Here is a 144179-nt window from a genome sequence, read left to right as displayed (position 1 = left end):
TCTGGCTCTCACTGCACTCTGAGCATTGGACTCAGAAGAGTTTGAACCTAGGATCTGGGCACCTGTGTTTGTGCCCTACCCGAGATGGAGAGGAAATGAGGAGACTCATAAGATAAGGGGATGAAGTGTTGGGGTGCATGGGGACAGAGGGGGAGGTGGAGGGTGAGGAAACTGAAATGGAGCCTATGGGAAGTGGGGAGCCAGTGGCTGTTTGTGAGGGTAGCTACTTAGAGAAGGGTGACAAATTCCTGGCCACTCAAGCAGAAAACATGAAGACCAAGTGCAGGATCCCACGAGATGGGTGGACTTAGGTGGGCAACTGTTTGATTTTGTTTTGGTTTGGTTTTGCAGTGCTGAGCTGGAACCCACACATCACATGCTAAGCAAGGGTTCTACCACTGAGCTACAACCCCTGTAAAAACCCCTCCTGGTCTTCTTGCTCCATGTGTCATTCCCCCAAATTCTGCAGCTTCCTTCCACCTGGCCTACCAAACAAAGAAATTTTGGGTGTCCATTATTGCTTCCTTTCCACAACCAACTGTTCACCCTTTCACTCTTTTCTGACTTGGCACAGGTGGTCAATTCCAAATCAAGTCTAAGCAGGGTGCTTGTGCTAATCCTAAATCTGCACGATGGGCTTGGCCCAAGGCACCCAAATTTAAACCAGTCCGGATTCCAGAGTCATGGGACCTGAACGAGCAAGGGTAGGTGTAGTGCGCCTAAGTGACCGGTGCTGGAGAGATGCCAGGCCTCCCAGGCTGCCCAGAGGATATCCCTGAACCTTCTCTGCAAAGCTCTTCACAGCTGTCAGCCAACTGGGGCTCTCTGAACTGTGCACTGTCACAGCCTCCTCCCGTCTGACAACGCCCCAGACCTCCGTGGCCTCCACCTTCCCCAAGGTCCTGGCCACCTGAGTTCCTGAGTTCTGCTGTCTCCTGGAGGCAGCCACCGGGAATCCACCTCTGTTATTTGCAAGTTTCCAGCAGGGGGCGCAGTGCACTGCTGCGGAGAGGCTCGCGCTGTTCACAGGTGAGTTCTCACTGGCGCGGAGGGTGTGGCTGATTGGCTTGGTCTGGCATTTTCCCAGCCAGGTGTGAGTCACCTCACCTGGGCCCAAATTCGTCATGCTACCTTTGGCCAGCAAACCCTCTGCAATTTAGAGAGTGAAAGGGAGGTGTGTAGGCGTGAACTTCGCTGTTTGAATGCAGACCAAGCAAAGGAATGAGAACTGGGGGTGTAACCCGACAGCTGTGGCGCTCTCCTGTAATCCTAGCGACTGAGGCAGGGCAATTGCTAATTTTCTGCAATTTAGCTAGATTCAGTCTTAAAATGAAAAATAAAAAGGAACAGAGGGGCTGGAGCTGTGTCTTAGTGATAGAGCGCTTGCCTAGCATATGTGAGGTACTGGGTTCGATTCTCAGCACCGCATATAAATAAACAAAGGTCCATTGACATCTAAACACTATATTTAAAAAAGGGGGGTGTGTGTTGCGGAGATGTAGCTTAGTGGTGAAGTGTCCCTGGGTTCAGTCGCTGGTAATGCGCGCGCATCTGGGGACACACACACACACACACACACACACACACACTGCATATCTATCCCTATATATGGATATATATAGATATGTAGTGTGGGTATATACATGCATACATACATATATTTGTATATGCACACATACATATGTACATATGGGTATCCATTTGTTGCACTCTCCTTTCCTCCATTAGATTTGCCTTGGTAATTTGTAAAACTCAAATGACCAGATACACTTGGGCTACTTCTGAACTGTTTTGTTCTGTGGATCTGTGGATGTATCTGTTCATTTCTATGTCGACACCATATTGTCTTAATTTTGTTTTTGTTTTTGGGTACTGAGGATTGAACTCAGGGCCACTCAACCACTGAGCCACATCCCCAGCCCTTTTTTGTGTTTTATCTAGAGACAGGGTCTCAATGAGCTGCTTAGTGCCTTGCTTTTTGCTGAGGCTGGCTTTGAATTTATGATCCTCCTGTGTCTGGAGCTGGTGGGATTACAGGTGTGTGCCACCAACAAGCCTGGTTTAATTTCTAATTGCTGTTATAACTCAAGAATGGATCATGAAATGAGGTAATGTAAATCCTCTTTGTTCTTCTTTTTCAAAATTGTTTTTGCTATCCTAGGTCCTTTCCATTGCTATATACCCATTTTAGAATCAGTTTATCAATTTCCATTTTTAAAGTTTTGTTGAGATTTTGATAGGGATTCAGTTGAATTTATAAAACAATTTGGAAAGAAGAGAAATCTCTTTTTTTTTTTGAAGGGGGGGTTGGCAATACCCAGGATTGAACTCAGGATCACTGGATCACTGAGCCATATCTCCAGCCCTATTTTGTATTTTGTTTAGAGACAGGGTCTCATTAAGTTGCTTAGTGCCTTGCTTTTGCTGAGGCTGGCTTTGAACTCTGGATCCTTCTGCTTCAGCCTCCTGAGCTGCTGGGATTACAGGTGGGCACCACCACACCTGGCAAGAAGAGATGTCTTAATGTTGAGTCTTCTGATCCTTTAAGGTGGTATTTCTCTCCACTTATTTAGGTCTTTGTTCATTTTCCTCTCCCATGTTTGGGAGTTTATCCTTAATAATTTTATGTTTTTAAATGCTTTTGTAAATGGCACTTTAAAGATTTGAATTTAAAACTCTGTGTTGCTAGTATATAGAAAAACACTTGATTTTTTTAAAAGACATTACTTCTGAATTTTATGAATGTGCTAGTCACCAACCATACCAGTTTGTCTGAGACTTTTACAATTTTAGCAATAAAATTTGGTAAACTCTTAGATTCTGGTTTTTAGTGATGTATGCAGAAGGTGAAGGGAAAGGTTCAAAACCCATATGGAAATTCCCAATACAGAGTCTGAAAACAACATTGATTATAGTGCCAGCACCTTCTTTCGTCTGAATTACTGATAACAGCAACCCTGATTTGCAATTCAGAACAGTGGATCATCCATTATTACATCACTCCCAGTGATGCAACTTGCATGTACTGTACTCGTAAGCATGAACATCCACTTTGCCTGTGGATTAACTGTTGTGCTTTGATTTGAAGAGTGCTTGTTTAATTTTAAGATGGCAAATATTGAAAGCATGCTTTTAAAGAGTTCAGATAATGAAAACGAGAATGATGATGCCAGCATGACCCAGACATAGTGGTCATTTACAAGGCTAAGTGATATGTTATTTGAATGACAACTGAAATAACACAAATCAGATAGGGAGGTAAAGAATCAAAACAGAGCATAGTGCATAATGTGCAAAAGAGAATTGGGGATTGGACATGATACAGAAAGGAATATGAAAGTACCTGTAGAAACTACATATGTATCTCTATCTATGGATATGTAGTGTGTGTATATACAAGTCCCCAGTGAGATAGGCGAGCACCTTAAAATAATCCAAAGGGTTTGGGTCTTTCCTAAAGAGCCCAAGTCTTAGGTGAAATTAGCAGCCATTGAATTAGCTTAGACGCAGCACATCAATGAACTCAAATGATTGTATTGCTCCTTTGGTGGTTCTGTGAAACTGAGTTAAATCACATTTGCTCATTGAAATCAAAGCCCCACTGCCTTTAGCAGTGTTGTGTACAGGTGGGCAGGACATTCTGTGGTTAACATCTTTGCATTTTCATTAATAAGGAGTTCACAGACTGCATGGAATTTGCAAAAGTTTACATTCACACTATGTCAAATATGCAGATGTATGAGCAAACTTTCATTTGTATTTGGATGAGATGTCATTTTTTTTTCAGTTTTGTTAAAACCTTTATAGAAACCAAAAGGACAATTGGAAACTCCATTTTTTGAATTCAAGTACTTAAGAGATAGGGGAACACTTTTTTTTTTTTTTTAAAGAGAGAGTGAGAGAGGAGAGAGAGTGAGAGAATTTTTTAATATTTATTTCTTAGTTCTCGGCAGACACAACATCTTTGTTTGTATGTGGTGCTGAGGATCGAACCCGGGCCGCACGCATGCCAGGCGAGCGCGCTACCGCTTGAGCCACATCCCCAGCCCCGAGGGGAACACTTTTTAATGCCAAGATTTGATCCAGCACTTGGTATATGATAGAAAACCTGATTATTTGTAGGATCTGATAGAATCAGCTCTTTGTACCCTGTAAAGGGCCAACACAGCTGTCATAAAAAAATTTTTTTTTTGGTACCAGGGATTGAACCAGGCTGCTTAACCATTGAGCCACATCCCCAGATCAAAGTTGCTAAGGCTGTGATTAGCCTCTGGAGCTGCTAATATTTTAGGCCATGCCCAGCAGTTATCAAAATTTCTCTTTTTGTTGGCCATAGGATATTTCATGAATTAATGAATTATTTGGGAGAGTGGCTTTATAATAAAAGCAAGGTGTCTGTATCATTCTTGCTCTTTCTCCCCATGTGGTGCCCTCCAACATAGTATGATGCAGCAAGAAGGCCCTGAACCTGATGCCAGTACCATGCTCCTGGACCCCTCAGCCTCCATCACGGTGGCTTCAATAAGCTTCTATTCTTAATAAATTACTCGTCTCAGGTATTTTGTTATGGCAACAGAAAACAGACTCAGGAGCAGTCAAACTGAAATATATAAGCTGTTCCTCCAAAACTGCTTAATGACTTTTGAAGAGCCCATAAAGACTCTGGGAAAGGACAAACTGACTGTACCTGAGTTGCTCAATGTTATGTGGAGGGTAGTGGCAAAGCCCATAAAATAAAAATGACTCATTTTGGGGGGGAAATAAAATGAAACAAAATGACATCAGAATACAATGACCAATTTAAATAGGACATTCTCATTTCTTTACTAAAACTAACTTATTTGTAATCCAACTTCGGCTTCACAAATTCAAATTATTTCCGTGCTTTAAGACCATTTTCCCTGAGTGAAAGAGAAAGTGTGGTTTACTCTATAATGGTACCTGGTGTACTTAATGTTTAAGAAGGTTGGACATGGGCTGGGGTTGTGGCTCAGCGGAAAAGCACTCGCCCAGCATGTGAGAGGCCCTGAGTTTGATCCTCAGCACAAATAAAATAAAGATATTGTGTCCAACTACAACTAATATATATATATATATATATATATATATATATATATATATATATATATATAAACCCCTTAGACTTGGATATCTTACATGATGAGTTTATAGATTCAAAGGATGGCCAAAGCTGGTTTACCAAACTGGCCTGTGGATATAAAGTGAATGGATAGTTTGGAGTGCTGGAAACAAATTCCCATAAATCTAAAAACCTGCTGCTGCTGGTAAGTAAATACTAGGTATTCATGCTTCACTGCTTTTGTGAGGAGGACAGTTAACTTGATGTCATCACAGTGGAATGACACCAGGAATCTGCAATGTGGGATTCCTAGGAGGAGATATGTAACAAGAAAACTTTGTCTGATACTACCTTAAAGAAGGATTTACTAAAGACCACAGGCAAGTTAATAGAATGAATTTTTAAAAAATCCTACTGTATGATAGAACCATAAGACAGTTTTTAATTAATTTTTAAAAATTAATTTATTGGGCTGGGGATGTGGCTCAAGCGGTAGCGCGCTCGCCTGGCATGCGTGCGACCCGGGTTCGATCCTTAGCACCACATACCAACAAAGATGTTGTGTCCGCCGAGAACTAAAAAATAAATATTAAAAAAAAAAATTCTCTCTCTCTCTCTCTCTCCTCTCTCACTCTCTCTTTAAAAAAAAAATTAATTTATTTATTTGTTCTGATTTGTTGTACATGACAGCAGAATGCATTTCAATTCATAGTACACATATGGAGCACAATTTTTCATTTCTCTGGTGGTACACAGCATTTGTGTCTTAATTCATGTATCTCATCCCATCATCTTTCCTACTCCCATATCCTCTCCCATCTCTTCCCTCCCCTTTGCACCATCCAAAGAAGCTCCATTCCTCCCATGCACTCCTCCCTACTCCCATTAAGGATCAGCATCCACTTATCAGAGAGAACACTTGGCCTTTGTTTTTTTTTTTTTGTTATTGGCTTACTTCACTTAGTATGATATTCTCCAACTCCATCCATTATCCTGCAAATGCCATAATTTTATTCTCTTTTAATGAGAGTAATATTCCATTGTGTATATATACCACAGTTTCTTTATCCATTCATCTACTGAAGGGCATGTAGGTTGGTTCCCCAGTTTAGCTATTGTGTTGCTATAGACATTGATGTGGCTGTGTCACTGTAGAATGCTGTTTTTAGGTCCTTTGGGTATATAGCAAGGGGTGGGATCACTGGATCAAAAGTGGGTCAAATGGTGGATCCATTCCCAGTTTTTTGAGAAATCTCCATACTGCTTTCCAGATTGACTGCACCAATTTGCAGTCCCACCAGCAATATAAGAGTGTGCCTTTTCCCCCATATCCTCGCCAACACTTAATGTTGTTTATATTCTTAGTAACTGCCATTCTGACTGTAGTGAGATAAACTCTTAGAATAGTTTTGATTTGCATTTCTCTAATTGCTAGAGATGTTGAACATTTTCTCATATATTTGTTGATTGATTGTATATCATCTTCTGAGAAGTGTCTGTTCAGTTTCTTAGCCCATTTACTGATTGGGTTATTTGCTTTTTTGGTATTAAGCTTTTTGAGTTCTTTATATATCCTGGAGATTAGTGTTCTATCTGATGTATTTTCATTAAATATTGATAGTTTAGTTCTATTGTATTGTCATTCTCTTCTCCCCCAACTCTCCACTACCAGTACTGGGGATTGAGCCGAGGATATTCGACTATTGAGCTACATCTCCAGCCTTATTTTATTTTTTTTTTAATTTTTGTTGTTTGTGGGGATTGAACCCAGGGCCTTATGCATGGTAGGCAAAAACTCTACCACAGAGTTGCACCCCAGCCCCCCTTTTATATTTTGAGACAGGGTCTTGCTAAGTCACAAATTCAATCTCCAGTACAAAAATAAATAGTAATAATAATAAAAATAAAATAAACTTCTGTATCAGAGGACACAAATATAAATGCTTTCTCATATATTAGTTTTATTAGTCCTATTAGTTGTATATTTTTTTGTAGAGCTGAGGATGGAACCCAGGGCCCAGTGCATGTTTTGCAAACATTCTATCACTGAGTTACATCCCCAGCCCCCTATTATTGCCACTGTGAACTAATCCTTTTTTAAAAAATGATAGCATTTATGTAATGAAAAAAATAAAATGCACACTATAATCTCAAATAAACACCTTTTTCATATTTTAACACTTGTAACTATACATGATCTCAAATAAGTGATTTTCATATTTCTATGTTGAAGTAATAACATAATTACTTTTATGAATAATTAATTTTTAACTCGTTATGTTGAGGTTTTTCGGTCTGGTACGTCTATGTCCGGGTTGGATCTCTTCAGAGACATTGGCCAAAGGAATACATGATCTCCTCCGACAACGCCTTGTCTAACCCTGGGTACCACAGGGCCAACTTAGACCTACTCGCTACTCTTAAGGCTCAATTTGGTGATGACGCCAAACCCAAATCAAGTAGAGCTGGGGCAGTTCCCACACCGCCCAGGGCGCTCCCTCTAGCAGGGGCGCTCTAGAAGGCGAGGAGGAGGAGGAGAGGAGGAGGAGGAGGAGGAGGAGGAGGAGGAGGAGGAGGAGGAGGAGGAGGAGGAGGAGGAGGAGGAGGAGGAGGAGGAGGAGGAGGAGGAGGAGGAGGAGGAGGAGGAGGAGGAGGAGGAGGAGGAGGAGGAGGAGGAGGAGGAGGAGGAGGAGGAGGAGGAGGAGGAGGAGGAGGAGGAGGAGGAGGAGGAGGAGGAGGAGGAGGAGGAGGAGGAGGAGGAGGAGGAGGAGGAGGAGGAGGAGGAGGAGGAGGAGAGGAGGAGGAGGAGGAGGAGGAGGAGGAGGAGGAGGAGGAGGAGGAGGAGGAGGAGGAGGAGGAGGAGGAGGGGAGGAGGAGGAGGAGGGAGGGAGGAGGAGGAGGAGGAGGAGGAGGAGGGGAGGAGGAGGAGAGGAGGAGGAGGAGGAGGAGGAGAGAGGAGGAGGAGGAGGAGGAGGAGGAGGAGGAGGAGGAGGAGGAGGAGGAGGAGGAGGAGGAGGAGAGGAGGAGGAGGAGGAGGGAGGAGGAGGAGGAGGAGGAGGAGGAGGAGGAGGAGGAGGAGGAGGAGGAGGGAGGAGGAGGAGGAGGAGGAGGAGGAGGAGGAGGAGGAGGAGAGGAGGAGGAGGAGGAGGAGGAGGAGGAGGAGGGAGGAGGAGGAGGAGGAGGAGGAGGAGGAGGAGGAGGAGGAGGAGGAGGAGGGAGGAGGAGGAGGAGGAGGAGGAGAGGAGGAGGAGGAGGAGGAGGAGGAGGAGGAGGAGGAGGAGAGGAGGAGGAGGAGGAGGAGGAGGAGGAGGAGGAGGAGGAAGGAGGAGGGGAGGAGGAGGAGGAGGAGGAGGAGGGAGAGAGGAGGAGGAGGAGGAGGAGGAGAGAGGAGGAGGAAGGAGGAGGAGGAGGAGAGGAGGGAGGAGGAGGAGGAGGAGGAGGGAGGAGGAGGAGGAGGAGGAGGAGGAGGAGGAGGAGGAGGAGTCGCCGCACAGGGGATGGCGGAGTTCAGCGCGGCGAGCGTGAAGGGTCGGGGGGGGTTCGGCACCTGGGCCTCTGCGGGCTGGTGACCCGCACAAACACCAGGGCTCCGCGCGCCCCCAGCTCCCGGCGCTCTGCGCCCCTCCCTGACTCGAACCCTGGTGAGGCCACACAACGCCCAGCAGTGCCGCCGAGTTGGCTCCGCGGACGCCCAAGGGGCGCCAAGGCTGCTGCGGCGGAGGGCGGCTGCTGCCCGGCTGTGCCCTGGCGGCGTTCGCCCGCGTCCAGCCACCGCCACCGCCCGCCGCGTCTGCTGGCAGCGCCTCCCGCTGAGTCAGCCTGTGAGTCAGCGCCCCCTGATCAGCGCGTCTGGGCGGGAGGGACAGGGACCGCGGGGAGCCGGGAGGAGAGGAGGCGGTGCACTGCGCAGAGGGGAGGAGCGAGCCAGGAGGGAGGAGGGCGAGCGCGGGAGGAGGGCGAGCGCGGGAGGAGGGCGAGCGCGGGAGGAGGGCGAGCGCGGGAGGAGGGCGAGCGCGGGAGGAGGGCGAGCGCGGGAGGAGGGCGAGCAGGTTCTGGGGCTAAAGGAAGGAGAGTGACCAACCGAGGGGAGAGCAGAGCTTCCCATCCACCAGCTTTGGCGTTGCCAGGCCTGCAGTTTTATAGCCCGAGAACGTGGCGGTGTGCTCACCTGCAGCCTGGGAAAGACTGTCTTGGGGATCCAGGTTGTGGTCTTTATTTAGAGTCTACCATGTGGCTTGTGGCAATGCTTTTCAAACTTGTAAACAAACCCTCAACCCTCGGTGACATTTTACATCCCAAGTAGCCAAAGTATATTTTACATTGCAGCAAAATTTCACAAAACCGTATTTAGCTCTGTTACAGGTGGTATGCTCTGGATACCACCTGTTCAATTCAGTTTTTAAAAAATGATGATCATGAAACACTAAATTGCTTTTATGACCTACTGATAGGTTGCAATTGGAGTTGGAAAGCTGCCTCCAGCTGTCCAGACCCCGTCTTTTTCTCTTTCTAAATACAATGCACAGAGCAAAAAAGGACCTCCTCATCTGCCGCCAGAGGCTTCCTGGCTCTCAGTCTCCAAGACTTGTCTAGACTCCCTTTGACCTAAGACAGAGTTGACCTAAGACAGAGACCCCAACTTCCACTAGCCATGAACACCTGTTTGTGCATTTGTTTGACATTGAATCTTGATATCTGATTACCGAAGGTGGGGGGGAATAGTGATAGGAAAGGGACTTACTTTCCTATGTACATTATTGCTGTTTAAATTTTGGTCACACACATATATATTTCTTGAGCATTTTAATTTAAAACATTTCAAACCTACAAAAAGGGGTCAGGAATTAATGAGAAACATAGTTTAGTTATGCTGCTTTCCACTCCACATCCCAAACATCTTCAGCCAGCCTCAGCCCCCCTCCCCATGGATAAAATCTCTGCCACCAATGGATCCAGGGATCGAGTCAAAACTTTTGGGCTAAGACAGGTGTGGTGGCACATGCCTGTAATCCCAGTGACTCAGGAGGCTAAGGCAAGAGTATCATTCGAGGCCAGCCTGGGTGACTTAAGGAGACTTTGTCTCAAAATAAAATTTTAGAAAGGGCTGGGGATGTAGCTCAGTGGTAGAATGCCCTGGGTTCAATCCGCAGGCCTGCAAAAACAAAATCAATAACAAAATCTTTTGAGTTGAAAGTTATTGGCGGTCCTGCAGACAGTCCCTTCCAACACTGTTTAGCATCACCCAGATTGCTGGCGGGACTGGACATCCCAATAAGCAGCTGTGGTTGGGATCATCTGGGATCATCAGCACCTCCTTATTCCCTTTCTGCACAGCATGTAAAGTTGGGGGAGATAATATGCTAAATCCTAAAAGCAATTAGATGGGAGTTGCACTGTATCCTCAAGAAGATGCTAAGAACAATGTAAAGCAGCAGAAATGAGAGTGCTAATTTGTTGGGAGTCGGTGTTTAATCCTGTAGGCCTTGGGGCACTATTTAAAGCCTCAGAAGCTTGGGGCTTGGAGTTCCCTGAAGGAGCTGATGAAGCAGGAACCTCCTTCAGGACACAGGACCTGAAAAACGTCCAAGCTGGTGGCTGCCACTGTGAATCCCTCTCTCCTCAAGGGAGAAACCTGACATCTGGGTTCCCATATTTGATCTGGCTTGTTCTAAATCAACTCTGAAAGCCTACTGCATAAGCGAGATTTGTGTCCTTTGGCTCATTGACAGTGAGAAATACAACCATCAGGAGGAACAGAAAGCCCAGGCCTGCTGCCAGGCACATTCTCTGCTCCATAGAAAACTCTACCGGGGAAGGCAATTATTGCAAAAGAGAACATTGCTTGGAGTTGTGGATGTAGTTTCTTGCCTGCCCTGCACCCATCCTCCCTCTTTCTTTCCTAACAGCACCATGATTTTGTTCCACTCTCCACTCCCCCCACACAATTCCTGCCCAACTCCTTGTCTGCAGTGCCTGAGTGGGATGTGGAACTTGATGTACCAGAGAGGGAGTCCATGGCTCTTGCTAATGTGTACATGACATTTTCTGGTCCACAGATTACTTGAGGAAGGGGCTTGATTCAATTTAGGCTGATAGAATATGAGGATAAGTTTAGAGCCTTTGGGGAAAAGTATTATTTTTTAAATAGAGAACCACCAGAACTACTCCTCCAATTTAGTAAGCAGATGTGGAGTCTGAAATTTCTAGAGCCATTTGGCCATCAGAAGAAGCAGCTGGGAATGGTGGCTCATGCCTCTAATTCTAGCAACCCAGAGGCTGAGGCAGGAGGATCAAACATTTTGAGGCTAACCTGAGCAATTTAGAGACACCCTCAGTAACTTAGCAAGACCCTGTATCAAAAAAAAAAAAAAAAAAAAAAAAAAAAAAAAAAGAACTGGGGATATAACTCAGTGATAAAATTCCCCCAGAAGATGTTACGACTAAGGAATCAAAAAGAAAACAACCCGGTTGCTGGATCATGCTGATCCTGAAGGCTGAATCCCTCTGATCACAGAGATTCTGCTGCTTTGGGGGCAGCTGGGGAGGAAAGCAGAATCCCTAGATGGGGCTTATCCCAGGAGGGGTTTGTGCCTCTCCCTGCCATTCCCCACAGGGTTCCACTGATGTCCTATTCCAATCAGGATGCCATTCCTGGTTAGTTCCTCAAGTCTTCCCATGTCACTCTGACATTCTGGCTAATTGTTTTGAAGAACATTTCTCCCTTTGAATTTGTCTGATGGTTTCTCATTATTAATTGAGGTTATACCTTTTTGACAAGAATGTCACAGAAGAGAGGAAGTGTTCTTCTCAAGATACTGCCTCAGGGGATAGGTGATGTTACTGGTCATCACCTATCAGTAACTGATAGGTTAACTTTGGACACTTGGTTAAAGTGGTATCTTTCTGAAGTTTCTCCACTGTAAACTTACTCTTTTCCCTTCATAACTAATAAATAAGTCAGATGCTTTATGACTCTGTGTCTTATTTTTTGCCCACTAATTTTAGCATCTGTCCTAAAATCTGTCCATGATTCTTGCCTGCAACAGGTATTATGACCTTTGCCAAGTGGGGATTTTCTACTTATATTACTCTTTCTGTGTTTATTTATTCTATTAAAAAACTGTCTCTTTGCCTCATTCATTTATTTATTCCATTACTTTATATCTGTCTGGACTGTTGGATATTTCTTTTATTCTATGTGTTATAATCCCTTGCTATTGTTTAGTTTGGCTCAAATGATATCAGATTTGGCTCTTGGGCGTTCCACTAGAGTTGGTTCCTGTGCCCATCCTTTGAGCACAAGATGCCCTGGGATCATCTGGAATTTTTCCCTGCCCTAGCCAGGGGAATCAACTATTTGTCTTAGAGCCTTGGCTTGTTTTATTGAGAATGATATTGAGAAAGTAAACTCTGAGCACTAGACAGATTTAACCTGGTTAAACAAAAATGTTGAACGGAATTGGCCCGTGGAGGGTAGCTGGGGAAGGAGAGGGGCATACTGTGCAGGATCAAGTGGAGAAGCAGATTCTGATTTTGGGGGGGAGTTGGCTGCTTAGTCCTTGGCTGGGAGCACCTGTGGGAGGCCTGGCCTCCAAGCCATGAAACAAGGATCCAGTACAGCAGTGTCCCTTGCTTCACTGGACTTCGCCAGAGCTTGCCTCTGGATTGTGCACCTGGAGCTGGAACTGGGAGGTAGAGGACTCATTTTTTTTTTTTTAACCATGAGCACCTATTATTTTAAAAATTGTGCTATAATAATAAAAGAGGAAAGGTCTACTTTTCTATTTTTTCTTCAACAGTGTCTACATTTTATTGTTTCCTTGTCTCACATTGAAGAACAATGAGAGGATGTGGATGGATTATCCATACCTTCAGATCTGACTGCTACAATCATGGGTATGTAGGGTCCACCCGCCACACACACACACACACACACACACACACACACACACAGGGGTCTTTGTGCAGGGATCTAGCTGCACAGTTCTCAGTCATGAAATCCTCAGTGCTCAGAAGGTGAGAGGCTGCAGAGATCTAGGGGAAGGTTTTCCAACTCTACCCACAGTTTAAAAAAATGTGTGTATATGTTTGTGTGTGTGTGTGTGTGTGTGTGTGTGTGTGTGTGTACCCGATCTACCCAATCTCCATCCTGATCTACAATATAGACACATTCAAGGGCTGGGGGTGTAACTCAATGGTGGAGCGCTTGCCTAGCTTGTGTGAGGCCCTGAGTTCAATCCTCAATGTTGCAAATAGTAATCATAATAATAATAAAAAACCCCTAAACACACATGTTCAACTTTAACAAAATTTCACAGCAAGCATTCACACCTGCTTTATGTGACACCTTCTATTTTTTGTTCTATACACTTTCTTTCCTGCTAGTTTCATTTCACAACTGACTAATGAAAGGATCAGGACCTTCAGTTTGAGGAATTTCCTTGCTGGGCATGTGGCAATTACCTGTAATCCAAGCTACTCAGAAGGCAGGAGGACCGGAAGTTTGAGACCAGCCTAGGCAATTTAACAATACCCTGTCTGTCTCAAAACTAAAAGATCTTACAAAGGGCTGGGGATGTGGCTCAGTGGTAGAGTACCCCTGGGTCTAATCCCCAGTACTAAAACATAATAACCACACACTCCTCTGGGTCATCCTCAGTCTAAATGGGGAGACTGACACCCTAACACAGGAATGAATGCCCAAATGCTGCAACTTTTCAGGATTACATTTACTAATGACCTTTAGAACAATACATTTTTATTGCTATTGGGGAGAAATGGGTCTAATTAATGAGGCTTTCTTTCTTTCTTCTTTTCTTTTGCAGGGTTAGGGATTGAGCCGAGGGTTTCTGAATACTGACAGGGTTCTACCATTGAGCTACATCCACAGTCCAGGCTGAGTTTTTTTTAAAAATGTCAAGAGCTGGATGAAATTAGGGTATGGGCCTTAAACTGGAGACTTTCTGCTCTTACTCAGAAGCCCCAAATTCCCTATGCTGGAGGCCCTCGGTTCTTTCAAATAAAATAAATGTTTTGTCTTTCATCTGTCCATTCATACGCTTACTCAGCAAACACCCTTAGGCAGGAAGGCAAAAGCAGGCCTGCACCATGGTGCATGCCTGTAATCCCAGTGACTGAAGAGGCTGAAACAAGAGGATCACAAATTCAAAGGCCAGCCTGGGCAATTTAGCAAGCCCCTGTCTCAAACTAAGAAGTAAAAAGGGATGGAATGTAGCTCAGTGGTAGAGTGCCCCGGGCTCAATCCCAGTACCACCACTAAAAGAAGGAGGAGGAGGAGGATAAAGAAGGCAGAAGCAGGCAAGTTAAAGATGAGGATGGGAGTGCCTTGCCCTTGAGGTCAGACTCATGGGGAGATAGAAAGACAAGTAGTCACTGGGCGCAGTGGTGCACACCTGTAAGCCCAGCAACTCAGGAGGCTGAGGCAAGAGGATTGCATGTTCAAAGCCAGCCTTAGCAACTTAGTGAAGCCCTACACAACTTAACAAGACCCTGTCTCAAAATAAAATATAAAAAGGGCTTGGGGATGTGGTTCAGTGGTTAAATGCCCCTGAGTTCAATCCCTGGTACCAAAAAAAAAAAAAAAATACAAGTAGTCACCATCAGATGAGGACCTTGCGATAACAGAGGTGTGCAAAGGGTGGGTCTGGTGGGTCTGCAAGGAACTGAGGAAAGCAGAATTTGATTACTATGGTTTTGATATGGTTTGAGTGTCCCCCAAGGTTTCATGCATTGAAATTTTCTTCCCATTGTGAGGTATTAAGAGGGTGGAAACTTAATTGTTCGTGTTTATGTGTGGGGCTTTTGGAATATGATTAAGATTAGATAAGGTCATCAGAGTTCAGCCCCCATGATTGAATCTTGGTGACTTTGTTAAAAAACGGACACACACACACACACACACACACACACGCACTCAGCATGCTTCCTGTTTCTTGCCATGTGATACTCTGTGCCACCAGCTAGAATGCCAGCACCAGATAAAATCCCTAGACTTTCAACCAGAATCATAACAAAAATAAAACTCTTTTCTTTATAAAGTTCTCTGACTCAATTACTTCACTACAGTAACAAAACAGATTAACACAGTGATTTTAGGAAAATCTTCTTCCTGAGCCTCAGTTTCTTCCCCCATAAAATGGGGACTGTGTGTTCCACCTCCTGAGTAGTAGTGAGCGCTGGGAAGCCCCCCAGCCAGTTCTCTGTGACTGCTGGAGAAGAAGGCAGGCTCAAGGCAGCCTATTGTGGTCAGGACTCTTAGAAGAGCTTGGAACGGAGGTCTTCAGGATGAATGCAAGATAAGTGTTCTTCAGTGGACCAGAGGACTGAGAGGACCCAAAGATCTCTTAAGGACTTGGGGCCTGGAGAACCGGGTGGATGGCAAGGAGGGCTGGGGACGGAGGCCCCAGCGGGGAGGTCTGGTGTGCCTGCCAGAGAGAGGAGTTCAAATTCGTCCTCTAGGAACTAGGGGTATATCTCAGTGATATAGTGCTTACCTAGCATGCATGAGGCCCTGGGTTCTACCCCAGAACTGGAAAAAAAAATAAAAATTCAGCCCTCTGAGCAATGGGGAGTGCTGAAATGCTTTGAGTAGGGGGATAACCTGGCCAGATTTGGACCCATTACACTGACTCAAACAAAATTCCTGCAGCCACAAGGAAACTGGTAGTCAAATCTGGCATCATGCATTGCTCGGAAGACACTCTGTTGGGTGATTCAGGCACACAACAGGGAGACCAGGATTTCCAGTGAGCATCCCACAGCGTAAGCAGAGCAGCAGATAGAGACAGGAAGGCAGTGGCATCCTACCTGTGCTGAGACCTTCCAGTGCCTTTCTCATGTGAAGACATCAGAGAGAATTCTATAACCCTCCATTCTTCCTTGAGGGACTGTGCACTGGGGAATCCCTTGTGGTTGAATCCAGGAACCCACAGTTCCTGAACCCTTCACATGGGCATGTCATTTCAAGTACATGAGGGGAGGTTGCTATGATAAAATATAGGGCTGTGAACCACACAGACCTGGGTTCATATCCTGCTTCTTCCTAGAACTTAAGTGACTTTGAGCAAGTTAAATTTTCCCTTGGATCCCAGTTTCCTGATTGGCAAAGGGAGGGAAAGGGGGTCTATGTGAATAAGTTCATGCGTTTAAAGTATGTTGTAAGCCCTTGGTAAGGACTCACTCTAATGTTATCCCACATTCTCCTTTTACAAAATGAGGAGGCAGAAGTCAGAGACTTTAAGTGACTTGCTCAAGGCTAAATGGTTGGCAGGTAGCAGAAGTTGGAACCAAGCAGTGGTCTGCTTGCTTAATACCCAAGCTCCTTCCATAATCTCTTTGGCAGAGAGGCCAGGAGCTGAGAGTTGGCACTGTCTCAGTCGGGGATTCTGCAGCCAAGAGAGCCTTGCCACCCACACCCCGCCTAGGACACGTGAGTCTGTTAACCTAGGCCCAGAGGCCAGAGTGTGCAGTGATGAGTCACCCCAACCCAATGCAACAGGAGACCCCCTCCTCCCTGCCTGCGCCTGGGCTGAGACCTGGTTGCCGAGCAATGAGACATAACATATATAAATAAAATGCAGTTTCTTGTTGTAATTGTAAGGCCTACTGCTTTTCCTCGATCCTCTTCTCTGGCCTCCCTGCAGCTTCCCCGGATGCATTTGGTTTGATGCTCTGGTTAAGAGCTTCCAGATCTGCCTTCATTGGGACACGAGAGTGGACTTCCAGGGTGAATATTGGGTTCTTCCTGATGTTGAGTCGAACGAGGCTGCACAGGGTGGTGCAGGAAGGGAGCTGGGGCGGTCAGGTGGACTTTCACCACCCGGTGGCTGGGCAAGGGTGGTGGAGATTCAGGGCGGGATTCAGGGCAGGACTCATGATCCTGAATCAAGAGGGCAGGAGGCGGCCCAGGTTCCTGTGAGGAAGTAAGTGTGTGTGCCCGTTTCTCAGGGGTGGGAAGGATTTCTGCTACCCAGGGGACCTGAGGGCAAAGATAGTCTCTCCCCAAACTTGTTATGCTTTGCATCATCTGGTTACTCTTTTTAGGTGCAGGATGCCTGGGAGCTTGGCTCCTTGGATGGCCTTCCTACCTGCACACTTGCCTCAGGCAAGTCAAAGACTGTGTATAGCTATTAATTTAGAATGCTTCTCAGTGCAGGCACTGAACTTTGGCTATATATATATATATATATATATATATATATATATCAGTCTAGTTATTCTCACAATGACTCCAGAAGGTAAGGGGTTTTTTTGGTCAACTTTATTGAGGCTTAATTTACATACAGTAAAATTCACCAATTTTGGCTGTACAATTTGATGAGTTTTGATGAACTTATATAGACTTGAAAGCATAACCACAAACTTCATGACATAGAACATCCCCATTACTCCAGGAAGTTCCCACCTGCCTCTTCCCAGACAATCCTCCACTCTTGTCCTTGGGCTATTAGGTTTTGCTCTTACTAGAATTTCATTTAAAAGGAATTATATGTAACCTTTTGTTTGGCTTCTTTCACTTAGTGCAATGCTTTTGAAATTTATTCATGTTATCATTGATTTGTTCCTTTCCTTGCTAATCAGTAAATGCACATCTGGATAGTTTGGTGCTATTATGATTAAGGAGACTAGGAAAATACAGGTATAAGTGTTTGTGTGGACATAGGTTTTTACTTCTCTTGCAGAATACCTAGAAGCAGAATCTGGTTCATTAAAAGGGTATTAACAGGGCTGGGGTTGTGGCTCTGATAATAGAGCGCTTGCCTAGCATGTGTGAGGCACTGGGTTCATCCTCAGCACTGCATATAAATGACTAAAATTAAGGTCCATCAACAACTAAAAAAACAAATTTTAAAGAAGGTATTATCATTCCCTTTATAGATGACAGATTGAAGACCAAAGAGATTAAGCAGCTTGCCTGGGGTCATATACACAGCTTGTCAGAAATTCAAAGCCATCTCTAAACTCTACACGAGGTCACCAATAGAAAATTGGTATTTTTTTTTTATCAAAGGTACTTCGTTGGTAAATAATCACTACATATGGGTTGCATTCAGATTTGTAGCTTGCATACATAGACTGAGTGCAAGTTGCTAAGCAAAGTATGCACACAGGTCACTCTTTGAGGGCATTTTAGCAGGTAACTTCCGAAAGCTTAAACTGTAGGTCTGTAGTGTTTCGGTTACTTTTATTTTGTAAAGGTGGTATTTGCCAGGTTTCTCCACTGTAAAGTTACCATTTTTCCTTTGCAGTAACTAATCAGAGAGGAAAGACTTTTGAGTGTATGGATCCTGTTTCTCATCAAGCTTTCACTTACTGGTTGGAATATCCATTGTGAATTTCCTAATTCCACCATTTCATATACATTTGCTAGTTGCATAATTCTGTTAAGAAAAGTGTCTCTGTTTTTTGTTGCTGCAACAAAGTCCAGAGACTGGATAATTTATAAAGAATAGAAACTTATTTGGTTCTTGGTTCTGGAGGCTAGAAATCCTGAGAGTATGGTGTCAGCATCTGCTTGGCTTCTGGTGAAGGTCTTTTTGCTGCATCACAACATGACAAAGGGTGTTATGTGACAAGAAAGAGCAAGTGTGCTAGCTTAGGTTTCTCTCTCTCTCTCTCTCTCTCTCTCTCTCTCTCTCTCTCTCTCGTACTGGGTATTGAGTCCAGGGGCACTTTGCCACTGAGCTACATCCCCAGCCCTTTTTATTTTTTATTTTAAGATAGGTCTAAGTTGTCCAAGCTGGCCTTGAACTTGATCCTCCTGCCTCAGCCTCCTGTATAGCCTGTATTACAGGCATGTGCCACTGTGCCCGGCTTCACTCATGTTTATATGGGTATGTCCTCATACATTATTTTGTTCCTTGGAATATAGTCCATTACTATCATTGTTTAATGTTTGATGTGTCCCAGATGTGGTCTGAAGTCCGATTGAGCTGGTTCCTGTGTCTTTCTAATATACCCTGATTCTTTGAGCATTTTCTTTCTCTCAGGTATAAGAGATTCAAAGCTCTTGACCTTATCTTGTGTCAGCCTTGGCCCCTTTTAGTGGAAAATCACATTCAGAAACCAAGATTGGGGTGCTAACAAACTTGTTGGTACTAGGGTATTCAGCTTCCTGGCTGCAGGTTTTTTTTCTTTCTCTACTAGATATTGAATCTGGGGTGCTCTACCCCTGAGCTACATTCCCAGACCTTTTACTTGTTGAGACACAATCTTGCTAAGTTGCTGAAGCTGATCTTGAACTTGCAATCCTCTTGCTTTAGCCCCCGAGTCATGGAATTATAGGTGTGCATCACTGTGCCCAGCTGGGCTGCAGGGTTTTGTTTGTTTGTTTGCTTTATTTTGTTTTTGGTCCTGGGATTGAACCCAGGGATGCTTTACCACTAAGTCCCTAGCCCTTTTTTATTTTTTATATTGAGACAGGCTCTCTGTAAGTTGCTTAGGACCTTGCTAAGTTGCTGAGGCTGGCCTTGAACTTACAATCCTCCTGCATCGGCCTCCTGCCTCAGCCTCCAGAGTTGCTAAGATTACAAGAGGTTAACAATGTGATGTTTTCAAAGCTTATTCTTTTACTAGTGCCGGGCTAGCTGCAGGTTTTGAAGGCAGCAGGTGAGGGAAAGAGCAGGCCCATGAGATTGGATTTATAAGCTACAGACTCAACAAAACCAGGCTGATAGTGGGGAATCTGTAATGATTCAGTTCAGTCGTAATTAGTTCAGTCGCGGTGTCATGGGTTGGTGGACCTGGGATCAGTCCAACTAGGCACTGCAGTTTCTCTGCTCCATAATATCTGTGAATTTCACCAATTTACAAACTTCCTGGGAATAACATTTTTCAGCTTTTTGCCTTGACATGAGTTTCTTCCATGGCAAAATTTGAGTAGCTGGTTCTCAAGGTGAGGTGGGGGGTAATACCGCCATAAGGAGAGGTGTGGAGAGAAGAGTGGTCTTGGGGTCTCCCACAGGGATGGAAAACTGCAGACTTCTGGCACAGACCTCAAGGCTAATCAGTCAGCTAGTGAGAGAGCCAATGATTGGAACTAACTGCTCCAGGAATTAAAGGTGGTGACTCATCATGTAGAGCCACAGTCTCAGAGTCTGGTCACATCTGGTATGTTCTATTCTGAAGGGTCTGCTGGCTCTGGAGTCTCCTGGGGTGGAGGGGCAGCATGTCCTCCCCTCTACAGCAGGTGGGGGACAATGACATTTGTCACCAGGGGCTTTCACATTCCTTACCCTACTGGCCTCCACCATGATCCTGAGGACAGGAGGTCTTTTTCTGTCTTCTGGAGGCTCAGTGAGCAAGGCCAGGAAGGACAGCCACAAGTCCCTGTGATTGCAGCACGCTGCACAGTCCAGCCTGGCTGGAGCTCCCTGGGCTGGAGACAGCAGAGCAGACAGTGGATGTGCGAGGCCCAGGGAGCCCTCATCTCATGTATAAGAGGGGTCTGAGCAGCCCTGCAGTCTGGAGGAAATAGGGAGCTGGTTGCACTGCTGCCTCTCAGGACATGCTGTCCTGCTCGGCTTCAGCCAGCCAGACTCGTCAATGATGAGAAAGGAAAGCCAACCCTTGTGACTTGACTCGCAGGCTCTCTTTCTAGAAGGAGCTACCTCATGCTGGGTTGAGGGGTATGACGCACCAGAAGGAAGAGGATGACTAAATCTACCCTTTCTGCTGTGTGAACCCCCATAATGGTGGACCAAGAGGGCTTAGGGTCCTAAAAAAAAAAAAAAAAAACAAATCCAGGGAGGGGCCTGGGAGGGTTTGGGTGAAGGAGGCCAGAGGTTTCAAGAATGGTAAGGCTGACCTTGGAGACTAGCCTATGTGGTGGGAGGGACAGCTGGAGTGGTGAGCCAGGGAGGGGCACCTGGGCCTTAGGCAATCAGGGGGAGGACCTGCCAGATGGGGCTCTTAGGTCCCCAAGGTTCGTCTGGCTGCTCCAGTGGTGTCCCTGGGGCCTGGTGACAGGCATCTGACCTTTCTCTGCCACTTTTTCCTCATATGCAACATGAGAATAATAATTCTGCTGACCTACTTCTCAGGATATTTGTGAAAAACAACTAATAAAACATGGTAAATTAAAGAGGGTGGGGTAAAAATAAAGAAAAGAGGAACAGGAAAGAGCAAAAAGCTTTGCTGCCAGGACCGTCAAGCTACAAGTGAGGAGCAGACCCTTAGTCCCTTAGGACGATGGTGCAGAGGTAGAGAACACTAGGAAGCCCCAGGCAAAGAGCCAACTTCTAAAAACTGAGTTATTGAGGTTAACAATGTGATGTTTTCAAAGCTTATTCTTTTACTAAAGGCTCAGAATGCACTAACTCAGAGAACTCCTTTGATTTAAGGAACTTTGAGTCCTTTCCCTAGTGGGTCCCCCAACAGCATAATATTTTTTTGCATTGTATCGTGAAAGTGAGCAAAATTAGGTAATACTGTAAGAACCAAGGGAATGTGCAAGAAACATGTTCCCAGGCAAGCATGTAAGTTTCACTTCTCAAATTTAAGTCAGCATCTGTACTCATAGACTCTCTTATTCTGCTTCAAACAATAAGAGCAAAAGAAACCGCTCCTTATTGCATTCTCCAGTAACTGCAGTGTCATGAGCTATACATCCTTTCTTTTTCTTTTTGGTACTGGGGATTGAACTTAGGGGTACTCTACCTCTGAGCTATATCCCCAGACCTTTATATATATATATATATTTTTTATTTTGAGACAGGGTCTCCCTAAGTTGCTTAGGTCCTCACTAAGTTGTTGAGGATGGCTTTGAACTTGTGATCCTCCTGCCTCAACCTCTCAAGAAACTGGGATAATCTGCCTGTACCACCACATCTGGTGTCTATGTCCATTTTTGAACATGGTTCACTTAAAAAATTAGAATACACATAAAATTTTAAATATATATTTTTCAGCTACTCAAAATTATGTTTATAAATACTAAGAAAACTAAGTGAAAATATTTATGTAGTGTTAAGTGAAAAAATCCTTTGTTTTTAAATATATAGGATAGATCATAACTACCTAAAAACTATCTAAAAATGTACACACAGGTAAAAAATAACGTAATGACAAAGCTTATGCATCAAGATTGCAGAAATAAAAGTACAAAAGAAATGCCGGTTCTCTTTTCTTCCTGTGTTTTCCATATTTTCAGTTATGAATATGTATCACAAAATGGAAAATATGTAACAATTTTTTTGGTATCAGTGATTGAACACAGGGCACTTTACTACTGAGCCACATCCCCAGTCCCCCGTTTTTTAAAAAAAATATTTTTTAGTTGTAGATGGACACAATACCTCTATTTATTGATGTGGTGCTGAGAATCCAACCCAGTGCCCCACCCATGCTAAGGGAGTGCTCTACCACTGAGCCACAAACCCAGCCCTTTTTTATATTTTTTATTTAGAGGTGCTGAGTTGCTTAGTGCCTCCATAAGTTGCTGAGGCTGGCCTGGAACTTGTGATCCTCCTGCCTCAGCCTCCTAAGCTACTGTAATCAGTGGCTTGGGATCACACCTGTGGATCACAGGTGTGCACTACCATGCCTGGCTTTGTAACTGATAATTTTAAAGTCACAAGTTTATGTACTACCAACTGATGAAAGAAACAACTAGAGATAATCAAGATAACAGAGAGGTGTAGTGGCACATGCCTATAATCCCAGCAACTCGGGAGGCTGAGACAGGAGGATCACCAATTCAAGGGCAGCCTCAAAAACTTAGTGAGACCATGTCTCAAAATAAAAAATAAAAAGAACTAGGGATGATGCTTAGTGGTAAAGTAACCCTGGGTTCAATGCCTAGTACCTAAATCAATCAATCAATTGAAATCACAGAAAATTCCTGACAGTCCTCTGTAGAAATCTTGACATACTGCTTCTTTCTAACTGTCTTAGTGTGTCCTCTGTTTCTATAACAGAATACCTGAGACTGGGTAATTTCTTTAAAAAAAGGTTTATTTTAGCTCACAGTCCTGGAGGCTTGGAAGTCCAACAGCATGGTGCCAACAACTGCTCAGCTTCCAGAAGGGCCAAACAGAAGGACAACCAACTGGGTGTGTGTGGAGGAGAGGAGGGGACAAAGGAGGAGGGATACTTGCTAACAACATGCTGTCATGATTCTGGAGGGAAATATGCAAATTTCTTCATGAGAGTGGAGCTCTCAACACCCTAAACATCTCTAAAAGCCCTGCTATCTCTCAAGACTGTTACACTAGCAATTAAATCTCAATATGAGTTTTGGTAGGGACAAATCGTGTCCAAACCATTGCACGTATTCAGAAAACTTGGTGTGGATTCCAAACAAAAAAAATTCCAGAAATGACTTTTCCTCAATGGTGTGGAAGTACTGTGGTTTTTAAAATCAGATTTACCTTACTAATGTTTTGTGTCTTGTAATAGTAAAGCAGGTCTCCATCCACCTGCCATGAGGGTAATCATAACAGAACTGCCCCCAAATCATTTACACAGCATAGGGTGTGCCTACAAGGTCCCACTCTGGTTCCCCAAGTCCTGCTTCTCCATGGACTCTCCAAGGCAGACACTGTTGACTGCTGTGCAAGAGTCACCCACCCCTCTGCTCTCTTGGAACCAGCTCCAGCTTCTGTTCAGATCAGGCAGATAGTTTGCCCAGCCAGGGTTACCCATCATGGGCATCCTGGTTCCTGAAGAGGCACAGACAGCCACTTGACTCCCCTCTAGCCAATGTGATGCTATTAGGAATATGTTCAACTATCAGGGAAAACCATTTACTTCTCATCTCAAAGCACAAAGTGGCTGGTCCAGACTGGGAAAGAGTTCTGCTCCTAGACCCATCATTCCAGTGAGTGGCCCTTGTCATCACTTTCCAAGATGGCCAGCAGGTGCCTGGTATGAAGATGGGATAAAGATGTGGTCTCCAAGGAAGGGTCTCTCAAAGAAGATACTTGGATGGATACTTTCTTGATTATTCTTTGGCCAGTATTTAGTTAATTGGCCACATATAGCTATGAGGGGGAGTGGGAAACAGACTCTTTATTATGGAGGTCCCATGTGCTCAGGTAAGATATGATTACAATGTAAAGAAGATAACTAACTTGGGGGCACAATTAAGCATAAATTTCCACTTAGCTGGATTTACTGCAAAATTGAAAGGGCCAATCTGCTGCAGGGGCTAATATCAAAGACTGTTCTTAAAGAAAAAGAGAATTCTGAGCATAACTAGCTTCAGATCTTGGTTTCTAATACCATTCTCCAATAAAAGGCACCAGGCAGGATCCCTAGGAGAAATGGACTGGAGAAGTAAATATTCAAGATGAGCCTAGGAGCACCTGAAAGTAAGGAAGTCCTCAAAAATAAAAAAACAAACAACCCTCTCCATAATAATTGGGGTATATCCAAGGGACACAGAAGCCAACTAAAAGAGATCCCAGTGCCCAACCTGGAATAAATAGAGTAAAAAAAAATAATGTTGTATTAGATGGTAACCCAAAATACATGTCTGTGAGTCTATGCCGATATAAAAATTTCAGGTAATTTATGTGGTTACTTTGTATGCAGGAAGGTAGAGCATAATTCTTGCTCCTTGCAAAGAGTACAGTATAGATACAGAGGGTTTTTTTTTTTTGTTTTGTTTTGTTTTGTGCTGGAATTGAACTCAGGACCTTGCTCCTACTAGTTAAGTACTCTACCACTGAGCTACATCTCCAGTCCTTTTTGAGACAGGGTCTTGCTAAGTTGCTGAGGCTGGCCTTGAATTTGTGATCCTTCTGCTTCCTACTTTCGGGTTGCTGGGATTACAGGCATGTGCTGCCATACGCAGCAAAGGAGAGTAATTTTATAGTGGAGACAACTGACAAGCACTACCTCAACCAGGAGATCAAGTCAACACCAACAGTTATAAATCATGTCGACAGTATGTACTTGTTATGTTTGAATTTCTTCTCCAAATTCATGTGCTAGAACCTTGATTTCCAATGCAGAGTTGTTGGGAGGTAGACCGTTAAGAGGTGTTTAGATTAATGCTATTACTGTAGGAGTGTGTTCTTTATAAAAGGACAAGAATACAAATAAAGGACAAGCTTGGCCCCCTCTTGTGTGCTTGTGTGCTCTCTCCCAGTGACCAGCAACTCTTGCCATTCTTAGGAGGGGCACATTTTCTTATACTTCTAGGCTTATGTGCACTTGATTCCTCTGCCTGGAATGCTTACTGCTCCTGGAAAATACCATCTCCCATTCAGGTTTCAGCTCAGGATGCACAGTAGGCAGAATTCATGATATCCCCAAGGATCCCTGCCTGCATAATCCTCAGTATTGTGAATATAATGGATTTTACTCCTGTGATTAAGTGTGTGATATGACAGAGTTGGCTTTAAGATTACCCAGATAGGCCTGATCTAACCATATGAACTTTTTAAAAACAGAAAGTTTTCTCTGATTGGTAGCAAAAGAGGAAGTCAGAGATTTGATGTAGAGGCTTATATGACACCTAAGAATTCTCTGTTGCTAGTGTTGAGGACAGAGGGAGCCATGTAGCCAGAAATGTGGGTGGCTTCTATGAGCCAAAAGCAAGCCCAGGAAACAAGAACCTGAGTCCTTACAACCATAAGGACCTGAATTCTGTCAACAAGAGTGAAGTTGGAAAGCTGGGTGTGGTGGCACACATTTATGATCCCAGCTACTTCAGAGGTTGAGGCTCATGGTCCTGGGTTCAAAAGAGTGACTTTGGAAAATCATCCCCCAGGCCTCCAGATGAGAATTAGCCCAGCTGACACTTGTTTCTGGTTTATGACAAGCTTGAGTAGAGACTCAGCCATGTCCCTGTGGAACTTTCAGAAGTATAGAACTGTGAGCTAATCAATAGCTGTTGTTTGAAGTTGTAAGTATAAGGTATTGTGTTATGCTGCAACAGAAGACTCACAAACCATGCCTCCTCTCTGGAATCCCCTATGCCCCAGACACACCTGTGACATCTTCCTCTTCACTGCCGTGGCACCCAATACCCATCCCTGCTACAGTGCAAGTCATTCTGTGTGCTCTCCTTACCAGATTCTTAGTCTGTGGGAGAGAGGGACTCTGTTATTTATCATGGCAAGCCAAGGTATAGCAGGAAGGCAAAAACAAACAAACAAACAAACAAACAAAAACAAAACAAAACATTCACTGAATGAAGTTTACATTGAGAAAAAAAATTCAAGATCATTAATTTGTAATCATATATACCAAAATAACCAAGTACGTCATAGATTTACTATCTAAGCAATAGTAAAAGGTACCAGTATAAAAAGAGAGTGGAGATCCGGGCATGGTGGTGCATGCCTCTAATCCCAGCAGCTGAGGAGGCTGAGGATTGCAAGTTTAAAGCCAGGCTCAGCAATTTAGCGAGGCCCCTAAATAATTCAGCAAGAGCCTGTCTCTAAATAATATTTTTTTTAAAAAAAAAAGGGCTGGGGATATGGCTCAGTGGTTAAGTGCCCCTGGGTTCAATCCCTAGTACCAAATAAATAAATAAAAATTAAAAAGAGAGTGGGGAAAGATTAGCTACTATAAAATATCCACATGAGGTGTTTCTAAGGAATCCAGAAGTGAATGAAGTCCCTACATGTTGTGGGTGAGGGGAGGGAGTGGAAGAGTGAGCAGAGGTATGAGGAAAAATCTATCTCAAGATTACTTGGTAAACAAGTACATATTTATTGAATGCTTGCTATGTGGTCATGCCAGGAGCTCTGGCAAACAAGGGAGAAGTTTAAGATTCAAATGCTATCCTGGCTGGGGGTGTAGCCCAGCCAAAACTATCCTTAAAGATTCTAAGACCCTCCCTCCCTTCTGTGCCATACAAGTCTTAGAATGCTAGAATCAAAAGGAATCTTACAAAACTTTTTGAGATTTTATGTGTACATAAGTTTAAAAGACTTCCAGTTTAAAAGACCTGAGGTTGTGGCTCAGCGGTAGAGCGCTTGCCTTGCACGTGCAAGACCCTGGGTTCCATCCTCAGCACCACATAAAAATAAATAAGTGAAATACAGGTATCATGTCCAACTGCAACTACAAATAAATATAAAAGAAAAGACTTCCACTTTTTAAACAAGTGGGAGCAAACTGCTTTTCTTTTTAGCTCTGTATTTCTGAGTTGCACATCTTTGTTCCTGTGCTGTTGACACCTCTGCTAATGGGTCTCTAATAAAAATTCCTGGAAGGGGACTCAGACATTTCGATATTACAGTACCCTCTCCTTCAGTCTCCGCCTCATCCTAGACCAGGATCAGAGGTGGAGCAACTCTTGACCTCTGGGCTTGATGTGTGCAGCTCCCAACTCTCTCATTTCAAGTGCTGGAGAAGAAGTGAGGTTTGGAACAAGCAGGTAAGGGGTGAGATCTTGGTCCAGAAACCAAGTAGATAAAGAATAGGGAAGAATGGTACAGGACATTGCAAAGGGTGTTTAAGCAAAGGAGAACAGATGGGGTGGGAAGGATGCTTTCTGAGTGAGTAGGATAGAAAATCTCAAATGCAGGTTATTAACACCACGGATATCCTGATTATTTTGCATTTTATCCCGTCGACGACGGGGCACCAGGGAAAGATACGGTGAGAGATTCATGTTTTAGTCTCTGCCCCAGGTGTGTGTGTGTGTGTGTGTGTGTGTGTGTGTGTGTGTGTGTGTCCGGGGGCGGGGTGGCCGTGTAGGCTTCTCTCTCTGGGCTGAAGTTTGCACACCTGGTAAACCAGTGAAGTAACCCCTGCGGGGCCAAGCTATCACAGTGACAAGAACTAAACTGAAACCACATAAAACTGAGGCGGTCTCCCGGGGGTGGGTTTCAGGCTAGGTGGCAAGTCCTTCAGGGAAGAATTCTGAGACCTGATTCACAAATGTAAGAGGCAGACGGCTCTTCGCCTTGCAAATGAGCTGCCGCGGATCCACCGTCTTTCACTGCCCCTCTGTTCTGCTACCATCCGGATCCGCCCGCGAACCACGTAGGAGACGCTTCCCGGGCTCCGCTTTGACGTCGCAGATACAGTACAGGAGCACGTGCGAGAGGACCAGGGTGCTGGTGTGTGGCGCTAGTAGGCCGGCGCCAGAGGATGGAAGCCAGAACCGGGAACCCCGCGGCGCTCGGCGGGTGGGGGACCCAGACGTGTGCGCAGTCACAACTGGCCACTGCGCAGGCGCCGACAGGATACCTTCGGTCTGGCGCGCGCCCGCGGCGGGTTCTGTTCTCGGCGGGCCGAGGCTGCGCGCGCACGAGCGATCGGCCGTGACGTACGCCGCGTTACGCCCGACGTCACGGGTCTGTGTGTAGTGGCGGCCGGGCTGCCCGTAGCGGCGGAGCCTGGCAAGGGTGGTGCGGCCGCTGGGCGCGGTGTTCGGGGTCGCACGGCCAGTTGCGGCGACTGAGAGGACCACGACTCTGACGTTCCGGGGACCCGGCCGCGGAGTCGCTGCTTCTGCCTCTTCTTTGGTCTCCAGCAGCGTCGGCCCTCGGCTTCCTCCTTTTCTGCCGTCCTCCCCGCGGGCCTCGGGACTGCTGCGGCGAGAAGCACCCAGGGGCGTGAGAGGCCCCGGCCGGGGCTCCATGTGAAAGAGGAACGGGCCTGCCACCGGCCCGCGCCCGACTCCTTGCGCGCCCCTCCGGTCCCCGGGGGCCCCGCGGGCTCCCGCAACCGGGGGCCGCGGTGACAGGCCGCGCGGGGGCGGAGGGGCGGGCTCGGCGGCGGCCGCCCCTCCTCGGGCCTGCGGCTCCCTAGGTCCCTGCGGAGCGCCGGTGAGTGTGTGTGTGGGTCTGTCTTTTGGGGGCTGCGGGCCAGGCATGGGGCGGAGAGGGTGGCTGACGGTGGCCTGTGCGCTGCTCCGGGGCCGGGATTTCTTCGGGTGACGGGCCTGCTCGGGCCCCCAGCATCGCATCCTGAAATCCCGATTAGCTTCAAGTAGGCTGCTCGTCCGTGTAGCTGTCAGACAAATACTCTGCCGGGATTCTTGTCGCAAGGTTGCCGCTGATCCCAGGGGCTAAGCAGAAATGTTACACGCTGTAAGCAAAAAACTGCTTGTCTTTGCATTGTCACAGTGTGATAGTGTATCGATTATTGTTTCTCTCTTCTCTCTCTATGGAGCATTTGGCTAGAGCTTATGCCCGGTGGTTGTGTGTTATCTCATTTCATCTTCCTAACCCTGTGAAGTGGGCACGATGCCTTCCCATCATACAGATTAAAAACTGAGGCTCGGAGAAGTTTAAGGCATTTATTTGCCCAAGGTCACGCAGCTAGTAATTGAGGAAGCCGTGATTCAGATATGTAGATGGACTTTTGTAGGACTGTATTTCTTTGACTTGGAAAAGTAAGTATGTGAGGATGAGACTGGCTGGATATTTTCATCCTGAGCGTAAATTCTAAACACCTAGATAGTTTACTTTTCCCTGACGTAGGCTGTCCGATGTGTTTTGCTTCAGCCTTGCCAAATCGTTTTCATGATTAAAAAAATATATATTACTTGTAAAAGGTGGCTCCAGGCACCTTCACCTTTTATGTGGTAGAACTGGACAGGAAAAAAAAAATATATTCTCCTCTTAGAAAAAAGAAATATATTTGATAAAACCGCACTTTTCTTGAGAAGTTACAATTTTACTTTTGCAGTTCTTGATGCATATAGGGAACTTGTATTTGGGTTATTTGCTTGAGATTTCCTTATTGCAAAATTTGTTGCTGGATATGTGGCAATGTCAACACACGTAGTAATTTTGAATTGTCTTATGCAATGTTTCTGAGTTTAATGTCAAAATTTAATGTGTAGAATATTGCAGGAAGTTATCTTTTGATGATGTGATTTTTTTCATTAGTGCAGTACTACTAATCAATGTTTTAAAAGCTAACTGAAAATTCTCATTTTAGCGTTTTCTTGTGCCGTTTTTTATACTGTGGTTAATGAAAAAGTAGAGCCAGAGTTCTGGCTATGTTAATAAATTCTCTTGAGTAATTGGAGTTTCATTCAGTTGCAGATGTTTAGGAAACCTATTTATGCTGTGTTATAATATTCTATAATTTCATTAGTATATTATCAGGTTGAAGAAAATTTGTAGTTGAGTATCTTTGTAATGCTTGTAAAGAAAAGAAAAGGTAACTTTACAGAGTTAACAGGTGAATGGCAATAAGTATATTGCGATGTTGTTAGGTTAAAATATGACCATGTCGAATTTTGTTGAATTGGATTGAATTATGGTATCATCACAGAATGGTTATTTAATTGTGCTCTTGTGTTTTGAGAGAACTAGCTGTTAAGGACTTATTTTAAATAATTGTTTTTACATTATAAGCTGAATTGTTTTGGGGGGGGGGGTACTAGGGATTGAACTCGGGGGCACTCAACCGCTGAGCCACATCCCCAGCCCTATTTTGTATTTTATTTAGAGACAGGGTCTCACTGAGTTGCTTTTAGCGCCTCACTTTTGCTGAGGCTGGCTTTCAACTTGATATCTTCCTGTCTCAGCCTCTTCAGCTGCTGGGATTACAAGGCATGTGCCACCACACAGTGTTTAAACTGAATCCTTTAAGCATTGAATCTTTAAAGCTTTTGTTTTTTAAATATTTTTTAAGCTGTAGTTGGACACAATATATTTTATTTATTTTTTGTGGTGCCGAGGATTAAGCCCAGCGCCTCACATGTGCTAGGCAAGTGCTCTACTGCTGAGCCACAACCCCAGCTCCATCGTTAAAGCTTTTTAGGTGGCGCTTTTTTCCTAGTTTGTTTCTATTACAGGGGTAAACCTATATTTAATAGGTGTATTAAAAAGAAGTTATGTTTGATAATCTGTAGTTCCTACAGTTTTAGTTAAGATTGATCTTTTTGCCTTGTAGAGTTGAAGCTCTCTAGGCACCCCTCAACTTTTTATTATGAAACAATATCAAGCACATAGAAAATTGGTAATAGTGAACACTCTTATGATGATCCTCTAGATTCAACATTTGTTGATATCTTGCCATATTTGTTTTATCTGTAAATACATGTATATTATTTTTGACTGGACCATTAAAAACTAAGCGATTGGTATTATGACACTTTATCCCCACGTCTGTCAGTATGTGTCTCCTAAAGATAAGGGCATTTTCTTAAATAGCTAAAATACTGTTATTGTTAATTTCTTTTAGGTGTGATGATTCTTTAGTGTAATCCAATAGCCTTCCATATCTAAAACTTTTATACTAAAAATTTATCTTTTCTGGCTTTCTACATTGTCCCTTACCAAACCAGGAAACCAGGATCCCATCAAAGTTTACTTGTTGCATTTGGTTATTAAAATCTCTTCTAATATAGAACAGCCTCACCCAGCTACTTTTTTCTTTTGGTGGTACTGGGGGTTGAGCCCAAAGGTGCTTTACCATGGAGCTACATCTCTAGCCCTTTTTTGTTTTTTGAGTCTTGCTAAGTTGCTGAGGCTTGCTTCTAACTTGTGATCTGCCTGTCTCAGCCTCACAAGTCACTGGAATCATAGGCATGCACCATCATGTCCTCTCTTCTTTTAAAATGACATTGATATTTTTTAAAACATCAAAAAACAGTTGTCTTATAAAATGACTGGCATCTTGTGAAATTATGTCATTTGCAAGAAGATGGATGAAACTTAAGAGCATTATTTTAAGTGAAATAAGCCAAACTCAGAAAGTCAAGGATCCTGTGTTTTCTCTCATACATAGTAGCTAGAGAGAAAAAAGAAAAAAATATATGTGTGTGAGGGCTCTCATGAAAATGAAGGGAAAGAGTAGAGGAAAGGGACCAGGGGAGGGGAAAAAGGGAGGAAAAGGAAATACTGGGGAATGATATTGTCGAAATTTTATTGTTTTATCATGTGCACATATGAATATATAACAACAAATCCTACTATCTTGTGTAGTTAAAATGCCCCGATAAAACATGTGGAAAAAACAGTTCACATTCTGAATTTGTTAGAAGTTTTCCTTTCATGGTGTCATTTAGCTTGTTCCTCAATTCCCCCATACTATCTATTCCTGTAAAGCATGCTTAAAGGGTTGATTAGTTTCAAATTAAAAATTTGGGACAAGAATTCCTAAGTGATGATGTATACTTCATATTGCCTTCCATCAGAAGACATATACTGGTCTGAGGTTGTGGCTCAGTAGTAAAGCACTTGCCTCACACAGATGAGGCACAGGGTCGAATCCTTAGCACCCATAAAAATAAATAAATAAAGGTATTGTGTCTATCGACCTAAAAATATTAAACAAAAAAGATACTATTTATTCCCATTATTTGTGATGCTGTTTGTTTAATTTGTTGTGGGGATAATTAAGGTAAGGTCTATTTCTCACTGCAATTAGCATGTAAACTCTGACATAATAAATTAGCACAGTAGTGCTAGCCTGTTCTTCAATAATCTTTCACCTAACAGTTGTAGGATCTGTTGATGATCCTTGTTGGGTGAGTTTTTGAATTTCAGGTTAATAATCTTTTGTTATAGATGGAAACTGTAAAATATCTTGTGCAGCTACATTAATTAGAATCCCATTTTATGGGTTTTTAAGATTTTTAACGATGAATCTAAGGTATCTCCTATTACAAGTTTTAAAAGAAACCTGGTTTCAGAAAAATGGGAAACCAGATTTCTTTTAAAACTTGTAACAGGAGATATTTTAGATTCATCGTTAAAAATGTATACTCTTAAAAAGTATGTTTAAATTTTTCTCAGTCAACATTTGTTGCACAAGAATGGCCAGAAGTAGAAGGTAAGATTAGATCTACTAAAAAACATTTTGAGGAGATTGTGTATTTTTGGTGTATTGGTAGGCTTTTCTAACTGGACTGAGATCTGGATTCTAATCTTTTTTTATCTTTTGTGATGCTGGGGATCAAACCCAGGGCCTCATATCCATGAGGCAAGTGCTGTACCATTGAGTTATATCCCTTGCCTCTGAATTCTAGTTTTAATTGTATTACTATGTGTAGTTGAAGAATTATAAGTTTTGGGTTGGGGGTTATGTAGCTCAGTGGAGGGCAGGCATATTTGAGGCCCTGGGTTCAATCTCCCAACACCAAAAAAAACAAAGGAAGAGTTACATGTTTTTAAACTTTACTTTGTATTTCATTTCATGATGATTATGTTAGTGAACATTTATGAGTAAAAAATGAATTAATTTCTTTTTATATATGTATTTGTTTTAATTAGTAGAATGAATTAATTTCTAATGATGAGATATGTTAATTATATTTAGAGATAAACCTCATTTTTATTAAGTTGGATATAAGTAAATCAAATACATATAACATAAAATTGATTTTCCAACTGAATAACATTTAGTAGATTTTTTTTTCCTTGTTTTTATGATCTTCTTGCCTTGGCCTCCCTGCCTCAGCCTCCTAGTAACTGGGATTACAAGTGTGTGCCTCTGTGCCTGGAAGTAAATGGTTGTTTTAAAGAGGGTTTCATGATAGAATTTCCTTAAGTAACCTATTATCATTAAAAATATGATTTAATTCATGAAGCAGTTTACATGAAATTTTTTCACTATTTTTTTTTTTTTTGGTAAATCAGGATAAACTATATATATGGAAACAAAAAATTTTCCCTTTATTCCCAAAAGTACTCCTTTAAAGAATGTAATTCACTTAATCCCTATACCAACCCAGTGAGTTACTTACTATTATTATATCTCTTGCAGATGAGGAAACAAAACTCAGGGACAATAAATAACTTGTCCATGTTTCTACATCTTGTCTGTGATGGAGCTGGGGCTTGATTTAGGCAGTCTGGCTCCAGAATCTGTGCTTTTATTTATTTATTTTTCAGGGAGTAAGCCTGAGGTACTCTACTACTGAGTGATATCTCCAGCCCCCGCCCCCTTTAAAAAATTTTTTTTGTAGTTGTAGATGGGCAGAATGCCTTTATTTTGTTTATTTTTATGTGGTGGTGAGGATCGAACCCATTGCCTCACACATACTAGGCAAGTGTTCTACCACTGAGCTGCAGCCCCAGCTCATCTCTAGCCCTTTTTATTTTTATTTTGAGGTAGAGCCTCATGAAGTAATCCCAGACTGGCCCTGAACATGCCATCCTCCTGCCTCAGCCCCTGGAGTTGCTGGGGTAACAGGTTTTTGCCATCATGACTGGCCAGAGTCAGTGCATTTATCATGCTGCCTATGAGCTTTATCAGGACAATGAGAAAATTGGATCTGATTTACCAAAGTGTAATACATATTATCATTTAGAGAGTATGTATTTTGTCCCATGGTATAGTTGAACTAATTTAACAAGTCTTATATGTTAACCAACTGTGCTTATAATATTTACTGAAACATTTAAAAATACAGAAAAGAAAATAAAGGTAGTAAATAGCTAAGAATATGAACTTGGGAGTCAGGTCTGAATGTGAGTCTTAATGCTTCTATTTAATTTCTTTAAACTTCATTTTATGTATTTGTAAAATAATAATAATAGTACTTATGGGTTTGTTATGAAAAATATTTATTTATTTACTTTTAAAATATATATATATATATATATATATATATATATATATATTTTTAGTTTTAGGTGGACACAATATATTTATTTTATTTTTATGTGGTGCTGAGAATTGAACCCAGAGCCTCACGCATGCTAGGCGAGCGTGCTACCACTTGAGCCACATCCCCAGCCTTGTTATGAAATTTAAATGGGATAATGCATAACACAATATCTAGCATGTAAGTGTTCAAAAAATCAAATAAAAAATCAATTCAGTTTTTGTAAAAATATTCCACAATCCACGCAGTTCATGTCTTTATTTTGATGTACATAGATGCTCTCTTACTTAATATGATTAGGGTTGGTAGTGTTCAGTTTAATTTAAAAAGTTCTAATTTCAGGGGAATAAAATGACACATTTTTATCTTTTTTTTAATATTTATTTCTTAGGTGTAGATGGACTCAACACAATGCCTTTATTTTTATGTGGTGCTGAGGATCGAACCTGGGTCCTGCCGGTGCTAGGCGAGCACTCTACCGCTGAGCCACAATCCCAGCCCCCATTTTTATCTTAAATATTTTATTTTGTTTAAAAAACAGAAATGTAAAGCAGTCTGAGTATATGATCCATCTAGAGTTATGTGATCTTTCTATCTAGTCTTTTACAGTTGATTCACCTATAACTCATTTAATAATAATTTTTTTTTTTAGACTTTGGGTCTTTTTAGATATTTGACATAATTTTCATTTTCATAGAAACAACTTTTTACATTCACTGTTTCATTAGTTTATATATTTAATTAATTATTACAAGTCATGAACATAATTCTTGATAAGTTTATGGGAGCAAAAATGTAAGCTTAACTAGTTGTGAATGTTTATTAATTGTCAAATTAGTATTTGTCAAATTTGTCAAATTTGTTAAGGAAGTTGGATGAGAAAATACTGTTGCTTTGCCTTCTGGTATCTCTGAGTATATGTATCTATTATTAAATAAATATTTAAACCAAAGATTCAAAGCTACATAATCATCTCAATTTTGTTTCAGCTCTTTGAAGAGTATTCTTTTTTAAATGTCTGTGGTTTTTCTTTGTGTTCTAGTTCCTTTAGAATGTGAGGTTTTTAGATTAGATCTCCATTATCTTATCTGTCATCTTCTCTCAACATTTTCATCTCTTTGTTATTTTACTTTTCATTTTAGTAGATTTTCTTGGGTTTGACCTCCATGCTACTCCATTGTTTTGTTCTTTATAACCTTCTGAGACAAATGAAATAATATTTTAAATCTCATATGAGTATTTTAGTTATGCATTTGAATCTCTGTTAATCTTGGCAATCCTTAACCTCTCCCATTTCCTTTTTATCACATCCTTGTTTTGCATCTCAGCCTGGTCTCCTTTGGCTTTTTGTTCCTGTTTCAGAAGGCATGTCTTCTGGCCTTGAAGGCCATCACCCTTCTTTTTATAAATTTCAGACTGTATTTTGGGAGGTAGGAGAAGTAATATTTGAGTGTCTCCTATATGCCAGAAACTTCATTCTACTGTGTGTGTGTGTGTGTGTGTGTGTGTGTGTGTGCGCGTGCATGCGCGCGCGCTGCTAGAGATTGAATGCAGGGCCTTGCTAGGCAAGGACTCTTATCACTGCCAGCCCTCACTCCAGAATTTTTAATTTTACAGTAAGCATGGTTGATCCTATTATCCTATTTTACATGTGCAGAAACTGGCTCAGAGATGTGAAGGATCTTGCTCAGACTCAAATAGTCTGGTTGGGATTTTGTATGGCTCTTTCAGTTAGAGCAAGGGTTCCTAACCCTCTTGTGGCTTCCACATTGCTCACATGTTCTCATTATATGCAACATTCTCTGTGGGAATATGTGCACTGGAATCTTCTGCGATGGGTCAACATAGCTAAAACAACCCTCTTAGATCTAGATGTTCTTACCTCTCATCTTTTGTAATTACTAAGCCATAGAGTTCTGATCAGTACTTGAGTAAACCTTAATGATGTCTTTCTATTACATAAAATTTTCAGTAGGATGAGAATAAGCTGATTTATTTTATTTTTTGGTACTAGGAATTGAACCCAGAGATACTTTACCACTGAGCCACATCCCCAGCCCTTTTTGAAATTTGTATTTTGAGACAGGGTTTCATTCAGTTGATTGGGGCCTTGCTAAGTTGCTGAGGCTGGCCTCAAGCTTTCCATCCTCTTATCTCAGCCTCCCAGTTCACTGGAATTACAAGCATGTGCCACTGTGCTGGGCTCAACTGATCTATTTTAAATAAATGGTATGGAAATTGTGTTCACTCTAGGAGAAAATAATTTGGAAGAGCTTAATGTATATTGCTAGAGAAGTGATGATACAATTTCTTGAGTAGGATAAACATTAAAAATTTTCATTAAAATTTAGACTCATTTTGAGTAGGCTGTGAACACTAACTCCCACATCTCAGTAGTCCAGAACACAAAAGTTTATTTTTGCTTTGTGTTTGTGGAGGGAGGAGGGTACTCCCTTTAGGAGAACTCTAGGCCAGAAATTCCTCAGGCACTTCCCAGAGTAAAACTTCCAACCCTAAGGCAATATCCAGTAACCCATGACCAAGGGATAAAATTTTGTGATGCTAATTAATGAATTTTGCACCATCTTAGAATACAATAATCTTTTCTTTATTAAGTAACAAGGTAAGATTATGTATGCCAAAGACATAGAATCACTTGTGGGAAAGTTGAGTACTAAAAACCAAGCTAGTAAGCATGGAGCCCTGGAAACCACCAGAGAAGAACTGAATTATTCTGATATTAAGAGTGGAGAACCAAGACTACTGAAACACATTTTTGGAAATGTGTTTAAACACTTTAGTTAATAATAGGGGATCTTTTTGGAAAAGGAAAAAAAAAGTATTGGAAAAGTTGTTCATTCTATACAGTCTTTTATGTCCAGTAGAAACTTAAAAATAATTTAGGGAGACACTTGGATAAGCCTAAACTTAATTACATTTTAAAAAGCAGCTCTTCCCTGCTTCCAGGGGACAAAACTTTAGGATAAACTATACATCAACCAATATTTTTCTTCTCAGAATTTTTCTGTGTCATTGCTTTTCCTTTTTCTATTCTCATGTCTCTAACCAAAGCATAGGATTACCCTTCAGTGTTCTTAGCTAACCTTGTTCTGAGTAAATAGGTATTGATATTTGCTAATCTGATACCCACTTTAGCTAGCATTCTCTCCATTAAATCTTTGTTTGGTACTGGGGATTGAACTCAGGGGCATCAACTACTCAGCCCCAGCCCCAGCTCTGTTTTGTGTTTTATTTAGAGACAGGGTTTCACTGAGTTGCTTAGTGCCTCGCTTTGAGCTGGCTTTGAACTCACGATCCTTCTGCCTCAGCCCTCTGGAGTCACTGGGATCACAGGCACTGGCTCTCCATTAAGTCTTGCTTGCTTTTTTGTTAATGGGAGGATTAATTAGGAAGGTATAGAATCTTGCATTCCAAAGAAACAAAAATGGGCAGTGCAGAACTGGTAAAACAAAGCAAGGAAGGACTGAGTGGGCCTAGATTTGGATATGCAGGAGGATCTCAGAAGGCAAGTTGCAGAGATTTCTTGTTCAGTAAGTTGATTGGGGGGAAACTTGCATATGTATGTCGTCTAAGAGTTCAGTCAAGGAAGCAAAGCCACTATGTTATCTTGAAAATAGGACTTTATGAAAGGAGTTAAGACCTTATATAGTTGTGGGAGAAACTCAGAAATCAGAGAAAAATCTCTCATGTGATTTCTTGAAGCCATGGTATAGTGGCAAGTTGGAATTTGCAGGTGAATCTGAAACCTTGTATTCCCAGCTGCTGGAATGGGGCACATGGTGGAGCTGATGGAAAGTCTGTGAAGAGCTGTTACTTTTGCACAGCTGTCTCTTTTGGTCCTAAGTCAGGCTTTGATGGTGATGGACTTGGAGTTGCTGTTTGACACATTTGGCAATCAGGAAGGAGAGCTATATGCAGAGTAGGGGAGAACAGAAATATGGTAGAATCTGTTGGCAACTCTGGTATTTCTGTCCAACAGCCATCTTCAGAGAGTAATTTGCTTATTTGAAAGAAGATTCTGGAAAATGTAGTTTGAACTTAACCAGGTTGACATAGTAACACTGCCACAGCAGTTAAGGGAGAAACAAAACAAAACAATGGAGGATGTTAAAATTGTGGGGATCCACAATGGTATTTTCTAGGTCTAGGCTCTATTGTGAAGAGCAAGTTTGCTTAAGCTTTCCAAGCCTGTTTCCCCTTCTGTAATATGGGGAAATGATATCTACCTTATAGGATTGTTAGGTTAAATGAAATGTGTGTAAAGCATTTAGCAGAGTGTCAGCACAAAGCAAGCCATTGTAGACAGTAGCTTTTATTATCAGTAGTAATTGCAGTAGTAAGGAGAAAAGATTGATAAATAGGAAGGATACATTTTGGAAGGAGATGGCAAGAAGAGAGAAGATGAGTGGAGATAAGAATATAATATGTAGTTCCTTTGTTTGAGGATATTGCAGTCTGGCTGCAGAGAACACATGTAAACATGGACTAGTTAGGAAGCTATTATGTGAAGTTATAACCTTTAAGAAAAATGACCTTGAATGGAGAGATAGCAAATGCTGTCAGTCCAGTATAATTAGGGCTTAAGTGATACTGTATGTGAAATGCCTAGCACACTGACAGTTCACAGATCTTAATTCTTTTCTGCTCTAATTTATAAATGGAAAGATGATTTGTCGAAGAGGACAGGGAGGCATTGAGCTGGGTCCTTAAAAGATGGATTGGACAAGTAGAAAAAGGTAAGTATTTCAGACAGCACAGGCAAAAAGTATGCATCCACAAGGCAAGTGGAGCCCTGATTCTGACTCCTATCCTTTTCTGCTTTTTGTCATCTATATGTAATTTCTAGAGATTCTTATGTTTAACTTGGCTTGGGTTGGTTGCCCACCTCTGGACCATCAGTTATGGGAATGGTGTGGGCCCACCCTGCTGATTTGACACTATATCAAGAGAGTGGTTGAGGTGGTAAGTGGTAGAAGGCGTAGGTTTCCAGGAGAAGGGAGTGTCTGGAAAAAGTTCCCACTGTGGGTGAATAATTAAGTCATCCCCTTTTAGCTTATATGCCATAGTTAAGTATTATAATTCTATACCATTCCTACCAGTTGCCCAAATTAAACATTTTTCTTCTTCTCTACAATTAATATTTAAATTTATTACATTTATCAATTTCTTGCTAGATTGTGTTCTTCTGGAATCACTTTTTTTGAAGCACATCTTTTAGAAGAAGTTTCTTTATGCTTAGTGGTAAACTGTTTTTGCTTGTCTGAAGTTTTTAGCTCAGTTCTCAAATATATTAATTGTCGGTGACAGTCTAGATTGATAGTTATTCTCCTTTCAATGTTTTAAAAATATTACCTGTCTTTTGCTGTATAACCAGAAATAGGAGGCTATCTGGGTGTCTTACTAATTATGCTGTTTTATTGTGATATTAGAACATATATAATGGCTTTTGGATATTCATATTAGTGTTTCTTTTTACTATTAAGTGGTACTGGGGGTTGAACCCAGGGGCACTCTACCACTGAGGTATATCCTCAGCCCTTTTCATTTTATTTTTGAGACAGGGTTTCATTAAGTTGTCCAGGCTGGCCTCCCATTTGTGATCCTCCTGCCTTCCAAGTAGGGAATTCTGATCAAATTAAATCCTATAATATGTCAAAGGGTGTCAGGTGTCAGTAAAATAAGGCTTTCAGCAATTTATAGTTTTAGTTGTTCACTTGCATTATTACCAAAATTACATTATTACCTTTTCTGTGTTAACCCTGAGGATAAACAGTTAAATCAGTCATTGTTTCTGTAATTGTAGAGCTTCATTCTGGTGGGGGACATGTATTTATTAAGGTGGCCATATAACTTATTAGCCATACATGGGTACTTTCGAGTGTGTAAGAAAGCTGATTTAATAATTATCCTGGGCGTATATTGTGCTGATGGTTTCATGGGTGTATATTTTTCTCCTATCTTTTTAGGTTGTATACATGAAATATAGACAGCCTTTTGCATTGTAGTCATACCTCAGTAAAGTGTTTTTTGTTTTTAAATATCCTTAGTTAAAAAAAATAAACTGGGGGGCTGGGGTTGTGGCTCAGAAGAGCTTGCCTAGCACGTGCGAGGCTCCAGGTTGGATCCTCAGCACCACATAAGAATGAATGAATGAATAAATAAATAAATAAATAAATAACAAATAAATAAATAAAATATATTGTGTCCAACTACAACTGAAAAATAAATAAAAATAAATAAATAAACTGGGACTGTCCTTAGCAAACTGAAGTATATGGTTTTCCCTACATATGTGAAAATGTGATGCAGTGAGTATTATGGGAGTATTTAATATAATAATATGAATATAAATATTCTAAACATTCATAGTAAATATAAAATTTGTAAGTAATAGCATAATATTCATATAATAAAGCTATATTTAATTAAGTAGTGATGGCAATACTACTGTTGGTCTTATAGGAATGAAGCATACCTAGCTGTCAGTCTAGCCTAATGAAAACAAGAAGTAAATAGAAAAAGCCTCAGTTTGGCCAAAGAATAAATAAATAAATTCCAAACTGGATAGGTGGGAGACCATGCCCACAAATGAGGTGCAGCGTGCTGAGAGTGGCAGTGAACTTAATTGGAAACAATTTCTTGAATAAGTGGTTTTGAGATGCATGTTAGGAATAATGATTATTGAAGAGGAGGGAGAGATGAGTGGAAACTAAGACCATCCCCTGAAAACCCATCTCCCCTCTTTAGTCATCTTTACTCCTAACTTGTGTCTCAAATGAGTTATCAAAGAGTAGAATCTCAGCACTGCCATTTTCCAGCCATTTGACTTGGGAAAGTCACTTGATAGATAGTCCTGATCCTTAGCTCTAATTCAGAATTGAGCTAAAACAGTTAACTAACCTTTTTATCCCTCCATTTTCCATCTATAAGAATGAGAATAAAGGCCCCACTGCCCAAATCCCAACACAGTTCAGTCTTGATTTCAGTCCTTTGGGAGAAAGCAGATATTTTTATTATTGTAAGGAGTTAAACTTGAGGTTTGTTTATTTAAGGTGCTTGTTAGTGGCTACTATGTGCTAAGTGTTGTTAGGTGCTGTAGAAGATATGCATGTGTAAATAATATTTCCTACCAAAAGCAATTTACATTAGTGAAGACAGCTAGGAAAAGAACCTTTTTACAAAGCATGAATTGAAGAAGACTGTAGGAGTTGCTTTGATGAGAATTGACTGGGTTTGGGTTTTTGTTGGAGTGTGAGGTTTAGGTAGCATGTACTGACTCCAGAGGTCTGAGTGAACAGTACTGTGTTTGATATTATTTGGGAGTTTTGATGATATAATGAACAATAGAAAGTTTGCAACTCCTACCACCAAAATGTGAATATGCTCAATATAAATCTAATTTGAAGGTAGTCCTGGTTGGTTTTTTTTTTTTTTTTTTAGTTGTAGATGGACACAATACCTTTATTTTATTTATTTGTGTTTATGTGGTGCTTAGGATCAAACCTAGTGCCCCACACATGCCAGGCAAGTGCTCTACCATTGAGCTATACCTTTAGCTCCTGGTTATTGTTTTTTTGTTTTTTTTTATACCAGGGCTAAGGTATAAAGTTTTGTGTATTTTTTAAACTTTGGAAGGATTTTAGAATTTTAAAGGATTTTAGAATTTAATTTTTGAAGGAGTGAGGGGAGTGCATTGGTACATAGTTTATCATATAGTACACCATTTAACATGTGCCTGTATATTAAATAAGCAAATAAATGAGAAGCAGTACAAAATATGTAAAAGTGGATTCTGAACAAGATTTGGTCCAAATGCTGAACTAAATTTTTAGCTTTGTGTGTGTGTTTATATGTGTGTTCGTTATGCTTGGTTATTCTAAATGCTTTACAAATAATAATTCTTTTAACCTTGTAACAATCATATGAAGTAGATATAGTTTCTGAGCCCAGTACCCCCCAAAAAAGGAAGGGGTGAGTGTCAAGGATGTAGCTAGCTCAGTGTTAAGTGCTTGCCTATAGAATGCACAAGGACCTAGGTTCAGTACCCAGTGTAACACACATATACACATAAAAGGGGAACTTTCTGTAAGATAATGAGACTTGCAGTATGACTCATAAATTAGCCTAAATCAATTTTAGAGTTGTGTACCTAGTAGCATTAAAGAATGGATTTTTTTTTGTAACTTGATTGAGATAAGTGACATTTAGTAGACCTGACATTAAATTATATAATTTGGCAAACTTTGATACATGTATATGCCTGTGAAAACATCACACATCACAAGATAATAAACATCTGTCACCTTCAAGAGTTTACTCAGGCCCTTTTGTATTCCTTTACCATCTTACTTTAATTCATTGTTCCTAAGTAAGCAATAATCTACATTCTGTCACTGTAAATTAGTATGCATTTTCTAGAATTTTATGTAAATGGAGTCATACAAATACTCTTTGTGGGGGGGAGTCTGCCTTCTTTTACCTAACATAATTATTATCTTTATTATTATTTTGGTGCTGAGAATTGAACCCAGAGTTTCATGTGTGCTAAGCATGTGCTGAACTACTGAGGTAAATCTCCAGCCCTTACATAACTGGAATGTTATACATTTGGAATCACACAGTATGTATATCCTTTTTTCACTTAGCAATACGCATTTAAGTTTCTGTGTCTTTTGTGCCTTGATAGTTCATTTCTTTTTATTTCCTGAATACTATTCTATTGTATTATGTGCCACAATTTGTTTATCCTCTTGCCTACAGAAGGTTTGTTTCCATTTTTTTTTTTTTTGCAATTTTAAATAATTGTGTTCAGGGCTTTTAAGTAGATGTATGTAAGTATTCAGCTCATTTGGGTAAATACTCAGAAGCATGATTGCAGGGTTAAACATAAAACATATGTAGTTTTGTAAGAAACTGCCAAACTGTTTTCCAAAGTGGTTGTACCACTTAACATTCTCATTAGAAGTATGAACATTTTACTTGTCAGCACTTTGGATGGCCAGGCTTTGGGAATCTTGTGGTTTCGATTTATATTTCCATTTCCATTTTCACTAACAATATTGAGCATCTTTCATGTGTTTATTTGCTATCCATATATCTTCTTTGGTGATGTTTATGTCTGAATCTTTTGCCCATTTATTTATTGGATTGTCTTTTTTTCTTTGGGTTATAAGAGTATTTATGTATTCTTGAGACACAAATGCTATGCCAGATATGTTTTGTACATACATTCTATTAGTCTGTGGCTCTGTTTTCAGTTTCTTACTGGTGCCTTTTGAAGAGTAAGTTTTTAATTTTAGTGAAGTTCAGTGCATTTTTAGAAAGATTAGAGCTAAAAAAAATTAGTGCTTTTATTATCCAAAAGATACTATCAGGGGAATGAAAAGAATTATTTTCTATACTTCAAGGTCACCAAGATTGTTTCTTTAGTAGATATAGGACTTCTCAGGTTATATTTTTCTTTGGTGACCTTTGGTAATTTGTTTCTTTTAAGAAATTTGTCCATTTCATCTATTGTTTATAGGTATGCATTTCTTTAAAATATTTTGTCATTTGCCATTTTATATTTTTAGAATTTATGTCATGTAGAATAAAAAGAAACTTAAACAGTATACTACAATTATTCCCCTCCCTTTTCTGACCTTTACTATATAGTTGTGATGCTTTTCATTTTTATATGTTCAACTTCATAATATAGTTATTATTTAAAGAGGATTTTAGAATAGGAAGAAATATATCTATATAACATTTCTCATGCTCTCCATTTCTTTTTTTATTAATTTATTTTAATTAGGTATATATGACAGCAGAATGCATTTTGATTCATTGTACACAATTGCAAAACTTTTCATTTCTCTGGTTGTACATGATGTAGCACTGCACCATATGTGCATTCATACATGTACTTAGGGTAATGATGTCCATCTCATTCCACCATCTTTCTTGCCCCCACCCTCCTCTTCACCCCTGCCTCTTCTTTGCCCAAAGTTCCTCCATTTTTTTCATGCCCTCCCCCATTATGGATTAGCATTCACTTATCGGAGAAAGCATTTGGCATTTGGTTTTTTGGGGATTGGCTTACTTCGCTTAGCATGATATTCTCCAACTCCATCCATTTACCTGCAAATGCTATAATTTTATTCTTTTAATGCTGAGTAATATTCCATTTTCTATATATACCACAGTTTGTTTATCTATTCATCTATTGAAGGACATCTAGGTTGGTTCCACAGTTTAGCTATTGTGAATTCAGCTGCTATGAACATTGATGTGGCTGCATTACTTTGGTATGCTGATTTTGTTCTTTGTATACAGATCGAGGAGTGGGATAGCTGAGTCAAATGGTGGTTCCATTCCAAGTTTTCTAAGGATTCTCCATACCACTTTCCATATTGATTGCACCAATTTGCAGTTCCACCAGCAATGTATGAGTGTACCTTTTCACCTACATCCTCTCCAACTGCCATTCTGACTGGGGTGAGATGAAATCTTAGAGAAGTTTTGATTTGCTAATTTGATTTCTCTAATTGCTAGAGATGTTGAACTTTTTTTTCATATATTGTTGATCGGATGTATATCTTCTAAGAAGTGTCTGTTCAGCTTTTTAACCCATTTATTGATTGGGTTGTTCGTTTTTTTGGTGTTAAGTTTTTTGAGTTCTTTATATATCCTGGAGATTAGTGCTCTGACGTGTGTGGCAAAAATTTGCTCTCAAAATGTAGACTCTCTCTTCACCTCATTGATTGTTTCTTTTACTGAGAAAAAGCTTTTTAGTTTGAGTCCATTCCATTTATTAATTATTGATTTTTTTTTAGTTGTAGATGGACACAATACCTTTTTTATTTTATTTTTATTCAGGGATCGAACTCAGTGCCTCAAGCATGCTAGGCAAGCGCTTTACCACTGAGCCACAACCCCGGCCCTAATTCTTGATTTTATTTCTTGTTCTTTAGGAGTCTTATTAAGGAAGTCAGGACCTAATTCCACGTGATAAAGATTTGGGTCTGCCTTTTCCTCCATTAGGTAGGTGCAGGGTTTCTGGTCTAATTACTATGTCCTTGGTCCACTTGGAGTTGAGTTTTGTGCAGGGTGAGAGATAGGATTAGTTTCATTTGCTGCATATTGGATTTTCAGTTCTCCCAGCACCATTTGTTGAAGAGGTTATCTTTTCTCCAATGTATGTTTTTTGAGCCTTTGTTTAGTAAGAGATAACTACATTTATGTGGGTTTTTCACTGTGTCTTCTATTCTGTACCATATTGGTCTACATACGGAAATCAGTAAATATAATCCATCACATCACTAGACTTAGAGATAAGAATCATGATTATATCAACTGATTCAGAGAAAGCATTTGACATGTTCAAAGCACTAGAAAAACTAGGGATAGTAGGAAGATGACCTCAACATTGTAAAAGCTATCTATGCTAAACCCAAGGCCAGCATCATTCTAAATGGAGAAAAATTGGAAGCATTCCCTCTAAAACCTGAAACAAGACAGGGATGCCCTCTTTCATCACTTCTGTTCAACATAGTCCTTGAAACTCTAGCCAGAGCAATTAGATGAAAGAAATTAAAGGGATACAAATAGAAAAAGAAGAATTCAAGCTATCATTATTTGCTGATGACATGATTCTATACTTAGAGGATCCAAAAAACTCGACCAGAAAACGGTCTTCTAGAATTAATAAATGAATTCTGCAAAGTAGCAGGACTTAAAATCAATACCCATGAATCAAATACATTTCTATACATTAGTGATGAATCTTCTAAAGGAGAAATTAGGAAAACTACCCATATTCACAATAGACTAAAAAAAAAAAAATCTTGGAAATCAACAAAAAAGGTGAAAGACCTCTATAATGAAAACTTCTTCTTGAAGAAGACTTTAGAAGACGGAAAGATCTCCCATGCTCTTGATTTTTTTTTTTTTTTGTGGTGCCCGGAATTGAACTCAGGGCCTTGTGCATGCAAGGCAAGCATTTTACCAACTGAACTATGTTCCCAGCCTTCCCATATTCATGGAAAGGCAAAATTAATATTGTCAAATGGCCATACTATCCATATCTTTCTGTTGTGCCATATTTACATCTGATAATTTTTCTTCTGCCTGAATGACTTTCTTTTTTTAAAAATTTATTTTTTAGCTTTTAGGTAGACACAATATCTTTATTTTACATTTATGTGGTGCTGAGGATCCAACCCAGTGCCTTGTGCATGCTAGGCGAGCGCTCTACCACTGAGCCACAACCCCAGCGCCTGAATTACTTTAACTTTTGTGGTCCTTCAGTGCACGTCTTCTGGACATGAGTTTCTTTTTTTTTCTTTTCTTTTTTTTATTGGTTGTTCAAAACATTACAAAGCTCTTGACATATCATATTTCATACATTAGATTCAAGTGGGTTATAAACTCCCATTTTTACCCCAAATACAGATTGCAGAATCACATCGGTTACACATCCACATTTTTACATAATGCCCTATTAGTAACTGTTGTATTCTGCTACCTTTCCTATCCTCTACTATCCTCCCTCCACTCCCCTCCCATCTTCTCTCTCTACCCCATTTACTGTAATTCATTTCTCTCCTTGTTTATTTTCCCATTCCCCTCACAACCTCTTATATGTAATTTTGTATAACAGTGAGGGTCTCCCTCCATTTCCATGCAATTTCCCTTTTCTCTCCCTTTCCCTCCCACCTCATGTCTCTGTTTAATGTTAATCTTTTCTTCCTGCTCTTCCTCCCTGCTCTATTCTTAGTTGCTCTCATTATATCAAAGAAGACATTTGGTATTTGTTTTTTAGGGATTGGCTAGCTTCACTAAGTATAATCTGCTCTAGTGCCATCCATTTCCCTGCAAATTCCATGATTTTGTCATTTTTTAGTGCTGCGTAATACTCCATGGTGTATAAATGCCACATTTTTTTTTTATCCATTCATCTATTGAAGGGCATCTGGGTTGGTTCCACAGTCTAGCAATTGTGAATTGTGCTGCTATGAACATCAATGTGGCAGTATCCCTGTAGTATGCTCTTTTAAGGTCTTCAGGGAATAGTCCGAGAAGGGCAATAGCTGGGTCAAATGGTGGTTCCATTCCCAGCTTTCCCAGGAATCTCCATACTGCTTTCCAAATTGGCAGCACCAATTTGCAGTCCCACCAGCAATGTACAAGAGTACCCTTTTCCCCACATCCTCGCCAACACTTATTGTTGTTTGACTTCATAATGGCTGCCAATCTTACTGGAGTGAGATGGTATCTTAGGGTGGTTTTGATTTGCATTTCTCTGACTGCTAGAGATGGTGAGCATTTTTTCATGTACTTGTTGATTGATTGTATGTCCTCCTCTTAGAAGTGTCTGTTCAGGTCCTTGGCCCATTTGTTGATTGGGTTATTTGTTGTCTTATTGTCTAATTTTTTGAGTTCTTTGTATACTCTGGATATTAGGGCTCTATCTGAAGTGTGAGGAGTAAAAATTTGTTCCCAGGATGTAGGCTCCCTATTTACCTCTCTTATTGTTTCTCTTGCTGAGAAAAAACTTTTCAGTTTAAGTAAGTCCCATTTGTTGATTCTTGTTATTAACTCTTGTGCTATGGGTGTCCTATTAAGGAATTTGGAGCCCGACCCCACAATATGTAGATCGGAGCCAACTTTTTCTTCTATCAGGCGCAGAGTCTCTGATTTAATATCTAGCTCCTTGATCCACTTTGAGTTAACTTTTGTGCATGGCGAGAGGAGGGGATTCAGTTTCATTTTGTTGCATATGGATTTCCAGTCTTCCCAACACCATTTGTTGAAGATGCTATCCTTCCTCCATTGCATGCTTTTAGCTCCTTTATCAAATATAAGATAGTTGTAGCTTTGTGGATTAGTCTCTGTGTCCTCTATTCTGTACCATTGGTCCACCCGCCTGTTTTGGTACCAGTACCATGCTGTTTTTGTTACTATTGCTCTGTAGTACAGTTTGAAATCTGGTATCGCTATACCTCCAGATTCACACTTCCTGCTTAGAATTGCTTTTGCTATTCTGGGTCTTTTGTTTTTCCATATGAATTTCATGATTGCTTTATCTATTTCTACAAGAAATGCCGCTGGGATTTTGATTGGCATTGCATTAAACCTATAGAGAGCTTTTGGTAATATCGCCGTTTTGATGATGTTAGTTCTGCCTATCCATGAACAGGGTATATTTTTCCATCTTCTGAGATCTTCTTCTACTTCTCTTTTTAGGGTTCTGTAGTTTTCATTGTATAAATCTTTCACCTCTTTTGTTAGGTTGATTCCCAAGTATTTTATTTTTTTTGAGGATATTGTGAATGGAGTGTTTTTCCTCATTTCCGTTTCAGAAGTTTTGTCGCTGATATACAGAAATGCCTTTGATTTATGCGTGCTGATTTTATATCCTGCCACTTTGCTGAATTCATTTATTAGTTCTAGTAGTTTTTTTGTAGACCCTTTTGGGTCTTCTAGGTATAGAATCATGTCATCCGCAAATAGTGATAATTTAAGTTCTTCTTTTCCTATTTTTATGCCTTTAATTTCTTTCATCTGTCTAATTGCTCTGGCCAGTGTTTCAAGAACTATATTGAATAGAAGTGGTGATAGAGGGCATCCCTGTCTTGTTCCAGATTTTAGAGGGAATGCCTTCAATTTTTCTCCATTCAGAATGATGCTAGACCGAGGCTTAGCATAGGATAGCTTTTACAATGTCGAGGAAAGTTCCTGTTATCCCTAGTTTTTCTAATGTTTTGAACATAAAGGGATGCTGTACTTTGTCAAATGCTTTTTCCGCATCTATCGAGATGATCATATGGTTCTTATCTTTAAGTCTATTGATGTGGTGAATAACATTTATTGATTTCCGTATATTGAACCATCCTTGCATCCCAGGGATGACTCCTACTTGATCATGGTGCACAATTTTTTTGATGTGCCTTTGTATCCGATTCGCCAGAATTTTATTGAGGATTTTTGCATCTAGGTTCATCAGAGATATTGGTCTGTAGTTTTCTTTCTTTGAGGTGTCTTTGTCTGGTTTCAGAATCAGGGTGATGTTGGCCTCATAGAATGAATTTGGAAGAGCTCCCTCTTTTTCTATTTCCTGAAATAACTTGAAAAGTATTGGTATTAATTCTTCTTTAAAGGTTTTGTAAAACTCCGCTGTATACCCATCCGGTCCTGGGCTTTTCTTGGTTGGTAGTCTTTTGATTGCTTCTTCAATTTCATCCATTGATATTGGTCTGTTCAAATTGTGTGTATCCTCCTGACTCAGTCTGGGCAAATCATACGACTTAAGGAATTTATCAATGTCTTCACTATCTTCTATTTTATTGGAATATAGGTTTTCAAAATAATTTCTAATTATCTTCTGTATTTCTGTAGCATCTGTTGTGATATTGCCTTTTTCATCTTGTATGTTAGTAATTTGAGTTCTCTCTCTTCTTCTCTTCATTAGCATGGCTAAAGGAAGATCTTATTTAGTTTTTCGAAGAACCAACTTTTAGTTTTGTTAATTTTTTAACAAATTTTTTAGTTTTGTTAATTTTTTCTCTGGTTTCAATTTTGTTGATTTCTGCTCTGATTTTAATTATTTCTTGCCTTCTGCTACATTTGCTGTTGTTTTGCTCTTCCTTTTCTAGGGCTTTGAGATGAAGTGTGAGCTCATTTATTTGTTGGTTTTTCCTTTTTTTGAGGAATGACCTTCAGGTGATGAATTTCCCTCTTAAAACTGCTTTCATTATGTCCCATAGATTCCTATATGTTGTGTCTGTATTTTCATTTATCTCTAAGAATTTTTTGATTTCCTCCTTTATGTCTTCTGTAACCCATTGATCATTCAGTAACATATTGTTCATTTTCCATGTGATGTATGAGTTTTCCTTCCTTCTTTTATCATTGATTTCCAGTTTCATTCCATTATGATCAGATAAAATGCATGGTATCGTCTCCACCCCTTTATATTTACTGACGGTTGCCCTATGGCATAATATATGGTCTTTTTTTTATTTACTATAAATGTTTTATTTCGTTTTTCTGATAAGATCATTGATTTTTTTTATACAAGAATAGAAAACAGCTAGCATATGTGAAGTACACAACTCTTTCTCTCTCACATTTTTATTTCTCCAGACATACATGTATCAAGAGGCATTTAGAAGTATGATGTAAGTGTGGATAAACACAGGCTTTGGAGAAGCTTCAATGTCCAATCTGCCTTCTGTGTAACTTGGACATGTCTTGAGTCTAGCTTTGTTTCCCTCAAATCACATGTCAGAGGTGTTGTCTGGCCATAGGAGAGCACACTACAGGGAGAGTGGCCTGACCAAGCTTTCACCCCTGGAGATGACAATAAGGGGGAGTGGGGTGAGGCAGACCTTTTGAGAAGGATCCATGTGCTGCTGAGAAAAAAGTATATCCACTTGATGATGGTTGATATATTCTATATATGTCAGTTAAGTCTAGGTTATTGATTGTGACATTGAGTTCTATAGTTTCTTTATTCAACTTTTGTTTGGAGGATCTGTCCAATGGTGAGAGAGATGTGTTGAAGTCACCCATAATTATTGTGGTCTATTTGATTATTGAACTTAAGGAGAATTTGTTTTATGAACGTCGCAGCACCATTATTTGGTGCATAAATATTGATAATTGTTATGTCTTGTTGGTGAATGGTTCCTTTTAACAGTATATAATGTCCTTCCTTATCCCTTTTGATTAACTTAGTCTTGAAGTCGATTTTATTCGATATGAGGATGGCCACCCGTGCTTGCTTACGAGGACCGTGTGCGTGGTATATTTTTTCCCAACCTTTCACCTTCAGCCTATGTATGTCTTTTCCAATCAGATGTGTCTCCTGGAGGCAACATATTGTTGGATTTATTTTTTTAATCCATGTTACCAGCCTGTGTCGCTTTATTGGAGAGTTTAAGCCATTAACGTTTAGAGTTACTATTGATATATGGTTTGTACTGCCAGCCATGTTTGATTATTTATCTTTTTTTTTTTTTAATTTAGTTTGTTTCCCCATGATTTGCTTTCCCCCCCGCCCTCTGTGATTACCGAGGCACTTCCCACTGATGGTTTTGGTTGTTGTTTTTCATTTCTTCCTCGTGTAGTGTTTTGCTCAAGATGTTTTGCAATGCTGGTTTTCTGGCTGCAAATTCTTTTAGCTTTTGTTTATCATGAAAGATTTTTATTTCGTTGTCATACCTGAAGCTTAATTCTGCTGGATAAAGAATTCTTGGTTGGCATCCATTGTCTTTCAGTGTTTGAAATACGTTGTTCCAGGATCTTCTTGCTTTCAGTGTCTGTGATAAAAAATCCATTGTTAACCTTATTGGTTTACCCCTGAATGTAATCTGCCTCCTTTCTCTTGTAGATTTTAATATTTTCTCTTTGTTCTGTATATTGGCTATCTCCATAACAATGTGTCTTGGTGTTGGTCTACTGTGATTTTGTGTGCTCGGTGTCCTGTATGCATCTACAATTTGTATATCCATTTCCTTTTTTATTTCTGGGAAGTTTTGTGTAATTATTTCATTCAGCAGGTTACTCATTCCCTTGGTTTGAATCTCTGTACCTTCCTCTATCCCGATGACTTGTAAGTTTGGTTTTTTTATGTTATCCCATATCTCTTGGATGTTTTTCTCGTGATTTTTTCCAGCCTTTCTGAGTTGGCTAGACTCTTTTCAAGATGATATATTTTGTCTTCATTATCTGACGTTCTGGTTTCTCTTGCTCCACTCTGTTAGTGATACTCTCAATTGAGTTTTTAATTTGGTTTATCGTTTCCTTCATTTCTAGAATTATTGATTTTTTTTATAATCTCTATCTCCTGATAAAGATGCTTAACTTCTTCTTTTATCTGTTTATGTAATTCATTTTCAATGTGTTCTTTCACTGTTCGGATTTGCTGTCTCGTATCCTCTTTAAGGTTCCATTCCATTTGTCTAAGGTATTCCTTGAGTTCTTTATATGACCATTTTTCTGATGACTCTAGGTCCTCCTGAATATTTAGGCTTTCCTTCATTGTTTGTACTCCTTTTCTTCCTTGCTTTTTTATGCTACTTATGTTACTTCTTGTTCTGTTTGACTGCTGAGTTACAGTTTACTCTTATAAATTTATTTGATGCTTGGGAGGAAAGATATTAGAAGGGAAGGGAAGAAGTCACTAAAGAGAATGAGAGTAGGCAGGTAGAATTCAAGGAAGGGGGAATAAGAAAATTGAAAAGAAATGAAAAGACAAAAGAGCGAAAAAAATAGAAAATAAAGAAAGAAATTTTTTAAAAAAAATTATAATGATAATAAAAAATGAAAATTAAAATTAAAAAAATAATAATGAAATTAAAAATTAAAAAAAATTAAAAACATTAAAAAAGTTAAAGAACAACAACAAAAAATGAAAATGAAATGAAAAATACCCCAAATAAAAAATAATAATAATAAATGCAGTCATAGAGTTCGATTAACTTCTCTTCCAGTAGGTGGAGCTGTGCCCACTGGGCCAAGCTTCTCTCAATAGGTGGCAACCAATCACTGTGCAGCAGCTCTTCCTCCCAGACTGGGCGGGTCTCCAATCCTGAGTGTCTAGGGCCTTCTCTTGTGTTTCCTCAAGCCAGGCCCCGCTCACCTGTGACACTCACCACAATACTGGCTACCCGCCAGGTCTGCTGCTCCTGGGAGCCCTGTTTTCATGAACGCCTGGGCACACTCTCCCTGTTTGCCTCCCTCAGACCCTAAGTTTGTAGAGCTTGGGGCTGAGAACCCCCAGCGAATTTGCTTGCCCTCCGGTAGCCACGCCCTCGGTAGCTGGTGCAAGAGACCTCAGTTGTCAGCACTGGTGGGAGCGGTAGCCGGGAGTTCCGCGCCACTCCTGATTCCCTCAGTCTGGCTATCTCGCTCACGGGAGAGCTGGGAGGGGCCCTTAAGGTTTCCCCCGCTGTGTGGAGAAGGATGGCTAGGGGATTACACACCTGTCGCTGCTGGTTTCAATGAAGTTATCTCCTCCGCCCGTGACGTCAGTTCTCTGCCATGGTGGTATCCCATGCAAATGTTGACCGTTCGTTCCCTTTGCTGGGTGACCAATGCAACAGGTGGGTCTGACTGTCTCTCCCAAGCCCCGTTTCAATCCTGTGGCCACTGCCTATGAATGCTTGGTTGGCTTTTACCTCTTTAAGTTCAGAAGGGCCGACCAGTTATTTCAGCAGGATGGTTCGTGCTGAGTCACGAGAAGCAGGCGAACCGGAGCTTGAATGCAGCTGATCCGGGCTCGGTGTGTGTTCTGAGAGGCCCAAACTGTTCGTCCCAGATCCACGTCAGCTCAGCATTGCCTAGTGATCCTGAGCAAACAGCATTTAGACAGTTTACGACTCCCTATGCCTGCGCAGCTGAAGAGGTCAGAGACTTGATCTCTCCGCGCCCGCCGCCATGTTGGATCTCTGGACATGAGTTTCTTCAGGGATTTTTTTTTGTTTTTAATATCTGGAAAAGTCTTTATTTCTCCTTTTTAACAGATGTTTCCTGGATCTAGAATTGTAGGTTGGTGTTTATCTTTTTTCTTTTTTTTCTCTTTCAGTACTTTAAAGATGTTGTTACAGCTGGTAACACATTCCTGTAATCCCAGTGATTTGGGAGACTGAGGCAGGAGGATTACAAGTTTCAAGGCCAGCCTCAGCAATTTAGTGAGGCCCTAAGTAATTTAGGACTGGGGTGTAGCTGAATGGTAAAGCACTACTGGGTTCAATCCCTAGCACCGCACCCCCCCCAAAAAAAATGTTCCCCTGTCTTTTAACTTATATTGTTCCTGATGAAAACTACTGTCATCCTTTCCTTTTGTGTATAATGTACACCATGGCAAGGACTTTTGGATATATTCAAGGTGTGATTGGACTCTAGTGGTAGTTAAGAGCAGAGAAAGAGCTATTAACATTCTCTGACTACTTTATTTATTTACTTTTAGTACTGAGGATTGAACCCAGGGGCACTTTACCACTAAGCTCTATCCCCAGATGTTTTTATTTTAAGAAAGCAGCTGAGTTGCTGAGAGTCTTGCCAAGTTGTCCAAGCCGGGCTAGAACTTGCCTCTGCCTTCTTTTTTTAAAAGATGATTCTTATTACTGTATAGAAAATGAATTGTATGAGGGCTTGGAGTAAAAACAGGTTAGTTAAAAATCTCTTTCAATAATCCATGCATACCCAGGCATCGTGGCACACACTCCTAGTGGCTTGGGAGGCAGAGGCAGGAAGATTCTGAGTTCTAAGCCAGCCTCAGCAATTTAGCCAGGCCCTAATCAACTCAGAAAGACCTTACCTCTAAATAAAATACAAAAAAGGGCTGGGGATGTGGCTCAGTGTTTAAGTGTTCCTGGGTTCAATCCTTGGTACCAAAAACAAAACAAAACAAAAAAATCCATGCCTGATATGATCATAGTTTAGAGTGATAATGGTACATACACATATACGTATACATATCAGGATTTGCTGATTAATTTGAATGTTAACATGAGAGAATGAGTGGAATCAAGAATATTCCAAACTTCTTATTTTGTGTAACTAGAAAAATGTGCTTTTTGATGAAGTGGAGAAACCTGCGGGGAGGAAGAGGTATTATATTGTTTTTCAAATTGTTTTTCTTTTGAAATAATTTTTATCTCTTGAAGTTGCAAAACCAGTATAAAGAAAAAAGTTTTTTGAATCGTTTGAGAGTAACTTGCTAACATGAGGTCCCATTATCCCAAAACTCTTCAGTTTTTAATTGTTATCAATAAGGATATTTACTTTCATACTCAGAACACTTCAAAATCAGAAAATTTTAACATAGCTACGATAGTTATCTAATTCACAAAACCTGTCAATTTTTTTGGTGGACCTAATAATGCTTAATTTTTAGCAAAATAATTTAATCTAGAGCTATATTTTTCATTTAGATGTTGTTTGTGTCTTTTTTGTTGTCTTTTTTAAAAATATATTTTTATTTGTAGATGGACAAAATATTTTATTTATTTTTATGTGGTGCTGAGGATCGAACCCAGTGCCTCATGTGTGCAAAGCAAGTGCTCTACCACTAAGCCACAACCCTAGCCCCATTTTTTGGTGTCTTTTATTTTGAAATAGTTCTTTAATATATTCTTGATTTTCATGATCTTGACTTTTTTTTTTTTTTGTAAAGGTATTGAACCAAAGACCTCACACATGCTAAGCAGAAACTCTACTATTGAACTACAACCCCAATACTTTAAAAAATTTTATTTTTGAGAAGTGGTGGGGGATCTTGCTAATAAGTTGCCCAGACTGACCTTGAACTTGAGATCCTCCTGCATCAGCCTCATGAATAATTGATTGCAGCTCTTTGCCACCACATCTGATGATCCTGACAGTTTTGAGATTAAAGAGCAGTTAATTTTGGAATAGTCCTCGTTGGAGTTTGCCTGATGCTTCCCCAGGATTCAATTCATGTCTACTTTTATGTCACAGAGGTGATATGGTATCTCATTGTTCCCTATCAGATGGTATTTGATTTTAATATGCCTATTACTAGTGATCTTAACACTTTCACCCTCTAGTTATAGCATTTATTGATTTTTCTTGGCTAGATTATTACTACTAACGAATTATCTACTATTGATAATTACCAAATGGTGATCTTTCTAGTCATTGTACTATTATAATTTATTAGTTGACATTCTACTGAAGAAAAATCTTCTTTCCACTTTTATTATCAGTAAGATGTTGCAGGCTCATTTTGTAGTTACCTGCTTCATACTTAGAATCAGCAATATCTCAGCCATAATTTGATTTCTCTTAGTGGGGATAAATACTACAAACTAGCATCTGGCCAGGCGCGGTTGTACGTGCCTATAATAACCAGCTCGGGAGTTCAAAATCAGCCTCAGTAAAAGTGAGGTGCTAAGCAACTCAGTGAGACCCTATCTCTAAATAAAGTGCAAAATAGGGCTGGGGGCGCTGGGGTTGTAGCTCAGTGGTAGAGTGCTTCCCTTGCATGTGTGAGGCCCTGGGTTTGATCCTCAGCATCACATATAAGTAAATAAATAAAAATAAAAATATTGTGTCCATCTACAACTAAAAAAAATAGTAAAAAAAAACCAACAACATAGAGCAAAATAATATAACTGCTAAGAACTTAGAACTGTTGTAATGTTGAATTTATTTTTTCAAACTGTGTGATCCTCCAGTAGAGTGGCTGCAAGATGGTAGCATGAAAGAATGCATACAATATTTTTGTAAAAATATGAATAAAATTGATATTTTGAAGTGGGGAGGTCTCACATTAAAAATTGAATTTGGCTTTTTGAAAAAAATCATAATATCTGATACTATTGAACCTGGAATTTCTGTAGTAGCTATTGTGACTTGAGCTGAGGCTCTTGCTCTTCTGTATGGACAGATGATTTCCAGTTATTCATAGAACATCTCTGTTATTTCTTTCCTCTCTCCCCTTATTCTTCCCTTCCTTTTCCCCTCTAGTTCATTTTCTGCTTCTATAATTGAATGCCACAGCCTGGGTAATTTATGAAGAATTTATTCTTCACAGTTCTGGAGTCTGGAAAGTCCAGGGTTGAAGGACTGAATAATGGTTAATTGTATTTCATTGATGAATCTATCATGTTGTTTATTCATTCATTAATCGATAGACTTTTGGGTTTCCACTTTGGGGCTCTTATTGAATATTAGTGCAGGTTTTTGTGTGGTCATATTTTCAGGTCTCTTGGATGTATTTGTAGGAGCGATAATTTTTTTTAATAAACATTATTTATTTATTTATAGATGGACACAATACCTTTATTTTATTTGTTTTAATTTTATGTGGTGCCAGGGATTGAACCCAGTGCCTCACGCATACTAGGCAAGTGCTCTACCACTGAGCCACAACCCTGCCCCCGCCCAATAATGTGATTCTTATGGTACCCCTTTCTCTACATTTTCACCACCACTAGTCCTTGTTGTTTTGCTTATCCATCCTGCTGGGTGTAAAGTGTTATGTCATTGGGCTTTTGATTTACATTTTTCTAGTGACATGTTATTAAGCATCTTCTCAAGTGCTTATTTGTCTTTGGAGAAATGTCTTTTTAAATCCTTTGTTCATTTTATGATTGAATTAGTTGTCTATTGTTACAGTAGTTCCTTATTAGATATGTCAGACTTGCAAAAGTTTTCTCCCATTCTTTAGTTGGCTTTTCATTATCTTGACAATGTCCTCAGTAAGCAGATTTTTTTTTTTTTTTTTTGTGGTGCTGGGGATTGAACCCAGGGCCTTGTGCATGCAAGGCAAGCACTCTACCAACTGAGCTATACACCCAGCCCTTGATACCCAGTATCCTTTGATGCACACAATTTTTAACATTTTTCTTTGGCAGTACTAGGAATTGAACCTGATGTGGGGTGGGGGGGGGTGCTATATTCCCCAGCCTTTTTTTTTTAAATTTAATTTAATTTTTTATTTCAAGACAGGTCTCACTAAGTTGGTGAGACTGGTCTTGAACTTGTGATCCTTCCTGCTTCAGCTTCCCAAGTCACTGGGAAAATGTTTAAATTTTGATGAAGTCCCATTAATTTTTCTTTTGTTGCTTCTACTTATAATGCCATGTTAGGAAACTTGTTGCCTAATCCAAAGTAATGAAAATATCCACATCCCTTTCTTTCTGAGACTTTTATATCTTTGATCCATGATGAACTAATTTTTGTGTGTTGTGTATTATGTTAGGAAGTGGTTCAACTTCATGGTTTGCTATGTGGATATCCACTCATATAGCACCAATTGTTGAAGACTATTCTTTGTCCATTGAATTGTCTTTGCACTTTTGTGAAAAATCAGTCCATCATAGATGTTTGGGTCTATTTGTGGACTCTTAATTCTATCCCATTGATCTCTATCCTTGTGCCAGCACTAAACCATTTTGATTACTGTAGCTTAATAAGTTTTGTAGTCAATATTGTTTTCGCTATTTAGGGCCCATTGCAGTTCCATATGAATTTGAGGATCAGCATTTCCATTTCTGAAAAGAGGCCATTAGAGTTTTGACAGAGATTGCATTCAATCTATAGATTACTTTGGGGGGTAGTTTGGCTTCTTAAAAATGTCTCCCCATCCATTAACATGGTTATGGGATGACTTTTTGTATATTTAGATCTACTTTAATTTCATTAATTGTTTCATAGTTTTCAGCACACAAGTCTTGCATTTATTTAAATATTCTTAACTATTTTACAGTTTTTGATACTATCATAAATGGAATTGATTTCTCAATTTCATTCCAAAATGTTTATTGTTAATATATAGAAATACACCTCATTTTTTTAGTGTTGATATTGTATCCTGTAACCATGGTGAACTTGTTTCATAGTTCTAATTGTGTTTTTGTGAATTTAAGACTTTTCTGTGTAATATACATCACTTAAAATATGTATACCTAAACTCCTTGTCTAATCTGGGTTCTTTTTATCTTCTTGCCTCATATTCTGACTAAAACCTCCAGTACAGTATTACATAGAAGTAGTAAGACCAGACATCCTTGGATTGTTTCCGATTTTAGGGGGGATGTATCTAGGCTTTCACCATTAAGTATGATGTTAGTTGTGAATTTTTCATAGATGTTCTTTATCAACTAGAAGATATTCTCTTCTATTTGTTGTCTTTTGAGTATTACTCATGTTGAATTTTTACACGTTTTTTGTTGAAATGATTATGTGATTTTTATCCTATATTCTATTAATCTGATTTATTGCATTGGTTGGTTTTGTATTCTGAACCTACTTTTTTGTATTATGAATACATATCCCATGTGTTCATGGAGTATATTCCTTTTTTCATGTTCTAGATTATATTTGCTAGTATTGTGCTAATAAATTTTACATCTGTATTCACAAGGGATATTGATCTGCAATTTTCTTGTGTTGTCTTTTTCTGGTTTTGGTATCAGAGTTATTTATACTGGCTTCGGAATGAATTGATAATCATTATTGTTAGTTTTTTATGTTTGAAACCATATGGTAGAGGACTTTTTATTTGTGAGAGGTTTTTCATTTTTAATTCAGTCTCCTTGATTTTTATAGGTCTGTTTAGACTCTGTTATGGTTGTTTGTCTCTTTTTTCCCTTGGGTAGACTAGCTTTGTTGATCTTTTCAAAAATTAACTTTTGTTTCATTGATGTAAAAAAAATTTATGGTGTTCCTGTTTTCTAGCTCATTTCTATAATTCTACCTTGTAATTTCCTTCCACTCATCTCTATTGTTTCTTTTCTTCAGTTTGCTTTGGGCTTAAATTTTTTTCTAACTTTTTTAAGGTGTAAGTTTAGGTTATTGATTTGAGGTCTTTCTTTTAATATAAACATTAACAGTTACAAGTTTCATTTTTAATTGCGATGCATGCATAAAGTTTCTGTTGGTTGTGTTTTCATGTTTATCTCACAGTATGTTCTAACTTCCTTGTGACTTCTTTTCGAACCACCAGTTCTTTTTGAGTATGTGGTTTAATTTTCACATATTTGTGAATTCCCCAGATTTCCTTTTGTTACCAATTTCTGACTTTACTGCATTGTTGTCAGAGAACACATTTTGGGTGATTGCGTATGTTGAGATTAGTTTTATTGCCTAGCATATGGGCTGTCCTGGAAGATACTCTATTGTGCATTCTGCTGTTTTGAGGGTTTGAAGTTTTACAGATGTCTATTAAGTCTAGTAGTTGAGTAATTTTGTCCAAATCTTGTTTCCTCATTGACTTTCTACTTTTTAAATCCATTATTGAAAATGGGGCATCAAAGTTTACCACTCTTATATATGAATTGCATGTTTCTTCCTTAAATTCTGTCATTTTTGTTTCATGTACTTTGAGACTATTAGGTGCATATGTTTATAATTGCAGTATGTTGTTGTCAAATAGGCCATTTTCATTATAAAGTGCCCATTTTACTAATAACTTATTGTTATAATCTATTTAGTCTGATATTAGTATAGCCATTCCAGGCCTCTTGGCTACTCTTTGCATAGTATATCTTATTCTATACTTTCACTTACAAACTATTTTGTCTTTGAATTTAAATGTGTCTCTTGTAGGCAACATATAGTTGATCATGTTTTAAAATCTATTCTGCTAATCTCTGTGTTTTAATTGGTTTGTTCATCCCATTTATATTTAAGGCAGTTACCATAAGATAGGATTATATTGGGGGGGTTTACTTGTATCTCTTGTCTGTTGTCTTATTGTTACTCAGTTTCTCTATTACTACCTTTTATGTTAAATAACTTTTTTTTTTTTTTTTTTGGTACCAAGGATTGAGCTCAGGGGCACTTAACCACTGAGGCACATCACCAGCCCTTTTTAAAATTTTATTTAGAGATAGGGTCTCACTGAATTTCTTAGGGCCTTGCTAAATTGCTGAGGCTGGCTTGAACTCTTGATCCTCTTGCCTCAGCCTCCTAAGCTGCTGGGATTACAGGCATGCACCACTGTGCCAGTGTGCCAGATAATTATTTTTGAGTATGCCATTTGAATTCTCTTGTTTTCTTTGATATATATTTTGAAAATTCTTTTTTTTTTTTTTTAGTGATTGACCTGAGTATTAGAGTTAACATTTTAATTTATAAACAGTATAGTTTGGTTGATACAAACTTTATTGCAATAACATACGAATATACTTTTTTATACTCTATATAACTCTGTCTTTCCCCTTTGTGTTATTATTACGAGGTAAATTATATCATTATATGTTGAATTTCTTACAACAGTTACAATTATTGCTTTATGCGGTTTTCTTTAAACAAATGTTTTAATTTCCTATTGCTGCTTATGTAGAAAAGAATTAATGTGACAGACTACTTATCCTTAGAAAGACCTGCTTACAAGGTTAACCTTTGACTGGCACTTGAGGACTTGGATTTCAGGAGAGTTCCAACATCCCTAACTAATAACTGGTAATGGCTTATTGTCCCTAAGCTATTTGTACAAACACTATGGTTTATTCTGAATGCTTTTCTTTTGGGAGTCTGGAATTTTGGTGTGTTAGATAAGGGTGCCTACATGATAGCTTTCCAACATAAAGTACTTCTGTCAGAAAAAAATACATAAAATATTCATATTGTGTATTTCTCATTAGTGTTGTCTATACTACTTTTCTTCTTTTTGTGGCTGCCTCTTCTGTTTCTTACTATTAATGTGTTTGGGTTTTTTTGTTTGTTTTACTTCATAAGGCAATAAAGAATGCTGATGGGAGAGCCATTTTCCTAACTTACAAATTATCAAGCTGATTGCCATAATGGGTGAGTTCAAACTAAAAGAATTTTCAGTTATAATTAAAGGATAGGATGGGGGAATTTTTTTCTCTATTATGTGTTATAGTAAGACATTTTATATATAAATTTTATAATGTATCAGATTTATGTAATGTTTATTTTTACTTAATAGATTTTTCAGTTAAAGTACTTTTTGTGTTAGTTGTTTACAGTTTTAGAATGATAATTTTGTGCAGGAGACACAGTAGGGACATTCAGAGTAAACTGTTCAGATGAATTATGATTTGCTTCAGCGTCTGATGTCAAGAGAAAAATAAATTATAAAATTGAATTGTCGAGTAATACAGTAAACAATTGATGCTTGGGAATGATAATTTAAAGGGACTGAACCATAAAAGAAGGGATTGTGGGGTCAAGTGCAGTGGTATATTCCTGTAATCCCAACAACTCAGGAGGTTGAGGCAGGAGGATTGAAAGTTTAAGCCTAGCCTCAGCAATTTAGTGAGACCCTGTCTCAAAATTAAAAGGGCTGAGCAATCCCCAATACTACCACACATACACACACACACACACACACAAAAAAAAAAAAAAAACTGAATTGTGGGTGTTCATTTATATATTTTCTCCCCACTTGCCTTTTTCTCCTAGGTCTTGAGGGTTCCATTCTGAGAAGGGATTAGAGAAGGAGATACTTATTATTTCTCACAGTTATTTTTCAAGTGTAATGAATATGTATATGATATCTAATTCAGTGTATCTTTAATTAAAGATTTCATTTGAAGTTATCTCAGTTTTTTTGATTTTATGTTCATATGAATGTCCTTTTTTTTTTTTTTTTAAACACACATTAGAAATCCACTGCTCTTTCTATGTGCTCATTTGTCTGTCTGATATCCTCTGGGCATTCTCACTGTGTTTTGGGTCTATCCATGACCTATACGACATTTATAACTAATATGCCTAGTACCCTGTGACCACCACAGGGATTCATAATAGAGTACAACAGTCTTAAGAATTGTTTAGAATAGTGCTTATTTTATGTTCACACTAAGTTTGATCTTTTGTGGATTTGGGATTTGTTCACATTTTATCAATCTCCTCAAAGTAAGTTTCTTGATATAGGTACTTGTCTACCATGTAATTCTTGAAGCCTGCAAAAGAAGAAACTCAGATTGTCCTTTGTTTTGTATGTCATCTTCCCAAGATTTAAACTTTTTGTTCATTTGGACTTTTCCCTTTTTACACATATGGTAGAAAATGGTACATTTTCTCTTTTTTTTTAAATTGGTACATTGTGACTACACATAATAGTGGGATTCATTGTTACTTTAACAGTCTTTTTTTTTCTTTTTTTTTTTTTTTTAAGTCATCATTGGGGATAAAACCCAAGGCTTCATGCATACTAGGCAAGTGCTCTACCACTGAGCTAGTGCTCTACCACTGAGCTACATTCCTAGCCCAACTCGTATTTCTTAACAAAGAAATAAACATGTAAATATAAGAGATTTTCTGTTTGAACATTATGATACTATATATATTAAAACTCTGAATTCAAGTGCTAAAGATTTTTCTAATAAAATAATTAAAACAACATAAATACATTTAAATATTTGAGTTTTCCTCTCCCCTGTACAGAATTAAGCATTTTAACATTCCTCAAGAAGGTCACATCAGATGATTTTATTTCAGTTGGTTGATATCATTCTGAGCTTATTTAACCTGAGAGAAAATTTATTTTCTTTATCAATAATCAACATAGGCTGGCATGGACCTATTTATGCATCACTTGTTGTAATTATATTGTATCTGATTGACTCAGTTACCTATTTGGTTAAGCTAACATGACAATTTTATTTTACAAAGGATTCTTTGTAAATGATTATAAAATTTTCTTTTAACTGGAATTTATTATTAAAACGATTGTAATTATTTTAAATTTTAACATGCAAATACTTTTTCTATGGAATAGAATATCTTGAACATTATTAAAAATTATTAATTAGGGAAGTCAACTGTGTGTTTGAAAGACTATTGAAACTCTTGAATTGTCAGATTGTTTATAATAATTTCTCTTACAGGATGTACCATGTTTTAATTAGTATTAAGCAACACAGATGATGATGATGATGATGATGATGATGATGATGATGATAATGTTATTATTATAATAATATTTCTCTTTTTGGACATTGTGATGCTATGTATTAAAACTTATGTTATTATTATAACATTATTATTATTATCATTTTGGTACTGGGAATTAATTGAACCCAGAGGCACTTCACCACTGAACTACATCCTCAGTCTTTTTTATTTTACATTTTGAGACAGGGTCTCCCTAATTGCTGAGGCTGACCTCAAACTTACCATCCTCCTGCCTCAATTTCTTGAGTCATTGTAATTAGAGGCGTGGGTCACCGGACCCATCCTGGAACATAAATTATTATAGACCAAAATGTAAATATGAAGTTTTTGTTTCTTTTATTTACCAATTGTTAATAATTATTAGTAGAATTGATTTATTAATGAAATTCAGTTAACTTGTCCCTAAAGTCTTCTAGATAGTTTATAATTGCATTGCTGAGAGGCATATTCTTTATAGTTTCAAAAACAAATCAATTCTTTTATTTTCTATTTTTTATTTATTATTTTTAGATATACATGACAATAGAATATATTTTGACATGCATACATGGAATCAAAAAGAAATCTTCAAATGGACCAAATTTTACTTTTATATTGTGTGTGTATAAACAAATAATGTAATATCAAATCCCATATATAATTATAATGCACTAATAACAAACATCTAAAATTTTTATAAAAGAAATCTTTAATATGTTTGGAAGAAGCTAAAAGTTCATGGTTCATGAAACTTAGTTTTCTGGATTTGGTACTTTTTCTAAGGAAATAAATTTTCCTGTAGGGTTAACTTTTTAAATTGTTACTGGCCAAAATTCTTAGATATTCTGTTATGTTTATGGTCTAGTCAACTCTGATGGTGAAGAAATTTGAGGGATCCGTTCCAAATATCAGCAGGCCCATATCCACAGATGAAGCTTTGAAGTCTGCACTTTACTATAAATATTTGGGGCTGGGGTTGTGGCTCAATGGCTGAGCTCTTGCCTTGCACATTTGAGGCACTGGGTTCGATCCTCAGCACAACATAAAAATAAATAAGCAAAATAAAGATATTTTAAAAACTCAACATAGTAATGATAAAAATATAAATACTTAATGAATATTTTACAAGTTGCTTTATTTTTCCCACTTGTTTTTATTAAGATTTTAAGATGTCTTTTTAAAAAATTTGTTCTAATTAGTTATACATGATAGTAGAATGCATTTTGACACATCATACATAAATGGAGTGTAGACTTATACAGGTCAAATAATCATATACATACATAGGATAATAATGTCTGATTCATTCTTCTACCATTCCTGCCCCCTTACCCCCTCCCCTCCCCAGATGTCTTTGTTTGTTTAGGTGTTATGGAAAAGAATTTATAGTAATAGGGCTGTTTTGATCCTTATCCTAAAATGTTTAATCGTTAGAAGAATCAGAATGACTTTTTCTCGCCTATAAATGTCTTGTGTGGACTCCATCTTTTTTGTTTTCATTTTTAAAAATAATTAAAATTTTATTTCACCAAAAGTGTAGGTATTAAAATGCTCTAGGTGTAGTTTTACATTAAATCAATGCATTTTTATTAACTTTCATATAAATTTTGTTCAATGTCTGTGATAAGTATATATTGGAATTACAATTCTGTGTATGTTTAAAAATACCTAGATGATCAGCAAGCTTTGAACTCAATCATGCAAGATTTGGCTGTCCTTCATAAGGCCAGTCGACCAGCATTATCCTTACAGGAAACCAGAAAAACGAAATCTTCATCACCAAAAAAGCAGGTATTTGTTCAATAATATTTTTATAAGTATATTTTGTTGCTTTATGAATTATTTCCTTTAATGTTCTGATCCTATAAAAGACTAATTTAATGTGTGTATCTTTTATACTTTTGAGCCAAATGTTTTGTTATATACATTTTCCTGGGACAGTATACATTAAAAAAACATAGTTTCATTTAATGTGGTAACTGCTTTCTAAAGGTGTTATTTTATCCATTCTTAAAGCACTTAAGCAATTTTCCTTCAAATAATCTACTCTGGCTATTTACAAATGAAGGTGATTTTAATTCTTATAAATGAAATTCATTTGTGATGCCCAGTATGAAAAGTGGAAATATAGTAGTTCCTCCTTATCTGTGGTTTTGCTTTCCACGGGTTTACCCATATGTCAACTGAGGCCTAAAATATTTGATGGAAAATTCCAGAAATAAACAGTTCTTAAGTCTTCAGTAGTAATGATGTTCTGAGTAGCATGATAAAATCTTGCACTGTTGCTCTCTCCTGCCTAGAACATTAATTTACATTTGTCTATTTTATTTATGATGTATATTTTACCTATCTGTCAATTAGTATAACCTCAGTTATAAGATTGACTGCCACAGTATCATGTGTTCAAGTAACCCTTAATAACTTAATAATAGCCCCAAAGTACCAGAGCTGTGATTCTGGCAATTTGGATATGCCAAAGAGAAGCTGTTAAGTGCTTTCTTTAACTCCGATGCCCCATCATCTTATATATAGGATATGTATAAAAACTTAAATTGGGGCTGGGGATGTGGCTCAAGCGGTAGCGCGCTCGCCTGGCATGCATGCGGCCCGGGTTCGATCCTCAGCACTACATACCAACAAAGATGTTGTGTCTGCCAAGAACTAAAAAATAAATATTAAAAAAATTCTCTCTCTCTCTCTCTCTCTTAAAAAAAAAAAAAAAACTTAAATTGAGCCAGGTGCAGTGGCACATGCCTGTAATCCCAGTGGCTTGGGAGGCTGAAGCAGGAGGATCACAAGTTCAAAGCCAGCCTCAGTAACTTAACCTGGGCCTAAGCAAATTAGACCTTGTCTTAAAATAAAAAAGGGCTGGGGATGTGGCTCAGTGATTAAGTGCCTCTGGGTTCAATCCCCGGTATCCCACTTCCCCAAATTAAATTGACTTTTATAGTTTTTATAGGTAACCTATATATAGAATGATGGGACGTAATGGGTGGTTAAGAGAAGAGGTGAAAGTTGTCAATAAGATGGGGAATCTTAGAACATTTACCACATGTTTAAGGGGGACTGTGATAAAGTATTATGTATTTCCCTATAACAGGATCAGTAAATGTTTTATATCCTTGGTTCCTTCACTAATAGATCTTAGTGTTCTTTCCTATTGTGCCTAGTTTCACCAACATAATTCTCAGCTGAGCTTTTTAACAGATATTATCAAATGATTGGACTGGCTTTGAAAATGAAACCTTCTTTCCTTTCTGTTTTATATTAAATGAATGGCTAAGAAAATATGATTTTAGAAATTCTAAAAGTTTTATCTGAATAATTACAATTGGTTTGTCATTTCATTATAGAATGATGTCCGAGTGAAATTTGAACATAGAGGAGAAAAAAGGTAAGGAAGGAAACATAACATGTCACTTCATTTAGTAAAACATATATTCTGATTAAGCTATAAAGGTTTCTTCCATATGTGAATGAATTTCGTGGCCTAAAATTGAGAAATGAGTGGTCTTTGGTAGTGTGTAACATGTGACTTAGACTGGAGTTTGTTAAAATTCTGCCTAAACGTTAGAATTGATTAATGTTTTTACTTTGCAATATCAGGAACTAAGTAAGGTCACTGCATAATGCAGCCCTTATTGCATTTTCTTTTACTTTTGCTCAGTGGAAATTAAATATATTTCTTCTTAAAATTGTATCATCCCTCCAGATACTATACAGAATTTATATATGTGGACTTAATATTTATAATTTTGATTATTCTCAAGAGACCTCAATGCTATGACATGTATTTCGTTGGTAATGTTGAGGAAGGTGAGTTGGAATGGTGGCTGCAAGTTATTTTAGCAGAGATATAAATTTAACCTTCCACTTGGTATCTGTATATCAGTGCAAAAGTGGTAGTAGTGATAGTTAACAACGAAATTACTAACATGACCTGAAAGTAGTTAGAGAAAAGTGATTCTATTTCTACTTTTAGTGTCCCTGTAGTTAATTTACTCATCTGTTAATTCTAAACACTTTAAAATGGGTCACAAATCATAAAATTTGAAGATGTAAAGATGTTTTACAGATAGATGTTGAGAAAAATGAAATATACCAGACATACCATAGAATCATTGTTCACTCTACTTTCTTATTCAAGATTCTTTTAGGAATTTTTCCCCAAGTTTTCATTCAGTCCTATTTATTGAGTACTTACTATATGTTAGGCATAATGGGAGCAAAGCAGATGTGGGCTTTTGTTTGGAATTTATAACCCTATGTGGTAGTATCCAAGCTTTAATGCATGCTCTCTAGGGCAGTGCAGGCTAGTCTTTTGGAATATGGGAAGAAATGTTATATAATTTTATTTTCTTTCAATATTTCAATCCCTTTAAAATGTTTATTTTGGAGTCAGGCTTACATAATATATTTGCTCAAAAATGTTGAGTTGAAGCAGGGTGTGGTGGCACATGCTGTAATCCCAACAGCTTGAGAGGAGGAGGCAGGAGGATCTAGAGTTCAAAGCCAGCCTCATCAATTTAGTGAGACCCTAAGCAACTTAGTGAGACCCTGCCTCTAAATAATATACAAAAAAGGATTGGAATGTGGCTCAGTGGTTAAGCACCCCTGAGTTCAATCCCCAGTACCAAAAAAAATGTTGAGTTGGTAAGGGTATAGAGAGAAAAAATTTGAATCCCCAAAGAACAATTTTACTTTTTTTTTTTTTAACAGTTTCATTGTATTCTGCTGTGCATTTGTCACATAAATTTGATCACATTCCTCAGTGGATGTTTTATATTGCTCTTTAACATTTTCAGTGTGGATTAAAAACTGTAGATTAAAAACTGAAGTTTTGAGAATTGTTTTTTAAAATTAGGATAGAGCAAACAAACTTCAGAGTTTTTAAACTTCATGTTGAAAAATTTGTATACTCAATAAAAATGAGCTGTTATAGTCATAAAAAACAAAATTATGTTGTTTGCAGGAAAATGAATGGAACTTAAGATCATTATGTTAAGTGAAATAAGACAAATTCAAAGAGTCATTATATTTTCTCTCATGTGGATGCTAGAGAGAAAGAAGGAAAAGAAAAGTATAGGGTGATAAGTAGAACAGAAGAAAGGGACCAGAGGGTAGAAGGATTTGGAAGGTGGAGTGCTAGGGAGTGATGTTAGCCAAATTATATCATCATATTGTGTGCATATATGAGTATGTAACAGTGGATTCCACATTGTATACAAGTATAATGCACTAGTAAAAAATGTGGAAAAAGTAAATAAATAAATAGAAAATGAACTGTTGAAGTTTATTTTTTGCTTAATTTTGTATTTAGGAAATGTTGTATATATTTAACTGCCTAAAATAAATAAAATATTTAAAAATTTTGTCCATATAGAATCCTTCAGTTTCCCAGACCAGTTAAACTGGGAGATCTGAGATCTAAAGCCAAAATTGCCTTTGGACAGTCTATGGATCTACATTATACCAATAACGAGGTAAACAAATATAGTTTAACTTTTGGTAGTCTTTATTTTAGAATAAGTGTGTGCATTTCATATCATTTAAGGACTTTTGTGTTTTTATTTAGTTATTGATAAGAATATGGTATGTTAGACAAAATATCTCAGGTAAATTTGTAAATTCTAACTGATCAAAATGGGTTTTTTCCCATTGTGGAGATAATAGAAGGTTCAACTGTTGTGCAAATAATTGAATAAGAGTCCATGCTAGCAGGAAATATATGTACTACTTGGTTATACTTTATATGTAACTACTTATATATTTTTAATTTTTATTCTATTATTTTATTGCTAAATGATCTTTTTTCTCTCATACTGTACTTGGCTGCAGACAATGGAACTTTGGTAGTCAGACAATTTAGTTGAAACTTAAAGGATTATTTTCTGTTGGTTAGGACAGATTAGATTGTTATGTTTGGGGGTCAGAACATGTGATTTTAAGGGCTCTGGCACTGAAGAACAGCCTCTCATGGGGTAGGCATTATAGATTTGTAGTATGAAGCAATTTATAAATGAATTGTTTATATATGAAGTTCTTTGAAGGAAATGCATTGTGTTGATGAATAAAGACAAGGACAGTAGGTATTCATGGTATTAAGGAAGTAACTGAGGTGGTGACATTTTTTTTCCTTGAATAAATAATTTTTAAATTCTTTTTAGCTATACATGACAGTAGGGTGTATTTTGACATATATAAACATGCAGTGTAACTTATTCTAATTGGGAAGATGGTGACATTTAGTAAATATCTCCACTAGACACAGAAACATTAGTATGAAACCCTGCAACAAATTTTAGGGGAAGAATGTTGCTGGGAGAGAAAGCAGCTTGAGAGCAGTTCATATAGAGATCCTAAGATGGGAAAGACTTGTATGTTGTAGGAATAGGGAAGGTACCAATGGGGATAGAATAACAGTGGAAATCTTGATAAACTTACCTTAAGAGAAAACATGTGAAACTGCTTTGTAAATGTTAAAGCACTGTTCAAATAAAACATTTGAAAATAGTAGATTTTAAATGAGGTAATTATTAATTTAAAACCAAATTGAATACTAACGTAGCAAGTAATGCCTGTCTGAAGAAATCACTGTATTAATTTGATAAAGTAAAAATCCATATCCTCTGTAGTAATAGCTTGAAATTTTATTTTTCAAATACTTTTTGGGTTTTTATTTAGCCATAAACACATCTTACTGCTCAGCCCAATTTTGGCACTTTATTTCTGTACATGCTGGTCTGATTTCTAGCTGCCAGCCCTTGGGACTCTGAGGGATTTCTAGAATTATGACCCCAGGGTAGTGCAGATGAATGGACTGCACTTGCTGAAAGTGATAACTTGCTGAATAATACACCCTTCATGAACCTCATTCCTTTCCTTGTTTCCCCCATTCCCCTGCCAGTGTTTCCTAGTATCTTTTTCCCATATAATAAATTTGAATCCTTATTTCACAGTATGATTCTAGGGAACCAAGACATCACTCTATGTGTGTGTGTGTGTGGGGGGGTCTCAAATTGTATCATGGAAAACTTTCAGATGCCTAAATACATTAAGATTACAATGTTGTCTTCATCTACCAGCCTGGTAGGTTAGTCACAAAAAATGGGGTTATTTTGACATTTGTCCATATTGTACCTGTGCTGACTCCTAGAATAGCTGGGTTTTTTGTTTGTTTGTTTTGGTTTTTTTTTTTCTTAGTTCTTCCAATCCCCCTACCCGGGTCCTGGGTTTCTAGAGTATTGGCATCAAGTTGTCTGATTTTGTAATTTCAGGAACTCTTTCTTATTTCCTTTAAAAAAAATTGAATATTCTTCTCATTGTAGTTTATTTTTCTCGTGCTTTTTGAAGGGCTTTTATAAGTGATTCTGACATTATAAAATGTGAGAGGCCTCTTTGCAGGAATCTACTAGAGGTAGTATTAGGGTAAGATTGCATTTAAGATTTCTTACAGCCCCGAGGTTATGTGAGAATCTATTTTCAGTGAGCTAATCAGTCCTGATTCACATCAGAATGTTGTCCCAAACCGAACCCAGGATGTTGTATTTTGGTGGTACTAGGAAAAATCTTATAGTTTTCCTTCTCTACTATCTAAAATAAGAAAGATCTTAGAAAATCCTTCCTTTGCCTGAACACCTCCATACCCCTCCCAGCAACACATGATACATATAGCCATCACTTTATTAGGTAAAGAGGAGCCAAACCAACAAATTCAGCCAATCCGGGGCTGGGGTTGTGGCTCAGTGATAGAGCACTTGCCTCGCATGTGTGAGACACTTGGTTCAATCCTCAGCACCACATAAAAATAAATAAATAATACAAAGGTATTGTGTTCATCTACAACTAATAAATTTTAAAAAAATTCAACTAATCCCAGCTTAAATTTGTTGGTTCTTTCAATTTTGGAAAACTTGGTATTTATGAAATAATGTTCATTTTCAAAAGAGGAATTCATGTTATGCTAGAAAAAATATTTATAAAGAAGTAGAATAAAAATAAAATAAATGAGTTTTATGCTTGTCTACAGGTCCATAAAACTACCACCCCTTATATGGATTGTTTTCAGATTTAATTATGTAAAAAAAGGAAGATAGTTTTTTCTTTATTAAGTTCTATTTAATATGTACTTATAATGTGTACTTAGACTTAATTTTTAGTTTTATTTTCAGAAAGGATTTAGAAACGTACTTCTGATTTACCAAAAATAAGCCAGAGGGTAACAAATTTCATGAATGAGGCTAAAATGATTCACCAAACAAGCAAACATTCTGTGATTTATTTAGTATAATTTAGATAAGTTGGAACTTATCCTTGACTCTATCTTCATTTTACATTTTATAACAGGTGACATTAAGATGTGAGGGATCATATCAGGATTATAAAAATAGAGTATTGAAGATAGGAGCAAGATAATACAAACATGGGGTTGGGGGCATAGTTCTGTGGTAGAATGCTTGAGGTTATGGGTTCCATTCCTAGCACCACAATAAATAAATAGATAGATAGTTTTTGTTTAAAAATAAAGATACACAAATATGATTCATAATTGGTAGGAAAGTGAATGGATTTAATTAAGCAAATCAGTAGATCAGGCTTTAGATCTGACACCAAACAGTTTATTAGAAAACATTTCTTACAGAGATAAAAGAGCCCAGTACTTAGTTGATAACTTGTAGTAATATACAATTAGCTGTAAAAATACATTGGAAATAAAATTTAAGTACAGAATAAGTAAATGCAAGCAGAATGAATGGTGGAATTGATATTACTCCTGGATTATATATGTGCCTAGCATCTTCATTAAACCAAGGACCTTTTTAGAGAAATCTGCATAGAATGAGTGTACAGTATGCCAACTAGAAGGTTCATGTGCAGATTGAGCTCATTCCTGTGATGTTTGGCAGGCCACTGTGCCTGGAGTTGGGGATCCTTATCCTTAAGGGCTTTTTACTATAGAGGACCGAAACCTAAGTAGGCATCACATTTTAAATGGCCCAGATGCTATACTTAGTAGACTTTGTTAACAAGTATGGTATTTGTTTATTTGTTTTTATCCTATCCCTTTTTCAGTGAAATGGATGTACTTTGATGTTATTAATAGAGTTTTCATAAGCCTCTAAGTTGACATTCTTTTTGAAAAAGAAAGGTCATTTTGTTTTTCTTAAATTATGTGAGTCACACTTTATCTCATACACCTCAGGTGCCTCTGTCCTGTATAACATTTTATTCATGAGAATGATACCACCAGTTATGGCTTCTGCTCCCTCACATGTTGAAGTATAACATTAGAGAAGTACACCTAGGCAAGTATATAAAGCAGGGTTATTTAAAAAGAGCAAACCCTGAATGTACACTCTGCTTCCACTGGTCCTCTTGAAGCCAGAATTAGACAGGCAGTTGGTATGGATAGATAAATCAAGTCAGATCAGATCAAGGAGGCCAATTTGAGTGAGTCCAGGAATTTGGAGACTTCTGAGAGGGAGAAGGGGGCCATAGCTGGTATCCTAGTATCCCAAGAAGTGAGGTATTTCCCCTTTTTCTATGTTTTAAGCTTCTTTTGTTCTCCTGCTCTCTTCCCCTTATCTTTTTCCTTCTTGTATGTGACTAGGATGGCCAAAATGTGGGAAACTAGTGGGCTGAAGGGGGAAGGGCAGGATGAAACAGCCCAGGACACATTAATTTACAACTTTTACAACTCAGTGTAGGAAGGGGCAATTCCTGGGACAGGTTACCTTAGCAACAGGTTGGAGCTAGGGCAGGTTGTCTTGATAGGGTGGAAGAAGGGCTCTGAAGGCATTTCAGTTCCTCAGGGGGCAGTCTCCCAACTTCCTGGACTCACTCAAATTGGCCTCCTTGCTCTAACCTGACTCAATTTACCTATCTATACTGACTGCCTGTCTAATTCTGGCTTCAAGAGGACCAGTGGAAGCAGAGTATATATTCAGGATTTGCTCAGAGGTGGCTGGCTGACCCATTTAGTTTACTTGCTTTAGAATGTAGTGGTCAGGTCACTAGGGTTATGGAGATAAACCCTAGGTGGACTATAGTTCTCAGGTTTATTGCTAGGAGCACACTCTGTGACAGCTATCACAGATACTCAGTGTTTGGTATATATCACATATTTCGTTTGAGAGTGAAAATTTGTGGTTACTACTAGAAAAAGAACCAAAAGTTTTATCTATACAGATGAAAAGTAATAGCTTTATTTTATATAGTTTGTACATGAACCCCTTAAAACTGTTTTAGGATGTATAACTTAAATTTAGCAGTATTGTGAAAATACTCTAGGAAATTCATCTTTAAATATACTTATCAAAAAATGTAATAATTAATAAAGCAAAATTTAAAAATATCTGTAGAGTCAGTGTAAGATTTCAATGTTGGTAGGATAGGAAGAGCAGAATAATTAGATACATATACTCATTTAGAATTTAATTCTAGTAACAAATCAAAGAGTATTTTGAGATTTATAATTCCCTTGTAATAGATATTCATGAAAGAACTTGATCTGGTGAGATGACTACATGATTCCTTATGTTTCTTTTTGTTTAGTTGGTAATTCCATTAACTACTCAAGATGACCTGGACAAAGCTGTAGAACTGCTTGATCGTAGTATTCATATGAAGAGCCTCAAGATATTACTTGTGATAAATGGAAGTACACAGGTATGAATAAGGGATTTTTTCCTCTTCAGGAAGAATTTATGGGACTTAATTCTATAAGTTAATATATGAAACAAGTGTGTGTGTGTGTGTGTGTGTGTGTGTGTGTGTGTGTATATATATACACACACACATACACTATCGTATCTCTACCCCTCAAAACTACATACTCAAAATTACAAATAAGAATAATATATTATATAGAAACTGACAGCTTTGAAGAATTATGTTAGGATTAAATGATTTTTTTTAATAGAATTTCACTATGTTGCCCAGGCCATCTTTGAACTCTTGAACTCAAGTGATCCTGAAGCTTCACAAGTGATCCTGTAGCCTCAGCCTCCTGAACAGCTGAGATTATTGTCATGGGTCACTATGCCTGGCAGGATTACAATTTCTAAGAGTAGAAGATTTGATAAGGCCCGCTAACAATGTATAATAACTAGGTTGTATTTGGTAGGGGAGAGAATTCTGCTTAAAGCCCTGTGGGAAAAAAAATAGCACTCATGCCCTTTTTCTTTTGTAGGCTACTAATTTAGAACCATTGTCATCACTAGAAGGTTTGGATAACGCAGGATTTGAAACAGAGAGGAAAAAGCGGCTTTCCATAATAGGTAAGAAAGCTAATATCTGAGTCAGGAAATGGTTGATTTCTCAATTTCTTTCTTTTTTTTTTTAAAGAGAGAGTGAGAGAGGAGAGAGAGAGAGAGAGAGAGAGAGAGAATTTTTAATATTTATTTTTTAGTTCTCAGCGGACACAACATCTTTGTTGGTATGTGGTGCTGAGGATCGAACCCGGGCCGCACGCATGCCAGGCGAGCGCGTTACTGCTTGAGCCACATCCCCAGCCCGATTTCTCAATTTCTTTTTTTTTTTTTTTTAAAGAGAGAGTGAGAGAGGAGAGAGAGAGAGAGAGAGAGAGAGAGAGAGAGAGAGAGAGAGAATTTTTAATATTTATTTATAAGTTCTCGGCGGACACAACATCTTTGTTGGTATGTGGTGCTGAGGATCGAACCCGGGCCGCACGCATGCCAGGCGAGCGCGCTACCGCTTGAGCCACATCCCCAGCCCAGATTTCTCAATTTCTTAATGGAGGGCAACACCTAAACATATTCCTAAATAGCATCCCATTTCTATACTCTGCAAATTATCTAAGTTAACTAGTTTTTAAGTGTCTGTTAATCCTTGGAAATTAATTTTACATATTATAGTATTAGCAATCTTCAATCAAGATTCTTTGTATTATATATTCACAGTACTTTAATGTTAAATAAATTCAAATAAAGCCTTGTAGAGCTCTTAATTATATAAATATAATCAAAGTGTGAAGTATGATATATCAAGAACTATGTAATGTTTTGAACAACCAGCAATAAAAATTAAAAAAAAAAAGACAAAAATTTAGTGTGACAATACCAAGTATTAGCAAGGATGTAAAGTAACAGAGAGTTTTCATATCCTGCTAAGAGTGTAGCTTAGTTCATTTTATTGGAGAGCACTTTAATAACATCTCAAATATGCATATTCTAGGACCAACTGTTTTCATTCCTAATACACACTAGATATGTTATTGAACATGTGCACAAGGAGAAATGTAAACAGATTTTATTGTACCATTCTTTGTGTTATATGAATGCACTGTTATCATGTGTATATTATACCCTCTCTCTGTATACATACCACAGTATAATGTTTTTGCTCTGAACTATTTGGGAGTAAGTTAAAAACATCATGACCAAACAGAAAATCTGCAGAAGAATTAGTATTTATAACATATTCAAAATATGCAAAAATGTATTATCATGTTTAGAAATACACACATGTATAGCAGAAATAGAAATATAATGGCTAAGGTTGTGGCTCAGTGGTAGAGCGCTCGCCTAGCATGCACAAGGCACTTGGTTCCATCCTCAGCCCCACATAAATGTAAAATGAAGATATTTTGTCCACCTACAACTAAGAAATAAACATTAAAAAAGAAAGAAAGATTGGAATATGAATGATCAACAACAAATTTGGGCAAGTGGGCTTCCTGGGGGATAAGGAAGGAAATGTGTTCAAGGATGGGCACCCGAAAGCTTATCTGCAGTATTTTTTTAAGCTATGTCTTGGGTACATATTTGTGGGGTTTTTTTTGTTTGTTTTACCTTTTTTGTTTGACTGATAAATTTCATAATTAAAAAACCATATATTCCTATTTTAATGAAAAATTTTAAAATTAGGAATAGATACTGCATTTTATCTAATGCCTTGTCGGTATTTATTAAAATATCATTTTATTTCAAAATCTGGCTCTGTTTTCTAGTATAGTATGTAAGATATGCATAATGTTTTTTGAACAAATGAATATCTATCCCTCTCTCAATTCTTCTATATCTAAGTCCAATTAATTCCAAGTTCTTCTCTGAATACTTCACCCTTCAATAAACAATATTACCACACACAAAAAAAATTAATAATAAATAAATAAGTAGAATAGAATAGAATAGAGGGACTGGTTGCAGTAGCACACTCCCTTAGTCTCAGCAGCTTGGGAGCCTGAGGCATGTGTTCCCAAATTCAAAGCCGGTGTCAGCAAAAGCAAGGCACTAAGCAACCCAGTAAGACCTTGTCTCTAAATAAAATACAAAAAACAGGGCTGGACAATTCATAATAGCTAAACTGTGGAGCCAACCTAGATGCCCTTCAGTGGATGAATGGATAAAAAAAAATGTGGCATATATACACAATGGAATTTTACTCAACATTAAAAAAGAATAAAATCATGGCATTTGCAGGTAAATGGATGGAGTTGGGGAAGATAATGCTAAGTGAAGTTAGCCAATCCCCAAAAAACAAATGCAGAATATTTTCTCTGATATAAGGAGGATGACTCATAATGGGGTAGGGAGGGGGAATATGGGATGAATAGATGAATTCTAGATAGGGCAGAGGGGAGGGAGGGAAAGGGAGGAGGCAGGGGATTAGCAAGAATTGTGAAATGTGATGGACATCATTATCCAAAGTACATGTATGAAGACATGAATTGGGTATCAACCTACTTTATATACAAACAGATATATGAAAAATTGTGGTATATATGTGTAATAAGAATTGTAATGAAAAAAAAGTACATGTATAAAGGCACAAATTGGCATGAACATACTTTGTATACAAAGATATGAAAAATTGTGCTCTATATGTGTAATAAGAATTGTAATACATTCCATTCTGATGTCATGTATTTAAAAAAATAAATAAACAGGGCTGGGCACGTGGCTTAGTGTTCTAATGCCCCTGAGTTAAATCCCCAGTAAACCCTCCCCTCCACACACACAAGATAAAAGAAAAGAGGGGGAAAAAAGTACTTCTAGTATATTAAAATTAATAGACTAGATTCTTAAGTTTCTAAAACTTTCTGTAAGGTCTTAATTATTGAAGAATGCAGTCACAATAAAGATTGCCAAAAAATACCACATTTTGCCTTTATTATACTTTCTTATTATTCAGTTTTTACTTACCATTAATAATATATTGCTATATTTTTTTAAAAGATAGACTCAATATCTTTATTTCTTTTTATGTGGTGCTGAGGATCGAACCCATTGCCTCATATGCATGAGGCAAGTGCTTTACATATATTTATCAGGAAAATGCTTTAATTATATAAATAGAATAGAGTTATAACCCCAGCCCCTGTATTGCTACAATTAAGGTTATGATATAAAGAAATAAAGATCCTATGTGCTGTATCATAAGGTGGCCTTAGTAGGGCTTGGGAAAGGCAGATGTGTTTTTTCTTTTTTTTTCCAAAATATTTATTATCTAGCATATCTGAAAATGACCTCAAGAGTTTGATGGATTATTTACATATCTGTTCAGAAACTATCATTCACCAAATTTTCACCTTGTATGTCAATAAGCCTAATGGACAAACTATTTAGTTTAAACAGCACTCAGATGTGTTTTTTCTTTTTGGTACTGGGGTTTGAACCCAGGGGCACTTAACCACTGAGCCACACCCCCAGTGCTTTTTTTTTTTTTTTTTTTTTTAAAGATAGGGTCTTACTGAGTTGCTTAGTGCCTCACTAAGTTGCTGAGGCCAGCATTGGACTCACCATTCTCCTGCCTTAGCCTCCTGAGCTTCTGGGATTACAGGCATGTACCACCAAGCCTGGTGGCAGGTGTGCTCTTAACTCTTCAGTTCTATGTGTTGTCTTCAGTTTGTATAAAGTGTTGATAATGTGCATTTTTTTTAAAAAAAGATAAAAGCATTTCATTATTCAAAACTACTGATATGTGGTCATTAAGGATAGCATGAGATTATGTATTTGAAGGGCAAAAGTAGAAGAGGACAAAAGGACAAATAGGGAGGAAACAGAAGAGTGGGACAAAGCAAAAGATTTGATTAGGATACCCCATTTACAATAGCCTCAAAAAAAAATAAAATACTTGGGATACCTCTTTCATTAAAGATGTGAAAGATCTATACAGTGAAAACTAGAGAACCCTAAAGAAAGAAATAAAAAAAAAACCCTTAGAAGATGGAAAGATCTACCTTGCCCTTGGATAGGCAGAATTAATATTATCAAAATTACCATACTACCAAAAGCACTATGCAGATTTAATGCAATTCTGATCAAAATCCCAATGGCATATCTCATAGAAATAGAAAACGCATTCATGAAATTCATCTGGAAAAATAAGAGACCCAGAATAGCTAAAGCAATCCTTAGCAGGAAGAGTGAAGCAGGTGGTGTCACTATACCAGACATTAAACCATACTGCAGAGCAATAGTAACAAAAACAGCATGGTATTGGCACCAAAACAGACTGGTAGACCAATGGTACAGAATTGAGGACACAAGAGACTAACCCACACAATTACAATTGTCTTATATTAGACAAAGGCACCAAAAACATACATTGGAGAAAAGATAGCCTATTCAACAAATGGTGCTGGGAAAACTGGAAATCCATATGCAACAAAATGAAATTAAACCCCTATCTCTCACCATGCACAAAACTCAACTCAAAGTGGACCAAGACCTAGGAATTAAACCAGAAACTCTGTGTTTAATAGAAGAAAAAGTAGTCCCTAATCTTCATTATGTGGGATTAGGCCCCAACTTCCTTAATAAGACTCCCATAGCATAAGAATTAAAACTAAGAATCAATAAGTGGGATGGGCTCAATCTTCTCAGCAAAAGAAACAATCAGTGAGGTGAATAGACAGCAAATCTTTACCAATCACACATCATGTAGAGCACTAATCTCTAGGGTATATAAAGAACTCAGAAAGCTAAGCACCAAATGAAACAAATAACCCAATCAATAAATGGGCCAAGGACCTGAACAGACACTTCTTAGAAGAGGATATACAATCAATCAATAAATATATGAAAAAATGCTCATCATCTCTAGCAATTAGAGAAATGCAAATTAAAACTACTCTAAGATATCATCTCACTCCAGTCAGAATGGCAGCTATTATGAAGACAGACAATAAGTGTTGACAAGGATATGGGAAAAAGGCACACTTATACATTACTGGTAGGACTGCAGATTGGTGCAGCTAATATGGAAAGCAGTATGGAGATTCTTTGGAAAATTGGGAATGGAGCCACCATTTGACCCAGTTATCCCTCTCCTCGGTCTATACCCAAAGGACTTAAAAACAGTATACTACAGGGACACAGCCACATCAATTTTTATAGCAGCACAATGCATAATAACTAAACTGTGGGAACCAACCTAGATGCCCTTCAGTAGATAAATGGATTTTAAAAAACGTGACATATATATACACAATGGAATTTAATGCATTAAGCTGATATTTTAAATTCCTTTTAAATTAAAATTGTACTGAATACCTCAGTCTTATTCTACCAATAAGTATTTTTGTTGTTTGACCTTAGTGCTAGCATTAAGGGGGGAAAAATCAGCAATTGTCTAGAATTACCAAGAGTGCATTAGCATGCCCATTGCTAACAGAGGTTAAGAAAAATGGGCTATCAAGAAAGGAGATGGAGTGCTGGGTGCAGTGGCACACGCCTGTAATCCCAGTGGCTTGGGAGACTGAGGCAGGAGGATCCGGAGTTCAAAGCCTACTTCAGCAAAAGCGAGGCACTAAGCAATTCACTGAGACCCTGTCTCTAAATACAATACAAAATAGGGCTGGGGATGTGGCTCCAATGGCCAAGTGCCCCTGAGTTCAGTCCCCAGTACCTACCCCCTAAAAAGGAGGAATTTTCATAGTCTCTTTTCTCCCTATTTCCTTTTAGTAGTAGAATATGTCAGTCTTTTATAACCAATGATATGTGGAAGAATAAAAATATTAGGGTTCAATTTGTTCCTTTGGCTATTAGTTGTTAACAGAGCCTCAATCAACCCTGACTCAGATTGAGCCCCTAAACATTTTACAGATAAGTGTGGATTTGGTAATTATCTTGCTTTCTTTCTTACTAACAAGTGCTGGCATATACTTAAAATGACCTGTTTACACAAAGATAAAGCTTTTTTGCTAGTTTAATTTCAAAAAATTATAAGGTGAGGGAGAAATTATATTCAGAAACAGCATTATTTCCAAAGAACCACATTAAAATAAGATGGATTTTTATCTGATAAGAATTGTGATTAATTAAAGGACTATCTTAAATGGAAGCCAGATTTCTCCATTTTTCTACACTACAAAGAAATTTAAATTCCAGGAATATGGTTTGCCACACAGACTTAATTTTACGTGCCCAGAAATATAGTCCAGGATTCCAAATTTAAAATACCCTAATATGGACTAAATGATTTAAGAAGTAATCTCACTTAAGGTATCTAAAGAGGAATGGAAAGAATATCATGGAGACAAATGTGGATAGCATTCATTTGTCATGAATTATTTTATCACCAAAACATTTTTGCAAAAAGGAGAATTAGTCCCATGTTTACAAACTGGGAAACAGGTGCATGATGATCTTGTAACTTTTCCAATGCCACTCAGCTGGTAAATAACTTGAACCAAGATTAAACTAAGGTCTGACTCCATGCTTTCACTACATTATGATGCTTTCCACAAGTTATGTAAAAAGTTTACAAATATGAATTATCTGCAATAAATTCAAAAGCGGTGGTATTTATTTAGCTAAAATTCCATCTGGCTGGGGTTATGGCTCAGTGGTAGAGTGCTCACCTAGCATGCTTGAGGTACTGAGTTTGATCCTCAGCACTACATAAATGTAAAATAAAGATCTTGTGAAAAAAATTCTATGATATATCATCAAATATAATGTAGTTGTCAACAGTCAGAAGAGCACCTGATAAGTATAAATGGATATCACAGTAAGGTTAATAATTAAAGTAGAGTGGGAGTTTAGAATGGTTGTAAGAATATCTGAAGTTTTACAAACATGAATGTTCTGATAAATGTTAATAAACACTGGGTTTCATTTGCTTAAATTATTTTGATATAGTTCAGAAATACAGCCTATTTAGTATTTTTTGGTACCGGGAATTGAACCCAGGGATACTTTGCCACTGAGCTATATCTTCAACTATATCTTCAGCTATATCTTCAATTTTTTGAGATGGGAGTCTCACTAAGTTGCTAAGGCTGGCCTTAAACTTGTGATCCTCTTGCCTCAGCCTCCCAAGTTGTCAAGGTTACAGGCATATGCCCAATTAGCCTATTTAGTTATACTCCAATTTTTTCCTTCTGATATTTATAAATCACATAATTTTCTTCCTTTCAGGTCCCACTAATAGAGATAGAAGCTCTCCTCCCCCAGGATACATTCCAGATGAATTGCACCAGGTAGCCCGGAATGGGTCATTCACTAGTATCAACAGTGAAGGAGAATTTATTCCAGAGAGCATGGACCAAGTAAGCTGAAGTCAGATGTTATTTTTCATTTTATTTAAAGGGATATTGGTAAGAGTCAGTGTGATTTGGCAAGTATCTGAGTGTGTGTGTGTGTGTGTGTGTGTGTGTGTGTGTGTGTTTTCTCTTCTCCAATCCTGTATCTTTCTTTTTTTTTTAATTTTTAAAAAAAGTTTTTTTTAATTTTCTTTTATTCTGCTGCCTTTCCTATCCTCTACTATCCCCCCTCCCCTCCCCTCCCCTCTTCTCTCTCGACCCCCTCTACTGTAATTCATTTCTCCCCTGTATCTTTCTTAAGTGAACAAAATCATTTAAATAAACAAGAAACTGCACATTAACTTGTATGTGCCTTTATGTATTGAAGTATACAGAAAACTGCTGAAAGGCTACCTTTCCTAATATTGCTTACCCATAAATGAATGAATAAATGCATTTGTTTTTAATCCCAGGGATAACTAGCATTCAGATTTTTTACATTAACACTTGAAAGAACAAAATTACAAATATTTAACTTTATGAAACTGAGGTTTGTGAACTTTTTATAACTTTTTAAAAATAATTCATTATTAAAATGTTTTTATAGAGTTGCTATTATTTTCTTAACATTGGATGTTCACACTACTGCAGTAGTAGTCACTGTGTAATTAGTCTCAATTAGGGTGGGGCCATCATTCAATTTTCAGTAAGTAAAATTATATGAAACATTTTAGCTTTAATTATTTTAAAGGACTATTAGGGAACTTTGAAGTAAGCCTATCTGTGCAAGACATTTAGAAATGAATAACTCTGGAGAGTGACTGCTATTGGGTATGGTTTCTTTTGAAGGTAATGAAAGTGTTCAAAAATTGTGGTAAGGGTTACACAGCTGTACGTATATCAAGAGCCATAGAATTATGCCCTTTAAATGGGTTAGTTTTATCTCAATAAAATATTTTTTTAAGACTTTTGGTTGTATCAGATTGAATCATGATGGAACTCTTTATTTTCCTAGATGCTGGATCCATTATCTTTAAGCAGCCCTGAAAATTCTGGCTCAGGAAGTTGTCCATCACTTGATAGTCCTTTGGATGGGTAATGTCAATTGTAGTTTTGTTTTTTAATACATATGAGTAATATACACATATACACAGCATGTAGAATTATCAATAACTCTTTGTACTACATTTACGGGAATATAGTTAATTGACATTTGTTCTTACTGATGGTGAATGAAATTCTTTATAGTGCAGATAAATCCCTTAACCTCATGGAACTCAGTGTTATTGGCTAAAATGATATCTGATGATACTGTTTTAAGTGTTTCTGCTTGCCAAAGATGTGTTTGAAGCCAAATGCAAACTTAGAATTTATGTGTGCTTATTTTTAAAAACTGTACTTATGAAACTTATCATATTTTTCTTTTTTAATTGATTTTTTTAAATACATGACATCAGAATGCATTACAATTCTTATTACACATATAGAGCAGTTTTTCATATCTTTGTATATAAAGTATGTTTACGCCAATTCATGCCTTTATATAAATGTACTTTTTTTGCATTACAATTCTTATTACACATATATACCACAATTTTCCATATCTCTGTTTGTATATAAAGTATGTTGACCCCCAATTCGAGTCTTCATACATGTATTTTGAATAATAGTGTCCATCACATTCCACCATCCTTGCTAATCCCCTGCCCCCTTCTTTCCCTCCCACCCCTCTTTCCTATCTAGAATTCATCTAATCCTCCCTTACTCCTCCTCCCTACCCCACTCTGAGTCAGCCTCCTTATATCAGAGAAAACATTTGGCATTTGTTTTTTGGGGATTGGCTAACTTCACTTAGCATTATCTTCTCCAGCCCCATCCATTTACTTGCAAATGCCATGATTTTATTCTCTTTTAATGCTGAGTCAAATTCCATTGTGTTTATACACCTCATTTTTTAAATCCATTCATCCACTGAAGGGCATCTAGGTTGGCTCCACAGTTTAGCTATTGTGAATTGTGCTGCTATAAACATTGATGTGACTATGTCCCTGTAGTATGCTGTTTTTAAGTCCTTTGGGTATAGACCAAGGAGAGGGATAGTTGAGTCAAATGGTGGTTCCATTCCCAGATTTCCAAGTAATCTCCATACTGCTTTCCATATTGGCTGCAGTAATTTGCAGTCCCACCAGCAATGTATGAGCGTACCTTTTTCTCCACATCCTCTCCAAATTTAATATATTTGGTTTTGGAGATTTCTTGAGTTGCTTCCCTGTTAGGATTATGTTCATCCTGGCACCAGAAATAACTTAAATTCTTTAATTGTGGCTTAGTATGTTGGTTGACATTTTAAAAATTCAAATACTTTTTGTGTAATACAGGGATGTGAGCAGGATCAAGTAGCAACTGTGAATTTTTTGTTACAAATGTGTACTCTTCTGGTTGTAATTGGACATTGTTCTTGGTAGTCATACTGTATCACACAGTCAGTATTAAAATCTTCACTTATTTAATCCCTAGAATTGCTTTATGAATTTTTTTATTTGGTTTTAGGGATCAATTGTCTATCTACGTGAAACTCTTGTCTGTGTCAGTGTCTACCTGAAGATAGACATTTAAGAAAGTTAGGGAAGTAGTAATTAGAAAACTATATAGTGAATACTATTTGGAATGTACTCTCCTGAATGCTTACATAGGTGTGTGTGTGTGTGTGTGTGTGTGTGTGTGTGTATTTGATGAGTTTGAAATTATTTTTTTTGTATAGATGCAAAAATGATCTTGGTTATACAGAGCTTGGACTGATAGGTGTTTCTAGATAACTATGATTCCAAAATGCATCATTCTTACCACTATATAGGTTAATTTTAAAAGCCATATGCAATATACATTTTCCTATATGTATCAAATAAATGTTTGTAAAGACCCACAAACACACAGATATAGCTTAAATATTTTTTACATTTTATTTTAATATTTTCTTTAATTTAATGTGACATTTTCTGTTTATAGAGAAAGCTATCCAAAATCACGAATGCCCAGGGCACAGAGCTACCCAGATAATCATCAGGAGTTTTCAGGTTAGACTATATGAATTCTAAATATTTAAATATTTATGTTACAGTAATGTTTTAGCAGGGGAGGAGAGAGGGAAGATTTTTGAAAAATCAAAAATTTTGTCAGTATACTTTTCATCATTAGAAACACTTGACTTTTTTGTGATGTAGCTTTCTTATGTCTTCACAGACTATGATAACCCTATCTTTGAGAAGTATGGAAAAGGAGGAACATATCCAAGAAGGTATCATGTTTCATATCATCATCAAGAATATAATGATGGTAAGTTTCTGGCAGTTAGATCATAACACTTTGGAAAAATCTCATATATAAAACTAAATAGAAAATGTTAGGAAAAAATTCATTTGTGTAATATATAAATATTGTTTTTGAATCAGTTTTCTGGTTTTAAAAAAAGCCTTTTTAAGGAAATTGGGTCATAACTAAAACTATAGTTACATTTTAGTATTGTTTCTAAAATGTAATAATACTTATCTTTCTTTCTTTTAAAAGGAGTAATTTGACAAATTCCATGATTTAAAATATAGAATTACAATATACAATAAAATATGGGGGAAAAGGAATAATTTTAAAATGATTAATTAGAAAATTATTCCTTTATGATAAAATTCATACATGTATTGTCCATTTTAGGGGAAAACTACCTATAAACTTTTTAGTTTTTGTTTTGTATTTTAAAATCATTGGAAATGAGAATAAATTATTTTTTTTATCCAAAAATGAAGGGCTTCTATTTTGTAGTTTATTTTGTGTATGTGCATGTATGTACATAAGTTACTATTTGAATTTATGTTTAGATCCTAATTTTTTTTTAACCCCACAATTATTGCCATTTCAGTTCTTTAGCCTAGTTACCAGAAAAATGTCTGTTTCCTACCATATAAATTTTAAATACTTTAAAACTAAAACATATTAACAGAAGGAATAAGTTAATTCTGTTTTCATTTTGTAGGTCGAAAAACTTTTCCAAGAGCTAGAAGAACCCAGGGGACCAGCTTCAGATCTCCTGTGAGTTTCAGTCCTACTGATCACTCCTTAAGTACTAGTAGTGGAAGCAGCATCTTTACCCCAGAGTATGATGATAGTCGAATAAGAAGAAGGGGAAGTGATATAGACAATCCTACTTTGACTGTAATGGACATCAGCCCACCCAGCCGTTGTAAGTAATAAAAATTGTCATAGTGAAATGTATAGTAGAACCTTGCAGAATTTTATAATATTAACAGGAATAAATACCAAATGAGTATTCATGGTAAGACAAGACTTTTCAAAGGAGATCATAATGGGAGTTTCTAAAAATGGCCGGAATGTCTGGTGTAATAATGGTATTATTGCTGATTTCTCTTGTTAATTCTGTCCTTCATTTTTATTAGAAAAAATGTTATCAGCTATTCAATTTGTCATCTGTTCCATTCCATATATCCTTGTCAAGTTCCTAAAACTGAGATTTCAAACATGATCTCTAAGATATAGTCTAATGGGATAAATGGTATATAGAGAAATAAATATAGTATTGCATTTAGTGTAGATCTAAGACCTGAGTAGAAATTCACTAGTTAATGAAGTGACATGTATAAGAGGCCATGACAATTTGAAAATTGAGAGTAATTCATATTTGCTAATGTGGAAGATAGCTTACTTTAAATCATAGGAATGGATTATAGTGGTAACTAAGGCTAGATTTTAAAGTATTTGGACTTTATCAAAGATTCATTCTTAAAGATATTTATTGCAGTAAAATTTGTATGCTATGAATTTCTCCCTGTTATGCTAGTGTTGGCATACTTTAGTTTTTATGTCTATAACCCCACACTATGTTGTTTTTTCTTTGCTTTAGACAGCTGTATTTAAAGTGATAAAAAATAAAAGAATATCCTTAATATCCTTTATATATATACCATCTGTTTATCTATTTCTATAAATCTTTGTTTATATAGATTTAAGATGCAGTCAAGTATCAGATTCCTTTTTCCTAGAGAATTGCGTATAGCTGGGTGGCACACACCTGTAATTCCAACTATTTGGGAGGTTGAGGCAGGAGGATTTCAAATTCCAGGCCAGCCTGAGCAATATAGCAGGACCATGTCTCAAAATAAAAGAAGGGCTGGGGGTTTAGCTTAGTGGTAGAATACTTGTCTAGCCTGTGTGAACCCTAAGTTCAATCGTCCCCCCAAAAAAAAGAAGGAGGAGGAGGAGGAAGAGGAGGAGGGGGAGGGAGATTATTTGCATTTAAACTTTCTTATAAAACAAGTCTGTTAGCAATAAATTCTTTTCAGCTTTTGTTTATAGAAGTCTTTTTCATTTTGAAATATTTTTGTTTTCCTGGGTATAGTGTTCTGGGCATTATTTTTGGGTTTTTAAAAAAATTTCAGCACTTAAAAGTTATCTCTCCATTTTCTTCTTGTTTACATACTTTATAAGGAGAAATCTGCTATAATCTTGTTTTTGTCATACTGTATACAGTGTGCTTCTCTATACATCAACTCTGCACCACGACCACCCCCACCCCTGTTACCTGTCCCCCTAGCAGCTGCTTTTAAGATTTTTCTTTTGGTTTCCAAAAGTTTGAATATGGTGTGTCTGGATATATTGGTATGAGATTCTCAACTAATGTTCTTTCACTGCAGTTTCCCTCAAAAATAGTCTGATATTATCTCTTTAAATATTTCTTCTATTCCATTTTAAATTTTTCTTTATTCTACTACCTATGCAGTAGACTAATTGATAGTGTCTTATACATCTTTGTGCACTTGAATTTACAAACATTCTCTCTTAGTTTGAAAAACTTTTATTGATCTGTTTTCAGATTCATGACTCATTCCTCAGCCCTGCTGAGTCTATTCTTTTGAAGGATTTTTTTTTAATTTCAAGCATTTTCATTTGACTCTTTTCTTCAGTTTTTATTTCTGTTGAAATTCTCTGCCTGTTGTTAGCTTTTTTTTTTTAATTAGAACCTTTAACACTGTACTTTTAAATATCCTGTCTAAATCGCTTAAGTCTTGTATTAATTGATTTCTCTTTTGATTTTTTTTTGTTTGCTTTTTTGCATCTTATAACTTTACACTGAATGCCAGATAATGGAGACTGAGGTAAATATAATTTATGCCTGGAAATAGACAGAACTATTCTGCCTAGGCAATTACTGTGGGGGATTGATTGGTCTAGTCAGCTGGGTTTAGATTTGGTGGTTGCTGGTATTTCTATTTACCACTGACTTCAAATTCCTCTAGAATTACCTTGTATTGGTTTTCTAGAGGGATTTTCTCCATGGTGATGCTCCAGTCTCAGCTTTTGGCCTTCCTTTTCAGAGAGAGAAGGTCTATCTGTGCTCTCACTCCTCCCTCAGCAGTACATGATGCTACTTGTTAGCATATTATAGGAGAGGCAGGATAGAGGGCTGAGAGCTGTCCCATGCAGATTCCATCTTAGGCAGGCTCTAGTTCTACAGTTCTCAGAGATGGGTTTTCTCCATGATGGTTTCTAGCCCCTCCTCAGGGATAAGCCCCCACCCTTTTTTTCTTATTCACCTCATCTGTGGGTGATGTTTCTTGCCTCCCTTTCTTCCAACAGTTTAAGGTTTTTACGTCTTAGGGGAGAAGAGCTGAAGAGAGTAACAACAGTGCTCATTTTATTCTTCAGGTCTTAACTTACAAAAGGAGGCTTTCTCTGGTCTCTAGCTCCTATGAGTGCATGGAGATTGTCTATGGAAAAGCCTGAAACCACTTTATGTCAGGATCTCGCTAGTGTTTGGTATTCTCATGTAGCCCATGCTTGTTAAAAGTGAAACTGAGTTTTTCTTACCTGCCATTGTGGATCTTTCTGCCCCTCCACAAGTGTGCCAGTGCTTGTGTTCCATCTCTCCTTGGAGGTGCTTATTTTTCCTCCAATTTCAGGCTGGAAAACATTCCAACAGGTTCAGTAAAGGTTATAATTTTGTAGGTTACCCAGGATACTCTTGTTGTTAGGATGGAAACAGTGCTCCTTCCAGCTTTTGACACTGTAGATAGAAGCTGATAAAGTAATTATAAATATTGCATTGATAAAAGTTAGAAATAGTGAATCTTATAATCAGTGGCATCTTAGATTCAGTGAAAGATGCTGTCACATTTGTAATTGGGGGAAAAATCTTATTAGAAAAATAGAAGTTGTAGATATGAATCTTATTTGGATTTAGAATTTTTTAAAATTTTTATATATTTACTTATTTATTTTTTTATGGTGCTGAGGATCAAACTCAGTGCCTCTTGCATGCAAGGCAAGCACTCTACCACTGAGCTACAGCCCCAGCCCAGGGTTTAGAATTCTTAAAAGAGAAAATATTTGAAAAATAGTGACCTTAATGAATTTGGATACTCAAGATTTTTGCTTATATCCTAGCATGTTCAATGAAGGGAAGCACTATCCACAATACTCATTTAGTCCTTAACCAATCTTGTGCATCTGATTATCCCATTTTTAAGATAGTGTTCTTTTTTTTTAGCACCTCGAGCACCTACCAACTGGAGATTGGGCAAACTGCTTGGCCAAGGAGCCTTTGGCAGGGTCTACCTCTGTTATGATGTTGATACAGGAAGAGAATTGGCTGTTAAGCAAGTTCAATTTGACCCTGATAGCCCTGAGACCAGCAAGGTAAAAATCACTACACAAACTACTTTGTCACATTATAAAAAACATTTTTACTTAAAAAGGTAATATACAGAAGACTCTTTAGCTTTTCCTTAATACAAATGATTTGCAAAACAATTAGATAAATTATATTTATCTACTTTGTACTGTGGATACTTCTTTTCTAGTATTTAAGTTGTCTTCCTAGTCTGATATAGTATTGCTTTAGCGTACTGTGAGGGACTTTTAAAGAAGCTACTGATTAGCCACTTTAAAGTGTTTGTTCCTTGGGAAATAAAAATTTCAGAATGTAATCACCTTGATAGGTCTTGAAGTTAGAATTTTTTTGTTTCTACAGTATTGTAAAGACTTAACAGTGAATTTTGTCTTTTAGGAAGTAAATGCACTTGAGTGTGAAATTCAGTTGTTGAAAAACTTGCTGCATGAGCGAATTGTTCAGTATTATGGCTGTTTGAGGGATCCCCAGGAAAAAACACTTTCCATATTTATGGAATATATGCCAGGGGTAAGCTACTACATTTTTTTAAAAGTAGACATTCTATTTAGTTGAGGAAAGAAAACAAAATTTTCATTATAACCTTAGTTAAGGAATTTTAGAAGAGTTTTAAATTAGAGCTGATTAATATTTTATTTTCTGTTTTTTTTCATGTATCTTTGTATTTTTAAACTCATTAATGGTAAATGTCCTAAAAATATCCTTGTAGCCAGTTTATCCAAACCGGAACTAGAAATTTAATTGGTTCTGATTTCTAATCATACTCTTTCTTTCTCCTGAATAATAAGTTAGCATTATAGTTGTACATAGTTGTACATTATATCTCTGAACTTTATTTTTTATCTATCATAGTCCATTTTTACATGATGTAGATTTGGTGAGACCAGGAGAGTTGTTACTTTTAACAGTCTCATCTCACAGATTTCTATAATTACATTCATGGATTCTGTTTAATTTGCTCCTTGTTTCTTTTTTTCCTGTGAACTTCAGGTTAGATCTAAACTCTTAAGTCAGATTCCATTTCATACTTTCTTAGCTCATATGTCATAGATGAAGCTGTATACTTTATGTTGCATCCCATCAGGAGACATTCAATTTGTGGTTATTTTACCGTAGAGATGCTAAGAGTGATTGCTAGATTTGATGACTGACATCCTGATTCCTACATTGTAAAGTTTTGTTTTTTCCTGCAAACCAGTGGCACATATGAATGTTCAGTTTCTTTCCAAACTTTCCCCTAATTTTTTTTTTTTTAAATTCTGGAGATTAAACCCAGGGCCTTGTTCATGCTGAAGCATGCACTCTACTGCTAAGTTAGAGTTACACCCCAGCCCCACACTTGTTTTTAACACTGATTTACAGCCATCCTAAAGTCAGTAATTTCAATGGGAATTATAAAATGATATTTGTTACCTTTTGTCACAGATTGTTATTATTTGTATCTATAGAGGACATTTTAATATATGATTTTCAGAATGGTGGTTGATATATTCATTTAAAAATATGTATAGTCTAAAATTTTAGTGGATGGCATATGCCAGAAAAAGGAGTTTGACTTATAGGTTTTTATGGAGGTAGCTGATTAAAATTGTATGTAGCAGGTATAGGTTGCAATGTGAGCTTATGGATCAGTAAAACTGTGTGTGGATCAATACCTGGTAGTAATATTCTTAATCAGCCTTAGTGTAACATGAGCAACAATAGAATTTTTTTTTTTTAATTTTTTAAAATATTTATTTATTTATTTTTATTTTTTGGCGGACACAACATCTTTGTTTGTATGTGGTGCTGAGGATCGAACCCGGGTTGCACACATGCCAGGCGAGCTCGCTACCGCTTGAGCCACATCCCCAGCCCCCTAGAATTTTTTATCATAATGAATAACTAATTGTTCCTAGTGACACTATTGCTACTCAGTGGTTATCTTTACTATTTCTGTTTTTAAAGATTTTATTTCCAGTGCAAGTGGACTTTAAAAAGTCCTCTTTGGGTTCTGGGAATGTGACTCAGTGGTAGAATGCTTACCTAGCAAGTATAATAAATCTTCCTTGGTAGCTGTGCTCCTGTGGTGTGTGCTTATAGTTTCAGTTATTCAAAAGGCAGAAAGAAGGATTGCTTGAGTCTAGAAGTCTAAGGCAAAACACACACACCCTCTTTGAAAAGCAAATTGAGGGATATATTAAGAGCAATAAAAATATTGAAGACAGGGCTGGGGATGTGGCTCAAGTGGTAGCTCACTTGAGCCTGTCATGTTCGGGGTGCTGGGTTTGATCCTGAGCACCACATAAAAATAAAATAAAGATGTCGTGTCCACCAAAACCTGAAAAATAAATATTAAAAAATTCTCTCTCTCTTTCTCTCTCTCAAAAAAAAAATATATATATATTGAAGACATGATAATCTCATGGAAATTTTTCTTCAGTAGTAATCTGAAAGAAGGGGAAAGCTCTGTATATGTATTTTAGTATTATTTGATAGTGGAAAAAAAGGGGAGGTTTAGTGACCACAATGGAAATAAATTATGATGACATTCTTTTGAGAATGTGTGCTAAAAGTTAAAATTATGAAAATCATTATCATGAAGTTTGAGGAAATATTTTAATAAGAGGGAGGAAAATAATACAAAATGCTTTTTAAATAATGATTACAATATTTTAAATGTGTCTGTTTGAACAAAGAAGAAACTTAGAAAAATGTGATTATGGTAGATTTTTCTTATTCACATTTCTTTTACTGTCTGTGCAATAAATATTTATGTTAAATAGAAAATAATTATGAATAAGTATGAATAGAAACTCATCATTGAAGGTAAGATTAATTAAAATGGTTAAAACTGATTTACATCACAAGTATAGATATATAATCTTTATACATTTATTATATAATTATCTTTTTGAGAATGTAAACTTCCTTTCATTGAATTGTGAGAATATAATGAAAATAATGAAACCCATTTTAAGTACTTATTGTTTAAATATTAAGTTGAATTGGTATATGATGAAGTGATAGTTATGCATTTAGAAAGATTTCTTAAATTGAATATTATAATATTTCAAAACTTTTTATTTTTCAAATTGAATATAATTTCCCTTTATTTTCTTTTTCCTTCACAATCTTTTCTTATTTTATATACATATCAGAGCATTATAATTGTACATAGTAGTTGGGTTCATTTTGATAATCATCGTATAACCTTAAGACTAAGACCAGGACTATTCAGGAAGGGAGAGCTGAGTGATCTTGTTTCTCATTAGCTACACTTGGTTTTGTAAGGGCACCTATCTCCATCAAAGCATAGGTTGTCATTCCTTGAATTTGAAAAGCATGTTACTAAATTAATGATAGCTTATTGATAGTCTAAGTGAATTAAACATGTAACATATAATATAGCAAGACTATGGTAATAACTGAATTTATATATATTTCCTATACTTTCTTGAATTCCCAAATGTGTGAAATGCTATATTTCTCTCATTAAATTTAATATGATGGGCTCCTTTGTGACCTAGAATCACAATGTCAAAATTGTCATTCCGTTCTTCAGTTTTCCCAAATTTAGCTTTCCATTCCTTGGTTTGTATAGAACTGTATTCATACTTGGGACCATAACTTTTTTACATAAAAACTTTTTAGATACCTAAACTAGCTTTTGGCTTCTCTTCTCTCTCTTTCCACACTCCTTCTTCTCCTCAACCCTCTCCCTCCCCCTCTCCCTTTTCCTCTTCTACACACACACACACACACACTCTCTCTCTCTCTCTCTCTCTCTCTCTCTCTCTCTCTCTCTCTCACACACACACACACACACACACACACAGGTTTTTAGCTGGTACAGTTCTTCTCAATCTGTTCCAGTTGTACATGCTGCAGAAGTTAATTTTTTATAGTACACAGGTGTAAACAGACAACATTAATGGAGCTGTTAGCAGCCATAGACCACTGGTCCAGCTGCCCAGAGGATCATATCTCCCATAACCCTATAAGTATTTTTCTACCTGTTGTCTAGAGTGTTTAGTTGTAGTTGAGATATACACAGAATACTGTGTGTCACTACAAGTGGAGACATAGTAAATCGACTGTGAACAAATGGGCCACAGTGGATTGCAGGTATGAATGGCAAACATTTCACATGTGTGTTTGGAGTTTGAGTCTGCAGAATTTCATACTGTCATCTCTGCAGGAATCACTCATGAGGAATGGAAACACCACATGACTAAATCTGTAAAATCCAAGGATCTATTTTGTATGGCAGAGTATATAGTTTTCTAAAATTGAAGGAAAGACAGAAACATCAGGACATATTTTCTTATTTTAAAAAAATTTTCCCCTGTAAAGCATTTATTTTTATTTATTAGAAGTCTTGATAAGTAACCATAATGTACACATTGGAATCACTAGGAAAGCTTTTTCAAAATTCAAATGCCTGTGTCTCACCTCTCAGGCTGATTCAGCATACTCGGAGAAAGACACCTCATCCTGGGCCTATAAAAACACATAAAAAGTTTGATATTCCCCTTTTATATACTCTGTTACGTTTTGAACTAGAGTGTTGAGTATATATAGTAAGAACTATAAGTTTAATTGGTTCTGATTTCTAATCATACTCTTTCTTTCTCCTGAGTAATAAGTTAACGAATGTAATAAAACACTTTATAAAAAACAGAATAAGAACAAAAAATGAATAAATAATATTCAAGTAGAACATAGATGAGCAAATAAGAAAAACAAAAGTATACTCAAGGCAAAAAAAAAAAAGTGCAAGATGGATGTACTGGAGAACCTTTAAAAACCAAGTTGCAAAGAATAGGAGGTTGTTAAAACCAACATAGTCACAGAAATGAGGGCATCAGTTAAAACATAGTTTTAATAGCTTCTCTCAGCTATGGCATATACTCTTCCACAGTTAAAGTTGGGGAATGTAGGTGACTTTTATGTTAAATTGTGTGGCATATTATGTCTTTACTGACAATTCCTGCCCTCTCCAACTATAGCTTCCCAGTCATGAACTCTAGGACTCTCTTAAAAACAAAGATTTAATAGCAATTTTCATTTCAAACCATACCATAGTTTTGTTGTTGTTTTCTTTTATCCTAGGGCTCAATTAAGGACCAATTAAAAGCATATGGAGCTCTTACTGAGAATGTGACTAGGAAATACACCCGTCAGATTCTGGAGGGTGTCCATTATTTGCACAGTAATATGATTGTCCATAGAGATATCAAAGGTAAGCAATGTGTTTTTTACCTTAAGTGCATAATTCTTGTTGAATCTGAATGAAATAATTGATATGTTGAAGATATTTAACATTTAAATTAATATATCTGCCTCTTAAATACCACAGGGAAACAGTTCTCCTGCTTTTCTCACAGACTGTCAATATCCTTAAAACAGTCCTGATATTCAGGGCTCTACAAATGAGTAGCTCCACAGTGGGGATTCATAGAATCAATAAAGATCAAAATCACATAAGTGGCACCATGTCTGTAAAGATATACATGCAATACTTATGCACTATATGTAAATATATTGCATAGGCATTATAATGCAGTGGTTAAACTGGGCATGATGGCACACACCTGTAGTCCCAGTGATTTTGGAGACTAAGGCAGGAGGATCTCAAGTTTGAGGCCAGCCTCAGCAACTTAGCAAGGCCATAAAACATTTTAGCAAGATCCTGTCTCAAAAAATAGAAAGGGCTGGGGGTATAGCTCAGTGGTAAGTGCCCCTGGTTCAATTTCCAATACCAAAAGAACAAAACAAAATAATGTAGTGGCTAAGAGTTGGGGCTTTACTACTAAACAGCCTGACTTAAATTCAGACTTTATTTGGCACTGACTCTGTAATCTTGGACAAGTTTTACCTAATTTCTCTTATACTTTAGCTCCTCTTCCATGAGGATTCTTATAAGGATTAAATGAGTTTAATGCATGTGATTACTTAGAGCAGTGCCTGGTACCTAGAAGACATTCAAAAGTTAGCTACAATGATGACATACTTGATGTTGAGATCATATTTGAAGTCAGAGGAATGGATGTCATTGCCTAGGGGTAGGATGGAGAACAGGACTGAGTTTTGAAGAACTCCAACTCAGTTACACTTGCTTTTTAAACTTAAAAGCTCAACTGTTCTCAGGGATCAGGCATGTAAGTAAAGCATATAAATCAAAAAAGTATTAGGAATGTGTGAAATTTGAAAGTACTGAAAATGAAAACTATGGCAAAGCATACCTGGAGGGTCTGATTCTATATAAGCTGGGTTATGACTCCAATTTAGAAATCATTTTTATCACTCAGTCAAAAAATAAATTGATAAGTATAAATGTCTGTATATAAATACATTATTCATTGGTCTTTCTAAGGAGTCTGTGAGGTCCTGGGCTTTTGCTTCCTCCCTATACTGTAGCATATCCTGGCTGTAGCCATATTCAGGCAAAGGAGAACATTTATTCCTAAACCAGTTTTGGGTGATAACAATAGATCTGTACCATGCCTGAACCAAATCACATGTACTGGAGTAGGGCTTACTAGTGAATGTGAGAGGTACAAGGAATATGGCTGACTATCTGCCCTTTTAGGCAGACCTTAGTTGTTAAGTATAAAATCTAATCACTTAAAAGTACCTCATAGAGAAATTATTCAATTAGGAATAATGGGTATTCAAGGTAGCTTCTCCTTGGCCTTCATAATAAGGCAAGGCATAGAAACTGAGTGTTCCACTCACTACAGGAATCCTCTTTCACCTTTCCAGAAAAACTGATAAACCACCCTGGTCAGATGAGGAGGGTAGAAGTAAGAGGATTTAAAAACATTATAGGGCAAATAATATTGATGAGGGAGAAAAGTAAGATGTTAAAGTGAATGTGTAACAGAATCTCAGGTTTATAAAATTTAAGTCTGACACAGAAGGAAAATGTCCATGTGATTAAATCTTATATAATGGCAAAATAGGGATAGTTGTTCTCTACTATATACTTTTTACTTTGCTGTATTTCCCAGTTTTTAAGAACAACTTTTAAGTGGTAAGAGAAAAGAAAAGAAAATTGGTTGTATGCTGAAACCCATGAGTTCATAATGAAACTTGTGATAAAACTTAGTTGATCAGTTGATCAGCTGGGCGTGGTGATAGATACCTGTAGTCCCAGCTACTCTGGAGGATCACAAGTTTGAGGCAGCCTTGGACAACTTAGTGAGATTCTGTCTCAAGGACTAGATTCTGAGTGTGTTAGTACATGCCTGTAATCCCAGCTATATGGAAGTCTGAGGCAAGAGGATTCCAAGTTTGAGGCCAGCATAGGAAATTTATCAATATTCTCTCTCAAAATTTATAAAAGGTCTGGGGTTCAATCTTAGTGGTACAGTGTCTGCTAAGCATGTATAAGGTCCTGGGTTTAGTCTCCAGCACTGCAGAACAAACAGGACAGGGATGAGTGGGAAATAGAGAGCAAAAAACAAATGAGCCTAGAGTGCAAATCTTGGTTTTGATACCATTGTCTCCTAAAGAAACCAGGGCTTATTAGAGAAGTTACTGATTCTGGGTCTTGGGCAGGAAATATCCAAGATGAGCCTAGGCATCTTTTCAAAAACACAATTTTAGAGGTAGGGCAAAGAGATAGAGGAGCCCGTGGAAAGGGCTCCCAGTGACCAAAACTGACAAAACTTGAGCAAAAATAAAGTAGTACTAGATTATAGCCCAAAGTGTAAAATATATATCCATGTGTTCAGAGAAATATAAATGAATTATTTAATAATAAATGGGTGTTTTAGTCAGATTTTTTGCTGCTGTGACTAAAGGACTGACTTGTAGAGGAGAAAAGGTTTATTTGAGAGCTGACGGTTTCAGAGATCTTAGTTGAACAAGGCTGGCTCCATTTCTTGAGGCTTGAGGTGACGTTGAACATCATGGCAGGAGATTATGGTGGAGAAAAGCAGCTCACATCATGGTGATCAGGAAGCAGAGAGAGATATCCAGTTGCCAGATACAAATATATACTCCCAAGCCACGTCCCAGTTCCCACCTCCCAGTTCCCACCTCCTCCAGCCATACCCTACCACTTTAGTTACCACTCAGTTAATCCGTATCAGGGGATCAATTCACTGACTAGGTTAAAACTCTTACAACCCAATCATTTCTCTTCTGAACCTTCTTGCATTGTCTCACATATGAACTTTTGGGGGACACCTCACATCCAAACCGTAACAATGGGGAACATGGGACAGTTCTCCTGGCGGAATAATTCCAATTTAGGAATTATTTTATCGAATTCCTGGAGTGCAATTCTCTTCTCCTTGTGAACTGCACATAATGAATTTTTTTAAGATGACTATAATGTGGAGCTGGGTGTGGTGGCGGCACGTCTGTAATCCTAGTGGCTCAGGAGGCTGAGGCAGGAGGATCACAGGTTCAAAGCTGGCCTCAGCAACTTAGCGATGCTCTAAGCAACTTAGTGAAATCTTGTCTCAAAATTTAAAAAAGGACTGGAGATGTGACTCAGTGGTTAAGCACCATTGACAAAACAAAAAACAGAATATGTACATACAGTATAGAATAGAGGAAGTGACCTTACACTGGAGAAGGCAACAAATACTGCCTCCAGCCAGGCAGTGTCAAAGGTAACATCAACAGTGATGTTGACAATATGCGCCTGTAATAGCTTGCTAGGGCTTCAGTTAGTACTTTACCTCTGGTCTTCTTCCACAGAACTCATAAACCCCAGTCTAATCATGAGAAGAACATGAGACAAATTGAGGGACATTCTATAAAAATCTCTATCAGTGCTTCTTAGAAATGTCAAGATGATGGGCTGGGGATGTGGCTCAAGCGGTATTGCGCTCGCCTGGCATGCATGCGGCCCAGGTTCCCTCCTCAGCACCACATACAAACAAAGATGTTGTGTCCGCCGAAAACTAAAAAATAAATATTAAAAAATTCTCTCTCTCTCTGTCTTTAAAAAAAAAAGAAATGTCAAGATGATCATAGAAATGGAAAAGTAAAATTAAGGCAAAAACCCAATATTAAGAAAAACTTTAGGGCTAGGGTTGTGGATCAGTAGTAGAGTGCTCGCCTCGTAATGCAAGACCCTGGGTTCGATTCTCAGCACCACATAGAAATATATAAGTGAAATAAAGGTATTGTGTCCAACTACAACTAAAAAATTTTAAAGAACAACTTTAAAATACAGGTAACTAATATTTAAATAATGGATGAAAGTGCTAGAAGTTTGTGACTATAAAGTACCCTCAGTGAGTTCCTGAGGAGAAACTGACTTCTTGGGAAAATAATTTTCAACCATGCTCTTCTTCCTTTATGACAGAGAAACAGGGGCCAAGAGCCTCCTAGTGCTTTCCTGGTACTTCACTGAGCTTCACTCTTTAGCCTTTCCCTACTCCTTCTCTTCTTGTTCACCCTCCACCCCCACCCCTCTGCCACAGTTCTTTTGAGTGGGAGAACCTTCTTAGGTTCTGAAGCATAACACAGTTGATTAAAAATTCAGTGTTCACCCAGCAAATCCTTAATTAGCTCCAACTGTGTAACTGGTAGTATGCCAGTTCATCATCACCTCAGAAGATGAAAAGCAACAATTTGGATAGATTGAAAAAATCCACTAAGTACTTCTCTGCCATTGTTCTTTTTACTATATTCAAGAATGCTAGTACAATTAATGAAGTGAGGTTCTCTCTTATTTTTAGGCGCAAATATACTGCGAGATTCAACAGGCAATGTCAAACTAGGTGATTTTGGGGCCAGCAAACGGCTTCAGACTATCTGTCTCTCTGGAACAGGAATGAAGTCTGTCACAGGTACACCATACTGGATGAGCCCTGAAGTCATAAGTGGAGAAGGCTATGGCAGAAAAGCAGATATCTGGTAGGTTTTGATGTGAGATTTGCCTGAAAACTTACCTTATGTGTATTTTCACTCAGAATTGAAAATACTAAGCCAGATTTAAATTATTTGTCTTTTGAACTAGGCTGTATGAATTGTAAGGATTAACATCATTTTAACTGTGTCTCATTGAGACTATACTTAACTAAATATTTATAGAGTCCTGGAACCTGTATTCCCTTCTTTTTTAAAAAATATTTATTTTTTAGTTGGACACCGCATTTTTATTTTTATTTTTATTTATTTATTTATTTTTTTTTTTGGAGAGAGAGAATTTTAATATTTATTTCTTAGTTTTCGGCAGACACAACATCTTTGTTTGTATGTGGTGCTGAGGATCGAACCGGGGCCACACTCATGCCAGGCAAGCGCGCTACCACTTGAGCCACATCCCCAGCCCTGCATTTTTATTTTATTGATTTATTTTTATGTGGTTCTGAGGATCGAATCCAGGACCTCACACATGCTAGGCAAGCTCTCTACCGCTGAGCCACAACTCCAGCTCCCTATATTCCCTTCTGAGGAAGGATTTGTCTTAAGCAAAGTTTAGCATTAGATAGATATCATTACCCAGAAGAAGTTTAAAAGTAATTAATTATTATCAATGTTCTTAATATTCACTTGATCTTTAATTGCTTAATAATTTATAAAACACAAAATGGCCATTTCCTACTTCCCACACAGAAAAAACTTTCATCGATGTTTATTGTAAGTACCCCAAGGCAAACAATTTCTTTTCTTTTTTGGGTACCAGGGATTTTTGAGCCACATTCCCAACGCCACCCGCCCCCCTCCCCCCTTTTAATATTTTATTTAGAGACAGAGTCTTGCTGATTTATTTAGGGCCTTCCTAAGTTGTTGGGGCAGGCTTTGAACTTGCCATCCTCCTGCCTCAGCCTCCTAAGCTGCTGGGATTACAGGCATATACCACTATGCCCAGCCTAAAAACTCTAGCAAAAAATTTCTAATACTTATATTCTTTATAAAAAGAAGACAAAAAATTATCTTTAAGATTAGGCAGATTATAAAGCAAAAATTATAAAATCAATAATGTTCTTTGCCTCATCTCAGAGATGGCATGATAGTAATTAAATTGTGGTATGCTTTTGATTTTTATGTTTATTTTATGGTTTTATGTAATTAAAAGTGTTTTAATGAAACTTGAATCAAGTCATGTTTAAATGTGTGTGAACTTATTCCTGTTTGTCATTTTCTGGTTTGCCTGCTTTCTTTCCTGATGTTATTGCTCATATTATGTATTTCTGTTTATTTCTTTTTAGGAGTGTAGCATGTACTGTGGTAGAAATGCTGACTGAAAAACCTCCTTGGGCTGAATTTGAAGCAATGGCTGCCATCTTTAAGATTGCCACTCAGCCAACAAACCCAAAGCTGCCACCTCATGTTTCAGACTATACCCGAGACTTCCTCAAACGGATTTTTGTAGAGGCCAAACTGAGACCTTCAGCTGATGAACTCTTAAGGCACATGTTTGTGCATTATCACTAGCAGCTGGTAACCTCTCCTGTGCCTCCACCCAGCTCCCATCTGATCGTTCACCTTCTCTCTGACTGCACTTTTCTTTTTTTATAAAAAAAGAGAGATGGGGGAGAAAAAAGACAAGAGGGAAAGTATTTCTCTTGATTCTTGGTTAAATTTGCTTAATAATAATAATAGTAACCTAAATTTTTTATATTTAGTCTTTTTTCCCTTACAAGAACTTGAAACAACTACTTTTTTTTTAAAATAATGTACTGATGTGGTTCAGAGAGATAAAGCACTTTAGTACATAGTAAGTCTTTTTAGTACAAACAAATCATTTGGAATACCGAAAGATTGTAGAGTCTTTCCCTGTATCGCTGACATATTGATAGTGTTGGGGAGACGTGAAAGACAAGGAGGAAATGATGTACAATTTGTAGTTTTTAGTGATAGTATTTAAAGTAGTTCCTCATTTGTGGGGTTGAGCCCTAAACTTGAGTTTAGGGTAGGTACTCAAAGAATATAGATTTTTTTTCTTATATCTGTATTCTTTAGATCATAACCTCTGTCTACCAAGCTTTTTGCTCAGTAGGAATCTTGATAGAAGATATGAATATCTAAGAGGTATGTTTATTTGTAATTCTAACCAGTATAGTAAGCAAATACACTATAATAGATCCATGTTACTGGAATCTGTAAACCTTGAGGGATAGTGTTCTGCTTTAAAAAAAAAAAAATACTGTTTTGTTTTAAAGCAGATATGGGAAGTCAATGAGTAAAGCTAACTAAGAGACAAAAAGAGATTGCTCTCATTAAATGTGTGAGCAAAGAAGAGACCACATTTGCTAGTAAGCAGAAATAATTAAAAAATTAATTGAGTGTTATTTAGCGTATTTTAAACTATGTGCTTTATTTGAGGGGGGAAGTCCCAAAATTAAGGAAATTGAGAAAAAATAAAAATCATATATTCTGTCTTCCTATTTCTAGCTCCTGATTTCCCATAGCTAACAGTCTTTAGAAACTAAGGGTGAAGCCTGGAGTATCCGTGTGTAAAGCTAATGTAATGAGAAGAAATTCTTTTCTTGGGATCACAGAATACTGAAGCACCTCAGAAAATAAGACGCCACATAAAATAGTGAGATTGTCATTGGTGGCACAGGGACATTTCACTTGGGTTTAGCAATGCCTGGAGACGTTTTATTTGTCACAAATGGGAAGATACTTCTGGCATCTAGTGGGTGGAGGCCAGTTCCCTCCAAAAAGAATTATCCTGCTCCAAATGTCAAAAATACTGAAATTAAGAAACCCCAAAGGAAAGACCAGTCCCAACCATAAACTGAAAACAGCCATTTACAAAGTAGTAATTACAAAAAAAAAAAAAAAAAAAGCAAATTTTAAAGAAAAAGTTTTAATGTATTACAAAATTAGGGTTTTATAAGAGCAGATACCACTGCCTTAAGCCCAGGGTGAATGATCTCAGCAAGTAGCAATCACTTCTTTACCAGCAGACTCTTACATCCAAATCAGTAATTCTTCCATTTTAGAAACAATGTGTTTTGATTAGAAGATATGAATATCTAAGAGGTATGTGCATTGTCACTAGCATCAGTGAGCTCAGCATCAGTGTGTATTCTTTACTTAAAAGTCAATTCATAATCATGGGCAGAGAAAAGCATATCAAACAAAATGTTTACAGTAAACAGGAAGGTTAAAATGCTGTAAGGCATTTCTAGAATAGGGTATCCACTAAGAGAAGGAGCATAAAATGAAAAGAGACAGCTGGGAAAGATTCCACCATCTCTAATGGAATTATGCTAATTAAAAAGATGAGGATGTCAATAATTTGGCTACTTATAATTTTTTTTAGCCTATCAAAGCAAGTGTGAAGTACTTTATTTTTAAAGATCTAGAAAATGATAGTCTTTCAGGAGGCCGTAAATGTGATGCCTTTCATAGAATTCTTAAGGGACTAAGGTATTCTTATTTTCTGCCACAAAGTATGCTCATTTAGGGACTCAAAAGTACTTTTTTTCAAAATTGGATAGGTCTTGGTTTACCATATCAAGGTCTCACCTGGCATTTCCTGTAGAAAGGAATATTTGAAATTCCATCTGCTAGTCTGAGAAGTCAAAGCACAAAATTAGTTGTTGACGCTTCTCCCATACTCTGAAAAATCAAAGGAAGCAGCTTGCAAAGAACAAAAATCAGGTCCCTCCTGCTTTGATGAATCCACTACCTAATCTTTGAGCTAGAAACATAATCCCCAAGTATGTGGATCTATTATAATCTCTTAACTTTTATGAATGAGGGTATTTTTTCTACTTGAGCAAGATCATGCTATCTGGACCAGTGGACTTTTCTTTGTTTCTTTGTCTCCTGTGATTTCGCTTTGGCTCATTTTTGGTCTGTCAGGGTAACCAGCAGTACAGAATATGAGGCAAATACTCTCAAGAAAGAAATCTGGGGAGATTATGGAATGCAAAGCAAAATTGTTTGCTTTTTTCAGTCTCCATTTTCTTTTTTAAATGCTATAGAAAATGAAGGCACCGAAAAGAAACTACTACCTTAACACTGCTGCAGAAGACCATTGCTTTATATTTTAAAAGAGAAAAAATTATCAGCTATGGGACAGTACTATTCTTTTATGTAAAGACTTTAAAATAGACTAATAGTTTACAGAGTTATTATATAGAATATGATGTGAATTTACTCCAAACAAGTTGTGAAGGTACCAAAAACCAAATAAACGTTAATATATATAAAAACTACTAGAACAAAAAAAGCTTGACATGGGGGTGGGGGCATGGAAGACCAAGGTAAATTTTTAAAAAAATTGGAAGGAAACACATTTATCAGGGGAAATTAAATATTACACTCTGTTTTTTCTTCTTTCTAATGTTGGTATGGGTCAACAAATGAAATTTGAACTTTTTAAGATGACTATAAATGTATTTTGTTTTTTAAATGCACAACTGATTCTTCTAGTTTTTCTTTGCTGAGGCTGGAAAATGGCCAGACTGCTGACTTTGTGCCTTTAAAATGCATTCTGCTTTGACAGTGGCAGACTTTTTGGTGCTGGAGAAGATTTACTAGCAGTCTTATATGTGCTTTTCAGGAAATACCTTTATACTGAGGCCTTGAGAGATTCAAAGTGGCATGACTTAGGCTTGGACCAAATATAAGATCATTTACATTGTGAAGTATATTGAATTTAAAGAGTTGAAAAATAACATAATGACTAGTGGAAATTTTGATGGATTGCTAATTCTTTAAAATGTATTTAAAGATACACAGACTGAAAATTTCAGAATGAGTGTCTTGAAAAATCCTAGCACTTTTTCTTGTTTACAAAGCATGTTTTTTACTATACTGCCTTAAAGTTTTAAAAGGCACACCCTTAATATATGTAAGAAATTGAGTATGCACATGCTGAACTACAAAAGGAAATTCGAACTTTGATTTCAGAATAAATCAAATTGGCTTTTATTTAAGGGTCTTTACTCTGTCCCAATAGGAATTACATGAAAAGAATGAAAATATTTCTTTACAGCTTTTTGCTACAACAGCTCTGAAATAGGTTAGGTCTGATCTGTGGTTTATCTGAGATGGAATGGTTTATAAGGTATATGAAATCACTAAGGAAATAAAATTAAACCTGTGTGGTTTAGCAAGGTGACCAAGCTACCTGCAAACTCCTTGGCCCATGGCAGAATTCTCTGCCAACAATATTGTTTGGGGGGTCTAGGAGCCAATAGTTTTATATAAAACCACATGATGTCAATCAAATATATAAATCTATCCATTTTCTTTAAAATAGGGTGAATTTCTTTTTTTATTTATTTATTTAGTAACTGTGACTTACTTTGTCAGGCACTGAATTACATCCTAGGTCACAGTCTAGCAAGAACATGGACAACAGATAGTTAATCTACTTCATGCCATACCCTAACTCTTGAAAGTTCAGCAGTGATGTTTTAAAATGTTATGTTTCTTTCTTTTTTTTTTTTTTAATGAAGGTAAGGGGAAAGCAATTTGGGCTAATCTTATTTGGCCGTTATAAACTAAAATGTTTATAAAATGTCATTAAGGAGGAATTAGAGTAAAAGTGTCCCCAAATTGGAGTCCTCCCCTCTAGGCCAGACAACATCTTTTTCAGGACCCTCTGTTACTACAAAACACAACCTTTACTCAAATTGTTCCAGAAAGGGGAAACATTTATTCCAAAACACGATGTTTTTTCACCCAGCAGTTTCTTTGAAAGAAAAAAAAAATATTTTCTTTTTGTCTAAATTGTGAAAATACCGAAAACATTTGATAGAAAATTAACTCTGTCAACATTGTTATTTATGCTTGACAATTTCTCCAGACCATATTATTTTATCTTTAAGCTTAGCATTTGTTTTTTATTATAATGTGCATATTTATTTGAATTTTGAAATTGGTTAACAGTTAATGTAAAGCAGTTATTAATTTTTAGTAGTGCCTTTTTCTCTGTATGCCTTAATTTTATTTTATTTTACTAATTCAAGTTACCCACCAAAATGAAAATGTTTTTCCAAAATCAATAGGCTTCATGAATTCATTTGGCCTTAAACTGTATATTGGCCCTTAAATGTTTCTTAATGCCTGCTTCCTCCTCCTATCTTTTTCTACCTCTTTTTTTTTTAATGTTAGGAGAGAAGAAACATTAGCATTTGTGATAGACACATTGCAGTCTCCACTAGACATGAATTCCTAAAATAAACATAGTAAGATGGATTCTCATTCTAAAGAAAGATAACAAATTGTTTTCTGAGTTGACTACTTGATTTTTAATCACATTGACATCGTCCAAGTTCTTTATACTATGATTTAGTTGTGATTTTTCATAGCTGAGCTAGAGTGGTTGTTTTTTGCCCTAAAGAGATCGTTTAAATAGTTTTAAAATGTTGAGGCAATGAGACTTAGGGCATTGAGCAGGAAATACAGGGGTAGTGAATTCTAATCCTTAGTTTTAAACTAACATTTTTACTAATATTCTAGCTTTTCTGTGAAGAGAGAATTGAGAGTGCATGTGTGTGCACGCGGGCGTGGGCGTGCATGTGGTTGGAATTGGAGCAAGGTGGGAAGGAAGCAAAGATATGAATGCTCGATTAGATCAGTCTTTATTCTTGGAAGAACAACTCAAAAAATGTTAAGACCTACTGATGATGGATGACTGTAATCATCCTCAAGTAGGAACGCCAGTACATTTTTCATAAGTAGCTAGTATAAGTGATTTTTAATAAAGGTATTTATTATAAATTGCCAAACTTTTGGTTGCTAAAAATAGACTAAAGTTCAATTTGTGTGTGTGTATGTGTGTGTGTGTGTAAAAATGAGCTTATGTATACTTCTTAAATAGAAAGTAATTGATCTTAACATAGTTCTTCATGAATTCTTTTGGATAGAATTTCTGCCAGACATTATCTAAACCAGCTTCCTTAGCTTACCAAGTATTCAAAAGGAAATTCTCTTATACCTCTTATTGGTTGGCTAGGGAAGGCATGCTGTGAATCCACTGTTCCTCCTTCATCGTCATCTTTTAACTTTGCTTTGACTTCTGCCATGGTCTGAGTAACATGCCCTAATAGGTATGGGAAGGATCAGGGCCATCCATCTTTCTCCATCCTCACCTTTCAGAGCTGTAGAGCGCTTTCAGGAGCTTAGAGATTTTTTTTTTTTTCTCAGTGGAAGTGACAGTAGTCAAGGCTGAGTTTCAGGAAGGTGAGGGAGGAGTCATAGTAAATGAAAGTAAATTGTGTCTGTTTTCGTACACAGTCTCTTACATAATTCTTTGGGTTTTTTCATAATTGTGCGTTTTAATTGACAGTCATATTGTTGTTAATAACAACAAAGGCATTAAATCATGAATACTATTATTCCCTCTGCCTGATGACTTCGTATTTGCATCACAATCTGTATTTTTAGAATTACTTTAAACCAAAGCTTTTATATTCCCTGCACACATAGCCAAAATGATTCACACTGTTATATCTGCCCACTGTAAGCTACTAGAATAAAAATAATAAAGCAGGTACTAGTATAATTTGTATACTGGTCTGTCATTCAAGGAAAAGGACAGGTGCTCAGTGTTTGCATTTAGAGGTACAGAATTTATTTCAACTATTAAGGAGTTAAGTAGACATTATAAAATGAAGCTTGTACACGTGCCAATCTTACTAACGTCACTTGAGCACAGATGCATGCAGATACATATTGACGTCCAGTGCCTCAGGGTGGTGGCGTATCTTCTTCTAGTGTCTTAACATTTATGAGCTTGTATTTGACTTGCGGGGCATTTCAGCAAAGCTGTGAAGAAAAATAGGTTATGACTGATGTCTGCTTTGTGCCATAGACATTTTGGAACATAAGGAGATGTCTACTTTTTAGTATATGTGCAGAATTTGTCCCCAAATAATCTAAGTCTCTTAATGCCAGTTGAGAAAAGTTTATGACTATCCTGAAAAGCACTTTTGTGTTCACTTATTTATATATTTTTAAAACTTCTTTTTAAAAATCATGTAATTATAATTTTAGCATTAGCATTACTTAAAGGGGAGAGATAAGTAATGCAATTATATCTTAAATTCTGTTAGATGCTTAGACTCCAGAATGAATTTGACATGTTCTCATTTTTCCAAAGAAATTTTTTTTCCACCTGGTATAAGGAGAAAACTAGTGAAAACATTTGAGCTGAAAGGCTTATGGGCAAAAGAAAAGGGGGCCAAACCCTTAAAACACTCTTTTCAATTAAAAGTATAGTATATAGGGATAAGAATACTTCTTTAAACACAAGCTATTGTTTTAATACAATCTTATTTAGCAAAAGGTTTACATTTTTTCTATCACTGTTGGTTTTTAAATTTGCTACCCTGCATCCTGAAATGTTATAAAAAAGTTAATACCAAAAATACTTTTAATGTCTGACATCTCTTACATTTCACATGATTCTTTTTATTCATTGTAAATAAAAGCAAACTTGGATAAATTTTAAAATAAACTTTTAATTGTTGCAAACTATGATTATCAATTTGTAAATTGACCCTTTGACTTAATGTACATTTTTAAAAGTAGCCATTAAATCTCTATATTTAACATTGGTTTCTCTCAGTAAATGTTTTTAATCTCATTTGAATGCTGGGCAGTTTATAATTATATACAGAGGTTTTTTGTTTCCTATTAAGGTTGACTTTTTTGCACATTTTTGGAACTGTTTCATTTGTACACTGATTTACTACTCTGACCAATAATTGTTGAGTGTATGAGCATCATGAATGGGTGCATTAAACTACTGTCTGTGTCTGTTTCAACTTCTCTCAAGATGTAGCCATCAGTTACTGCACTGCTATGTCTGACTTACTTCTAAAACTTATCTATGGTTCTATCTTTGTCTTAAGAACTCAGGAGTTCCAGTTTACTTTCTAATTTTATAACTGTATTCTAAAATCCATTACTAAGTTGTAAGTATGCTTTGTAACTCTGTATCGGGGATGTGTGTATGTGTGGAAATGTCTTTTTCTGTTTGTAGGCACATGTATATATATCCCAGTAAATTCTTATTTTCATTTCATTTCTACATTTTTATGAACTTGTTTTATAAGGGTACTATTTAGTTAGGATAATTAAATATATATAAAAGCTTTCTGAGAGATTTATTTACTATATGAATATATTTTCAGCTGGCTGATCAAAATATTTTTTTAATTTTGTTTTTAACCATTTAAGATGTATTTGTATTTCCAGAATTGGAGACAAGTTGTACTTAGAGCTCAATTAAAATATTATTGCAAGGAAAGGCATTGAATTCTTTTGACAATTCTGTGAAATGCAGATTAGGAGAAAGACAGGCTTTAAGCAGTAGCAAAACACACTGTCCACTAACATGGCCTTTGAATTCTCAAAGCTATGAAAAAAAATGTGAGAAATGAAATTGTTTTGAAAAGATGTCAAGATTTTTATATCTCCAGTTGCTGTGGGCCTGTCCTGTTGTTTTTTAAATATTTTCTTTATTATACCCCTAAAAGATTACAACCTTTTAGTTTTTCTCCTAACGGGCAAGGTCAGACTGGTTTTATAAAACAATACAATGGTATATTGTGATTCTCTGTGACTGATTAAAAATTGGTTTAGAAATGTCCAAACATATATTATTGTGTCTTTATACTGTACTGTGTTTTTAGTAACTGGCAGAAAAAGAATTGGAAATTAGGTTTCCGATCTGACAATGTTACTGTATTTGAAGAAAATCTTGTTTTAATATGCAGTACCATGTAAAATTACTAGTGTTAGGAATAAAGTCCAATGTTGAGGTTGAATGTCACTAAGATTACTATGTTAAAAGGAACCGGTGTGATTAGAACCTACCAGAAGCCAGGTTATAGTGTGGTATGTGCCACATTTCATGCACATTTTGAGTTTATGTTCATTCAAAATTGTGCTTGTAAAAATGTATAAAATTTTTGAGTTTTATAATTTCTATGTTCTTATTTTTTTCTTGCTGGTAAATAGCTTTTTTAAAAATCTAATATAAAAGAAACCATGTTTATATTTTGTTAGTTATCAATGACTTTGTTTATATGAAAATTTGTATATTGTTGGCACACATCTTTGTTTAGATATATCATGCATGAAGGCTTGCAATTATTAGCACAATGAAAATTGCTTTTTCTTACATATTATTTCTTTTTTTTTTTTTTTTTTTTTTGAAAGATTGTGGTGCAAAGGCTTACTCTAAGTAGCCTTCTGGACTATGGAATGAATATAAATGAATGGCACTTTGAGTGTTAATAAAGCTGATATTTATTTCCACTGTGATTGTTTTGCTCTAATGTCTTCTTGGACACAGTGTGTTTGCAAATGTAGCTTCTTGCTTGAGTTGATGACTCTAGGAGAGAGCAACTCAGTAAAGTTCTATCTCAAATTTTTAAAAAAGCACTGAAGATGTAGCTCAGTGGTAAAGTGCCCCAAGTTCAATTCCCAGTAAAACAAACAAACAAAAAAAGCAAAACAAGCAATAAAGCACAAAGCCTACTATCTTACCTTCTAAGGAAGAAGATTGGTCTCTCATAAAGATTGTTTAAATTAATACCTTCATATAGCATGCAAGCCCAAGCCTCAGAGGAGTCCTCTCTAACCTAGCAATTTTAATGTCTAGGAATGAATCCTGTGGAAATCATTATGAATGTGGTAAGGTATGCCTATAAAAACCTAAAATTGGCTATGCACAGTGGCACACACACCTGTAATCCCAGTTACTAGGGGCAAGGGGTTGGGACAATCCATATTTCTACTACCAATCTCTTCAAGACAACTAAAGTTGTCCTATCATACACCTCAAAATTCTTTCAGCCTTGGGATATAGATCAGTAATAGAGACTTGCCTAGCAAGCAAGAGGCCCTAAATTCAATCCCCAGTACTGGGGGAAAAAAATTACAACTTCTACCCATTACCCAATTCCAAACCATGTCCACGTTTTTAGATATTGGTAATGGCAGCACCCTATTTCCCTGAATCAAAATCTGTATTAGTCATGATTCTTCAGAGAAAAGACTCCTAGTGTCTGTGAGAAATAAAAAGCCTGGTGGTCCATTTTCCAGAAAATACTATTCTGCCTTAATTGGATCAAATTGTAGCCATTTTAATTATAGTCCTTTCCTGTTAACTATTGTTGATTGTACCCCAAATTGTGCCCTGAGTTTCGAATCAGGATGAAGGGCAGTGCTTCATTAGGTATGTAAACTGATGGACTGCCCACTAGGCCTGCTTGTCAGCCGGGTTCTCTTAGAAGAAAATGCCTTGCCCACCCACTTTAGAGCTCGTGTTTGATTTCTTGTGGCACCTTGTTCTTTCTGTCACAGGACAGGGGTCCAAGGAGGAATCCCCAAGGGGACAATTGTATAAGATCCTTGCTTTAGCATCTGAATGGCCATCTTAAGTGACAGCCGCTATTTTAAGGAAAAAGTTTTGCTTTCCCACAGAAGGGCTTTCTGAGAGGCACACCACTCCCCCACACCAACCCAGCCCTTAACCACCCACATTAGGACCCGCCTGGCACTGATTCCTGAGCCTCTCCCATAAAAGCCCCAGAATTCAAGCCTGTTTTGCCGCTTTCTCTTATAGAGAGATGGCCTTTATTTGTCAGCTCTGACAAATTCTTGTGTGTATCTCTGCCTGGTCTCCGTCTTTCATTACTCGCTTACCAGTCTCTTGTTCCTTGCTTTCCCTTCAAATACGAGCTCAACTCAGCCAGGTGGATTCTTGACTTATGTTGCTGAAAAGAATTCCAAGATGCATCCAAAGCAAGGCACAAGCAAAGATTTATTGAAGACCAGCAAAGGACTACACACCCCAAACACAGGGCACAAGTGCCATTCACTTCTTGGGGAAGAGAAAACAAGTGACACACCTAAGGTTGAGCTCTCAGATTATATATGACTTTTCTGGGAAGAAATGCGCAGATTCTCAAGGAAGCTTCTTTAAAAATCAAATGCCATGACAGTCATTTGATATTTGGGGTTCACAGTGTATCCTTTTTTGTCTAAGCAGTCTAGCTATAAATTAATTGTGGGCATGTTGTATAAGTCTTTGAATGTGGTGAGTTTAAATTGGTTATGTTTTCGTTCTGGTTGACCTATAAGCTAAAGGTTTTGTTCATCTAACTAAAGGGGCAAGTATGATTGGTTATGCTTGCAGATCTGGGTCTCTATCTACTAAGAGTCTCTTTGTTTTCTCTCCTGAGAACCCACCTATCTCAAATGAAGGAATGTATCTTTCATTGAAAAAGAGTGAGAAAGCAAGAGATAGAGTTAGTTTAAGGAATTGGCTCACATAGCTGTAGGAGCTAGCAAGTCAGAAATTCACATACATGTTGTATTTTTCCCATCAATATATACACCTATAATGCACAAATAAAAAATGTGAAAAAAACAAAGAGTTGTACTCTTGAATACAAAGGCTAGAAACTTGGAATCTCTCTTGTAGTCTGGATGCAGAATTCCCTTATTCTCAGAAAAACTGTAAGCTTTTTTTTTTTAATTTTTATTTTTTGGTGGTATTAGGGACTGAACCCAGGGGGCATTCTAGCACTGAGCCATACCTTCAATTCTTTTGTTTTTATTTTGAGAGAGGGTCTTGATAAATTGCCTAGACTGGCCTGGAATTTGTGATCTTCCTGCCTCAGCCTCCCAAATTGCTGGTTTACAGGTGTGTGCCACTAGACTCAGCCTGTCTTTGCCCTGAAGGCCTTCAAGTGATAGGATCGGTCAACTCACATTACTGAGGATAAACTTTACTTAAACTCTATTAATTGTGACTGTTAATCATATCTTAAAAATGCCTTTACACCAGATTGGGTGCGTCGGCTCACACTGTAATCCCAGTGGCTTGGGAGGCTGAGGCAGGAAGATCCCGAGTTCAAAGCAATTTAGCAAGATCCGGCCTCAAAATAAAATAATAAAATAGGCTGAGTGAAAGGACACTTGCAGAGTCCATGTGAAGTCCAAGAATCATGCCACACACCAGAATATCACGCAAGAGATTTATTGTCCGTAACAGGAGGCATAACCACAAGGCTGTCCCTTCAAGGAGAGCAGCAGCCTGTTGGCACTTAAAGAGCAGCTTTATAGCCCGCAAGAAGAATCTCATAAGCTGCATAGGAGTTTAAGCTGGATGGGGTTGATTGTTTTAGCAGGCACTTGTTCTTAAGCAGCACTGCCTAAGAATTGAAACTTTGGAACCTCTAGATAAAATGGCTCCTGACCTAAAATGGTGAATCTGATGCCAATATTGGGGCTATGGCTCAGTGGCTTAGCACCCCTGGGTTTAATCTCTGGTACAAAAAAATATATAATTTGTATCTAAAGATATTCATCATAGAGCTACTCATAACTGGGTAAACAGGTACCATCCCAATGCTCCCAACTAGGGTCTGGCTAAGTAAATTATGATATTGTCATGCAATGAAATATTAAATTGTTATTAAACACTCACTTTAAGAAGTGAATAAAACTCAGGAGGATATAAAATCACCATATGTCAATATGGTACATCATTTTTGTAGCTCACAATATTACTTGGACAAGTAATATTTTCATGGTATAAAAACACCTACTCATACAAACAAAAGAGAGAAAGAAAACTACTCACAGAAAAAAAGTCTGGGAATGTAGCTCAGTGATAGAGTGCTTAACTAGCAATTGCAAAGAAAGCCCAGGGTCCCCCACCCCCACCCCTCCTCCCATCCCTAAAGGAGACAGCTAGAGGGTAGTGTTGTGTGTGGTTTAAGTAGCCTTTGCTATATTTTCTACCAATTCCCAAGATTTTTTACTTTAAACAAAGGGAAAACATGAAAATATAAAAGTCAGTTTCACTTATTAGTTTTTTTAAGAACTGGGGATTAAACCCAGGGGTATTCTACTGTTGAACAACATTCCCAGACTTTCTTTTTTTAATCTTTTCAGATGGGGTCTTGCAAAATTGGTAAGGCTGATGTCAAATTTGCAAGTCCTCCTGTCTCAGCCTCCCAAGTAGCTGGGATTTCAGGCATGTGTGCCACCACTATCAGCATAAAAGCCAGTTTAAAAAGTGTGGTTCTTCCACCTCTTCAGTGAAATTCACTTAGACCATGGGCCAACAGCAAATCTTCAATGTACTAAAGTCATTCAGCAGAGAACTGATCTCTGCATTGCAAATCTATTGCTGAGTCTCAATTTTTAATCTAATCCTTTAATCTAATCTGTTGATCAATAGCATTTGACACAGTTGATTCCTTCCTCCACTTTGAAATGAAATGAACACTTCCAGGCCTCCTAATTTTACCATCTTCTGATTGCCCTTCGGGTGGTGTTACCCAAGACTCCTTTTTTATTTTTAATATTTATTTTTTAGTTATCAGCGGACACAACATCTTTGTTTATATGTGGTGCTGAGAATCCAACCCGGGCCGCACGAATGCCAAGCAAGCGCGCTACCACTTGAGCCACATCCCCAGCCCTCCTTTTTTTTTTTTTTAATTTTTTTATTAGTTGCTCAAAACATTACAATGATCTTGACATATCATACATTTGATTCAAATGGGGTACATAATCTTATTTTTCCACGTGTACAGATTGCAGGATCACATTGGTTATACAGCCACGTTTGGGCCATACTATTGTCTATTGTATTGCACTGCCCTTCTTATCCCCTCTCCCCTCCCCTCCCCTCCCATCACCTCTTTCTACCCAATCTACTGTGACACGTTTCTCTCTCTTTTATCTTCCCCCCACACCATCTTACATGTAATTTTGCATAACCATGAGGGTCTCCCACCATCTTACGTGCAATTCCCCTTCTCTCTCCCATTCCCACGCACCTCTCATTCCTATTTAATGGTAATCTTCTTCTCATGCTCTTCCTCCCTGCTCTGTTTTGAGTCGCCCCCCTTATATCAAAGAAGACATTCTGCATTTGTTTTTTAGGGATTTGCTATCTTCACTTAGCATAATCTGCTCTAATGCCATCCATTTCCCTGCAAATGCCATGATTTTGTTATTTTTTAGTGCTGAGTAATATTCCATTATGTATAAATGCCACAGTTTTTTTATCCATTCATCTATTGAAGGGCATCTCGGTTGGTTCCACAGTCTAGCTATTGTGAATTGTGCTGCTATGAACATTGATATAGCTGTGTCCCTGTTGTATGCTCTTCTTAGGTCTTTTGGGTATTGTCCGAGAAGGGGAATAGCTGGGTCAAATGGTGGTTCCATTCCCAGCTTTCCAAGGAATCTCCATACTGCTTTCCAAATTGGCTGAACCAATTTGCAGTCCCACCAGCAATGTACACGTGTACCCTTTTCCCCACATCCTCACCAGCACTTGTTGTTTGACTTCATAATGGCTGCCATTCTTACTGGAGTGAGATGGTATCTTAGAGTGGTTTTAATTTGCATTTCTCTGACTGCTAGCGATGGTGAGTTTCATGTACTTGTTGATTGATTGTATGTCCTCCTCTTAGAAGTGTCTGTTCAGGTCCTTGGCCCATTTGTTGATTGGGTTATTTGTTTTCTTCTTGTTTAATTTTTTGAGTTCTTTGTATACTCTGGAGATTAGAGCTCTATCTGAAGTGTGAGGGGTAAATATTTGTTCCCAGGATGTAGGCTCCCTATTTACCTCTCTTATTGTTTCTCTTGCTGAGAAAAAACTTTTTAGTTTGAATACGTCCCAATTGTTGATTCTTGATTTTAACTCTTGTGCTTTAGGTGTCCTATTAAGGAATTTGGAGCCCGACCCCACAAGATGGAGATTAGGGCCAACTTTTTCTTCTATTAGATGCAGACTTTCTGGTTTGTTTCCTAGCTCCTTGATCCATTTTGAGTTAACTTTTGTGCAAGGTGAGAGAGAGGGATTCAACTTCATTTTGTTGCATATGGATTTCCAGTTCTCCCAGCACCATTTGTTGACAATGCTATCCTTTCTCCATTGCATGCTTTTGGCACCTTTGTCTAATATAAGGTAGTTGTAATTTTGTGGATTGGTCTCTGTGTCCTCTATTCTATACCAATGGTCTACCTTCCTGTTTTGGTACCAGTACCATGCTTTTTTTGCAACCTCTTCACTATGAAAGGTCCTCAGTCCTTGGGCCTCTTCTCTACCTACATTCACTCACTCCCTAGGTAACCTCAACCAGTTCTATAGCTTTAATACCAGAGATATGTTGACAATTCCCAAATTTATAATGCTATCCAGAACTTCAGACTCATATCTAATATTGTTCTTGACTCTTAATTGTTTAATAGGCCACTGCTATGGGAACAGCATCTTCTCCAAAATTCATGTATCGAAGGCGTAGCCCTCACTATGACTGTATTTGAAAATAGGGCCTGTAAAGAATAATGCGGGTTGAAAAGAGGTAGTAATGGCGGGGCTAATCTAATAGGACTAGTGTCTTTACAAGTAAAGAGACGTCAAAAGGACACAGGGAGAAACTGGCTTTCTGCCAGCCAATAATCAGGCCCTCACCAGGAACCCAATCAGGTTGGACCTTATCCTCCAGAATAGTGAGAAAATAAATTTCTGTTTAAGTGATGTAGTCTGTGGTATTTGTTATGAAAAAATTGAGTAAACTAATACAGCCGCCTCATATATAATACGTTAAGACCACCCTCCAAATCTACACCTTTCCTTAGGAACATCATTTTTGCAGCTCACATAACTCCACTCAGGAGTGGTATTCCAGGACCACTCTAGAATGGCACCTGCCTATTATTCTGGGCCGTATTATTTTACCTCAGAGCACTTCGCACCATATTTATTCGTTCATGGCTCCTTTGGAACTTAAATTCTAGGACAAGGCCTTTAATTTGTTCAATGTTCTACCCCAGCGACTATGGTGAGCTGCCCGAAGACACCGGCGCTCGACAATCACCTCACTTCCGGACTAGAGGTCGTCCGCAACACGTGACCCAAACCTGTTCCACCTCTCCAACCCTTCCCTTCCCGGACCTGAGACCAAAGGCGGGACTTCCTGTGAGTGGTGCTAAACTTCCGTTGTGGGCCGGAAGTTCCTCTGAAAGAAGACGCCACGGTGAGCGGACGGCGCTGGGGATGTCCAAGGGCTGTTAACGTCGCTGCCATGGGCAAAAGAGACCGGGCGGACCGGGGTGAGAGGAGGCACGGGCGCGGTGTGTCTTTTCTGTTCCTGTCTGCCCCGCTCTCACCGTTCGGTGTCAGAGCTGCCCGGGGTGTATTGGCTGCGGCCGAGCCCGCGCGTACACCTTGTCCCGCGGACCGCTGGGCTGGGGAGATGTGGGACCTGGACGCAGCCCTACCAGCGGCTGTGGGTGGGAGGAGGTTGAGGGACTCTACGCCTGCGGAGTTCAGATGACTCTTGCTTAGGAGATCGAGGCGCCCGTGGAATGAAGCTGCTTCCATGTTCCTGCCTGTAGTGCATAGTGAACTGAGATTCCCGCTGGGCTCACTTCTGTGTCGGTATCCCCAGACAAGAAGAAGTCCAAGAAACGGCACTATGAGGATGAAGAGGAAGATGAAGACGATACCCCTGGAAACGAGTCTCAGGAGGCAGTCCCCTCGGCTGCCGGGAAGCAGGTGGATGAGGCCGGGACCAAAGTGGATGAATACGGAGCCAAGGACTACAGGCTGCAGATGCCACTAAAGGATGACCACACCTCCAGACCCCTCTGGGTGGTAAGCATGCCTTCTGTCAGGCAGGGCCCAAAGATCTAGAGTGGCAGCTAAATCTTGGACATTCTCAGACTCCAAAATGTGGGATACAGCCCCTCAGAACCCCCTGGGAGAGGCAACCAGCTGTTTGAACAGCTGGTCACACATAGGTCAGCCAAACATGCTTGGGCTTTCTTCATCTCTAACCCTTTCACTTCCACTCCTTCCCTAGTTCTACCTACTACATGTTTGAAAGTACTTTACTGGCCTAATAAATAGCATTTATTCTGTTAACAATTTATTTCATCATTTTTTAGTAGCCAGCTTTTGTTCAACATTAAAATAATTGATGTTCTATACTCAGTTGAAATCTAGCCAAAAAGTAGTTTGAGGATAACCAGTAATGTGGGGAAGATTTTCCTCTGCAGAACAGTGGGAAACAGATACTAATTTGGGAAACCTCTTCTGTTTTCCCCTGCTCTTCTGTATCTGGTTAAAGTAACAGTACCTACAGTTCTCTGAAGTACTGGTTGCACAAGTATCCCTTGTGTCAGGTAGCTTATCCTTTCTTGATAACAATATGGGAAAGAGTCTTGAGTTTTTGCATCTCATTAGTTCTCTTGTCTGTTGTGTTGATTTTGTGTTTCTCAGGCTCCTGATGGCCACATCTTCTTGGAAGCTTTCTCTCCAGTTTACAAATATGCCCAAGACTTCCTGGTGGCTATTGCAGAGCCAGTGTGCCGACCAACCCATGTACATGAGTACAAGCTAACTGCCTACTCCCTGTATGCAGCTGTCAGTGTTGGGCTGCAAACCAGTGACATCACTGAGTATCTCAGGAAGCTCAGCAAGACTGGAGTCCCTGATGGAATTATTCAGTTTATTAAGGCAAGTCGGGGCAGAGGCTAGCATTTCTACCTGCCTTGGTAATAATGGGGCTAGATGCTATTGATTATCATTCTATGATAGCTATGAAAGTGTGCCATTCGTATCTTTTGTGGGAAGCATAATAACTGAACAACCCATTGCTATTCCTGTGGACCCAGTGTTGTACTAACACAGTGGGGGTAGTAATTCAGACATATACTGGCCAGGGTTATTTGGGAAAGCAGCCCAAAATGGGTGATGTGGTGGAATGGATTTGTGTCCCCCAAAATTTGTATGTTCAAATCCTGATGCCTATGATTATATTTGTTTCAACCAAATGAAGACCTAAGAGTGCGGCTCTGATCCAATAGGATTAGTATCCTTATTAGGAGACACTAGAGAGCTCTATCTGCCTCCCTGTTGTATTATACAATGAGAAGGTGGCAGTCTATAAGCCAGGAATAGAACCCTCACCAGAAATTGAATCAGTAGGTACCTTGATTATTAATTTCTAGCCTCCAGAACTCGGAGAAAATAAAATGTTGTTTAAGACACTCACTCTGTGGTATTTTGTTATGGCAGCCTAAGCTGACTGATACAGTTGCCAAACTCCATTTAAGGGTAAATACTTGCAATGAGTTCTATTAGGGATAGTAAAAAAGAACTTCAAATATTGAAGTAATGTTTGAGCAGCATTTGAACATGGATGAATGCTATTCAGAAGAGATGAATGGTGACTTTCGTTATCTTTGCCTGATCTAATGGGAATTTGATTCAGATTCCAATTCTGGAGTGGCAGAAAAGGCCATTAGGCATCCACTCCCAGGGAAGCTGACAGGAACTCTGGAGAGAGTTCTTTTTTCTTGCAAGGTGTCTAGAGAGAGGACTTTTCTGGAAATGTCCTGTATTGGTCCCTGGGGCAATGCAGTGGTAGATCGGAGGGGCAGCAGAGGTAGGCAGCAGCCCAAGGTCTGAGTGGAAGATTTTTATGGCCACCACATAATCTCTGCTGGATTCCTTCCTGAAGGTTGTTGGGAAGCTAAGAGGATTTAAGCTGTATTCCCTAAATTCTAGTTGAAGAAATAGGAACATTGATGGGAAGGCTAGGTGGTTTTATATTTTCTTTATGCAGCAAGTCATTAGTTATTACTAAGTAATTACTAAGTGTATACTCCATGCACACTTGCATGCTAGGGGCTATAGTAATATTGTTGTGATAGGATAAACCTCTGGATTAGGATGGGGGCTGTTGGCATGGAGAAGAAAGTAAAATGGGAAACACAAAAAGGGGAGTTTAAGCAGTGTTTTATAAATTAAGAGATGTGGTTGAGAATTAGCTAGGCAGGAGGAAGGTTTTGTCAAAAAGCAGAAGCCAGTGAAATAAGTTCTGTTTAGGCTTATCTGTTTTAGGATCATACATTGGGTTTTGCTGAAGTAAACCCAGCTGTTCACTTGGTTGGTAGATGGTAAGATTGACCAGTAGAGAATGTTTCTGAATGAGCTGCTCATTGCTAATTTTGCCTGTTGGGTGTTGTGTCTACTTGCAGTTGTGTACAGTCAGCTATGGGAAAGTCAAGCTGGTCCTAAAACACAACAGGTAAGAGATTCTATGATAGGCCCATCCCAAGGCACTGTCATCCTCCATGCATTAGATAGGAGGAAGGGCTGTGGGCAAGAGCTAATGTGCATGGGCTGTCTGCTCTGTGCAAACATCTCATTCCCCTAAAGCACAGATAAAAAGAATAAGAGATATGGCCCATGCGGGAAATTCATTTGCTGGCCACTGTGTTTCCACTAGTAAGGGAGCTAGGGCTCAGACCCCTGGCTGACTTGACTTCAAAGTAGGGATTTGCCCCCAACCCTCATGTTTTGTCAGAGCCAAGCTGTGATTTGGCAGAGAGTTGTAGGGGGAACAAAAGAGTAAGGAAAGTCATTATGAGGCCACTATTTCCAGACCATTTAATCAAGTGATTAGCAAAGTCTTTTGGAAATGAGGAAGTGGTCAGTAGGTACCTCCTTCCTTTCCTGCTTGCAGGTACTTTGTTGAAAGCTCCCACCCCGATGTCATCCAGCATCTTCTCCAAGATCCAGTGATCCGCGAATGCCGCCTGAGGAATGCTGAGGGGGAGGCCACTGAACTCATCACAGAGACTTTCACAAGCAAATCTGCCGTGCGTGCGTGGGCTCCTGGGTTACCTAGGGTCTGGATGTTTGGGATTTCAGCTCTCTCCTTTACTCTAGCACTGGCAATCTAGCAGCCCAGCCTTTTACTCCCCCTTTGCAACTTTATTTCTTGTTTGATTATATTAGGGTCAAATGTTTTGTGCAAGTCCAGAAACCTGCCTTTCTCTTAGCAGATTTCTAAGACGGCAGATAGTGGCAGTGGGCCTTCTACTTCCCGGGTGACAGATCCACAGGGTAAATCTGACATCCCTACGGACTTGTTTGACTTTTATGAGCAAATGGACAAGGATGAAGAAGAAGAAGAAGAGACACAGACAGTATCCTTTGAAGTCAAACAGGTTAGTGAATGCCCACTCCTTGCTTCTCCAGTAAATATGTCCAGCCCTGCGCTAACTTCCTCTGTAATATGTGTGAGAGAAAGAGATTCCTTTCTGATCCTTAGTTGTATTCCCCATTTTTGTGTCTGTGGGCCATTATGTTATTCTTCCTGATGGAGATAGAATGTCTTCTTCCTCAGGCTAGAAGCCTGGTCCCCACAAGTTCACAGAGACTTTCACAAGCAAATCTGAAGAGATATGAGAAACAGTTGCTGAGAATCCATTTGGTTCTAATTAGAGTTTGTTTTGCCAGTGTTACTAGTTTGGATTGCTTTTTGTGCTTTAACCTAATTGTTAGCAAGCAAGATGTGAAATATATTCTCTTGGATAAAATGCCATTTTCTGATCATTGGATTCAATGGAATATGTGTTATTTTTTAACATACTTTTGGAGTTAACAAGATAATAAAACCTCCTTCATACTGATTCCTCAGGAAATGATTGAGGAGCTCCAGAAACGTTGTATACACCTGGAGTACCCTCTGTTAGCAGAATATGACTTCCGGAATGATTCTGTCAACCCTGATATAAACATTGACCTGAAACCCACAGCTGTCCTCAGACCCTATCAGGAGAAGAGCCTGCGGAAGATGTTTGGGAATGGACGCGCACGATCTGGAGTCATTGTTCTTCCTTGCGGTAAGTGGAACCTGAATGAGGAAGTTGGCCAGGCTTCTCTCTGGACCTGCCAACTGCCTCCCACTCTCCCTCAGCAGATTTCCCTAAGTCATACCCTTGCAAGGGACAGCTGAGGTTAGGTACTTCCCTATTCATGACTTGGCAAATATTTATTGAGTGCTTACTGTGAGTGGCTCCTTGCTTAAGCCCTAGGGCTATGGAGCTCCTTCAGCTGGGGTACAGACTGATAATAAACAGATCAATTAAGCAACGTATTAAATCTCAGGCAATGATAGAGGACATGAAGAAAACCAGAGCAGATATGGGGTGAGATAGTGCTGGTGGGCATTCTGTGTACAAGAGAGTTAGCTTTCTATTCTGCAAAATTGGGCTAATGATGCATGGATTTGTTTGTTCCTGAAGGGCTTTTGATGGTGTGCAAGGCTGAGAAAAGTCAGCAGCAGCAGCAACATTGGCACCTGACCAACCTCACTTGTCCTTAAGAATGTCAAGTCCCCATGCACAACTAATTAGAACAAATTAAAAAAAAAAAAAAAAGTCCTATACTACTAGGTTCTTAACCAGAGGCCACACAGACTCCTCTGGGGACTACCCCCCCCACCCCACAAAGTCCCTAAGACATGGGTCTCTGCCTTTAGTTTCTGTCTTTTTTTTTTTTTTTTTTTTTAACTTCATAGGTTATTTTGATGGTAAAGGAAGAATTTGTGTTGAAAGGAATATTGATTTTTGTTCTTTGGGTGGTGGATGATAGTAAACTCATAAGCTTTTAGAATTTCACCTTCTCTGTCTTTTCTAGTATTGTGTACACTTTAAACACATGCTTTTTATAAGTATTTTTTAGTTGTAGTTGGACACAATACCTTTATTTTATTTTTTTAATGTGGTGCTGAGGATAGAACCCAGCACCCTGCACATGGTAGGCGAGCACCTTATCACTGAGCCACATCCCCAGCCTCCCTTTATTTTTATGTGTGGTGCTGAGGATTGAACCCAGTGCCTCATGCGTGCTAGGCAAGCACTCCACCGATGAGTCACAACCCCAGCCCTTTAAATGCATTCTTAAGCCCTGTTTTCTGTATAATAATTAATAGCTGTCATTTTCCAAGTCCTTCCTTTGCAGGATGTATGCTAGGTGCACTGTTCCTAACACCAGTGTCTTAAGGCCACTGGCAAGGTACTTCTCCATCTAGTTTTCCTTTCTTTAAAATAGTGCTAACAGGAATATTTCTTCTCAATGTTTGATTTTAAGGTTTCACCGTTTAAAGGGGATCTGTGTAAGGTTCTAGAGAAGGGCCCAGCACCCACTGATTTTACTCATGTGTGTAGAGTGGGCATGCCTCTTTATAAAGAGGAAAGCAAGCTGGAGCAGTACATGCCTCACAAATGTCTGCTATGAGGACCACTATAAAAATTTTGCCTAGATTCCTGTGCTAAAGAGTCCCTGCTCATCCCTGTCCTTCATTTCAACCTGGCTTTTGGTAGGATTATCCCTTGATTTCTTATAGGTGCTGGGAAGTCCCTGGTTGGTGTGACTGCTGCGTGCACTGTCAGAAAGCGCTGTCTGGTGCTGGGCAACTCTGCCGTGTCTGTGGAGCAGTGGAAAGCCCAGTTCAAGATGTGGTCCACCATTGATGACAGCCAGATCTGCCGCTTCACCTCTGATGCCAAGGACAAGCCCATAGGCTGCTCCATTGCCATTAGCACGTACTCCATGCTGGGCCACACTACCAAGAGGTCCTGGGAGGCTGAGCGAGTCATGGAGTGGCTTAAAACACAGGAATGGGGCCTTATGATCCTGGATGAAGTGCACACTATTCCAGGTAAGCAGGCTGAAGCTGAGCTGTCTGCTGCTCATTGTAAAGACAAAGATTAATTTTCAGTTGTTGGGTTGGGGGAGAACCTGCTGTGTTAGTCCATGCAGATGATGAGGGAGACTTGCTGCCTGGCTTTTAACTAATTCTTAAGCATGGGTAGGTGGGACTGGATGCAGCGGTGTGTACCTTCATAGCTTTCTTAATCACTGACTCAGGGTACTCATCTAGAAAGTAATATTTTCTTCCTTTCTTCATCTTTTTCTTTGTTTTTTTAGTTGTGTCCAATACACTAATTGTGTCCAATACCTCTATTTTATGTATTTTTATGTGTTGCTGAGGATTGTTCATAGTCTTCTAGGCAAACCTTTCTTTTTATTTGAAATGAAATAAAAAGAAAGGGCACTTTGCCCACGCATGTGTTGAACTCCTGGGCTTAAGTGATCCGAGACCTCAGTCTCTCATTAGCAGGGGCAAATGGTTTGCGCCACCATGCCTGGCTAGTTAAACCTTTCTTCATAAAACAGATTTCAGGGAGCCCTGAGAAATAAATAAGTCCAAAGTTGAGATTACTCTAATAAAGTGAAATGTGAAGCATACATAGAGCATTCAAAACATTGTTCTTTTTGCTTTTTGAACATTGTTCAGAGCATCTGTTTCTTTTTTTGTAGTGAAAGCTCCTCCAGCATCTGTGGATGTCTGAAGATCCCTACTTGGTCTGTTCACAGCAGACCAGGTAGTGATCCAGATGTCTTTGGGGTGCAAGCATCAGGGCACAGGCCCTGTGGTAAGAAGTTACTTGGCATGTTCAGACAACACAAGGTGGCAGTGCAACTAGAGGAAGAAGAGAGTGGTAGTCAAGGATAGGGCAAGATGGAGGTGTCAGGCCACAGCAGGGACTTTGGCTTGCATCCTGAATACGTGGAAAGCCATGTGAGGGATGGAGCAGAGGGTGACCAAGTTGACTTGCATGTAAAAAGATCACCATGTTAAGCTTCAGTGTGTGAAACAAAAACTTCGAGTTAGACAACCGTGTTATTTCACTGTTCTTGTTTTTCAATTGTGTTTTGGTGCATTCTGGTCTCTTTTTCCTCTGATTATTGTTTTTACTTATTTCTGAAATGTCACTAGCCCTACCTTTAATTATGTTGTACCATAAGCACAATTCAATTCAACCTTCTGTCTAGAATTTTTTAAAAGTTGAGCCCATGAAGACCTATAAATTGAGTCTTTTCAAATGAATACCCTATACCCTTTTTGAATTTGATAGATGAGAAAGAACTATAACATTCAGAACAAAGGAAGAAAAAAATAAGTTGTTAGTTGACCAAAGTGAATCTGATTGGTGGTGTCTGGAAAGGGGAGTTTCTGCCCCAGTCACCCCTAGGTGCTTGATGCTTGGGGCAGAATGATGCCTGGGGTTTCATTGCTGTCTTAGGCTATGTTTTCTCCCTGGTTTCTGGGAAGATGGTGGGAAGTTGAGCCCCTGTGGTGTCAAAGGCTGGTGTTAAGTCATCATAAAGCTGCATGTGGTAATTAAGCAGTTTAGAAAGTGATCGTGTGAATGTTTTCCTTGTTCCCCCAGCTAAGATGTTCCGAAGGGTGCTCACCATCGTGCAGGCCCACTGTAAGCTGGGTTTGACTGCAACCCTTGTCCGGGAAGATGACAAAATTGTGGACTTAAATTTTCTGATTGGGCCCAAGCTCTATGAAGCCAACTGGATGGAGCTGCAGAACAATGGCTACATCGCCAAAGTTCAGTGTGCTGAGGTAGCTGGGCCTGGTTGGGTGGGTGTCTGAGGGAAGGCCTCCTTCTGTGGACAGGGGGACATGATCAGGTTGATTCCTCATGGCAGATACATAGGTCAGGACGTGGGCTAAACTGCTGCTACCTATTGCAATACCCTCATTCACCCTGTGGGGTGGGCATGTTAACCCATTTCACAAATGAGAGCAGCAGGATCCCTTGTCCTCAGTCACGTGGTCAGTAATTGGTAAAGTCAGGATACTAATGTAGGCCACTGGATCTATACTCCATGAGCATCCTCCTTTTCTGTCTGAGTCCCTAAAATGTTCTGCCTACCTTTACCCTGAGGGGTCCATCAAGGCCACTCCCAGTGTCAAAACCCCAAGAAGACAGATTGTGGCCTTAATAATTTTTTATTTAAAAAAGCACATTTTCCCAATATTTTTCTCAAATGAATACTTGCATAGGTATGTGTTAAAAATCCATGTTCAAAGCTAAATACTTTTAGAAGGAACAACAACCAAAAAACCCCTTTCTGGTACTTTAAAATGACTGTCGATCAGTGGTAGAGTAGGGTGGTCTCTGTCCTGAAAGTGTGAGAAGTGGTCTCCTGGATAAAGGTAAGTGTGAGTAACCTGTGAAGATTCTTGCTGTGTTGAAAAAAATCCTCACCCTGTTGTTGTGTCTATGGAATCCCCACCATCTAAGAACAGGTACTAGGACCTTCAAGGCCTTCTGTTCCTCCCATTTTCATTTCCTTTCTACCTGTCAGTGCTGACTACTATCATGCAGCTTGTATTTGTTATTGTCTTGCTTTCATTTATTACTTTACCTTCTACATATATTTCCCTCAATATATGTTTGCCTGATTTAATTTAAAAAATTATGTCAGTGGAATTGGGTTATTATGTTTCTCTGTGACTTTTGTCTTTCTCAGCATTTTTATTCTTCACATGATTCTTTATTCCTTTTTGATGGTGCACATATCTGTAGTTCATTCCTTTGAATCACTGTGTAGTATTCCATTATACAGATATACCACAGTTTAATATATAACAGAATACTACACAGCAATAAAAAAAAGTTTTTGTTTTTTTTTAACATTGATAGATATTTGAGTTGCTAAGTTGTTCTTTTAACAGCTTTTTTGGGTTTTAATTTATACACCAGTAAAATTCATACATTGTTAAGGTACGATTCTATGATGTTAGCAATGTAAAGAGCTGTGTACCTATCCTCACAATCCACTTTAAGAAAAATCCCAACACCCCACAAAGTCCCCTTGTGTCTTTTTGGAGTGTATCTCTAACTCCTACTCCTAGCGCTGGGCAACCACTAGATTATTTTCTGTCTAAATTTGGAGAGTAGATTTTTTTTTGCCATTTGACAATGTTGCTGCTTTTTTTTTTTTTTTTCTTTTTTCTATTTCCTAATGCCCTCTGTAAGAGTTTCTCTATTCACAGTGTGGACTGTGACCTTATAGTGAGCCCCTTCCTGACAGACATACTTTGAAGGAATGTTCTGGGCTGAAAGTTTCTGAATGTTCAGTATATTATTTGTGTTAGTCAGCTTTTCCTTGCTGAGACCAGATACCAGACACAACTTGAAGGAGAAATATTTATTTTGGTTCATAGTTTCAGAAGTTTAAGTCCATGATCAACCATTTCCATTGTTGTAGACCTAAATTGAGGAAGAACATGGCAGAAGGATATGGTAGAAGGAAGCTAATAAACTCTTGGTACCTGGAAGAAGACAGAGACAGAGATAAAGAGAGAATAGGAGGAAAGAGACGAGGAGAGAAAAAAGGACACGTCCCCAGTGACCTACTTCCTCCAACCATGCTCCTCCATTGACAACCATTGGCTTTATTTTTCCTAATAAATTGTTTCCTGCTTATAGTTTCTACCAGTACCCAGTTAAGTAATCAGTAGATTAATCAATCCACTGATAAGGTCAGAGTCCTCATAATTCAATCACTTCCCCAAAGTTCCACCTCTGAATATTGCTGTACTGGGGACCAAGCCCTCAACACATGAGATCACATCCAAACCATAATATGCTCAGCTGTTTCCCAAAGTGGGTGTTGCAATAATCAGCAGTGATTGATACTTCACATCTCCTTTAACACCGAATAGTGCTTTTTTTCTTTTGATTTTTGCTAACCTGTTAAGTGTGGAGTGGTATCCCTTTATGGATTGAATTTATATTTTCCTATTTACTAATGACATATCATGAGCCATTTGTGTTTCATGATTTGTGAAATGTAGAATTTTAAAGATTACACTGTGAAAAAGAACTGCATTGGCTATAAAAAATAGAAACTCATAGAGTCACAGATAGGATGTGGCCCAGAGGGAAATCAGCAGCACCTGTGGAATTTGAGCTCCACTTGGCGTTGGCTAATAATGTTGTCCCCTAATTCTGCAGGGCTGGCATCATAAAGAATTGGTCTGACATGATTGTACAGAAGTGGCACTGGCTATGGGAGCTTTATTCCTTATTCTGTCAAACACATGAATTTGAAATTAGTATTATTTTTTATCAGCCTCTGAACTTGCCAGCTTTGGAGTTTTGAGTGAGATTTAGGGTGCAGGCACAAGGATGAATGAAAGCCCCTGATACCACAACAGGATATGGTAGCTTGGCGGCAGAGTGTTTTGTACTCATACCCCTGAGAGTCTAACTAAAGTGCTCCTGGCCCTGCTAGGGTGTTGGGAAAGGGAGGAGTTATCAGGAGCATTGCTGACTGTGTGTGAGGTGCGGTCTATGGAGAGGTTCCTAGCATCAATGGTTGGAAATCTGGTTTCCCTCGCTTGCACATAGCATGAAAATATTTCCCTGAGTATGATAGTGTTTAAAAATCTTTGTTAAATGATGAACATGAGAGTGTCCCAGTTTAACATTATGTATTAGATTTTGTTTAATTTTGTGAATATATTTATAGCTATACAGTAATTCCCTCCTTATCCCTGGGAGATTTTTTCTAAGACCCCCAGTGGATGCCAGAAACCTCATATAGTACCAAATCCTGTAACCTCATGCATTTTCCATCTTTGCTAAGCACTTAATGTACTGTGGCTGAAAATTTTACAGTTTGTAAGGTGTAACAGCAAAACCAACAATAATTTCTTCGCTTTTACAATTTCACAGATAAAAGGTTTGAACTTAACACAGCTCTTAGAAACATCAGCATGTGATTTTTTTTTCTTTCCCAATAAATTGAGAACTTTTACCTGTTTTACATTCTTCTCTTTGACACATCCAAATTGTCAGCATCGGGGCTGGGGATGTGGCTCAAGCGGTAGCGCGCTCGCTTGGCATGCGTGCGGCCCAGGTTCGATCCTCAGCACCACATAACAACAAAGATGTTGTGTCTGCGGAGAACTAAAAAATAAATAAATATTAAAAATTCTCTCTCTCCTCTCCCACTCTCTCTTTAAAAAAAAAAAAAAAGAAAAAAGAAAAAAAAAACAAACAAAAAAAACAAATTGTCAGCATCACTACTCTTGTGCTTTAGGCCATTATTAAGTAAAATAGGGTTACTTATACAAACACTGAGATATTGGGACAATCAATCTGATAACTGAAATGTCTACCAGATGATTAACAAATAGGTCGTTACATAGTATGGATAGGCTGGGGAAAGGATATTCACATCCTAGGCAGAGTAGAACAGATCCATGTGAGATTTCACTATGCTTCTCAGAACCAGTGTGCAAATTAAAGTTTGTGGATTGTTTATTTCTGAAAATTTCCATTTAATATTTTCAATCTCCCATTGACCATGGGTAACCAAAACCACAATAAGGGAGGACTGCTGTTTTGAGGTATAATTCATGACCATTGGCTTTGTTTTGAAGAATTTTAAAGCTAATTCTGCTACATGAAAGGAGCTTCAGAGTCTCCAATCATATGATGCTAAACTTGCAAAATGACCCTTTTTCTTTTTTCTTTTTTTGAGAGAGAGAGAGAGAATTTTTTAATATTTATTTTTTAGTTCTCGGTGGACACAACATCTTTATTTTATTTTTATGTGGTGCTGAGGATCGAACCCAGCGCCCCGCGCATGCCAGGCAAGCGCATTACCACTTGAGCCACATCCCCAGCCCGACCCTTGTTCTTATTTGCATCCAGGTTTGGTGCCCAATGTCTCCTGAGTTTTACCGGGAATATGTGGCAATCAAAACTAAGAAACGAATCTTGCTGTACACCATGAACCCCAACAAGTTCAGAGCTTGCCAGTTTCTGATCAAGTTTCATGAAAGGAGGAACGACAAGATTATTGTTTTTGCTGACAACGTGTTTGCCTTGAAGGAATATGCCATTCGACTGAACAAGTAAGAATTGAAACCTTGGAGTTTCCTCCAGACCAGTTTATCTTCCCCACTGAGAGGAGCAAAGGTGCCTATTTCTTGGGATCTGTAGGTCTGGTTCTCTGCCCCTGGTCCCAGGAGCCAGGCAAGACAGAGAAGCAGGTGGTCAGAGTTGGAGGTTAGAACATATAGGAAGGTGGAGCTTGTTTACCCTGACCTCAGAGAATAGGGGCCATAGAGTTGTGCAGTGCTGGGTGGGCACTGTCTCAGATCTAGGCTCCAAGTGTGCATGGGAATTGGTGTCTGGAGTTTCAGGCCAAGTGAGCACTGTAGGTGGAAGTTAAGGCCAGACTGTATGGTTCAGGGGCAAGGAAGGAAGGCAGGATGGGCTAGGTCAGCATTCTAGGTGTGGATTAGTATCTGAACCAGAACTTTTTGAGAACTGCTCCCTGAACATCCTCACCAAATCACATCCCCACACCTACACTTAACATCCTTGCCATGGCAAAATTCCTTCCAAGTAAGAAAGAGGAGGCCTGTGTTTCTTCCTGCCACAAAAGGACGAGGTTCTCTTTGGAGACAGGTCCTTAATTCTTTTTGTGGTGGTGGATAGAGGAGAACGAATATAGACCAGCTTCTTCCTAGAAAGCTGTGTGCTAGGAGTCCTGTATCTATGTATGATTCAATCTTCACCTCAGCCATATGAGGTATTATTGTATGGATTGGAAAATAGGCATAGAAAAATTAAGATTTCTCAAGTTTCTAAAATTGTACTTTTTTTAGATTTAGAAAAGGTATTTTTTTTATCCAAGTTAACACTTAGATTATTATGAAAAACAATAGTTCTCTGTACCTCTGTTTCTACCTTGTACTCTGAAGGCAGCCACTTTGAATATTTATTTTTTTTTCCTTCATTTACCTTCTTATTTCTAAGTAGTTTATGCAGCAATTTCTGGACTAAACACCACTTTCCACCCCACCTCTTTGTTTTCTCTCCCACCATGCTCCCAATATGGTAATGGCACAAGTTTGGGATTAAATTAAAATTCAGTGCTATGTCATTTTGACTGTATAAATATTGTTCAGATGGAGATATGTAAATGTACTATGATTATGTTTTCTTTTATTTGTTTAGTTGTTGCTTTTGTGTAGTTTTCTATACGCTTGATTACTCTTCTCCAGACTTTTCACATAACCAGAAGCTCCCTCTCAATAGTGTCAGGTAATCTCTAAGTTCTGGTTTTTTCTCTTTACCTGGTCAGATTCATTATTCCTCTTCCGCCTCTGTTCTGGCTTGCTTGTTACCTAGGAGTAGGGATACCAGCAGATGTCACCTTGGGCTTCCCTTGGACATAACCCTGGGCCTCACCTTTTTAATTGTTTTGAACCTCTATGTCCTAGTCTCAGGTTTCCTCTTTCTTAGTCACTTATTTTGTTGGAGCAAATGCTCCATTCGATTCTTGAGGTTTTTAAGACTTAGAGTGCTTGTATATGTCTTTACTCAACTCCTTCAGTAGTTTGGCTGGTCCTTGGTATTTATTTACATTGAAGCTTCTTGTGTGGCTGCTCAGGAGTCTGGTGCCATCCAGTTCCTCTGTTTGCAGTCTGTTGTGGTCTTTGTGTTTCCTTCTTCTATTAGATAGGATGATCTTTCCCTCTCTTTTTTTTTCTCTTTAAATTTCAAAATGCTATGCCTAGTTCAGTATTTTTTCTTTCATTGTAATGGACATTCATTAGGCCCTTTCAGTATGGAAACTTGTGTCCTTCAGTTCTGAGAGTTTTTTCTCCTTTTCTTTGCTAATCATCATCTCTTTGTTTTCTGTTTTTAGAATCCCTATTGGTCAGATGTTAGATCTTCTGAACCACTTCACCCATTTTCATATCTTTTTCCTCATATTTTTATCCCTTTGTCTTCTAACACATCTATTGGAACTTTTGTTAATTTCTGAGAGGTTTTTGTTTGTTTGTTTGTTTCTACTGGGGATTGAACCCAGGGGCCTATATCCCTAGTCCTTTTTATTTTTTATTTTGAGGTAGTGTTTTGCTAAGTTGTAGAGACTCGCCGCAGTCTTCTGAGTCACTGGTATTATAGTTGTGCACTACTGTGCTCGGTAACAAGAGTTCTTTTTTTTTTCTCAAGTACTTATTTTTTAGTTGTAGGTGGACACAATACCTTTATTTTATTTTTATGTAGTGCAGAGGATCGAACCCAGTGCCCCACACATGCTAGGCAAGCGCTCTGCCTCTGAGCCATAACCCCAGCACACAAGAGTTCTTTATTAATAACTTTTTTTTTTTAAAGAGAGAGAATTTTTTTTTTTTTTTAGTTTTCGGTGGACACAACATCTTTATTTTATTTTTATGTGGTGCTGAGGATCGAACCCAACGCCCCATGCATGCCAGGCAAGCGCGCCACCACTTGAGCCACATCTCCAGCCCTATTAATAACTTTTAATAACAGAGGTAGCCAACTGTGGCTCTCTCCTGTGTAATGGAATGAGAATTAAAAATTTTGCTAATAGCTTTTTTTTTTCTTTTTGCTTGAGTATAATGTCTTCTTATTTCGGGCTATGAAAGCCTTTGAAGCTTCCTTCTGTTTTCTTGCACTGTCTCTCTTTGTGGGGTTTTTGTTTGTTTGTTTGTTTGTTTGTTTTTTGCTTTGATTCTTTTAACTTCTGTCTTTTTTCAGAGTTTTGTAATCTGTGGCTGCATTTTCTTATTTGAGAGTCAGTCACTAAAAAGGTGACAAGCCATTCTGTATGTCTTAGTGGACATGGACCTCCCTACAGAATGATCAGGCAGGCACCTGGCTGTTTTATCCAGAGATTGATAAGATATAAGTCAGTATCTCTAGGTCTTTTCTTGGGGTCTAATCTTTTCTCTGGAAGAAAATTTTCCAACCCCTGGGAACCAGTGTGTGGGAATAGAGGAAATGGGGTTGTGAAGTCTTAGCCTTGAGGAGATTCTTTAACCTTCATGCTTCACTTTCTGTCTTGCTTTTGCCCTCAACTCTGCTGATGTCCTGAGTATAGACCTTCCTTTTTCAGATCCTGGAAAGGAAGGCTTCGCCTGAAGCCTGCTGTGGGAATCATGCCAGCTGTGGGGCTGAGTCTCTGCTCCTTATCCATACTCCCAGGCCTGCTGTCTGCCATTCTGCTTGCCACCTCACCTTCCAGCACAAGTGGGCACCAGTTCTTGAACTCTTCTGTGTTTTGCACAGAAAATTGGCTTGTTCTCTGTTGACTTTCCCTACTGCCAGCCCAGCTTCTGCTTTCCCTTATCTGTTAGCTCAGTCACTGTACCAGCATCCATCTGCTTTTTAGCTTCCAAGATGTTACCCAGTGCTCTCATCTGCTGTTATTTCTTCTGTTCTTGTTGTGGGTTTTTGTCCTTTTAGCCCTTTACTGTCAAATTAGTGTCAGTTCAAGAGCAGCAGCAGGACAGTGCTTCTGTTTACTATGTCATATTTAATACGTATATTCCTCTACCCCCCTCAGTGCTCATCTGGAGACTTCTTCAGGTGGCCTCCCCACACCCGTTTTGAAACACCCAAGGCTTGCTTGTGACTGCAGCCATTTGAGCCTGTGGGCAGAGATGTTAATTTGCCTGGAGCTGGTGCTGGCAGTGCTAGACCAGCCTGACAGAGGGAGAAGTAGCCAACTGTGGCTCTCTCATGTGTAATGGAATAATTACAAATTTTGCTAATAACTCTCTTTTTTTATTTTTTTAAAATCTGGCTTTTAAATGTAGAAAGGGATCAGGCACGGTGGTATACACCTATAATCCTAGTCGCTCGGGAGGCAGAGACAGGAGGATCACAGAGTTCAAAGCTAGCCTTAGCAACTGGTGAGGCGCTAAGCAACTCAGTGAGACCCGGTCTATAAATAAGATACCAAATATCTGGGGATGTGGCTCAGTGGTCAAGTGCCCCTGAGTTCAATCCTTATTACCCCACCACCACCACCAAAAAAAGGGGCTGGGTTTGACTTGGTGGTTAAATGCCCCTGGGTTTAATGACCTGCTACCAAAAAAAAAAAAAGTCAAAATGTTCTTTGTTTGTCCTGTTTTCTTGATTTTGAAATGATTCTGCGAATTCATTCTTAACTTACGATGGACAACCTGATGTGTCCAGTGGTGGTAAAGGGGGTTCTTCCAGCTTTAAAGAAAGGAATGGGGTCACCGCACAGTTGCAGGAGACACTGTTGAGGGTATATGCAGTGTGAGATAATGTGGAGTATCATCTGTGGAGACACACTTTGATTTGGGTACTAGCTCCTCTTTATGGGAGTTGCATGACCTCAGTAAAGTACTTCACCTCTCTGAACCTCCTTTTATTTTTTGGTCACTTGGAGCTACCACAGGGATTTCTAATGCCTGGCATCTCACAAGGGTTCTCCAGATGTTTGGTTCTTTTCCTGGAGGGTGGTTACCCTTTAGGTATTCCAGTTCCTGTATGGGGGAAACCTTCAGATACTGAGGAACTCACCATTGTGTGAGAAGTTTTTTCCTGGTGGTGGAGGAATAGTAAAAGAACCCCCTAAAAATCTGGGTGTGAGGAGACAAACTTCTTTTTTAAAAAATTATTTTAAATTTATTTATTTATTTATTTATTTATTTTGAGGGGTGCTGGGGATTGAACCCAAGAGCACTGAGCTACATCTCCAGTCCTTTTTATTCTGAGACAGGGTCTCACTAAGTTGCTGAAGCTGGCCTCAAACTTGCAGTCCTCCTGCCTCAGCCCCATGGGTAGGTCGCTAGAACTACATGCTTGTGCCACCACTTTGAGCAAGACAGATTTGTGGCTTCCCAAGCTTTTTTCCATGACACACAGAAAATGATGGATTGTGTGGTACCCTGATACTCTCTATGTCAGATGAGTCAGCTTATGTCTAGGTTATCCTGTGGCAGTCAGCCTGGGTGTGCAGCTGTCCCAGGTTCTGCCCAGCCTCTGTGTGGCTGAGGGGTTTGTTCTCAGGTACATCTGAGATCATCTTGTAGTGTATTGTTGGGTATTGAGTAGCACTGCCCAGAGTGGCAAAAGCAGTGCATCCTGTGTCCTTACCAGGCACTGTCCTGGACACCATTGGGCCTGGCCATGAGATAGCCACATCTGGGCTCCATTCCCTTGGGCTCCTGTTTTTTCATTTATTTTTGATACCAGGGAATGAACCCAGGGTACTCAATGACTGAACCACAACCCCAGCCCTTTTTTGTATTTTATTTAGAGACAGGGTCTTGCTAAATTGCTTCATGCCTCACTAAGTTGCTAAGGCTGGCTTTGAACTTTCAGTTCTTCTGCGCCAGCCTCAATAAGTTGCTAAGGCTGGCTTTGAACTTTCAGTTCTCCTGCTTCAGCCTCCTTAGCTGCTGGGATTATAGATATGCACCATCTCACCCAGCTCTGGCCCTGAACCTTTTGTGTAGATTGAGGAACATGAACCTTAACCTTTTTAATTCTGATGGATATTGGCAATGATGAGTGGGTTATTTTTTTTTTTTTTTAAGTAGTACTAGCTCAGTGCTTGATATAAGTAGGCCCTGGATCTTTATTCCTGTCTTCTTTGTGCTTGTTATCATCATATGACATTACTGTTGTTAGGGTTTTGGAGAAGCTATGGAAACTGACTACCAGCACATTCCCATATAGAAGACAAGGATATGACCATCCTAGGTGCCATAGGCAATGACCAGTGAGGTTCCCAGAAGCTTGTGCCCTTGAGCAAGGAGCTAGAAACTGAAGAGAAACTTTTGAATTTGGTATTCTGTGAGTGCTGTGGGGTAAAGGTTGAAGGGCCCTTTTCTACTTTCTGCTCATTTCTTGGAGGTTGTTTGTGACATTGGAGAATGTTGTGTTCAGCCTTTGTTTGGATGTAGAATTGTTTCTTTGCTGCTTCTCTTAGGCTTCATGAAATCGAAGCTTATCTTTACCTAGAGTGACAGATGTTGGAGGAGGAAAAACTATAGTAGGAAATAAATAAGTCAAAAAGGGAATCTTGAAGAGGGTGGTGGGCCTGGGCCTAGAAGCAGAGGGGGATGGGCTGGGGCTCTTGGGGGAGACTGGCAGGGGTGGGTCTGTAGCTAGTTGTTGTCATGGATCTTCTCATATCCCAGTGGACATGACCTAGGGCTTCCTCTCAGAGAAGACCTTGCTTAAGCTTATTTTTTCCATCTGCTGTGTTTTCAGGATAACTGAGGTATGGTTCTGTGATTTTTCTAACACATCTGTGTTCTTCTTTAGACCCTATATCTATGGGCCTACATCCCAGGGAGAAAGGATGCAAATTCTTCAGAATTTCAAGCACAACCCCAAAATCAACACCATCTTTATATCCAAGGTTTGTGTGGCACATGGAATAGTGGGGGATCCTAGCTCCCAATCCTAGAGGCCTAGGGAGTATACTCTTTCCTGGACAGTCAGTTCATGTTTATCAAAAGATATTCCCTTGTGCATTTTTATTCCTGCATGCCCAGGGTCTGGGATCATTAGGATTTTCATGTGTCATCTATAAAGGCTCTTCACTTAGCAGTGATTCTTCCTACCTTTTCTTGGGATGTAGGAATTTTAGATTGTATTTCCTAGGAAAGGAACTAAAGTTCTTTCCTACTATCAGAAGCTATGGTCTGATGGTTTAAAAGTCATTCAGATGAAGACAGACCTGAAACCCAGAAGTGCATTTTCTCTGTAGGGTGATCATAGATAGGAAAGTGAGCATTAGACCCTGCTTGTGGCCCTTTGGTGGTCAACTTCCCAAGTTGGACATCCTGCCCATAATTAGAATCCCGTGCTGGGCAGCGGCCCAGGCCACATTGTCTCGTAGATGCTGCTGCTGGTCTCAGTGATTATCAGATGATTTTGACCTATTTCTATAGCCACAGAAACAAGAAAATTGATTTGAGTACTAGCTCCTCTTCATAGGAGTTGCATGACCTCAGTAAAGTACTTCACCTCTGAAGAAAATTGACGTGAGTCTGTGTTATCTTTGCGTGCAGCACTGTGAGCCTTGCTGAGCCACAGTAATTTTTTGGTGCTGTTAGAACCCACAAGGTCCTAGAGAGGCAGACCCTTCAGGGGGGGTCCACCACTTCACTTTTCTCTGTATCAGAAGGACCTTTGTATGGAGAGGAGAGTGTTTTTTTAAATGATCTACAGAGCAGATTTAAATTATAAGCCAGGGCTAGGGATGTGACTCAATGGTAGAACACAGTTTAACAAGCCCAATGCCCTGGGCTCCATTCCCAGCATACAAAAATAAATAAGTAAAATTTAAAATTCTGAACTAGTTGATTTTGTGTGTGTGTGTGATGTAAAAACCTTCCTAAGCTTACAGCTGCTTCATTTCTATAGGTAGGTGACACATCATTTGATCTTCCAGAAGCCAATGTCCTCATTCAGATCTCATCCCATGGTGGCTCCAGGCGGCAGGAGGCCCAGAGGCTAGGACGGGTGCTTCGAGCCAAAAAAGGTAACAGCAGCTTTTCCTCCTCTGCTGTGGGTGGGGAAGAGTCTCCTCTGGGACCACTTTGGTTAAGGAAGGGAGGGATGAACCACAAATGTGTTCAGTGCCTCAATCTTTGTCCCAGGACCAGAAAGACCCTGAAGAGAGGCAATCCCAAAGCAAGGTTCAACAGCCACATGGTCCTCGCTTTTCATACCATGGGAGTGAACATGGGGATGTTTTCTATGGCAGTGGCCTGCAGTTCACATGAGTGTGCTCTCAGCTAAGCAGTCTTAGTGAGGGGGCTTCCTGTGTGTATTGACTGCAGCAGAAGGACCCAGACCTGAGCCATGGGCATGGCAGGGACAGATGTTGCTGAGATGTGGCTGCCTCTTTCCTACTGGGACCAGGCACATCCTGAGACAAGGAAATAGGCCCTGTCCTCAGGGAATTTTCTTATCAAACCAGGAAGCACCTGAACTACTAGGATATTTGAAAATGAAAGATTAGTGGACATAAGTTGGAATTATATTGTATTTAAGAATGTTTAAGGCAGCTGGTTGATTATATAATAAATAAAAGCAAGGCAGATAGTCAAAGTAGCATGGACTGAGCTCCAGATTAGCTATGTGACCTTACGTACATTATTAGCCCCTCTGAACCTTGGTTTTTCCATCCAAAGTGGGGGTGATTGTGCTGTCTTGCTGGACTGTTGTAGGAATGAGCCTATAAAACAGAATACAGTAGGCTGCTTGATAAACTTTTATTAACTGAATATAGTCTGTTAGCAAATGTAAAAATAACTCATTCCTTATTCCTTATTCTTTCTCTCACATACAAAAAAAGCAAAGCTAATTTGAAAACACCTTTGAATTTGATTAGAATTGTATTTTCTCAGTCAAAATATTTTGGCATAAGATATCTAGCCCTTTGGAATAGTGGGGGATCCTAGCACCCAACCCCAGAGGCCTAGGGCCTGGACAGTCAGTTTCTCTTCTAAGAGAAACCATGGAATTCAAAGGCAGTATACAGATTCTTAATCTCCTGATATTTGAACTGTGAAGCAGAAATGTTCAGATTTTCCTGAAGAATCGGATCATCTTTCAGGCCTTACTATTTTCTGTCCTGGTTTCTGTCCTCATTGTCCCTGGTTAAGAGGTTTTCTTTCTGAACTGCTGTTTTGTTGGCTTGTTTTTAATCAGGGATTTAAGCACCTGTGATCCTCTTAAAGTATACCGTTCAGTGACTTTTTTAGCATATTCACAAAGTTGTGCAGCCATACCACAACATACACTTAGAATATTCTCTTCACCCCCAAAAAGAAGCCCTTATCTGTTACTAGTCATTCCTCATTTCCCTTGCTCCCAATCCCTCAGCCCTAGGCAACCACTAATCTACTTTTGTCTCTATTTTCCTATTCTGGATGTTTCATTAAAAGATGACACTGGGTTCCTCTGTGACTCGCTTCTTTCACTTAGCATAATGTTTTCAAAAGGATTACTCAGGGGCTGGGGTTGTAGCTTAGTGGCAGAGTGCTTGCCTAGCAAGTGTGAGGCACTGGGTTCGATTCTCAGCACCACATATAAGTAAAAAATAAAATAAAGGTCCATTGACAATGAAAAAAATATTTTTTAAAAAAAGGATTACCCATATGTATCAGTACTTCATTCTCTTTTTGTTGCCAATTAATATTCCACTTATGAACATACCATATTTTATTTATCCATTAATGGACATTTGGGTGATTTCTGATATTTGGCTCTTAATGCTACTGTGAAATTCACATACAAATTTTTGTATGGATGTTTTCAGTTCTCTTGGATATATACTTAGTAGAAATTGCTGGATGATGTGGTAATAACACTGTGTTTAACATTTTGAGGAACTTTTTCCAAAGCACTACTATACAGTACATGAAAGCTCCATTTTCTTCATATCCTTGACAACAGTTGTGATTATCTGTCTGATTCTATCATCCTGGTGGAGACGAGATGACATCTCACTGTGTTTTTTTGTTTTTGGTACTGGGGATTGAATTCAGAGGCACTTGACCACTGAGCTACATCCCCAGCCCTATTTTGTATTTTATTTAGAGACAGGGTCTCACTGAGTTCCTTAGTGCCTTGCTTTTTGCTGAGGCTGGCTTTGAACTTATGATTCTCTTGCCTCAGCCTCCGGAGCTGCTGGGATTACAGGAATGTGCTACACGCCTGGCTCTCATTGTGGTTTTTTTTTTTTTTTTAATAATTTTTTTTAGTTGTATTTGGACATAATACCTTTATTTTATTTATTTATTTTTTTAATATGGTGCTGAGGATTGAACCCAGTGCCTCGCATGTGCTGATTGAACCCAGTGCCTTGTATGTGCTAGGTGAGTGCTCTACCACTGAGCCACAACCTCAGTCCTCTCATTGTGGTTTTGATTTGCATTTCCCTGATTAATGGTGATGATGTGTTCCTTGGCCATTTGTGTATTGTCTTAGAGAAATGTCTGTTCAGATCCTTTGCCCATTTTATAGTTGGCTTATCTGTCTTACTGAGTTGTGATAGTTCTTGATATATTTTAGATGCAAGGACCCTATTAGATATGTGCTTTGCAGGTATTTGTGGATTCTTTTTTAGTTTCTTATAGTGCTCAATAGAGGCACAAAAGGCTTTAATTTTGATGAAGTCCCATGGGGAAAAGTCCGAGTTTTTCTGCCTTGCCTGTAGAAGTTTCTCACTGTGGTGCTTGCTTCCAAGCCTGGGACTTAAAGCTCCTGGCATTCTAACATTCTTCTTCCCTACTTTCTGTCACCTTCTCCCTGCAGGGATGGTTGCAGAGGAGTACAATGCCTTCTTCTACTCACTGGTATCCCAGGACACACAGGAAATGGCTTACTCTACCAAGCGACAGAGATTCTTGGTAGATCAAGGTTATAGTTTCAAGGTATGTATCCACTAGGTCTCTGGCTAGACCATGACCAAAGCCTTTCTGGTATTCTGGCCTCCAGGAGAAGTGGGGGCACCAGCCTGAGACAGACCTCAGGTAGGCAGAGAGCCTTAGGGTATTAGAGGCTTTGCCTCAGACTCCTTTGTCTGTGCACAAACTACTGGAGACAGCATTCTGATGCTGGTGGTAAATATGGGAAATGTGGTAGCTTGTCCACAGTGAGGTGCCTAGGCTCTGTGGCCAGCCCTGTACAAGAGTGAGCCTCTTAGGGTTCCTTTCTCAGACTGGTGCCACTTCTGTTGCCTAGGATTGTCTTTACTTTCTCAGCTGATAAGCCCCAGCATCTTCCCAGATATTGGAACCATCTATATCATAAACTGGGTCTTTAAATAACTTGGGAATTACTAAAGCTTTGGCTAATTTTCATTGGCTGGGGTAATTTGCTTTCTTTCCCATTGACATAACTTGTAAGTTTGTGTTAGGATTTAGTGTCCCAAAGGGTTTTATTTGGGGGGGGGGGTGGAGGGTTCTGGAAGCAGGGGGAAAAAATTCCTCTTGGTGCTAAGGATGAAACCCAGATCCTCATGCATGCCAAGCATGTCCTGTACCACTGAGCTGTACCCCCGGCCTTCAGTCGTGTCTCTTAGTGTGTTGGAGAGTTCCCATGTTTAGCCTTAGAGGACAAGATTGTCTGGCTTCTCTTTTAGCCAGGGGCAATGACACTTTTCAGACCTCTTAGGCTTAACTAGAGGACAGGACACCTTGGGTTTTGATCCCAATTTTTTAGAAGATTTGCATCATGACCCAACCCCCTCATCCATGCTGATAGTAGCACTCATAACTCTTGGTCCTTGCAGCACCTCAGGGTAACAGGAATGCCAACTCAGAAAGAAAACTCTGATTCTTTGAAAGGCTAGCCTGGCAGGTACATGTACACATGATATCTATATTGACCAACTTACCTTTGTCCAGAGCAGCCAGTAAGAGTTCCCTGGGTTGTGTGACCTTGAGCCATTGTGCCAGGGCAGATATGTCCCACTGATTGTAGTCTGGATGTCTGGCCACCTAAAGGACTAAAATCCTTATTTCTAGAAGTTTTCCTTTTACATTATGCAGAAAATTGGAGTGTGTGTGTGGGTTGCAGGGAGGTAAGGGGTTATCTTTACGTAATCAGCCCAGGCTTTCTGCAGGTTTAGGTAAGTCTCATAGTAAGTTATCCCTATAGATGTGAAAACCCAGTTTCCATCATACTGTCATCTTGTTTTTTTAGAGAATATCTGTCCAATAAATTCTCAGTTCCTGAAATTATTAAGTGCTTTCCTGCTAGAAGCCCTGGGTGCCAAGCATAGCAGGGTGGAGGATCCTTGTCAAAGGGCACAACTTTAGTTGGTTTCCCTTCCTTACCTGGTTCAATATGGGAAGACTACTGAGGGACTACAGTTACTAGGGTTCCTGTTGATCTTCTATGTGAGATTATTAAATGCTCTGCACTGGGAGCAGAGATTCCTCTGTAATTCCTTCATCTCTGTCTTGGAGTCATTAATGTAGCTGTTACAGGCAGCTCTGAAGCTGGTCTCTAGAACACCAGAGAGGAGCCTCTCCATTGGCCACCTGGCCGGCTGTGTCTATGGGAAGGAAGCTACAAGAAGTGGACTTGGGAGAAGGCTGAGTGGTGCCAAGGGGAAGATAACTGAAAGGGACGCATCTGCTTTTGAATTTGCAGGTGATCACAAAGCTTGCTGGCATGGAGGAAGAAGAGTTGGCATTTTCCACAAAGGAGGAGCAACAGCAGCTCCTACAGAAAGTCCTGGCGGCCACTGACCTGGATGCGGAGGAGGAGGTAGTGGCAGGAGAGTTTGGCTCCAAGTCCAGCCAGGTGAGCCAGTGGGTGAGGCTGGAGTATGGCCACTTACATATGCACACATTCTTGGGGGCAGGGGCTGGGGGGTTTGGAGACAAACTTGGAAAAAAAAAAAAAACTTGGAGAAGAGAATAATAGAAACAACTCCCATTAATCTTGTGGTGCACATCCCTTCCTGAATATATGTTGTCCAACATGGCTGAACTCTCAGTGGCTGTGATTCATCTCCTGCTTGTTCATCTAACAGTCTGGCAGGAGCATTTGTTAGTATATTGGTGTTGGAGCCCAGGAAGGTGAACAGGTGACTCCAGACTCTGCCTCTCAGTCTGTGGGGGCAGAGGGTGAAGTGGCAGTGACAGGACAGTGCCTGTTGTTGGCCTTGGGCAAGTCAGCTCGCTTTTGGTTTCCTCCATAGTGATAGAGCTGAGTCTTCTACTCTGGGAGATGGGTCTGAGGATCAGTTTGTATGGTAGCTTCAACATGTATTTTGAAAAATTTAGAGTTCTTTTAAATTTACTGAGTGCCTGCTTCGTTCCCAGGTAAGTGTAATGTGGTGTGATTAATGAGAGCATTGTCATGGAGAATTGTTATTAGGCCCTTTCAAGGAGAGAAGGGCAATTGAGTAAGATGCTGTTGAAATTCAATTAGTATTAAAGCCAAAAGGTGACAAGTGGCTGTAACAAGGTAAGAAGGAAGCACCTCTCATCTGAGCTGATGCTGCCCTTCCTTCAGCTTAAGACGTCCTCCTGCCAGAAGTTTGCAGCTTACACTGAGACCCAGAAAAGCTTGGTCTCCGTGGTTCTCACTGGCCCTAAGGTGAGGCCCTAACCTTGAAGTCAGTGCTTGGCTGCATATTTCCCCTGTAACATAGATTCAATGGTGTGCTGGGCTCTGGGCCAAGCCCCTGACCTCTGTGATTTCTGTTTATACCTCATCCGTCAGGGCAGATGTGGTTATCTCCATTTTACAGATGTGTTCATTGAGGCATGGACTTTCAGTACTTGCCTGACCTCTCCCAGTGAGAGGTGGGGCCATGAGTCAGTCCCAGAGCTTTTGGCTTTTTCCTTGATTCAGAGTTTTTTGTGATATCTCAGCGAGATTTAAAATAATGAAACTGTTGAAGTTGTCATTAAGGAAAGCAGTGTAGCATTCTAATTAAGAACAAGAGTCTCAAGCCTGATTGCCTATGTTCAAGTCCCATTTCCTTAGGAGCTGTGTGATCTTAAGACAGGTTACTCAATCTCTAGGCCTCCATTTCCTTTTCTGTAAAATGAGGTTTATAATGATTATAAGGACTACATGAGGTCATACATGTAAAATGCTCAGAACGATGCCTGAGACACAGTGACCAGTAAACATTGTTTAAAAATAATAAAGTATATTGAATTTGATTATAAATTTATTAAATGAGTCTTTTCTCTTGGAGAATAACTGTAGCTTGGGTTCTCCTCTGCCTCGTAGGCATCCCGGCGCTTTGGCACCATGAGCTCTATGTCCGGGGCTGATGACACCGTGTACATGGAGTACCACTCATCCCGAAGCAAAGCTTCCACTAAGCACGTGCACCCGCTTTTCAAGCGCTTTCGGAAATGATACCTACCCAGGTTACTTGGTTGAAGGCTGGGTGCTTGGTCCCAGCATTGGAAAGGGATTTTTCAGTGTAACATCTTCTCTCCATGTCTATGTACTTTACTGTAGCACCAGCAAAACTGATCTAAACTCAGTATCTGCTGACCATATTGAAGAAAATCAACACAGAGGTTTGGTTCTGCCTTCATGTGTCACCCAGGTTTTAAAAAAGAAGGCAAGATTATTTTTTGATTTTTTTTTTTTTTCAAATTTGTTTGGGAGTGGGTCATTCCTGTATATAAAAATTTGTACTGGGGGCTGGGGTTGTGGCTCTCACACGTGAGAGGCCCTGGGTTCAATCCTCAGCACCACATAAATAAATAAAATAGAGATATTGTGTTTAAATACAACTAAAAAAATAAATATTAAAAAAAATTTGTACTGTTTAAAATATGTTTATCTTGATGCTCAGCTAAATAAACAAAATGGAACATTTCATCCTCTTTGTTGAAGAAGTGTTTTTATGCCTTGTCACTTTATCTACATGACCAGGCTCCATCAAGGACCTACTTAGTAACAGGCATAGAGGAATAAGGTGAAACATATCCCTAGGGAGCTATTGGGGATACACACCAAAAGATGGAAGAAGTGTTAATGGGAAACAGCCTGGGGATCTTGGAGGTAGGTAGTCCTGATGGAATTGGGGCTTGAGAAGTTAGCATTGGACCCTGTTTGTGTGTTCTGGTTTATCAGCTTG

At 38.5% G+C, this 144179-nt stretch overlaps 2 protein-coding genes and 1 non-coding gene across 3 annotated transcripts; 2 read left to right on the top strand and 1 right to left on the bottom strand.

Moving 5' to 3' along the window:
- Positions 1 to 28788: 28788 nt before the first annotated feature.
- Map3k2 (mitogen-activated protein kinase kinase kinase 2) lies at positions 28789 to 102894 on the top strand. The gene is made up of 17 exons (XM_026388763.2): positions 28789 to 28833; positions 61797 to 61865; positions 65635 to 65753; positions 67316 to 67356; positions 69346 to 69445; positions 74517 to 74630; positions 75154 to 75241; positions 82349 to 82479; positions 83468 to 83547; positions 85459 to 85526; positions 85693 to 85785; positions 86477 to 86683; positions 90005 to 90153; positions 90524 to 90655; positions 95240 to 95369; positions 99832 to 100009; positions 101308 to 102894. The coding sequence occupies exons 2-17, from the start codon at positions 61862 to 61864 to the stop codon at positions 101531 to 101533; spliced, it is 1860 nt and encodes a 619-aa protein (XP_026244548.1). The 5' UTR covers positions 28789 to 28833; positions 61797 to 61861; the 3' UTR covers positions 101534 to 102894.
- On the bottom strand, positions 57837 to 57910 carry Trnaa-ugc (transfer RNA alanine (anticodon UGC)). The gene has a single exon. It is a non-coding gene; the product is annotated as a tRNA-Ala (tRNA).
- Positions 102895 to 117066: 14172 nt separating the features above from the next.
- Positions 117067 to 143918, top strand: Ercc3 (ERCC excision repair 3, TFIIH core complex helicase subunit). Its single transcript, XM_026389117.2, has 15 exons — positions 117067 to 117166; positions 117505 to 117710; positions 118338 to 118574; positions 120101 to 120150; positions 120589 to 120724; positions 120911 to 121075; positions 121549 to 121753; positions 123259 to 123573; positions 125150 to 125334; positions 129446 to 129648; positions 135863 to 135959; positions 136970 to 137087; positions 139871 to 139989; positions 141716 to 141868; positions 143315 to 143918. The coding sequence occupies exons 1-15, from the start codon at positions 117139 to 117141 to the stop codon at positions 143444 to 143446; spliced, it is 2349 nt and encodes a 782-aa protein (XP_026244902.1). The 5' UTR covers positions 117067 to 117138; the 3' UTR covers positions 143447 to 143918.
- The last annotated feature ends 261 nt before the right edge of the window (positions 143919 to 144179 follow it).

The sequence above is a fragment of the Urocitellus parryii genome, chromosome 1 (genome assembly GCF_045843805.1).
Source record: "Urocitellus parryii isolate mUroPar1 chromosome 1, mUroPar1.hap1, whole genome shotgun sequence".
In the NCBI taxonomy this organism is placed as follows: domain Eukaryota; kingdom Metazoa; phylum Chordata; class Mammalia; order Rodentia; family Sciuridae; genus Urocitellus; species Urocitellus parryii.
This window is presented reverse-complemented; position numbering and strand designations above follow the sequence as displayed.

What these genes read in the sequence shown, in the direction of transcription:
- Map3k2 (XM_026388763.2), top strand. An exon ending in CATCAGCCCACCCAGCCGTT is followed by an intron (nt 86,684 to 90,004) that starts GTAAGTAATAAA and finishes CTTTTTTTTTAG; the next exon opens with CACCTCGAGCACCTACCAAC. An exon ending in GGCAGAAAAGCAGATATCTG is followed by an intron (nt 100,010 to 101,307) that starts GTAGGTTTTGAT and finishes ATTTCTTTTTAG; the next exon opens with GAGTGTAGCATGTACTGTGG.
- Ercc3 (XM_026389117.2), top strand. Translation starts at nt 117,139, where the DNA reads ATGGGCAAAAGAGACCGGGCGGACCGGG. An exon ending in CCTCCAGACCCCTCTGGGTG is followed by an intron (nt 117,711 to 118,337) that starts GTAAGCATGCCT and finishes TGTGTTTCTCAG; the next exon opens with GCTCCTGATGGCCACATCTT. An exon ending in TGAAGTGCACACTATTCCAG is followed by an intron (nt 123,574 to 125,149) that starts GTAAGCAGGCTG and finishes TTGTTCCCCCAG; the next exon opens with CTAAGATGTTCCGAAGGGTG.